Source organism: Ranitomeya imitator, chromosome 4 (genome assembly GCF_032444005.1).
Source record: "Ranitomeya imitator isolate aRanImi1 chromosome 4, aRanImi1.pri, whole genome shotgun sequence".
In the NCBI taxonomy this organism is placed as follows: domain Eukaryota; kingdom Metazoa; phylum Chordata; class Amphibia; order Anura; family Dendrobatidae; genus Ranitomeya; species Ranitomeya imitator.
In genome coordinates, this window is record NC_091285.1 from 433,149,605 (window position 1) to 433,271,500 (window position 121,896).

At 45.2% G+C, this 121,896-nt stretch overlaps 1 long non-coding RNA gene across 1 annotated transcript; it reads right to left on the reverse strand.

The window, feature by feature from the left end:
- Window positions 1–31,973: 31,973 nt before the first annotated feature.
- LOC138674172 (uncharacterized) lies at window positions 31,974–120,876 on the reverse strand. The gene is made up of 3 exons (XR_011320516.1): window positions 120,774–120,876; window positions 120,633–120,678; window positions 31,974–32,090 (listed from the first exon to the last, which is right to left on the reverse strand). It is a non-coding gene; the product is annotated as an uncharacterized lncRNA (long non-coding RNA).
- Between the last annotated feature and the right edge of the window lie 1,020 nt (window positions 120,877–121,896).

The following is a 121,896-nucleotide window of genomic DNA, read 5'->3' on the forward strand; positions in this document are numbered from 1 at the left end:
TTTGTTCCAGGGAAAATTTATAAACCCAATAAAAAAAATAAAAATAAATAGGCTTTCTATGGCCCACTATCTGAGAGAGAGAGATGGCACGCTTAGGACTGGCACACAAGCCCAAAGGCCAATATTAATCTCCCTTTTTTTTTAAGGGTGAATTTATAAAACCAAAAAAAAAATAAATAAATAGGCTTTCTATGGCCCACTATTTGTGAGAGAGATGGCACGCTCAGGACTGGCACACAAGCCCAGAGGCCAATATTAATCTCCCACTTTTTTTTTTTTTTCCAGGGAAAATTTATAAACCCATTAAAAAAAAATAAAAATAAATAGGCTTTCTATGGCCCACTATCTGAGAGAGAGAGATGGCACGCTTAGGACTGGCACACAAGCCCAAAGGCCAATATTAATCTCCCACTGATTGATTTATTGATTTTTTCAGGTAGAATTTAGAACCCAAATAAAGCATAAAAAAAAAAAAAAATGGGCTTTCTATGGCCCACTGAGTGAGTGATGATGCACACAGGAGTCAGGAGTGGCACACAAGCCCTGAGGCCAATATTTTTCTCCCACTGATTGATGTAGTGATTTTTTCAGGTAGATTTTAGAACCAAAATCAAGCAAAAAAATAAATAATCTTTCTATGGCCCACTGAGTGAGTGATGATGCACACAGGAGTCAAGAGTGGCACACAAGCCCTGAGGCCAATATTTTTCTCCCACTGATTGATGTAGTGATTTTTTCAGGTAGATTTTATAGCCCAAATCAAGCAAAAAAATAAATAGGCTTTCTATGGCCCACTGAGTGAGAGATGACACAGACAGGGATGGCACTCTAGCAGAAATGTCAATCTTAATCTCCCACAAAAAAAAAAAAAAAACAGGGAGTGTCCTTCAATTACTATCTCCCTGCAGTAATCTCAGCCAGGTATGGCAGGCAGCAATAAGGAGTGGACTGATGTCCAAATTAAATAAAAAGTGTGTACAAACCAAAAAGATAGCTGTGCAGAAAGGAAGGAACAAGAGGATTTGTGCTTTGAAAAAAGCAGTTGGTTTGCACAGCGGCGTACACACAGCAATGCAGCTATCAGGGAGCCTTCTAGGGCAGCCCAATGAGCTACAGCACTGAGGGAAAAAAAAAAAAAATGTAGCTTCCACTGTCCCTGCACACCGAAGGTGGTGTTGGGCAGTGGAAATCGCTACAGCACAAGCGGTTTGGTGGTTAATGGACCCTGCCTAACGCTATCCCTGCTTCTGACGAAGCGGCAGCAACCTCTCCCTAAGCTCAGATCAGCAGCAGTAACATGGCGGTCGGCGGGAACGCCCCTTTATAGCCCCTGTGACGCCGCAGACAGCAAGCCAATCACTGCAATGCCCTTCTCTAAGATGGTGGGGACCAGGACCTATGTCATCACGCTGCCCACACTCTGCGTTTACCTTCATTGGCTGAGAAATGGCGCTTTTCGCGTCATTGAAACGCGACTTTGGCGCGAAAGTCGCGTACCGCATGGCCGACCCCGCACAGGGGTCGGATCGGGTTTCATGAAACCCGACTTTGCCAAAAGTCGGCGACTTTTGAAAATGAACGACCCGTTTCGCTCAACCCTAGTCATGGCAAAAGCTGGTTTTATTGGAAACTGTCGACGCCGAAGCCTAAATGGAAGACCCGTGTCTGAAGGACATAAATCATAGTTACATAGTTACATAGTTATTAAGGTTGAAGGAAGACTATATGTCCATCTAGTTCAACCCATAGCCTAACCTAACATGTTGATCCAGAGGAAGGCAAAAAAAACCCATGTGCAAAGAGTAAGCTCCACATTGGGGAAAAAAATTCCTTCCCGACTCCACATACGGCAATCAGACTAGTTCCCTGGATCAACGCCCTATCAAGGAATCTAGTGTATATACCCTGTAACATTATACTTTTCCAGAAAGGTATCCAGTCCCCTCTTAAATTTAAGTAATGAATCACTCATTACAACATCATACGGCAGAGAGTTCCATAGTCTCACTGCTCTTACAGTAAAGAATCCGCGTCTGTTATTATGCTTAAACCTTTTTTCCTCCAACCGCAGAGGATGCCCCCTTGTCCCTGTTTCAGGTCTATGATTAAAAAGATCATCAGAAAGGTCTTTGTACTGTCCCCTCATATATTTATACATTAAAATAAGATCACCCCTTAGTCTTCGTTTTTCCAAACTAAATAGCCCCAAGTGTAATAACCTATCTTGGTATTGCAGACCCCCTAGTCCTCTAATAACCTTGGTCGCTCTTCTCTGCACCCGCTCCAGTTCAGCTATGTCTTTCTTAAACACCGGAGACCAGAACTGTGCACAGTATTCTAAGTGTGGTCGAACTAGTGACTTGTATAGAGGTAAAATTATGTTCTCCTCATGAGCATCTATGCCTCTTTTAATGCATCCCATTATTTTATTTGCCTTTGTAGCAGCTGCCTGACACTGGCCACTGAATTTAAGTTTGTCATCCACCCATACACCCAGGTCTTTTTCATTGACGGTTTTGCCCAGAGTTTTAGAATTAAGCACATAATTATACATCTTATTACTTCTACCCAAGTGCATGACCTTACATTTATCCCCATTAAAGCTCATTTGCCATTTATCAGCCCAAGCTTCTAGTTTACATAAATCATCCTGTAATATAAAATTGTCCTCCTCTGTATTGATTACCCTGCAGAGTTTAGTGTCATCTGCAAATATTGAAATTCTACTCTGAATGCCCCCTACAAGGTCATTAATAAATATGTTAAAAAGAAGAGGGCCCAATACTGACCCCTGTGGTACCCCACTGCTAACCGCTACCCAGTCCGAGTGTGCTCCATTAATAACCACCCTTTGTTTCCTATCCCTGAGCCAGCTCTCAACCCACTTGCACATATTTTCCCCTATCCCCATTATTCTCATTTTATGTATCAACCTTTTGTGTGGCACCGTATCAAAAGCTTTTGAAAAGTCCATATACACTACATCCACTGGGTTCCCTTGGTCCAATCTGGAACTTACCTCTTCATAGAAACTGATCAAATTAGTCTGACATGAACGGTCCCTAGTAAACCCGTGCTGATACTGGGTCATGAGGTTACTCCTCTTCAGATACTCCAGTATAGCATCCCTTAGAATGCCCTCCAGTATTTTACCCACAGTAGAGGTTAAGCTTACTGGCCTATAATTTCCGAGTTCAGTTTTTGTCCCCTTTTTGAATATTGGCACCACATTTGCTATACGCCAGTCCTGTGGCACAGACCCTGTTATTATGGAGTCTTTAAAGATTAAAAATAATGGTCTATCAATGACTGTACTTAATTCCTGCAGTACTCGAGGGTGTATCCCATCCGGGCCCGGAGATTTGTCAATTTTAGTGATTTTTAGACGCCTGTTGTGAGTTCTGTTTTTGGGCTCCCTCTGGTGGTTGCTGATGGTACTGGGTGACTTGTCTTTCTTGGGTTTCTGGGTTCCACCTGTTCCATCAGCATATGGGAGTTTCCTATTTAACCTGGCTTTGCTGGCATTTCCTCGCCGGTTATCAATGTATCCAGTGTGTCTTGTTACCTCTGCTCCCTGCTCCTAGAACCTTCTGGTCAAGCTAAGTTTGGATTTTCCTGTTTTGGTGTTTTGCTTTATTTGGTTTTTAGTCCAGCCTGGCACATGAGTTCAAGTAATTTCAGGATGGTTTTTTGAAGGGTTTTTCGCTGACCGCGCAGTTCACTTTTGTATCCTCTGCTATCTAGCTTTAGCGGGCCTCATTTTGCTGAAACTGTTTTCATACTGCGTATGTGCTTTCCTCTCATTTCACCGTCATTATATGTGGGGGGCTGCTATTTCTGTGGAGGATTTCTCTGGAGGCAAGAGAGGTCTGTGTTTCTTCTAATAGGGGAAGTTAGATCTTCGGCTGGAGCGAGACGTCTAGGATCATCGTAGGCACGTTCCCCGGCTACTTTTATTTGTGTGTTAGGTTCAGGGTCGCGGTCAGCTCAGGTTCCATCGCCCTAGAGCTTGTTTGTATCTGTGCTTGTCCTTTAGTGATCCCCTGCCATTGGGATCATGACAGTATAACCGGCCCACAAAGTGTTAATTGTATTGGCTGAAGTAGGAGGATAAGTAGTCTGAGGAAGTTTTTTTTTTTTTTTTCTTTCTCTTTCCCTCAGAGTTTGCTGCCTAGCCTTATTGCAGCCTGGCTACTTCCTCCTCCTCTTAATCTTTGAATGGCTTTAATCCCAGCTGTTTATCATGGACGTCCAGAGTTTGGCTTCCAGCCTGAATAATCTTGCCACTAAGGTTCAAAATATACAGGATTTTGTTGTACATGCTCCTATGTCTGAACCTAGAATTCCTGTCCCAGAGTTTTTTTCTGGAGATAGATCTCGTTTTCTGAATTTTAGGAACAATTGCAAGTTGTTTCTTTCTTTGAAATCTCGCTCCTCTGGAGACCCTGCTCAGCAAGTCAAGATAATTATATCTTTCCTGCGGGGTGACCCTCAGGATTGGGCATTTGCATTGGCACCAGGGGACCCTGCGTTGCTTAATGCGGATGCGTTTTTTCTGGCATTGGGTTTGCTCTATGAGGAACCTAACCAAGAGATTCAGGCTGAAAAAGCTTTGTTGGCCCTCTCTCAGGGGCAAGATGAAGCAGAAATTTATTGTCAAAAATTTCGGAAGTGGTCGGTACTTACTCAGTGGAATGAGTGCGCTCTGGCTGCAAAGTTTAGAGATGGCCTTTCTGAGGCCATTAAAGATGTTATGGTGGGGTTCCCTGCGCCTGCTGGTCTGAATGAGTCTATGACTATGGCTGTTCAGATTGATCGGCGTTTACGGGAGCGGAAACCTGTGCATCATTTGGCGGTGTCGTCTGAACCGTCACCTGAGATAATGCAATGTGATAGAATTCAGTCCAGAAGTGAACGGCAAAAGTATAGGCGGAAAAAAGGGTTGTGCTTTTATTGTGGTGATTCAGCTCATGTTATATCAGCATGCTCTAAACGCACAAAAAAGGTTGATAAGTCTGTTGCCATTAGTACTCTACAGTCTAAGTTCATTCTGTCTGTGACTCTGATTTGTTCATTATCATCCATTTCCGTCGATGCCTATGTGGATTCAGGCGCTGCCCTGAGTCTTATGGATTGGTCATTTGCCAATCGCTGTGGGTTTAGTCTGGAGCCTCTGGAAGTCCCTATTCCTTTGAAGGGAATTGACTCTACACCTTTGGCTATGAATAAACCTCAGTACTGGACACAAGTGACCATGCGTATGACTCCCGTTCATCAGGAGGTGATTCGCTTCCTGGTACTGTATAATTTGCATGATGTCCTAGTACTTGGTCTGCCATGGTTAAAAAACTCATAATCCAGTCCTTGACTGGAAATCAATGTCTGTGTTAAGCTGGGGTTGTCAGGGGGTTCATGATGATGCACCTCCAATTTCTATCGCTTCATCTACTCCTTCTGAGATTCCTGTGTTTTTGTCTGACTATCGCGATGTTTTTGAGGAGCCTAAGCTCAGTTCGCTTCCTCCTCACAGGGATTGCGATTGTGCTATAAATTTAATTCCAGGCAGTAAATTTCCTAAAGGTCGTTTGTTCAATCTGTCAGTGCCAGAGCATACTGCTATGCGGGATTATGTTAAGGAGTCCTTGGAAAAGGGACATATCCGTCCATCTTTGTCCCCTTTGGGAGCAGGTTTTTTTTTCGTGGCCAAAAAAGATGGTTCCTTGAGGCCTTGTATAGATTATCGTCTTTTGAATAAGATTACCGTAAAATATCAGTATCCTTTGCCATTGTTGACTGATTTGTTTGCTCGCATTAAGGGGGCTAAATGGTTCACTAAGATTGATCTTCGGGGTGCGTATAATCTTATACGAATAAAGCAAGGTGATGAGTGGAAAACCGCATTTAATACGCCTGAGGGCCATTTTGAGTATTTGGTAATGCCTTTTGGACTTTCTAATGCTCCTTCAGTCTTCCAGTCCTTTATGCACGATATTTTCCGTGAATATCTGGATAAATTTATGATTGTGTATTTGGATGATATTTTGGTTTTTTCTGATGACTGGGAGTCTCATGTTCAGCAGGTCAGGAAGGTGTTTCAGGTCCTGCGGGCCAATTCCTTGTTTGTAAAAGGCTCAAAGTGTCTCTTTGGAGTCCAGAAGATTTCTTTCTTGGGGTATATTTTTGCCCCTTCTACTATTGAGATGGATCCCGTCAAGGTTCAGGCTATTTGTGACTGGACGCAGCCTACATCTCTTAAGAGTCTACAGAAGTTCTTGGGCTTTGCTAATTTCTATCGTCGTTTTATAACTAATTTTTCTAGTGTTGTTAAGCCTTTGACGGATTTGACTAAGAAGGGTGCTGATGTTGCTAATTGGTCTCCTGCGGCTGTGGAGGCCTTTCAGGAACTTAAGCGCCGGTTTTCTTCTGCTCCTGTGTTGCGTCAGCCTGATGTTTCGCTCCCTTTTCAGGTTGAGGTTGATGCTTCCGAGATTGGAGCGGGGGCGGTTTTGTCACAGAGAAGCTCCGATGGCTCAGTGATGAAGCCATGCGCGGTTTTTTCTAGAAAGTTTTCGCCGGCTGAGCGGAATTATGATGTTGGTAATCGGGAACTTTTGGCCATGAAGTGGGCATTTGAGGAGTGGCGTCATTGGCTAGAGGGTGCTAGACATCGTGTGGTGGTCTTGACTGATCACAAAAATTTGATTTACCTTGAGTCTGCCAGGCGTCTGAATCCTAGACAGGCTCGTTGGTCACTGTTTTTCTCTCGTTTCAATTTTGTGGTTTCATACCTGCCAGGTTCAAAGAATGTGAAGGCGGATGCTCTTTCTAGGAGTTTTGTGCCTGACTCCCTTGGAAATTCTGAGCCCTCTGGTATCCTTAGGGATGGGGTGATTTTGTCTGCTGTCTCCCCAGACTTGCGACGTGCTTTGCAGGAGTTTCAGGCGGGTAAACCTGATCGTTGTCCGCCTGAGAGACTGTTTGTTCCGGATAATTGGACCAGTAGAGTCATCTCCGAGGTCCATTCTTCTGCGTTGGCAGGTCATCCTGGAATATTTGGTACTAGAGACTTGGTGGCCAGGTCTTTTTGGTGGCCTTCCTTGTCGAGGGATGTGCGTTCTTTTGTGCAGTCTTGTGAGGTTTGCGCTCGGGCTAAGCCTTGCTGTTCTCGGGCCAGTGGATTGTTGTCACCTTTGCCTATCCCGAAGAGGCCTTGGACGCACATTTCCATGGACTTTATTTCGGATCTCCCTGTCTCTCAAAAAATGTCCGTCATCTGGGTTGTGTGTGATCGCTTTTCTAAAATGGTTCATCTGGTACCCTTGCCTAAGTTGCCTTCCTCCTCTGAGTTGGTCCCTCTATTTTTTCAGAATGTGGTTCGTTTGCATGGGATTCCTGAGAACATCGTTTCTGACAGGGGATCCCAGTTTGTGTCTAGATTTTGGCGGACGTTCTGTGCTAAGATGGGCATTGATTTGTCCTTTTCGTCTGCATTCCATCCTCAGACGAATGGCCAGACTGAACGAACTAATCAGACCTTGGAAACTTATTTAAGGTGTTTTGTTTCTGCTGATCAGGATGACTGGGTTACCTTTTTGCCGCTGGCCGAGTTTGCCCTTAATAATCGGGCTAGTTCTGCTACCTTGGTTTCTCCTTTCTTTTGTAATTCGGGGTTTCATCCTCGTTTTTCCTCTGGTCAGGTGGAACCTTCTGATTGTCCTGGAGTGGACATGGTGGTGGATAGGTTGCATCGGATTTGGAGTCATGTGGTGGACAATTTGAAGTTGTCCCAGGAGAAGGCTCAGCAGTTTGCTAATCGCCGTCGCCGCGTGGGTCCTCGACTTCTTGTTGGTGACTTGGTGTGGTTGTCTTCTCGTTTTGTTCCTATGAAGGTCTCTTCTCCTAAGTTCAAGCCTCGGTTCATCGGTCCCTATAGGATCTTGGAAATTCTTAACCCTGTGTCGTTTCGTTTGGATCTCCCGGCATCGTTTGCTATTCATAATGTGTTTCATCGGTCGTTGTTGCGGAAGTATGAGGTACCTGTTGTTCCTTCGCTTGAGCCTCCTGCTCCAGTGCTGGTGGAGGGAGAATTGGAGTATGTTGTGGAGAAGATCTTGGATTCTCGTGTTTCCAGACGGAAACTCCAGTATTTGGTCAAGTGGAAGGGTTATGGTCAGGAGGATAATTCTTGGGTGGTTGCCTCGGATGTTCATGCTGATGATTTGGTTCGCGCTTTTCATAGGGCTCATCCTGGTCGCCCTGGTGGTTCTCGTGAGGGTTCGGTGACCCCTCCTCAAGGGGGGGGGTACTGTTGTGAGTTCTGTTTTTGGGCTCCCTCTGGTGGTTGCTGATGGTACTGGGTGACTTGTCTTTCTTGGGTTTCTGGGTTCCACCTGTTCCATCAGCATATGGGAGTTTCCTATTTAACCTGGCTTTGCTGGCATTTCCTCGCCGGTTATCAATGTATCCAGTGTGTCTTGTTACCTCTGCTCCCTGCTCCTAGAACCTTCTGGTCAAGCTAAGTTTGGATTTTCCTGTTTTGGTGTTTTGCTTTATTTGGTTTTTAGTCCAGCCTGCAGATATGTGATTCTTGCTGCTGGTTGCTCTAGTGGGCTGAAATTGCTCCTCATGTACCATGAGTTGGCACATGAGTTCAAGTAATTTCAGGATGGTTTTTTGAAGGGTTTTTCGCTGACCGCGCAGTTCACTTTTGTATCCTCTGCTATCTAGCTTTAGCGGGCCTCATTTTGCTGAAACTGTTTTCATACTGCGTATGTGCTTTCCTCTCATTTCACCGTCATTATATGTGGGGGGCTGCTATTTCTGTGGGGGATTTCTCTGGAGGCAAGAGAGGTCTGTGTTTCTTCTAATAGGGGAAGTTAGATCTTCGGCTGGAGCGAGACGTCTAGGATCATCGTAGGCACGTTCCCCGGCTACTTTTATTTGTGTGTTAGGTTCAGGGTCACGGTCAGCTCAGGTTCCATCGCCCTAGAGCTTGTTTGTATCTGTGCTTGTCCTTTAGTGATCCCCTGCCATTGGGATCATGACAGACGCCGCCGCACTTCCTGCTGGGTTAAGCAGGTGACATTTAATTGGGAATTTTTATCACTAGACATTTTGTCTGCCATGGGATTTTCTTGTGTAAATACTGATGAAAAAAAGTCATTTAGCATATTGGCTTTTTCCTCATCCTCATCCACCATCTCACCCAGACTATTTTTAAGGGGGCCAACACTATCATTTTTTAGTTTCTTACTATTTATGTAGTTAAAGAATATTTTAGGATTATTTTTACTCTCTCTGGCAATGAGTCTCTCTCTTTCTCAATCTTTGCTGCCTTGATTTGCTTTTTACAGAATTTATTTAATTTTCTGTATTTATTTAATGCCTCCTCACTACCTACTTCCTTTAATTCTCTAAATGCTTTCTTTTTGTCACTTATTGCGCCCCTTACAGCTCTATTTAGCCATATTGGTTTCCTCCTATTTCTAGTATGTTTATTCCCATACGGTATATACTGTGCACAGGTCCTATCCAGGATGCTAATAAACGTCTCCCATTTTCTTTGTGTATTTTTGTGTCTCAGGATATCGTCCCAGTTAATTGCACAAAGATCCTCTCTCATCCGTTGGAAATTTGCCCTCCTGAAGTTTAGTGTCCTTGTAACCCCTCTACTACACATCTTTTTAAAGGATACTTGAAAACTTATTATTTTGTGATCGCTATTTCCCAAGTGACCCCCAACCCTTATATTTGATATGCGGTCTGGCCTGTTGGTTAATATTAGGTCTAGCAGTGCCCCCCTTCTTGTTGGGTCCTGAACCAGTTGTGAAAGGTAATTGTCTCTCATAATTGTCAAAAACTGATTACCTTTGCTGGAACTGCAGGTTTCTATTCCCCAATCTATTTCAGGGTAGTTGAAGTCCCCCATAATAATGACTTCTCCTTGAGTCGCAGCTTCATCTATTTGCTTTACGAGGATATTCTCCATTGCTTCAATCAATGCGTGGAATGAACACTTCATCTCCTTTTGCTGATCCAGTGATCACTCTTGCTTGAATGACGTGAGAATGGAGTCCAGTAACAATAAGGCGAGTTCCATTACATAGACCATTTTTTGTATTTAGATTCCGCAGCAACATTATGATTGTTCCAACTTTCAGTTGAAGTCTGTGGGATGGCATTCCTGATGGCATAAGACTATTTAAAAATTCAACTGGATAATGCTCTCTTTCATCTTCATTGTCTACATCCACTGAATCATCACTTTTATACAACTTATACTCACCAGGCATTCTATCCATCACACGGGAATTTAGCAGAGCCACGGCATCATTCTTGGGACAGAGAATTGCATGAGAAGAGGCCCTCTCAACACTGCTTTGGTCGTTCACATCAATTTCAATGCATTGTCCAAAAACATCAGTTACGATGCAGTCAGTGCACAACATGTCTTCTGGTATTTCAATAATATCTTCTCCAAGGTTGTATTGGTTGCTAAGTTCACCGTTGCCAAGTTTAAGAAGCCAGTTGCTATACTCTGGGTCCGAAGATCGCATATTGTTAATTAGTTGGAGTTTATTGAACTGTTTCCAAAGGTCAGCCATTTTTAAGCTGGACTCGATAACATCTGTTCTTGTTCCATTTGGTATGACTGGAAGGCATTGCCTAAAATCTCCACCAATGACAAAAACTTTACCTCCAAACGGAATTTTATTTTTTTCAGCAACATTTGTAGTCATTACTTCACGCAGAAGTCTGTCAATTAAGCTCAAAGCGTATTTGGGTGCCATGGTGCACTCGTCAAGTATGAAAACATGTGCATTTTTTAACAGTCTTCCTGCAAATGTGTCTTGTTTTATTCTGGAAATAGAGATTTCGTTGACTGGAACTGGTATCCCAAAGAGTAAATGGATAGTGCGACCTCCTCGTAAAAGGTTTGCTGCAATCCCTGTTGTAGCCGATGGCAATATGACTTTTCCCAACCCTCTAACGTGATGCATTAAAGCTTCATAGAGGTATGTTTTACCGCTCCCTCCTGGACCGTCAATAAAGAAACATTTTGGCCTTGCATCTGCTTGATTTTCTATAGCGCTCACAATAGTGTCATATGCAATCCGTTGTTGTTCATTTAAGGAGTTTGTCTTCTCTGTTGCCAGCAATAATTCATAAGCTTCGTCATACTCTGGAACTTGTGGAACTTGAATGGCAGGCTGGGGCAAATTAAAGTCTGAAAACGTTTTTCCATGTAGTAGTAAGATATTTTGGACATTTTGCATGGCATACGATTCGCAATTTTGACAACTTCCACTTCTGCTGTGAAGACGTAGGCAGTAGTCCTCGATTAGATGTTCTTTAAAATATGTCCAAAGTTGAGCTGGATTTGTAGGCGGTCCAAATACACAGATGTAGGCAAACAATTCACGAAGTTGCTTAGGCATATGTAGAGTAACTGCGTCTTCTAAAGTAAGTTTCCACACAGTATCATCCAATAGAAGTCCTAAGGCCAAAGCTGCAGCTTTAAATGTATTGTGCAATACTCCGTTAACTGTTTTCAAATCGTCATACGTTTTAGCTCCTTTGATATGTAGTAGTAACAGCCGAAGGCAATATCTTTCTTGATCCTTGACACTAACAGTATACATGCGTCCAATTATTCTGCTAACTCCTCGTTGTCTTGGATTCCAAGTTTTATTCCAAACGTAATGCTCTGGAATCTCTCGGTACAAATACTGCCTTGCGTTTTCGTCACGTTTGTTCAGCAAAAACCATTCCATTAATGTTGATGTCGTGCTTAAAGTTTTTGAGACATCTTTGACTTCAGCATCTTCAAAGAAATAAAGCTGCTGTTGATTTGGTAAATGAATAGCTAAACGTATAATGGCATGGGACTGTGAATGCATTGGAAACGCAAATATCCTCCAAGCTGCTTCTGGAGCACTGACATATCTTGAGTCAACAAAAGTTGATGATTCATCGTGATTGACTGTTTTCTGTTGTATTTCGATGTTAGTTTGTCATGCCCCTTGTAGATGTACTTGAAGAGATATTTTACACTTTTTATTGAAGCACAGACTTCTATGTTGATGTGACAGTTGTAGCATTTTGATAAGTACGGGTTGTATGGGACTATCCATGAGTTATTTATAATTTTATTGTTGCAAGCAATGTTATCAATGTGTTGTCGCCAGTAGGATGGGTAGCCATCCAAGTCTTTAAGAGTGTGCTGTTTCAACTCCTTTGGAAACCCTTTTGTACACGTTCCGTTTTCCATGCATGGACTTTTTGGATTTGCTACACCGCATGGGCCATGAACCATATGAGAGACTACAATATTATACAGTTCTGGATACTTTTCTTGGTTAGGAATTTCAGCCCACACTATATTGTCGATTTCTTCCTCCGTACGAATCTTGGAATCCGTGTCTAAGATAATTAGTATATGCATATGTGGGAGACCTCGTTTCTGAAACTCTATGACGTGTACCATTGCTACGACTGTTCCAAAAAGTCCATTTTTGATGTCTTTCAAAAGGCTGATGAGTTTCAGTCGAAATACGCGTGCGACTAAGTCCGGCCTGTATTCAACTTTTTGCCAGGGTTCTAGATTTTCGGTAATTTCTGGCCATTTAGGATTACAGGTCATTGTCACAAAAATGTCAGGTCTTCCAAACTTTGTTACTATTGCCATTGCATCTTGATAACGCTGTTGCATGTTGCGGGGGCTACCTTCAAACGACGGGAGGATTACTGTTTTTCCAATTGGAATTCCCTTTTCAATTGATTGTTTTTGCAAATGTTCTTGAAGAACGCAGTAGTCTTCAACTTTAAGTTGTTTTTGGTTCATTCTTATGAAATTTAGACAAATAGCTTCAATTTTAACATATGCGTCAACTAAGTACTGTTGTGTCAGTTTCCCACCGTTTAAAATAAGATTGAAGTAATTTCGGACAGACAGGCGAAAACTGTAGTATTGCAGCTGTGTAATTCTTCTTGAAGTTCCTTGTTGGTTTAGGTTTTCATGCCACCCTTGTTCACCTCTTGGAAAGAATAGCGGATACAGAAGAGCATCAAGGTTGCTGTGCAAAATGCTAATTCGTTGTGTCTTGGGAACCAAAGGGTTGTTTTGGTCTGGCTTAAGATGGACTAATATATCCCTTTGAAAAGGAGGTTCTCCATCATCGTTTTGAAAAACAACTGCGACCTCACTTACACGTGGTTTGTTGTAAAGTCGGGGATCCTGTTTACGTTCTTGTTTAATGGCCATGACAATAGAAGGCATTTCAGTACCATTTTGTATAGCCCTCTGTTCCTCCTCAGCTTGAACGTCTTTTAGCATGCGATATGCGGCAGCAAATGGGCTTATTTTTTGTAAATGTACAGTAATTTGGTTCATCAGTTCAGCATCACACTTTTCGTTTTCTTTTAGGTTCATCCTTTGTTCTGTAGCCTCATTTGTATCAATGATGTATAATTGTGCAAATTTTGGTGGTTGTCCTATTTCTGGGTGAAGTGTTCCAGTGCGATGGTAGATCTGGCCGTGAATTTTAAAACAATAAGGTCCGAATCCAGGGGGCGGTGCAATGTTGGCACCGAATGAAGCAAACGCATGAGAACTGTTGATGCTTTTGATATTTTCCATAAAATTTCTACTATGTTGATGCATTCCTTTCATTAACTGCTCAAACAGATCTGAGTAGTGAGGTCTCGGTAGCATAACTTTTCCTTTTTGGCAGCATTGAGTAAACTGATTGTCAGATGGTTTTTCATCAATGAAATTCAGAGAGTCGCATTTAGAGCAAACTGCATTCATATTCCCACAGTAGTGTTCATGAATTGTACTTTCATTGTCTGTTACATAATGTGCAAGTTGTTGAATATTGTCCTGGTCGTGCCTTAGTTGGTAGAGCATTCGTTTTTTATGAATTTGGCGATCATGTTGTTCCTGTTGCACAACAGTTTGTTTTGGTGTCTCCGTTTGACTACGGTGTCTGTGAGATTCCGTATCCTGGGCTTGTCTGGTGGCAGTTTGTTGTGGTGTCTCCTGTTGGCGACGTTGTCTGTGAGATTCCACATCCGGGGCTTGTCTGGCGGCAGTTTCTTGTGGTGTCTCCTGTTGGCGACGTTGTCTGTGAGATTCCGTATCCTGGGCTTGTCTGGCGGCAGTTTGTTGTGGTGTCTCCTGTTGGCAACGTTGTCTGTGAGATTCCACATCCTGGGCTTGTCTGGCGGCAGTTTCTTGTGGTGTCTCCTGTTGGCGACGTTGTCTGTGAGATTCCACATCCTGGGCTTGTCTGGCGGCAGTTTCTTGTGGTGTCTCCTGTTGGCAACGTTGTCTGTGAGATTCCACATCCTGGGCTTGTCTGGCGTCAGTTTCTTGAGGTGTCTCCTGTTGGTGACGTTGTCTGTGAGATTCCACATCCTGGGCTTGTCTGGCGTCAGTTTCTTGTGGTGTCTCCTGTTGGCGATGTTGTCTGTGAGATTCCGCATCCTGGGCTTGTCTGGCATCAGTTTCTTGTGGTGTCTCCTGTTGGCGACGTTGTCTGTGAGATTCCACATCCTGGGCTTGTCTGGCATCAGTTTCTTGTGGTGTCTCCTGTTGGCGACGTTGTCTGTGAGATTCCGCATCCTGGGCTTGTCTGGCGTCAGTTTCTTGTGGTGTCTCCTGTTGGCGAAGTTGTCTGTGAGATTCCACATCCTGGGCTTGTCTGGCGTCAGTTTCTTGTGGTGTCTCCTGTTGGCGACGTTGTCTGTGAGATTCCGCATCCTGGGCTTGTCTGGCGTCAGTTTCTTGTGGTGTCTCCTGTTGGCGACGTTGTCTGTGAGATTCCACATCCTGGGCTTGTCTGGCGTCAGTTTCTTGTGGTGTCTCCTGTTGGCGACGTTGTCTGTGAGATTCCAAATCCTGGGCTTGTCTGGCGTTAGTTTCTTGTGGTGTCTCCTGTTGGCGACGTTGTCTGTGAGATTCCACATCCTGGGCTTGTCTGGCGTCAGTTTCTTGTGGTGTCTCCTGTTGGCGACGTTGTCTGTGAGATTCCACATCCTGGGCTTGTCTGGCGTCAGTTTCTTGTGGTGTCTCCTGTTGGCGACGTTGTCTGTGAGATTCCACATCCTGGGCTTGTCTGGCGTCAGTTTCTTGTGGTGTCTCCTGTTGGCGACGTTGTCTGTGAGATTCCACATCCTGGGCTTGTCTGGCGTCAGTTTGTTGTGATGTCTCCTGTTCCCGATGTTGTCGTTTTCTTGCTGCTGCTGCTGCTTTTCTGTCATCCTCATTGGCGTATTTTCGATTACGACCCATTCTACATACAGGGAGACGAGCACGCACCCTACACAATGGCGGCACTTGATAGCAGTGGAGGACAATAATGATTCCAGAATTCGCAGCAGACTGTGCCCGTCGCTGAATCAGAAACGTGGGATTTCTACGTCCTTTATGACATCATCGTCGCTGTGCCCGTTGCTGATTGGTCGAGGCCAATCCTGGCCTCGACCAATCAGAGAGGCGGGATTTCCAGGACAGACAGACAGACAGAAAGACAGACAGACAGACAGACGGACGGAAAAACCCTTAGACAATTATATATATAAATACTGTTCAAAAAAATAAAGGGAACACTGAGATGCCACATCCTAGATATCACTGAATGAAATATTCCAGTTGTAAATCTTTATTCATTACACAGTGGAATGTGTTGAGAACAATAAAACCTAAACATTTTCAATGTAAATCACAACTAATATCCCACAGATGAAAATCAGATGAAAATTGTCCAAGTTCTTTGGATGAAGTTCTGACAACTTTTCATACTCTCATCTGCAGACGGCCTAAAGCTACATTCCGATTATGCATATTTAGTGAGTTTTTGTTATTTCTGAGTTTCTGCATCTATTAGATAAATAAGGCTAAAAATTAGGCGTTTTTCTACCTGCAAATTTTCCGCATCTAATGCAATTCTATGGGGACAATCTGCACATAAAAGTCGGTGTACTCGCAAGAGAAATTGACATGTTGCGGATTTGAAATGCACCACAGGTCATTTGAGTTAAAAAAAAAAAAAGTACAGAGGGCATGAGATTTCTATAAATCTAATCCACTTTGCTGGAACTGTAAGATGCTGCATTTTTGGTGCAGCAAAAATACACGGCATCAAAAACTTATTGAAAATTCATTGCTGGTACACACTCAGCCTTGGACCCACTTCACACATCCAGTACCGTTGCTATCCCTGTGTTACATACGTGTGTCATCTGTGTGCTGCATCAACTTGGCATGTACCGGCGCATGGAAAAAGCAGTACAATTAGCGTTGTTCCCAGGCACCGGGTGCTGAATGCAGCTCTCATCATTGTCTCCCTGCGATCAGCAAGAACAGGTCGAGGCTGATAAGGTCTGTGTGTCGCAAGTATAAAGTAAATAATTAAGAAAAATGGCGTGGGGTATCACTTAGCTTTCCTAAGCAACTGAGGGAAAGCCAACAGTTGAGGGCTACTGTTAATATTCTGGGAAGGGGCCAATGGCCATTAAGCTTCACAAGCTAGTAATATCAGCGCACATATGGTCCCCCCTATATTTACTAACCAGCAAAGACTAAACAGACAGCTGCAGGCTGATATTAAGAGGCTGGCACTTGGCCATGAATATTGGTCGCCTCCCAAACTAAGAACATCAGCCCTCAGCTGCCCCAGAAATGGTGCATCCATTAGATGCGCTAACTGTGGCACTTAGACTCCACTCTTCCCACTTGCCCTGGTGCGATTGCAAGTGGGGTAACTGCTGTGGGGTAGATGTCAGCTGTTTTATGTTCGCTGACTTGAAGCCCAGGGATTTGTAATTGAGTGGTGTCTATAAGACACCCCCATTATTAACCCCATAGTCAAATTCAATAAAAGCCCAAAGTAAAATTCTTTCATTGAAATAAACACTCCCCAAAAACCTTTAATAACAAAAATTTTTTAAAAAAAGCAAAGTTTTACTCTCCTTTATGCTGATAATCCATAATGCTCATGTCCCACGATGATCCCCAACACAGCTATTGTACATCCAGATGGTGTGATGAGATCGGTGATGCAACTGCTCACCGCGCCAGCCAAAATACACAGGGCTAAGTGTGAGAACAGGTGCATGTGACCAGCGGGGTTATAGGATGTTTCGCCCCCAGCAGTTCACCCCCAGGTACAGCCTGTTCGCCAAGTTGAGTCGCCCGCCAGGGCAGTGAGGTACTCGGTATCGGGTCTGGTACTTGAAGGGGACATCACGGTGGCTGCGACCCGGTCTGTGGCCCTGGGCATCCAAGTAAAGGGAAAGCTCTTTAAAGAGAGTTTAAGAATAAAGTTTGTTCGTGACGCCACCTGTGGTATTTGGTCAGTAGGGACCAACGCTGCTTAAAGGGATCTTCTGGGGTGATGGTATGGCAGCTGGATGGTATAACTTCCCACAGGTGAAGTAAATGTCCCCGGGGGCGGACTGCTGGGTCGAAACATCCAAATTACGACCAGCAGTAACCTTGATGGCATCACCACTGGTCATACGCAGCCGTTTTCTCACGCTGAGCGTGTTCCAGCTGGCGTGGTTATTTGTTATGAACTGGTGGTTAGGACAATAATGGACCTGGTGGTTAAGAGCACACGGAATGACCTGATAATTACTAATAACACAGAACAAGCTCTGAGACGTGGGAACTCTGCTGACCGCAATCCCTAATCCCATCACACAAACTAGAAATAGCCGTGGATAGCTCCTAACGCTCCCTATGCAACTCGTCACAGCCTAAGGAACTAGCTAGCCCTAAAGATAGAAAAATAAAGCCTACCTTGCCTCAGAGAAATTCCCCAAAGGAAAAGGCAGCCCCCCACATATAATGACTGTGAGTTAAGATGAAAATTACAAACACAGAGATGAAATAGATTTAGCAAAGTGAGGCCCGACTTACTGAACAGACAGAGGATAGGAAAGGTAACTTTGCGGTCAGCACAAAAACTACAAAAAGACCACGCAGAGGGCGCAAAAAGACCCTCCGCACCGACTCACGGTGCGGAGGCGCTCCCTCTGCGTCCTAGAGCTTCCAGCAAGCAAGACAAAAATCAAAATAGCAAGCTGGACAGAAAAATAGCAAACAAAAGAAAAACAAGCAGGAACTTAGCTTCTGCTGGGAAGACAGGTCACAAGAACGATCCAGGAGCGAACTAGACCAATACTGGAACATTGACAGGTGGCATGGAGCAAAGATCTAAGTGGAGTTAAATAGAGCAGCCAGCTAACGAATTAACCTTGTCACCTGTGGAAGGAAACTCAGAAGCCGCAGCCCCACTCACAACCACCAGAGGAAGCCCATGGACAGAACCAGCCGAAGTACCATTCATGACCTCAGGAGGGAGCTTGACAACAGAATTCACAACAGTTATTGGTCTCATCACTGATGTCACCGCCCACCACACCATCATTTTATTTAATTTATTTTATACTCTCAATACAGATGGTGGTACTGACTACAAGTCTCATCAGCGTTGCCTGGTCTCACTGATTGCAGGAAGACCAGACGACAATGATGAGCGCTGCATTCAACACCTGGCACCGGGGAACAGAGCTAACTGTACTGCTTTTCCCAGGCTCCAGTACATGTCACAGTGATGACACACAGATGTCATCCATGTGTCATCAGTGTGCGGGACATTTTGCTGCCGGCAAAAACAGACATGTCAACGTGTTTTGCACACGGACACACAGTCCGAGGAACACACTGACATGTTCGCAGACCCATAGATTTGAATGGGTCTACATGTGTCTCCAGTACATGTGAAAACTGTCACCACTCATACCGGAGACATTGACGTTAAAAGGCTGCCTTATGCAGACGCAGAAAAAGCAACTGCCTACTATGGGAACCTGGCATTTTAGAATGTACCTTACCCGTCTTATAGAGTTAAACTCTTAAAAAGATATTAAACACTAAAATATGTATTGCAGTTTTATACAGTGTTTTATTTTTAAATCTGTGGTGATCTCCAATAAATGCACAAACCATTAAATTTTTTTATATTACAACATTCTAAATTAATAATTTGTATAAAATTTTAGCATCAGCTATTAATTTCATGGCCCTCACATTCCACGCCTATGTTCACAGTGTAGAAATGTGCTCACATCAGAAATAACACTTGACTGGATACAGTAGTCCCATGATGCTCGCGTGAGTAATGCTTTGCCTTAGCATGAATTTTATTGTTAGGCTGCAGGTACACCACTTCACAGTAATGGGATTTCATCTGCCTCCCAGCTGATTGCAGTAAAATCAATGACAAGATTTATGGGATAATTACTTGACGCATAGGATTTCTAACTAAACAAAGGAAAAAGAGAGGAAGCTGTTGTAGATGAAGACAAATGATGAACTGTTGGGATGGGTGTGAATGGCAGATGGCTGAACCAAATAGAGAGCAATAGAATTAAGCAGAATTTTATGTTGAGTGACTACAATGTTACTCTGCTGTAATGAACCTGCTGAAATGTAAAATGATGCTAATTATCTCTGTATCTGCTATAAATCTTCACATGGAGATTATCTGGAGATCTTCAAAGAGGCCTTTAGTCACTTAGCAGCAGATAACATAAATTGTTTCTTGCACTGGGATGAGTGCAGCATGTAATGCTTACTTGAAAAAATCCAAATGTATGAACTGTGATATAAATTGGTGTGCATGCAGCATGTAATCGCTCATTCACACTAGCCACTAAATAGAAAAAAAACAAAGATAGATATGGAATGCCCTACCAGGGCAGCGGGGTACTCGGTACTTAAAGGGGATGTCAGGGTGACTGCGACCCGGTCTGTTGCCATGGGCGCCCAATTAAAGGTCTTTAATAGGATTTGTAATGTCTATGTTCGTGACGCCACCTGTGGTTCTCGGTCAGAAGGGACCGACGATGCTTAAAGGGGTCCCCTGGGGTGGTGGTAGGGTGGCTAGATGGTGACGCTTCCCACAGGTGAAGCAGGATCCCCAGGGCTTCCCAAGTGTATGGCACCGATGATGTGGTGGATGATATGGTAAAGAACAAGGACACAGGTTTGCAGTCTTTACCTGGTTTACTGATGAAATCAGTCCTCAGTCCAGGGTACCAAGTGCAAGGAAGCTGTGGTCCGGCCAGCTTGAAGGCAATAGGAAATCCCTCTCCCAGGTGAGGTCCGTAAGCCTTTCCTACTTGCGCTAAGATGGCGAGGTCCCTGCTGCTTGAAGCTTAGTTGCAAAGTCCCCTCTCTCCTGTCCTAAGACAGCTGTCTGTACGATAGGCAATTCGAGCCTGTTTATAGGATCTCTTATGACCCGGGCTCTAAGGTTACTGCTTCACCTCAGACTTGCTGCAGGCAATTGACATACAGTCCTGTGCCCTCCGGTTCTGTCGCGCGTCCTGGATAACAACACGACCTCGGCCTCTCGGTACCCGGCTTCTGCGCTCTAGTTCCCAGGGTGTCCTTCCACTGTTCCCCAGCTAAGCCTCTTCCTCCTCTGTGCTTCTTCCCTCTAAGCTCCTCCACAATTCAACTCCTCACGTTATCTCTCTTTCCAGGGGTCGCAGGTCCCATGTGGCTGCTCGGCCCCTACATCTGCTCCAGACGTCCTTCTCCTCTCCTCACTCCTCTACAATTGGCTAAGACTGACTGGATCCTCCTCCAGACAGGATGTGCAGCGCCCCAGAGTCCTGGTCGTTGCAGTAATGTTATTCTTCCACCAGGGAGAGTGATGTTACGTCTGAAGGCAATGAAGGAGATCTTCTGTCCAGGTACCACAACCACAAAACACACTTCACACTCCAGTCCGCCAGGGGGAGCCATGCTTCTATCTACTAGGGCACTCCTCACACTTAGGTAAAACTGGTGGGTTGGTTAGGAAGTTAGACAGCAGCTGACTGGAGGGAGTAGGAGATAGTCAGTGAGTCCCGACCGAGTTTGGCAGTGGCTGGTTGGAGTGGGTTCCAGTCAGCTCCAGACTGCGGCCTGCGGAAGGCGAGGGTACACGGAGCTGCGCCTGCATCCCATGCGGCAGCATCCCACAAAAGAGACATTGAACAGAATTGTGTTGCAGTGAGTGAGAAACAAAGTCATAACAAAAGGAGAGGAATATCAGTGGGAGACCAGCTAGAATCAGGCTGCCTCCTTCTGAAGCGCAGTACCGGTAGCCAGAACACCGAGGGAGTAAGGATCTCTATGCTGTTACTTCAGAGACTGGCAGGACAGTTGATTCCACGTTGGCTACCCGATCATATACCCAGGAGGCAGGGTGGCAACTTGTTGGGGTCGGGGTGTCTCTAGGGTCCCTATAAAAAGCCTCAGGCCACCAGTCACACGGGTTTGTCCTATCCGTCAGGGGGACAGAGAGAAAGAGACTTAACATCTACAATAGTTGTGAGGACCTTACCGAGTTGCTCAGCAGGGAGGGTGTTATGATCTGGTGGCCTAGGAGCAGCATGAGACGGACTCTGGAGAAGGTGGTCCCTGTACTGACCGCAAACCCTGAACCTAGCAGCGCAACTAGAAGTAGCCGTGGGGGGTACCTAACACTCCCTAGACCCCTCGACACAGCCTAAGATCTAACTACCCCTAAAGACAGAAACAGGAAACCTATCTTGCCTCAGAGAAAATCCCCAAAGGATAGATAGCCCCCCACAAATATTGACTGTGAGAGGAGAGGGAAATAACATAAGCAGATATGAAATCAGATTTTAGAATAGGAGGCCATACTAGCTAAAAAGAAAGAATAGAACAGAGTACTATGCGGTCAGTATAAAAACACTAGAAAATATCCACCGCAGAAAATACGAATCACCACATCTGACTAAAGACATGGGGGGTATATTTGCATCTCCAGAGAAATAGCTAGGCTGCAAAAAATCCTTCACAGACTAAGCTGGACAAGACAAAAACATGAAAATGCACAGAGCTATAAGGTCCACAGCAGGTGGACAGCAAAAACAAAGCCAGGACTTATCTTTGTAGAAAAACACAGCAAACTGGAGAGACCAGCAGGGAAGTGAATCCTTCAAGAACAATGGACAACTGGCACTGACTAAAGGATCCTGCAAAGCTATATACCCCAGTCAGTTTTGCAATTAGTAGATACACCTGTCCACTCCTGCAGTCCAGGCACAACTGCATTACCCTCTACAACCACCGGAGGGAGCCCAAAAGCTGAATTCACAACAGTACCCCCCCTTGAGGAGGGGTTACCGAACCCTCACCAGAGCCCCCAGGCCGATCAGGATGAGCCCAATGAAAGGCACGAACCAAATCAACGGCATGGACATCAGAGGCAGAAACCCAAGAATTATCCTCCTGGCCATAACCCTTCCACTTGACAAGGTACTGGAGCTTCCGCCTCGAAAAACGAGAATCCAAAATCTTCTCAACAACATATTCCAACTCCCCATCGACCAACACAGGGGCCGGAGGATCAACAGAGGGAACAACGGGCTCCACATATTTCTGCAACAAAGATCTATGGAAGACATTATTAATAGCAAAAGAGGCCGGAAGCGCCAGGCAAAAGGACACCGGATTAATAATCTCAGAAATCCTATAAGGACCAATAAATCAAGGCTTAAACTTAGGGGAAGAAACCTTCATAGGAACATGACGGGAAGATAACCAAACCAGATCACCAACCCGAAGCCGGGAACCAACATACCGACGACGGTTAGCAAAACGCTGAGCCTCCTCCTGAGACAGCACCAAATTGTCCACCACATAAGCCCAAATCTGCTGCAACCTGTCGACCACAGAATCCACACCAGGAAGGTCAGAAGGCTCAACCTGCCCAGAAGAAAAACGAGGATGAAAACCAAAATTACAAAAAAAAGGCGAAACCAAAGTAGCCGAACTAGCCCGATTATTAAGGGCAAACTCGGCCAATGGCAAAAAAGCCACCCAATCATCCTGATCAGCAGACACAAAGCAAATAGGTCTCCAAGGTCTGATTAGTTCGCTCAGTCTGGCCATTTGTCTGAGTATGAAATGCAGAGGAAAAAGACAAATCAATGCCCAGCTTGGCACAAAAGGCCCGCCAAAACCTAGAAACAAACTGGGAACCTCTGTCGGACACAATATTCTCCGGAACACCATGCAAACGTACCACATGCTGAAAAAACAACAGAACCAAATCAGAAGAAGAAGGCAATTTAGGCAAAGGCACCAAATGAACCATCTTAGAAAATCGGTCACAGACAACCCAGATAACTGACATTCTTTGGGAAACAGGAAGATCGGAAATAAAATCCATAGAAATATGCGTCCAAGGTCTCTCAGGGACCGGCAATGGCAAAAGCAACCCACTAGCGCGGGAACAGCAAGGCTTAGCCCGCGCACAAATCCCACAGGACTGCACAAAAGAACGCACATCCCGTGACAAAGAAGGCCACCAAAAGGACCTACTAACCAAATCTCTGGTACCAAAAATCCCAGGATGGCTAGCCAACACAGAACAATGAACCTCAGAAATCACTTTACTAGTCCATCTATCAGGAACAAACAGTTTCCCCACAGGACAGCGGTCAGGCTTATCAGCCTGAAATTCCTGAAGAATCCGTCGCAAATCAGGGGAGATGGCAGAAAGAATCACCCCTTCCTTCAAAATGCCGACCGGCTCAAGAACCCCAGGGGAATCAGGAAAAAAACTCCTAGAGAGGGCATCCGCCTTAACATTCTTAGTACCAGGAATGTACGAGACCACAAAATCAAAACGGGAGAAAAACAGGGACCATCGAGCCTGTCTAGGATTCAGCCGTTTGGCAGACTCAAGGTAAATCAGATTCTTATGATCGGTCAGGACCACAATACGGTGCTTGGCCCCCTCAAGCCAATGTCGCCACTCCTCAAATGCCCACTTCATAGCCAACAACTCCCAATTGCCGACATCATAATTGCGTTCCGCAGGCGAAAACTTCCGAGAAAAGAAAGCACACGGTTTCATCAAGGAACCATCAGAATTCCTCTGAGACAAAACGGCCCCTGCCCCAATCTCAGACGCGTCAACCTCAACCTGAAATGGAAGAGAAACATCTGGCTGACGCAACACAGGGGCAGAAGTAAATCGGCGTTTAAGCTCCTGAAAGGCAGAAACAGCCGCGGAGGACCAATTCGTCACATCAGCGCCTTTCTTTGTCAAATTGGTTAGAGGTTTAGCCACACTGGAGAAGTTGGCAATGAAACGACGATAAAAATTAGCAAAGCCCAAGAATTTCTGAAGGCTCTTCACAGATGTGGGCTGAATCCAATCATGAATGGCCTGAACCTTAACCGGATCCATTTCTATAGATGAGGGGGGAAAAATGAAACCCAAAAAAGAAACCTTCTGCACTCCAAAGAGGCACTTTGACACCTTCACAAATAAAGCATTATTACGGAGGATCTGAAATACCATCCTGACCTGTTTCACATGAGACTCCCAATCATTGGAAAAAAATCAAAATATCATCCAAATATACAACCATGAATTTATCAAAATAACTCCGAAAGATATCATGCATGAAGGATTGGAACACAGATGGGGCATTAGAGAGTCCGAATGGTATCACAAGGTATTCAAAATGGCCTTCGGGCGTATTAAATGCAGTTTTCCATTTGTCACCCTGCTTGATACGAATAAGATTATATGCCCCTCGAAGGTCAATCTTAGTAAACCAGCTAGACCCCCTAATCCTAGCAAACAAATCAGTAAGCAAAGGCAAGGGGTATTGAAATTTAACCGTGATCTTATTCAAGAGGCGATAATCAATACAGGGTCTCAAGGAGCCATCCTTCTTGGCAACAAAAAATAACTCCGCTCCCAACGGTGAAGAAGATGGCCGAATATGCCCTTTCTCCAAAGACTCCTTAATATAGCTACGCATGGCGGTATGTTCAGGCACAGACAGGTTGAAAAGGCGGCCCTTAGGGAACTTACAACCTGGAATCAAGTCAATAGCACAATCACAGTCCCTATGCGGTGGAAGGGAACTGGATTTGGGCTCATCGAATACATCCTGGAAGTCAGACAAGAACTCAGGAACTTCAGAAGAGGGGGAAGAGGAAATTGACATCAAAGGAACCTGATCATGAACTCCCTGACAACCCCAACTAGTCACAGACATGGATTTCCACTCTAACACCGGATTATGTAGCTGCAACCATGGAAAACCCAGCACAATATCATCATGCAAATTATGCAACACCAGAAAACGACAATCTTCCTGATGGGCTGGCGCCATGCGCATGGTCAGCTGTGTCCAAAACTGAGGTTTATTTTTAGCCAACGGTGTAGCATCAATGCCCCTCAAAGGAATAGGGTTCTGCAAAGGCTGCAAGGGAAAACCACAACGTCTGGCAAATTCTAAGTCCATTAAGTTCAGAGCGGCGCCTGAATCCACAAATGCCATGACAGAAAATGATGATAATGAGCAGATCAAGGTCACAGATAACAGAAATTTAGGTTGTATAGTACTGATGGTAACAGAACTAGCGATTCTCTTAGTACGCTTAGGGCAATCAGCAACATGAGCAGAATCGCCGCAGTAAAAACACAACCTATTCTGACGCCTGAATGTTTGACGTTCAGCTCTAGACAAAATCCTATCACACTGCATAGGCTCAGGGCTCCGCTCAGAGGATAACGCCCCAGTGTGCACAACTCTGCGCTCGCGCAAGCGCCGATCAATCTGAATGGCCAGAGACATAGAGTCACTCAGACCAGCAGGCGTGGGGAACCCCACCATAACATCTTTAACGGATTCAGAAAGACCCTTTCTGAAAATTGCCGCCAAGGCATCCTCATTCCATTTAGTCAGTACAGACCATTTTCTAAATTTCTGGCAATACAATTCTGCCGCTTCTTGACCTTGACACAGGGCTAATAAGATTTTCTCAGCCTGATTCACAGAATTAGGCTCATCATACAACAACCCCAATGCCTGAAAGAACGAATCAACATTAAGCAAAGCAGGATTGCCAGATTCCAGGGAAAATGCCAAATCCTGTGGGTCACCACGCAGCAGAGATATGATGATTTTAACCTGCTGAATAGGATCACCAGAAGACCGGGGTCTTAATGCAAAAAACAGTTTACAGTTATTTTTGAAACTCAAAAATTTGGATCTGTCACCAAAGAACAAACCAGGAGTGGGAATCTTAGGTTCTAAGGCAGGAGTCTGAACAATGAAATCTGAAATACACTGTACCCTAGCAGCAAGCTGATCCACCCGAGAAACTAACTCCTGAACATTCATGTTAATACCAGACTCCGTAGCCACCCAGAGGTAAAGAGGAAAGGAAAGACACAACAGACTACAGAAAAAAAATGGCTCAGCACTTTCCTTCCCTTCTTCTGAGATGCGTTTAACTCATTGTTGGCCAGTTGTACTGTTATGATCTGGTGGCCTAGGAGCAGCATGAGACGGACTCTGGAGAAGGTGGTCCCTGTACTGACCGCAAACCCTGAACCTAGCAGCGCAACTAGAAGTAGCCGTGGGGGGTACCTAACACTCCCTAGACCCCTCGACACAGCCTAAGATCTAACTACCCCTAAAGACAGAAACAGGAAACCTATCTTGCCTCAGAGAAAATCCCCAAAGGATAGATAGCCCCCCACAAATATTGACTGTGAGAGGAGAGGAAAATAACATACGCAGATATGGAATCAGATTTTAGCATAGGAGGCCATACTAGCTAAAAAGAAAGAATAGAACAGAGTACTATGCGGTCAGTATAAAAACACTAGAAAATATCCACCGCAGAAAATACGAATCACCACATCTGACTAAAGACATGGGGGGTATATCTGCATCTCCAGAGAAATAGCTAGTCTGCAAAAAATCCTTCACAGACTAAGCTGGACAAGACAAAAACATGAAAATGCACAGAGCTATAAGGTCCACAGCAGGTGGACAGCAAAAACAAAGCCAGGACTTATCTTTGTAGAAAAACACAGCAAACTGGAGAGACCAGCAGGGAAGTGAATCATTCAAGAACAATGGACAACTGGCACTGACTAAAGGATCCTGCAAAGCTATGTACCCCAGTCAGTTTTGCAATTAGTAGATACACCTGTTCACTCCTGCAGTCCAGGCACAACTGCATTACCCTCTACAACCACCGGAGGGAGCCCAAAAGCTGAATTCACAACAGCAGGGACTACAACGCCCAGGCGCTAGAGGAAGGCTATTGAATTCCACCTGGATAAGGGGACTCTGGATTTGCCTTCAGACCGGCCGGACTCTGCCTACCCTGTGGTCCCTACCCTGGATTGTGGATGCTGAAGTCTTCAGTAAAGGTAAAGAGACTGCAACCGTGTGTCCTCGTTATTCACTGAGCATCATCCATCACTTCACTTACATCATCCATCATCCACCATCTACACTCTGGGAAGCTCTGGGGACATACGTCACCTGTGGGAAGTTATACCATCTAGCTGCCATAACATCACCCCAGCGGACCCCTAAGCAGCGTCGGTCACCCTGACCGAATACCACAGGTGGCGTCATGAATATTATCCCTTTAAAGACCTTCCCCACATTTACAAAGGATGTCCCCTAGGGCCACGGACCGGGTCAGCCACCGTGACATCCCTGAAAAGAACCGAAGGGCCCGGCTCCGGGTTCCCCATTGCCCTTCACGGGGGGGAGGGGGGGGAGTGCGATCCAGATACATAAAGTGTAAGGAAGCCCCCCTGAATCCCTGAATCCGGGTCCTGAGATCCCTCTCCGGGCCTAGATTCAGATGTGTTGAATGTGAGTGCCTTACCTGATAGAAAGAATCACCCTTGCCTCCAAGTGTGACCTCACCCTCCTCGAAAGGAAGGCAACATCACTGCAACAACTGGTTACCTGGGGTGTTGCAGAAACATAATGATTAAATACCCTGCAGTAGATAAACAAATAGCATAGTGCATGAAAATAATATACGGTACTTAGTTAACATGTTTTTTGTCAGAAAAAATGTGAAAGCCATCCTACCTCATCACAGCGATCATAATTGGGACTGTTTTTTTTTTTAATGCAATACTTACTTGGATAAGTTCTTCATTGTTGCAGCAAATTGTATTAAATAAATGCTACTAAAAGTGCATCACTATTATTATTGCTACGGTACTTATATAAGTCTTTTCCACTTATGCTGAAAGCTCACTGCATTACACATGGCAAAATACACTGCTCAAAAAAATAAAGGGAACACTTAAACAACAGAATATAACTCCAAGTAAATCAAACTTCTGTTTGACAATCAATTTCACATGCTGTTGTGCAAATGGAATAGGCAACAGATGGAGATTATTGCCAATTATCAAGACACACTCAATAAAGGAGTGGTTCTGCAGGTGGGGACCACATCTCAGTACCAATGCTTTCTGGCTGATGTTTTGGTCACTTTTAAATGTTGGTTGTGCTTTCACACTTGTGGTAGCATGAGACAAACTCTACAACCCACACAAGTGGCTCAGGTAGTGCAGCTCATCCAGGATGGCACATCAATGTGAGCTGTGGCAAGAAGGTTTGCTGTATATGTCAGCGTAGTGTCCAGAGGCTGGAGGCGCTATCAGGAGACAGGCCAGTACACCAGGAGACATAGAGGGGACCGTAGGAGGGCAACAACCCAGCAGCAGAACCCTGCAAAATGACCTTGCGCAGATCACAAATGTGCATGTGTCTGCACAAATGGTTAGAAACCAACTCCATGATGATGGTCTGAGTGCCCGACATCCACAGATGGGGGTGGTGCCTACAGCCCAATTCCATGCAGGACGCTTGGCATTTGCCACAGAACACCAGGATTGGCAAATTCGCCACTGGTACCCTGTGCTCTTCACAGATGAAAGCAGGTTTACACTGAGCACATATGACAGAGTCTGGAAACACCGTGGAGAGCGATCTGCTGCCTGCAACATTCTTCAGCATGACCGGTTTGGCAGTGGGTCAGTAATGGTGTGGGGTGGCATTTCTTTGCAGGGCCGCACAGCGCTCCATATGCTCGCCAGAGGTAGCCTGACTGTCATTAGGCACCGAGATGAGATCCTCAGACCCCTTGTGAGACCATATGCTGGTGCGGTTGGCCCTGGGTTCCTTTTAATGTAGGACAATGTCAGACCTCATGTGGCTGGAGTGTGTCAGGAGCTTTAGTCCAGGTCTGGGAGGAGATCCCTCAGGAGACCATCCGCCGCCTCATCAGGAGCATGCCCAGGCGTTGTAGGGAGATCATACAGGCACGTGGAGGCCACACACTACTGAGAATCATTTCCTTGTCTTGAGGCATTTCCACTGAAGTTGGATCAGCCTGTAACTTAATTTTCCACTTTGATTTTGCGCATTATTCCAACTCCAGACCTCCGTGGGATATTAGTTGTGATTTACGTTGATCATTTTTAGGTTTTATTGTTCTCAACACATTCCACTATGTAATGAATAAAGATTTACAACTGGAATATTTCATTCAGTGATATATAGGATGTGGGATTTTAGTGTTCCCTTTATTTTTTTTGAGCAGTGTACTTTAAAGTTCTGTATACATAGGAGCAGAATAGTTAAATTGATGGTAATGCTGAAACTGTCACTTGGCCAAAACCAAGGCTTCATTCTCACGATGAGCTTTTGGTACATTTTTTGATGCTGCATATTTTTGTTGCATCAAAAACGAAGCATCTTACAGGTCCAGCAAATGGATGGGATTTATAGACATCTCTCCTGCCCACTGTGCTTCTTTTTAATGCAGCATAAACTCACTTGTGCTGCGTGTTTCAAATTTGCAGCTTGTCAATTTCTTTTGTGGGTACGATGAGTTTTCTGTGCAAAATTTCCCTATAGACTTCCATTAGATCCACAGGTAAAAAAACGCACTTGTGTTTTAAGTACGTTTCCAAGATGGAACCACATCAAAAATGTATTTAATCAGCAGCTAAGCATGTCAGTAACGTTTTGTCAAAGCCAAATGCTAGGAAGTATAAGAAAAGCAGCTTATTTTAAGGGCAGAACATACAGTACCGTGACAGTCCTGGCGTGACACGACCCAACGGGTAGTCGCTCACAAAATGGCAAAACACACACAAGGATACAACGGGACACTTTAACAACAGTGGGCCCTGCAATAGGGAATGGGGAAATGGACACCTCCTGAACTCTCCTAAGGATGTGCCCTAATCTTCCTGACTTCCCTATACAGGTTCTTTCAACCTGTCGCCGAGCTGGATAACTCAGCCCTCACTTGCCCTGCACCTATCCCTAAGTAGGGAATTGGCAGGTGAGAGCACTAGTCCCACCACTACACTAATACAACACAGGGGAAGTTACACAACAAAGGGACAAAGGAACAATAGCACCATACTTAGCTTTTTCTGCTGCAATGCACCGAACAGTAGAGTAAGGCATCAGATAAGAATTCAGCTGAAGAACAACAGCATTCAGCAATCTCCTTTTCCAGCAAGGTTGGTATCCAAAGGACCTGTATAACCAACAGTCAGCTGATGCACCAGGTGACCTTATGAAGGATGGTGGGAGTGGTCACCACCAACATGAGCTGACCCAGCAGCAATGCAATGCAATGCAATAACACCAGCGGCCACCGGGGGGGAAGAGGGGCAAACTGCATTAACCCCTGATGACCAGAAAGGAAAAAAGGTTTTAACCAAAGGAAAACCAGATCTGCCACAGATCCAAACATGGATCGTGACAATACCAAGGAGACAAAAACCACAGCGTTAAAAATGCATGTTAAAAAACTGCACACAAAGATGCAAACATCAAGAGCTCATTGTTTGCACAATGTCTTTTTCAGATGGATTCTGCCCGTAATCCACTTGGAAAGTGCTGCTAAAGAAAAAGCAAAAATAAAATGCGGTTTATTGTGTCTATGACTTTCAAGGTTTTCAAGTCTCTTCATCAGGACAAAACCACAATAATCAATGTGGTTTGAAAACTTCGAAAGGCGCAGACACAGTAAACCACATTCATGCTTCACCTTTGTGTGTGATCATACTTTTAACCCCTTAGTGACAGAGCCAATTTGGTACTTAACGACCGAGCCAATTTTTACAATTCTGACTACTGTCACTTTATGAGGTTGTAACTCTGAAATGCTTTAACGGATTCCGCTGCTTCTGAGAATGTTTTTTCGTGACATATTGTACTTCATGTTAGTGGTAACATTTCTTCGATATTACTTGCGATTATTTATGGAAAAAATGGAAATATGGCGAAAATTTTTAAAATTTTGCAGTTTTCAAACTTTGTATTTTTATGCCCTTAAATCAGAGAGATATGTCACGAAAAATAGTTAATAAATAACATTTCCCACATGTCTACTTTACATCAGCACAATTTTGGAAACAAAATTTTTTTTGTTAGGGAGTTAAAAGGGTTAAAAGTTGACCAGCAATTTCTCATTTTTACAACACCATTTTTTTGGGACCACATCACATTTGAAGTCATTTTGAGGGGTCTATATGATAGAAAATAACCAAGTGTGACACTATTCTAAAACTGCACCCCTCAAGGTTCTTAAAACCACATTCAAGAAGTTAATAAACCCTTTACGTGCTTCACAGCAACTGAAACAATGTAGAAGGAAAAAATAAACATTTAACTTTTTTTTGCAAACATTTTATTTCAGAACCATTTTTTTTTATTTTCACAAGTGTAAAAATAGAAATTAAACCATAAATTTTGTTGTGCAATTTCTCCTGAATACACCAATACCACATATGTGGGGGTAAACCACTGTTTCGGCGCACCGCAAAGCTTGGAAGTGAAGGAGCGCTGTTTGACTTTTTCAATGCAGAATTGGCTGGAATTGAGATTGGATGCAAAGACTTTGAAGAGTTGGGGAAGAAAGTAAAGGAACTGGATGCACAGGTAGTTTTTTCTTCTATCCTTCCAGTAGACGGGCATGGCACCAGGAGATGGAACAGGATCCTTGATGCAAACAACTGGCTAAGACGATGGTGCAGACAACAAGGATTCGGATTCCTGGACCACGGTGTGAATTACTTGTACGATGGACTCCTCGCCAGAGACGGACTACACCTCAACAAACCTGGGAAACACACATTCGCCAGAAGACTCGCTACACTCATCAGGAGGGCGTTAAACTAGAAGAAGAGGGGACGGGAAGAAAAACATTAGACTTGAACAAAGAAGATCCAGGAAAACATACTCAGAAGGGCGGTAAGAACATTTCTAAAACAATCCACAGCGAGGAGATTGGAACAAAACAAAATCCTCTAAACTGCATGCTTGCAAACGCCAGAAGCCTGACAAACAAGATGGAAGAACTAGAAGCAGAAATATCTACAGGTAACTTTGACATAGTGGGAATAACCGAGACATGGTTAGATGAAAGCTATGACTGGGCAGTTAACTTACAGGGTTACAGTCTGTTTAGAAAGGATCGTAAAAATCGGAGAGGAGGAGGGGTTTGTCTCTATGTAAAGTCTTGTCTAAAGTCCACTTTAAGGGAGGATATTAGCGAAGGAAATGAGGATGTCGAGTCCATATGGGTCGAAATTCATGGAGGGAAAAATGGTAACAAAATTCTCATTGGGGTCTGTTACAAACCCCCAAATATAACAGAAACCATGGAAAGTCTACTTCTAAAGCAGATAGATGAAGCTGCAACCCATAATGAGGTCCTGGTTATGGGGGACTTTAACTACCCGGATATTAACTGGGAAACAGAAACCTGTGAAACCCATAAAGGCAACAGGTTTCTGCTAATAACCAAGAAAAATTATCTTTCACAATTGGTGCAGAATCCAACCAGAGGAGCAGCACTTTTAGACCTAATACTATCTAATAGACCTGACAGAATAACAAATCTGCAGGTGGTCGGGCATTTAGGAAATAGCGACCACAATATTGTACAGTTTCACCTGTCTTTCACTAGGGGGACTTGTCAGGGAGTCACAAAAACACTGAACTTTAGGAAGGCAAAGTTTGACCAGCTTAGAGATGCCCTTAATCTGGTAGACTGGGACAATATCCTCAGAAATAAGAATACAGATAATAAATGGGAAATGTTTAAGAACATCCTAAATAGGCAGTGTAAGCGGTTTATACCTTGTGGGAATAAAAGGACTAGAAATAGGAAAAACCCAATGTGGCTAAACAAAGAAGTAAGACAGGCAATTAACAGTAAAAAGAAAGCATTTGCACTACTAAAGCAGGATGGCACCATTGAAGCTCTAAAAAACTATAGGGAGAAAAATACTTTATCTAAAAAACTAATTAAAGCTGCCAAAAAGGAAACAGAGAAGCACATTGCTAAGGAGAGTAAAACTAATCCCAAACTGTTCTTCAACTATATCAATAGTAAAAGAATAAAAACTGAAAATGTAGGCCCCTTAAAAAATAGTGAGGAAAGAATGGTTGTAGATGACGAGGAAAAAGCTAACATATTAAACACCTTCTTCTCCACGGTATTCACGGTGGAAAATGAAATGCTAGGTGAAATCCCAAGAAACAATGAAAACCCTATATTAAGGGTCACCAATCTAACCGAAGAAGAGGTGCGAAACCGGCTAAATAAGATTAAAATAGATAAATCTCCGGGTCCGGATGGCATACACCCACGAGTACTAAGAGAACTAAGTAATTTAATAGATAAATCATTATTTCTTATTTTTAGGGACTCTATAGCGACAGGGTCTGTTCCGCAGGATTGGCGCATAGCAAATGTGGTGCCAATATTCAAAAAGAGCTCTAAAAGTGAACCTGGAAATTATAGGCCAGTAAGTCTAACCTCTATTGTTGGTAAAATATTTGAAGGGTTTCTGAGGGATGTTATTCTGGATTATCTCAATGAGAATAACTGTTTAACTCCATATCAGCATGGGTTTATGAGAAATCGCTCCTGTCAAACCAATCTAATCAGTTTTTATGAAGAGGTAAGCTATAGGCTGGACCACGGTGAGTCATTGGACGTGGTATATCTCGATTTTTCCAAAGCGTTTGATACCGTGCCGCACAAGAGGTTGGTACACAAAATGAGAATGCTTGGTCTGGGGGAAATTGTGTGTAAATGGGTTAGTAACTGACTTAGTGATAGAAAGCAGAGGGTGGTTATAAATGGTATAGTCTCTAACTGGGTCGCTGTGACCAGTGGGGTACTGCAGGGGTCAGTATTGGGACCTGTTCTCTTCAACATATTCATTAATGATCTGGTAGAAGGTTTACACAGTAAAATATCGATATTTGCAGATGATACAAAACTATGTAAAGCAGTTAATACAAGAGAAGATAGTATTCTGCTACAGATGGATCTGGATAAGTTGGAAACTTGGGCTGAAAGGTGGCAGATGAGGTTTAACAATGATAAATGTAAGGTTATACACATGGGAAGAAGGAATCAATGTCACCATTACATACTGAATGGGAAACCACTGGGTAAATCTGACAGGGAGAAGGACTTGGGGATCCTAGTTAATGATAAACTTACCTGGAGCAGCCAGTGCCAGGCAGCAGCTGCCAAGGCAAACAGGATCATGGGGTGCATTAAAAGAGGTCTGGATACACATGATGAGAGCATTATACTGCCTCTGTACAAATCCCTAGTTAGACCGCACATGGAGTACTGTGTCCAGTTTTGGGCACCGGTGCTCAGGAAGGATATAATGGAACTAGAGAGAGTACAAAGGAGGGCAACAAAATTAATAAAGGGGATGGGAGAACTACAATACCCAGATAGATTAGCGAAATTAGGATTATTTAGTCTAGAAAAAAGACGACTGAGGGGCGATCTAATAACCATGTATAAGTATATAAGGGGACAATACAAATATCTCGCTGAGGATCTGTTTATACCAAGGAAGGTGACGGGCACAAGGGGGCATTCTTTGCGTCTGGAGGAGAGAAGGTTTTTCCACCAACATAGAAGAGGATTCTTTACTGTTAGGGCAGTGAGAATCTGGAATTGCTTGCCTGAGGAGGTGGTGATGGCGAACTCAGTCGAGGGGTTCAAGAGAGGCCTGGATGTCTTCCTGGAGCAGAACAATATTGTATCATACAATTAGGTTCTGTAGAAGGACGTAGATCTGGGAATTTATTATGATGGAATATAGGCTGAACTGGATGGACAAATGTCTTTTTTCGGCTTTACTAACTATGTTACTATGTTACTATGATGCCATGTCACGTTTAGAGAGCCCCTGATGTGCCTAAACAGTGGAAAACCCCCACAAGTGACACCATTTTGGAAACTAGACCCCTTATGGAACTTATCTAGATGTGTGGTGAGTAGTGTTGAGCATTCCGATACCGCAAGTATCGGGTATCGGCGATATTTGCGGTATCGGAATTCCGATACCGAGTTCCGATATTTTTGTGATATCGGGAATCGGTATCGGGATTAAGATTCATGTGTAAAATAAAGAATAAAAAAAAAAAATATTGATATACTTACCCTCGGACGCGCCCTGGTTGTCACCGCTGCAACCGCCATGCTTCCGTTCCTAAGAATGAGCGCATTAAGGACTTTCGATGACGTCGCGGCTTGTCATATGACCGCTCAGCGACCAATCACAAGCCGCGACGTCATCGAAGGTCCTTAACGCGCTCATTCTTAGAAAGGGAAGCATGGCGGTTGCAGCGGTGACAACCAGGGCGCGTCCGAGGGTAAGTATATCAATATTTTTTATTTTTATTCTTTATTTTACACATGAATATGGATCCCAGGGCCTGAAGGAGAGTTTCCTCTCCTTCAGACCCTGGGAACCATAGAGGATACCTTCCGATATTTGTGTCCCATTGACTTGTATTGGTATCGGATATCGGTATCGGCGATATCCGATATTTTTCGGATATCGGCCGATACCATCCGATACTGATACTTTCAAATATCGGACGGTATCGCTCAACACTAGTGGTGAGCACTTTAAACCCCCCAGTGCTTCACAGAAGTTTATAACGTAGAGCCGCGAAAATAAAAAAATCGCATTTTTTCCACAAAAATGATATTTTTGCCCCCAAATGTTTATTTTCACAAGGGTAACAGGAGAAATTAGACCACAAAAGTTGTTGTGCAATTTCTCCTGAGTACGTCAATACCCCATGTGGGGGTAAACCACTGTTTGGGCGCACCGCAGAGCTTGGAAGAGAAGGAGACCCGTTTTACTTTTTCAATGTAGAATTGGCTGGAATTGAGATCGGACGCCATGTCGCATTTGTAGAGCCTCTGATGTGCATAAACAGTAGAAACCCCCCACAAGTGACCCCATTTTGGAAACTAGACCCCCCATGGAACTTATCTAGATGTGAGGTGAGAATTTTGAATGCCCAAGTGCTTCACAGAAGTTTAGAATGCAGAGTCGTGAAAATAAAAAATATTTTTTTTTACACAAAAAAGATATTGTAGCCCGCAAGTTTTTATTTTCACAAGGGTAACAGGACAAATTGGACCACAAAAGTTGTTGTCTAATTTATCCCGAGTACGGTGATGCCCCATATGTGGGGGTAAACCACTGTTTGGGTGCACGGTAGAGCTCGGAAGGGAAGGAGCGCCGTTTTGGAATGCAGACTTAGATAGAATGGTCTGTGGGCGTTATGTTGCATTTGCAGAGCCCCTGATGTGCCTAAACAGTAGAAATCCCCACAAGTGACCACATTTTGGAAACTAGACCCCCCAAGGAACTTTTTTAGATGTGTGGTGAGAACTTTGAATGCCCAAGTGCTTCAAAGAAGTTTATAATGCAGAGTCGTGAAAATAAAAAATATTTTTTTTTCCACAAAAAAGATTTTTTAGCCCCCGAGTTTTTATTTTCACAAGGGTAACAGGAGAAATTGGACCAAAAAAGTTGTTGTCCAATTTATCCCGAGTACGCTGATACCCCATATGTGGGGGTAAACCACTGTTTGGGCGCACGGCAGAGCTCGGAAGGGAAGGAGCGCCGTTTTGGAATGCAGACTTTGATAGAATGGTCTGTGGGCGTTATGTTGCGTTTGCAAAGCTCCTGATGTACCTAAACAGTAGTAACCCCACACAAGTGACCCCATTTGGGAAACTGGACCCCCCAAGGAACTTATATAGATGTGTGGTGAGAACTTTGAATGCCCAAGTGCTTCACAGAAGTTTATAATGCAGAGTCGTGAAAATAAAAAATATTTTTTTTTCCACAAAAAAGATTTTGTAGCCCCCAAGTTTTATTTTCACAAGGGTAACAGGAGAAATTGGACCCCAAAAGTTGTTGTCCAATTTATTCCGAGTACGCTGATGCCCCATATGTGGGGGTAACCCACTGTTTGGGCGCACGGCAGAGCTCAGAAGGGAGGGAGCACCATTTGACTTTTTGAGCGCAAAATTTGCTGTCGTGTTTGGAGACTGTTGTGAGTTCTGTTTTTGGGCTCCCTCTGGTGGTTACTGATGGTACTGGGTGACTTGTCTTTCCTGGGTCTCTGGGTTCCACCTGTTCCATCAGGATATGGGAGTTTCCTATTTAACCTGGCTTTGCTGGCATTTCCTCGCCGGTTATCAATGTATCCAGTGTGTCTTGTTACCTCTGCTCCCTGCTCCTAGAACCTTCTGGTCAAGCTAAGTTTGGATTTTCCTGTTTTGGTGTTTTGCTTTATTTGGTTTTTTAGTCCAGCCTGCAGATATTTGATTATTGCTGCTGGTTGCTCTAGTGGGCTGAAATTGCTCCTCATGTACCATGAGTTGGCACATGAGTTCAAGTAATTTCAGGATGGTTTTTTGAAGGGTTTTTCGCTGACCGCGCAGTTCACTTTTGTATCCTCTGCTATCTAGCTTTAGCGGGCCTCATTTTGCTGAAACTGTTTTCATACTGCGTATGTGCTTTCTTCTCATTTCACCGTTATTATATGTGGGGGGCTGCTATTTCTGTGGGGTATTTCTCTGGAGGCAAGAGAGGTCTGTGTTTCTTCTAATAGGGGAAGTTAGATCTTCGGCTGGAGCGATACGTCTAGGATCATCGTAGGCACGTTCCCCGGCTACTTTTATTTGTGTGTTAGGTTCAGGGTCGCGGTCAGCTCAGGTTCCATCGCCCTAGAGCTTGTTTGTATCTGTGCTTGTCCTTTAGTGATCCCCTGCCATTGGGATCATGACAGTATAACCGGCCCACAAAGTGTTAATTGTATTGGCTGAAGTAGGAGGATAAGTAGTCTGAGGAAGTTTTTTTTTTTTTTTTCCCTCAGAGTTTGCTGCCTAGCCTTATTGCAGCCTGGCTACTTCCTCCTCCTCTTAATCTTTGAATGGCTCTGATCCCAGCTGTTTACCATGGACGTCCAGAGTTTGGCTTCCAGCCTGAATAATCTTGCCCCTAAGGTTCAAAATATACAGGATTTTGTTGTACATGCTCCTATGTCTGAACCTAGAATTCCTGTCCCAGAGTTTTTTTCTGGAGATAGATCTCGTTTTCTGAATTTTAGGAACAATTGCAAGTTGTTTCTTTCTTTGAAATCTCGCTCCTCTGGAGACCCTGCTCAGCAAGTCAAGATTATTATATCTTTCCTGCGGGGTGACCCTCAGGATTGGGCATTTGCATTGGCACCAGGGGACCCTGCATTGCTTAATGCGGATGCGTTTTTTCTGGCATTGGGTTTGCTCTATGAGGAACCTAACCAAGAGATTCAGGCTGAAAAAGCTTTGTTGGCCCTCTCTCAGGGGCAAGATGAAGCAGAAATTTATTGTCAAAAATTTCGGAAGTGGTCGGTGCTTACTCAGTGGAATGAGTGCGCCCTGGCTGCAAGGTTCAGAGATCGCCTTTCTGAGGCCATTAAAGATGTTATGGTGGGGGTCCCTGCGCCTACTGGTCTGAATGAGTCTATGACTATGGCTATTCAGATTGATCGGCGTTTACGGGAGCGCAAACCTGTGCACCATTTGGCGGTGTCGTCTGAACCGTCACCTGAGATAATGCAATGTGATAAAATTCAGTCCAGAAGTGAAAGGCAAAATTATAGGCGGAAAAAAAGGTTGTGCTTTTATTGTGGTGATTCAGCTCATGTTATATCAGCATGCTCTAAACGCACAAAAAAGGTTGATAAGTCTGTTGCCATTAGTACTTTACAGTCTAAGTTCATTCTGTCTGTGACTCTGATTTGTTCATTATCATCCATTTCCGTCGATGCCTATGTGGATTCAGGCGCTGCCCTGAGTCTTATGGATTGGTCATTTGCCAATCGCTGTGGGTTTAGTCTGGAGCCTCTGGAAGTCCCTATTCCTTTGAAGGGAATTGACTCTACACCTTTGGCTATGAATAAACCTCAGTACTGGACACAAGTGACCATGCGTATGACTCCTGTTCATCAGGAGGTGATTCGCTTCCTGGTACTGTATAATTTGCATGATGTCCTAGTGCTTGGTCTGCCATGGTTACAAACTCATAATCCAGTCCTTGACTGGAAATCGATGTCTGTGTTAAGCTGGGGTTGTCAAGGGGTTCATGATGATGCACCTCCGATTTCTATCGCTTCATCTACTCCTTCTGAGATTCCTGTGTTTTTGTCTGACTATCGGGATGTTTTTGAGGAGCCTAAGCTCAGTTCGCTTCCTCCTCACAGGGATTGCGATTGTGCTATAAATTTAATTCCAGGCAGTAAATTTCCTAAAGGTCGTTTGTTCAATCTGTCAGTGCCAGAGCATACTGCTATGCGGGATTATGTTAAGGAGTCCTTGGAAAAGGGACATATCCGTCCATCTTTGTCCCCTTTGGGAGCAGGTTTTTTTTTCGTGGCCAAAAAAGATGGTTCCTTGAGGCCTTGTATAGATTATCGTCTTTTGAATAAGATTACCGTAAAATATCAGTATCCTTTGCCATTGTTGACTGATTTGTTTGCTCGCATTAAGGGGGCTAAATGGTTCACTAAGATTGATCTTCGGGGTGCGTATAATCTTATACGAATAAAGCAAGGTGATGAGTGGAAAACCGCATTTAATACGCCTGAGGGCCATTTTGAGTATTTGATAATGCCTTTTGGACTTTCTAATGCTCCTTCAGTCTTCCAGTCCTTTATGCACGATATTTTCAGTGAATATCTGGATAAATTTATGATTGTGTATTTGGATGATATTTTGGTTTTTTCTGATGACTGGGAGTCTCATGTTCAGCAGGTCAGGAAGGTGTTTCAGGTCCTGCGGGCCAATTCCTTGTTTGTAAAAGGCTCAAAGTGTCTCTTTGGAGTCCAGAAGATTTCTTTCTTGGGGTATATTTTTTCCCCTTCTACTATTGAGATGGATCCCGTCAAGGTTCAGGCTATTTGTGACTGGACGCAGCCTACATCTCTTAAGAGTCTACAGAAGTTCTTGGGCTTTGCTAATTTCTATCGTCGTTTTATAACTAATTTTTCCAGTGTTGTTAAGCCTTTGACGGATTTGACTAAGAAGGGTGCTGATGTTGCTAATTGGTCTCCTGCGGCTGTGGAGGCCTTTCAGGAACTTAAGCGCCGGTTTTCTTCTGCTCCTGTGTTGCATCAGCCAGATGTTTCGCTCCGTTTTCAGGTTGAGGTTGATGCTTCCGAGATTGGAGCGGGGGCGGTTTTGTCGCAGAGAAGCTCCGATGGCTCAGTGATGAAGCCATGCGCGTTTTTTTCTAGAAAGTTTTCGCCGGCTGAGCGGAATTATGATGTTGGTGATCGGGAACTTTTGGCCATGAAGTGGGCATTTGAGGAGTGGCGTCATTGGCTAGAGGGTGCTAGACATCGTGTGGTGGTCTTGACTGATCACAAAAATTTGATTTACCTTGAGTCTGCCAGGCGTCTGAATCCTAGACAGGCGCGTTGGTCACTGTTTTTCTCTCGTTTCAATTTTGTGGTTTCATACCTGCCAGGTTCAAAGAATGTGAAGGCGGATGCTCTTTCTAGGAGTTTTGTGCCTGACTCCCTTGGAAATTCTGAGCCCTCTGGTATCCTTAGGGATGGGGTGATTTTGTCTGCTGTCTCCCCAGACTTGCGACGTGCTTTGCAGGAGTTTCAGGCGGGTAAACCTGATCGTTGTCCGCCTGAGAGACTGTTTGTTCCGGATAATTGGACCAGTAGAGTCATCTCCGAGGTCCATTCTTCTGCGTTGGCAGGTCATCCTGGAATATTTGGTACTAGAGACTTGGTGGCCAGGTCTTTTTGGTGGCCTTCCTTGTCGAGGGATGTGCGTTCTTTTGTGCAGTCTTGTGAGGTTTGTGCTCGGGCTAAGCCTTGCTGTTCTCGGGCCAGTGGATTGTTGTCACCTTTGCCTATCCCGAAGAGGCCTTGGACGCACATTTCCATGGACTTTATTTCGGATCTCCCTGTCTCTCAAAAAATGTCCGTCATCTGGGTTGTGTGTGATCGCTTTTCTAAAATGGTTCATCTGGTACCCTTGCCTAAGTTACCTTCCTCCTCTGAGTTGGTCCCTCTGTTTTTTCAGAATGTGGTTCGTTTGCATGGGATTCCTGAGAACATCGTTTCTGACAGGGGATCCCAGTTTGTGTCTAGATTTTGGCGGACGTTCTGTGCTAAGATGGGCATTGATTTGTCCTTTTCGTCTGCATTCCATCCTCAGACGAATGGCCAGACTGAACGAACTAATCAGACCTTGGAAACTTATTTAAGGTGTTTTGTTTCTGCTGATCAGGATGACTGGGTTACCTTTTTGCCGCTGGCCGAATTTGCCCTTAATAGTCGGGCTAGTTCTGCTACCTTGGTTTCTCCTTTCTTTTGTAATTCGGGGTTTCATCCTCGTTTTTCCTCTGGTCAGGTGGAACCTTCTGATTGTCCTGGAGTGGACATGGTGGTGGATAGGTTGCATCGGATTTGGAGTCATGTGGTAGACAATTTGAAGTTGTCCCAGGAGAAGGCTCAGCAGTTTGCTAATCGCCGTCGCCGCGTGGGTCCTCGACTTCTTGTTGGGGACTTGGTGTGGTTGTCTTCTCGTTTTGTTCCTATGAAGGTCTCTTCTCCTAAGTTCAAGCCTCGGTTCATCGGTCCCTATAGGATCTTGGAAATTCTTAACCCTGTGTCGTTTCGTTTGGATCTCCCGGCATCGTTTGCTATTCATAATGTGTTCCATCGGTCGTTGTTGCGGAAGTATGAGGTACCTGTTATTCCTTCGCTTGAGCCTCCTGCTCCAGTGCTGGTGGAGGGAGAATTGGAGTATGTTGTGGAGAAGATCTTGGATTCTCGTGTTTCCAGACGGAAACTCCAGTATTTGGTCAAGTGGAAGGGTTATGGTCAGGAGGATAATTCTTGGGTGGTTGCCTCGGATGTTCATGCTGATGATTTGGTTCGCGCTTTTCATAGGGCTCATCCTGGTCGCCCTGGTGGTTCTCGTGAGGGTTCGGTGACCCCTCCTCAAGGGGGGGGTACTGTTGTGAGTTCTGTTTTTGGGCTCCCTCTGGTGGTTACTGATGGTACTGGGTGACTTGTCTTTCCTGGGTCTCTGGGTTCCACCTGTTCCATCAGGATATGGGAGTTTCCTATTTAACCTGGCTTTGCTGGCATTTCCTCGCCGGTTATCAATGTATCCAGTGTGTCTTGTTACCTCTGCTCCCTGCTCCTAGAACCTTCTGGTCAAGCTAAGTTTGGATTTTCCTGTTTTGGTGTTTTGCTTTATTTGGTTTTTTAGTCCAGCCTGCAGATATTTGATTATTGCTGCTGGTTGCTCTAGTGGGCTGAAATTGCTCCTCATGTACCATGAGTTGGCACATGAGTTCAAGTAATTTCAGGATGGTTTTTTGAAGGGTTTTTCGCTGACCGCGCAGTTCACTTTTGTATCCTCTGCTATCTAGCTTTAGCGGGCCTCATTTTGCTGAAACTGTTTTCATACTGCGTATGTGCTTTCCTCTCATTTCACCGTCATTATATGTGGGGGGCTGCTATTTCTGTGGGGTATTTCTCTGGAGGCAAGAGAGGTCTGTGTTTCTTCTAATAGGGGAAGTTAGATCTTCGGCTGGAGCGAGACGTCTAGGATCATCGTAGGCACGTTCCCCGGCTACTTTTATTTGTGTGTTAGGTTCAGGGTCGCGGTCAGCTCAGGTTCCATCGCCCTAGAGCTTGTTTGTATCTGTGCTTGTCCTTTAGTGATCCCCTGCCATTGGGATCATGACAGGAGACCCCCTGATGTACCTAACCAGTGGAAACCCCCCAATTCTATCTCCAACCCTAACCCCAACACACCCCTAACCCTAATCCCAACCCGATCCATAATCCTAATCACAACCCTAACGATAATCACAACCCTAACCCCAAAACAACCCTAATGTCAACCCTAACCATAACCCTAATCAAAACCCTAAATCCAACACACCCCTAATCCTAATCTCAACCCTAACCTCAAACCTAACCCTAATCCCAATACACCCCTAATCCAACCCTAACCTTAACCCTAATCCCAAGCGTAACCCTAATGCCAACCCTAACCCTAATACCAACCCTAATCCAAACCCTAACCCTAATCCCAACTCTAACCCTAACTTTAGCGCAACCCTAGCCCTAACTTTAGCCCCAACCCTAGCCCTAACTCTAAATTTAGCCCTAACCCAAACCCTAGCCCTAACTTTAGCTCCAACCCTAACCCTAGCCCTAACTTTAGCCCCAACCCTAACCCTAGCCCTAAGGATACTTTCACACTTGTGTCGTTTGGCATCCGTCGCAATCCGTCGTTTTGGACAAAAAACGGATCCTACAAATGTGCCCGCAGGATGCATTTTTTGCCCATAGACTTGTATTGCAGACGGATCGCGATGGATGGCCACACTACGCGTTCGTCATGCACTGGATCAGTTGTGTTTTGGCGGACCGTCGGCACAAAAAAGTTCAATCTAATGTTTTTTTGTACGTCTCGTCCGCCATTTCCGACCACGCATGCGTGGCCGTAACTCCGCCCCCTCCTCCCCAGGACATAGACTGGGCAGCGGATGCATTGAAATACTGCATCCGCTGCCCACGTTGTGCACAATTTTCACAACGTGCGTCGGTATGTCGGGCTGACGCATTGCGACGACGGCCCTGTACCGACGCAAGTGTGAAAAAAGCCTAACCCTAAATTTAGCCCCAACCCTAACCCTATATTTAGCCGCAACCCTAACCCTAAATTTAGCCCCAACCCTAACCCTAAATTTAGCCCCAACCCTAACCCTAAATTTAGCCCCAACCCTAACCCTAACCCTAAATTTAGCCCCAACTCTAACCCTAACCCTAAATTTAGCCCCAACCCTAACCGTAACCCTAAATTTAGCCCCAACCCTAACCCTAACCCTAATTTTAGCCCCAACTGCTTTCTCCTGCCGGCCAGCAGATGGCGACAGATGGCGGACGCATTGCGCATGCGCCCGCCATTTTGTTTCCCCATGAAGAAGCCGGCGGGCAGGAGAACACGCAGGAAGACCCAGGGACACCGGTAAGTATAATAGGGTCCCCAAATCCCCCTATTTCTCTATCCTCTGATGTGCGATCACATCAGAGGACAGAGAATTACACATTGCTTTTTTTTTTTTTTTGCTGCCGATAAACAGTTAATTACCAGCGATCGCAAAGCAGGGTCGGTAAAACCGACCCCCGATCATTTTCTTTGGGGTCTCGGCTACCTCAGCAGCTGAGACCCCAAAGATCCTCTCGGTGCCGGCCGGCGGGCGCACTGCACATGCGCCCGCCTTTTTTTTGCCGGAAAAAGATGGCGGCGCCCATCGGAAGCCACGAGGAGCACCGGGGGAGACAGGTGAGTATCGGGGGGCTATCTGGGACCCCATTTCTCTGTCCTCTGATGTGCGATAACATCGGAGGACAGAGAAATTAAAAGGGAAATCTGTTGTGAAAGGTAATTCAGTACCACAATAGACATAGAGGTCAGAACACATACAGTGACCTGACAATAACCCAAAAACATAGAACGAGCTCTGAGACGTGGGAACTCTGCTGACCGCAATCCCTAATCCTCTCCAACCACACTAGAGGCAGCCGTGGATTGCGCCTAACGCTCCCTATGCAACTCGGCACAGCCTGAGAAACTAGCTAACCTGAAGATAGAAAATAAGCCTACCTTGCCTCAGAGAAATACCCCAAAGGAAAAGGCAGCCCCCACATATAATGACTGTGAGTAAAGATGAAAAGACAAACATAGAGATGAAATTGATTTAGCAAAGTGAGGCCCGACTTTCTGAACAGAACGAGGATAGGAAAGGTAACTTTGCGGTCAACACAAAACCCTACAAAAACCACGCAAAGGGGGCAAAAAGACCCTCCGTACCGAACTAACGGCACGGAGGTACACCCTCTGCGTCCCAGAGCTTCCAGCAAGCAGGAAAAAACAAATAGACAAGCTGGACAGAAAAAACAGCAAACAAAATAGCAAAGCGGAACTTAGCTATGCAGAGCAGCAGGCCACAGGAACGATCCAGGAGGAAACAGGTCCAATACTAGAACATTGACTGGAGGCCAGGATCAAAGCACTAGGTGGAGTTAAATAGAGCAGCACCTAACGACTTCACCACATCACCTGAGGAAAGAAACTCAGAAGCCGCAGTACCACTTTCCTCCACCAACGGAAGCTCACAGAGAGAATCAGCCGAAGTACCACTTGTGACCACAGGAGGGAGCTCTGCCACAGAATTCACAACAGTACCCCCCCCCCTTGAGGAGGGGTCACCGAACCCTCACCAGAGCCCCCAGGACGACCAGGATGAGCCATATGAAAGGCACGAACAAGATCGGGAGCATGGACATCAGAGGCAAAGACCCAGGAATTATCTTCCTGAGCATAACCCTTCCACTTAACCAAATACTGGAGTTTCCGTCTTGAAACACGAGAATCCAAAATCTTCTCCACAATATACTCCAACTCCCCCTCCACCAAAACCGGGGCAGGAGGATCAACAGATGGAACCATAGGTGCCACGTATCTCCGCAACAATGACCTATGGAATACGTTATGTATGGAAAAAGAATCTGGAAGGGTCAGACGAAAAGACACAGGATTACGAACCTCAGAAATCCTATACGGACCAATGAAACGAGGTTTAAACTTAGGAGAGGAAACCTTCATAGGAATATGACGAGAAGATAACCAAACCAAATCCCCAACACGAAGTCGGGGACCCACACAGCGTCTGCGATTAGCGAAACGTTGAGCCTTCTCCTGGGACAAGGTCAAATTGTCCACTACATGAGTCCAAATCTGCTGCAACCTGTCCACCACAGTATCCACACCAGGACAGTCCAAAGACTCAACCTGCCCTGAAGAGAAACGAGGATGGAACCCAGAGTTGCAGAAAAACAGCGAAACCAAGGTAGCCGAGCTGGCCCGATTATTAAGGGCGAACTCAGCCAAAGGCAAAAAGGACACCCAGTCATCCTGATCAGCAGAAACAAAGCATCTCAGATATGTTTCCAAGGTCTGATTGGTTCATTCGGTCTGGCCATTAGTCTGAGGATGGAAAGCCGAGGAAAAAGACAAGTCAATGCCCATCCTACCACAAAAGGCTCGCCAAAACCTCGAAACAAACTGGGAACCTCTGTCAGAAACGATATTCTCTGGAATGCCATGTAAACAAACCACATGCTGGAAGAACAATGGCACCAAATCAGAGGAGGAAGGTAATTTAGACAAGGGTACCAAATGGACCATCTTAGAGAAGCGATCACAGACCACCCAAATGACTGACATCTTTTGAGAGACGGGAAGATCTGAAATAAAATCCATAGAAATATGTGTCCAAGGCCTCTTCGGGACCGGCAATGGCAAAAGCAACCCACTGGCACGAGAACAGCAGGGCTTAGCCCGAGCACAAATCCCACAGGACTGCACAAAAGTACGCACATCCCGCGACAGAGAGAGCCACCAAAAGGATCTAGCCACTAACTCTCTGGTACCAAAGATTCCAGGATGACCAGCCAACACCGAACAATGAACCTCAGAGATAACTTTATTCGTCCACCTATCAGGGACAAACAGTTTCTCCGCCGGGCAACGATCAGGTTTATTAGCCTGAAATTTTTGCAGCACCCGCCGCAAATCAGGGGAGATGGCAGACACAATTACTCCCTCTTTGAGGATACCCGCGGGCTCAGATAAACCCGGAGAGTCGGGCACAAAACTCCTAGACAGAGCATCCGCCTTCACATTTCTAGAGCCCGGAAGGTACGAAATCACAAAGTCAAAACGAGCAAAAAAACAGCGACCAACGAGCCTGTCTAGGATTCAACCGTTTGGCAGACTCGAGATAAGTCAAGTTCTTATGATCAGTCAAGACCACCACGCGATGCTTAGCTCCTTCAAGCCAATGACGCCACTCCTCGAATGCCCACTTCATGGCCAGCAACTCTCGATTGCCCACATCATAATTTCGCTCAGCAGGCGAAAACTTCCTGGAAAAGAAGGCGCATGGTTTCATCACCGAGCAATCAGAACTTCTCTGCGACAAAACAGCCCCTGCTCCAATCTCAGAAGCATCAACCTCGACCTGGAACGGAAGCGAAACATCTGGTTGACACAACACAGGGGCAGAAGAAAAACGACGCTTCAACTCTTGAAAAGCTTCCACAGCAGCAGAAGACCAATTGACCACATCAGCACCGTTCTTGGTCAAATCGGTCAATGGTTTAGCAATGCTAGAAAAATTGCAGATGAAGCGACGATAAAAATTAGCAAAGCCCAGGAACTTTTGCAGACTTTTCAGAGATGTCGGCTGAGTCCAATCATGGATGGCTTGGACCTTAACAGGGTCCATCTCGATAGTAGAAGGGGAAAAGATGAACCCCAAAAATGAAACCTTCTGAACACCAAATAGACACTTTGATCCCTTCACAAACAAAGAATTAGCACGCAGGACCTGAAACACCGTTCTGACCTGCTTCACATGAGACTCCCAATCATCCGAGAAGATCAAAATGTCATCCAAGTACACAATCAGGAATTTATCCAGGTACTCTCGGAAGATGTCATGCATAAAGGACTGAAACACTGATGGAGCATTGGCAAGTCCGAATGGCATTACTAGATACTCAAAATGGCCCTCGGGCATATTAAATGCAGTTTTCCATTCATCGCCTCGCTTAATACGCACCAGATTATACGCACCACGAAGATCTATCTTGGTGAACCAACTAGCCCCCTTAATCCGAGCAAACAAATCAGATAACAACGGCAAGGGGTACTGAAATTTAACCGTGATCTTATTTAGAAGGCGGTAATCTATACAAGGTCTCAGTGAACCATCCTTCTTGGCTACAAAAAAGAACCCTGCTCCTAATGGCGACGATGACGGGCGAATATGCCCCTTCTCCAAGGACTCCTTCACATAACTCCGCATAGCGGCGTGCTCAGGCACAGATAAATTAAACAGTCGACCTTTTGGGAATTTACTACCAGGAATCAAATCGATAGCACAATCACAATCCCTATGCGGAGGTAGGGTATCGGACTTGGGCTCATCAAATACATCCCGGTAATCAGACAAGAACTCTGGAACCTCAGAAGGGGTGGATGACGAAATAGTCAGAAATGGGACATCACCATGTACCCCCTGACAACCCCAGCTGGACACAGACATGGATTTCCAATCTAATACTGGATTATGGACTTGTAGCCATGGTAACCCCAACACGACCACATCATGCAGATTATGCAACACCAGAAAGCGAATAACCTCCTGATGTGCAGGAGCCATGCACATGGTCAGCTGGGTCCAGTACTGAGGCTTATTCTTGGCCAAAGGTGTAGCATCAATTCCTCTCAATGGAATAGGACACTGCAAGGGCTCCAAGAAAAACCCACAACGCCTAGCATACTCCAAGTCCATCAAATTCAGGGCAGCGCCTGAATCCACAAATGCCATGACAGAATCCGATGACAAAGAGCAGATCAAGGTAACGGACAGAAGAAATTTTGACTGTACCGTACCAATGGTGGCAGACCTAGCGAACCGCTTAGTGCGCTTAGGACAATCAGAGATAGCATGAGTGAAATCACCACAGTAGAAACACAGCCCATTCAGACGTCTGTGTTCTTGCCGTTCAACTCTGGTTAAAGTCCTATCGCACTGCATAGGCTCAGGTTTAAGCTCAGGTAATACCGCCAAATGGTGCACAGATTTACGCTCACGCAAGCGTCGACCGATCTGAATGGCTAAAGACATAGACTCATTCAGACCAGCAGGCATAGGAAATCCCACCATGACATCCTCAAGGGCTTCAGAGAGACCTTTTCTGAAAATAGCTGCGAGCGCACCTTCATTCCATTGAGTGAGTACGGACCACTTCCTAAATTTCTGACAATATACCTCTATCTCATCCTGACCCTGACACAGAGCCAGCAAATTTTTCTCTGCCTGATCCACTGAATCAGGTTCATCGTACAGCAATCCGAGCGCCAGGAAAAACGCATCGATATTACTTAAAGCAGGATCTCCTGACGCAAGAGAAAATGCCCAGTCCTGAGGGTCGCCACGTAAAAAAGAAATAATGATCCTAACTTGTTGAACTGGGTCACCAGAGGAGCGAGGTTTCAAAGCCAGAAATAGTTTACAATTATTTTTGAAACTCAGAAATTTAGTTCTATCTCCAAAAAACAAATCAGGAATAGGAATTCTCGGTTCTAACATAGAATTCTGAACCACAAAGTCTTGAATATTTTGTACTCTTGCCGTGAGCTGATCCACACATGAAGACAGACCTTTAATGTCCATCGCTACACCTGTGTCCTGAACTACCCAAATGTCTAGGGGAAAAAAAAGGCAAAACACAGTGCAGAGAAAAAAAAATGGTCTCAGAAGTTCTTTTTTCCCTCTATTGAGAATCATTAGAACTTTGGGCCTCCAGTAATGTTGTGAAAGGTAATTCAGTACCACAATGGACATAGAGGTCAGAACACATACAGTGACCTGACAATAACCCAAAAACATAGAACGAGCTCTGAGACGTGGGAACTCTGCTGACCGCAATCCCTAATCCTCTCCAACCACACTAGAGGCAGCCGTGGATTGCGCCTAACGCTCCCTATGCAACTCGGCACAGCCTGAGAAACTAGCTAACCTGAAGATAGAAAATAAGCCTACCTTGCCTCAGAGAAATACCCCAAAGGAAAAGGCAGCCCCCACATATAATGACTGTGAGTTAAGATGAAAAGACAAACGTAGGGATGAAATAGATTTAGCAAAGTGAGGCCCAACTTTCTGAACAGAGCGAGGATAGGAAAGGTAACTTTGCGGTCAACACAAAACCCTACAAAAACCACGCAAAGGGGGCAAAAAGACCCTCCGTACCGACCTAACGGCACGGAGGTACACCCTCTGCGTCCCAGAGCTTCCAGCAAGCAGGAAAAAACAAATAGACAAGCTGGACAGAAAAAACAGCAAACAAAATACCAAAGCGGAACTTAGCTATGCAGAGCAGCAGGCCACAGGAACGATCCAGGAGGAAACAGGTCCAATACTAGAACATTGACTGGAGGCCAGGATCAAAGCACTAGGTGGAGTTAAATAGAGCAGCACCTAACGACTTCACCACATCACCTGAGGAAGGAAACTCAGAAGCCGCAGTACCACTTTCCTCCACCAACGGAAGCTCACAGAGAGAATCAGCCGAAGTACCACTTGTGACCACAGGAGGGAGCTCTGCCACAGAATTCACAACAGAAATCGCGTTTTGGTTTTTTTCGATCGCCGGTAAACGGTTAATTACCGGCGATCGCAACTCGGGGGTCGGTAAAAAAAACCTCGAATCATGTTCTCTGGGGTCTTGGCTACCCCCGGCAACCGAGACCCCCAGAAAATCGGACTCTGGGGGGCGCTATTCACTTTTTCCACAGCGCCGTTAATTAACGGCGCTGTGGTTTAAGTACCCTTAACTGCCGCCGTTAAAAGGCGTATTGGCGGTCGTTAAGGGGTTAAACCTCGAGCAGCGCGAACTCTAGTCAACCATATTCCTCATTCCTTGAATTGTATTGCATTGGTGGTCCTCCTGCAGCGTTTACATGCTTCTATAGGAGTTGTGACTGTCACAACTCCATCAGGTGAGCGTACCTATAATACTTTCCACTACTTTGTTCCAGTTAGGGCTCTACTTGTGCTATTTCTCTCTACAGTTTTACCTTTTGCTTCATGTTAATTATTTGGGTATCTTCCACCCTTCTCTATTCTTTAGAGTATACAACAAAAGACGCTGGCGGAGAAGCCGTTGCAAGAACAATGTCACTACTGATGGAGAAGCCGTTTTAGGAAAACGACCGCAGGAAAGCAAGCAACGATTTGTTATTTGAGTTGTACAAATTGTGCAAGAGTAATGCAGTTCTGGAGACCTAAACATCCCTTTCTTTAGACAAAAAAAAATCAACACAACATGAAAGGCACAATAAATAGAAAGATTGCTTTGTTTAAAAATGAGAAGCCTGTTAAGTGTACCCAGCGGTTAGTAAGAGGCTCAATTGAGCATGCACTGTATATGTAGTGTAAAGCAACACCTGTATCTACACAGTGAACCCCTCTAAAAAATCACAGGAATTACAACTCCCAGCAGCCTGTGCAAGTGCAGTTTTATTCCCCTAGTGGAAGCTGCCCACTATCTATACTTCACAGTATACAACAGAAAAACTGCTGGCAAAACCGTTTCAGGAAAATGACCACTAGCATTTTCCTGAAGTATCTTCACCCGGAGAAATTTTGCAGCAGCGCCAGAGTCTAGAAGACACCGTGTGCACAAGCCTAAGGGTATGTGGGCATAGAGTTAGATTTCTGAGCAGAATATATAACGGGGCAACACCCGGCAGTATTTGGTCAGCTGTTAGTATTTCCTTTGGCCACCGAAAGGAAATTGTGCATAGAATTCAATAATAGTGTACTAAAGTCAAAAGAAAAAAGAGTTTTCTATTTTTTTTAGTATTCCATCATTGAATCTATTTAACCCTTATCCGGCTGAATAGGTACAATTGTAACTATTCCGTTTTAAAATTGCAATAACTTTTTTTTGAAAAGACGTAGAGGGCTGAAATTTCGTGACATCTCTACATTTTTGGTCCAGAATATATTGGCCAAATTTCAATAAAATATCTCCACCCGCTTCCGAGATAAGGGGTCGAGATCTTTTTGCATCCATAACAAGCTGCATAGGTACAAATGTACCTCATATATTTTGAATGAAGATAATGCAAGGGAAAAAGCATAAATTTTTTTTTAATGATAATGCTATTTAACTATTATAAACAAGTAAAAAACTGTTCATTTACATTATAAAAGAAAATGTAAGAAACTTTTTTTTATTGATTTTCTTTGCAAGTAATGCATGTTGGCTTTGCTACAGAGTGTTCATCGCAAATGGGTTTCACACAAACCACACAAGACTTTCTAGTCTTGCGTTGTTTTCGCCTCAGGTCTCTGCAGACATAGCAACTACCAACAACAGGGGAGGGTCCACGACTACCATGAGGTATTTTGGGGCCAGCTGCTGGCTGCGATGCTACCACAATGCATCGTCCAAGCACCATTTCTACTGCACCTCGAAGAAAATGGTTTCTCATTATCATTTTGTTTGTACTACGATCTTCAATTGCAATCATACACAGCTGATTTGCGAGATCTTTCAGGAACTTTCTTCGTTGATCCTTTGCCCTGAAGCTTGGATTGTGTTCTCTGTAGATGATGTAGGATGCTAACCCACTGACATCAATCATATTGTAGAAAAATGCCAAAGTCCAACGTGATGTTCGTCGTTTCACAGTGTACTCTCCCAACATTTTATCCATAACATCAACGCCACCTTTTGTTATGTTGTAGTATTTTATTATCTCTGGCTTGGCTGCTAGTGTCTCTTCAACTTCTCCCGTCATGTGCATAGATGATAGAAGCACGACTGATTTGTTCTTCTTTGGTACATATGAACAGACTGTTGCATCATGATTGTAGGCAAAATTTGTCGAGTATACAGGCCTTTCTTTGGCAGGCTGCATGTTGTTAGGTAGGAACCTTTTGTTTTTTCTCACTGTACCAACTAGTGTCATGTTCCAGGAGTTCAATACCTTAGCTAGTTCAATGGTTGTAAAGAAGTTATCGGTGGTGACATTTCTTCCAGAGCCTTTATACGAGCTCACTAGGTCCAATACTGTTCGTTCTCCAATGTTTACTTGTCGAGGACCATCAGTTGGTTTCCCAGTGTAGAGCTGACCTTGTAAAGGTTAGGCATTTGATGAGTCACAAGCCCAGAAAATCTTTATGCCATATTTAGCTGGTTTTGAAGGTATATACTGGGTAAATTTAGTATGACCTCTAAATGGAAATAATTGCTCGTCGACGGTGATACAATGATATGGCTTGTAGGCTCTCTCCAGATTACTGTTCAGCATTGTCCAGATGTCCCGTATTGGTGCAGCTTTATCTGTTTGCACACGTTCTGCACGTGTATTTTCGTTGTCAAACCTGATAAATCTGAGTATCATCTTGAAGCGGTCACGAGACATGGCTGCACGTATAAGAGGCAGAGCAGCAACATTCCACATTTCCTCCAGATTCTCTTTGTTGGCTCTGTGCACACCAGCAGCAATCAGTATGCCCAAAAATGCATGAAGTTCAGTTTCAGTAAATTGCTTGAATGTTTTTTGTGGTGGCCGTTTGGAAGAATCAGGAAAACGTTGTACCAGTTCGTTGTTGTAAGCATCACAAACTCTCTTGGCCTTTCGATTCGTTTCCCGTAATATGATGTCACACATCTCGGGAGTCATGATGGACTTGAATAGCTCTTTTGCTGTATATAGGTTGCTGATTGCTGCAGGGCCACCTCTTTGTCGTAGGACATTACGAGATTTTGTTTGTGCATTTGGCAGTGGATTACTGCACCATTGAGTTTCATCCTTAGCAGTCCAAATGTCGCCTGCACTTTGAGGCACAGAATCATCCTCAACACTTTCGTCTGATTCGTATTCATTTTCATGCTCTATGACCATTTCTTGTTCAATGTCTGAATCTTCTTCAGTAACATCCACTTGTGGTACATAGTTTTCATCATCAGATGGAACATATGGTTCATCCTCATGCTCAGAATCAGATTCTTCTAGCATTCGCATTATTTCGTCAGACGTAAATCTGTAAATATGAAAAAATGTAAAATAAATAATTTTCCGAAATACTACATTATTGGCTTTTCACAAAATTATACTAACCTGCAAACACGTTTTCTTGGATTATGGCGGAAACTAGATCCAGCATTACTATCACTCATGATGACTTGCTAGATGAATTTTGGCTTCGTATTTTGTGCTGAATATAAATAAAACATCGTAAAACAATATGTAGATACTAATTATTATCCATTTTTCGTATAAAAATTATACCTATAGTGATAAGTTTCATACAAAATATATGTAAGCCAAGTCCAGGCTGAAAGACAATTTGACTGTTCTGTCCCCACATAATGAGAATAAAGGTATAACTGGCTGTTAGATGCTGTGAGACTTTCCTACCTTCGTTTCCAAGAAATTGAAGACTTCACAAGCCTAGAAATGTGTGCTCACAGCAATGAGATGAACAGCAAAATGGCTAATGAGAGGAGGGAGGCAGGAAGACAAGTAGAAGCCACTCCCAGTTTGAATTAACTTAATTGACAGCAACATAAGTGACCAGTAACAACACTGAACAATAGATATCAGCATAACATTTGTAGCTGAATGAACTTTAGTTTCTGAAACCAAGTAAAGTCTTCCCACAGTGGAGGTATATGTGAAGGTACAATTGTACCTATGCAGCCTGTTAAGGTTGTAAAATTATGCAGCCTGACAAGGGTTAAGAGGGCAGTGCATAATCCAAGGATTCTCTCCGTGGCGTACCTTAAATTCATATTACATGCAATGCGCCACAGACCCTGTATTTACATAGTCTAGTGGGGCAAATTTACACTTTCAGGTTGTGTGCAGAGTTTTTGGAGCAGATACTGAGCAGAAACTCTCCCAAGTTCTCCTGAGTATCTCAAAACTCCTCAAAAATCTGCAGATTTTGATCATTTCCTCTTGATTTTGTTACAGTAGTTATCTGCTCACAACTTGTCCCTCCCTTGCCACTAGGAATTTCAGGGCCCCATACTGGCAAAAATTTTGGGGCCCCCTTGAGACTCTGCCCAGGCTCCACCAAAGCCCCACATCCACCCCTCGAACTGTCCACAGCCCCACCCCTCTCTCGCGGAAAATCTCCACTTCTCCTCAATCACACATTCACAGTTCCCATCACCAGATCACACATATAACCAACAGCCTTCGTTTTGGCCAAAAGATTTTTTAAGCCGCCACCACGACACTGCAGACTCTTTTGGCCGGGCTCTACTCTAACCTATTAAACATTTGTTAAAATATGCAATACAAGTTAGGTATATTTTTAAATTTTTAAAATGACCAATAATGTCACACACAAGGGACAAATCCCACCGTACCATGACCAAACATCATATTACCACCACATAGTAAACTATAATACCACATATAAAGAACAAATACTGCCACATCACGTCCAGACCACATATTAAAATCACAGTGACCGAATAATATCACATACAAGGGACAAATACCGCCACGCCATGACCAGACCACATATTACCACCACATGGTGACCAATAATATCACATACAAGGAACAAATACCACCACACCATGGCGGCTTTAACTATTGCCATGCGGGCCCGCATGGCAATAGAGTAAACTGAAACCATGCGTCTCGGACGCAGGGTTCAGTTACGGCATCGGCAAAATACTGCCGTTGGGGCCCCATCAGCAGAAGAGACGGGGCCCGACGCGGGCACCCTCTGCTGACCGGGCCCCATACGCCAGTCAGAGCAGTAATGCCCTGATGGCGGCCCTTACTGACAGTGCACTCATTAGTGCATAATCACAATCCTCTCTGCCTCTACGCAACCAGCATCGGCAATTTCCAGAGCAGTTCTCCAAATCAAGGCTCTCATTTTCCTGAGCTATGTTCTGGTTTGAAGGCCCTTGTATCTCAATATGCAAATACAGTGATACCAGTGTAGACTTAAGGTACCGTCACACTCAGCAACTTTGCAACGAGAACGGCAACGATCCGTGACGTTGCAGCGTCCTGGATAGCGATCTCGTTGTGTTTGACATGCAGCAGCGATCTGGATCCCGCTGTGACATCGCTGGTCGGATCTAAAAGTCCAGAACTTTACTTCGTCATCAGGTCGGCGTGTATCGTCATGTTTGATATCAAAAGCAACGATGCCAGCAATGTTTTACATGGAGCTAACAACCAGCGAGAACGATAAGTGAGTCGCCGTTACGTCACTGGATCGCTCCTGCATCGTTCCGATGTTGCTGTGTTTGACGTCTCTACAGCGACCTAAACAGCGACGCTCCAGCGATTGGCTCGTTGTCTATATCGCTGCAGCGTCGCTGAGTGTGACAGTACCTTTAGGATATACACTAATAGATTGTTATCATAATTTTAACTGAGTTTAACTTAGTTTTGTACATTTTTGCTTTACCGCAATAGAACAATGTATGAGTTTGGAATGTTTGGTCCATGTCTTTTTTTTTTCTATCGTCATAGTATATTGCATGCTGTCCCCTCTGATTTTTTTATTTTATTTGGTATCAGCATTCCTTCCATTTGTCCAAGTTTTAAATTAGCAGGAGACTGCAAGAGGTGTGCTGCCTATTTTTCTCTCAGTTTTTCATCTGAAACTATGCGGAAGGTAAGGTTTTAGCTCCTTTCACTTGGTGTTGGTGCTGTGTAGTGGCCATTGTCGCTGTTGTGCTGTGCCTGTGGGATAGTGTGACATGGGGCCATCAGGGGGTCACTCACCCTGTCCAACTTTTAAGGTTGGGGACCCACCAGCAAAAGGTTCACCGTGACATGGTAGTGAGCTTCATAAGACAACTTATAAAAAAAACAAGCACCTATCTGACAAATACTGGATGTCAAGTATGACTCAGGACTATTACTGTACACAATAGTGATAATAAAAATAATGTATTGAAAAAGTTGGCTTCATAAAGTCTAATTGGAAGGTTAACTAAGAACCTTGTGTTCACTTTTTGTAAATTTTTGGTTAGCCGCAATAGATCATTATATATAGAGTTTTATGCACTCCATTTCTTTTCTTCAGTTATAGCATAGTGAAAACAGTGTAGGCTCAGAACATTATTATTATTATTATTTACATTTTTTATAGCGCCATTTATCCCATGGCGCTTTACATGTGAAAAGGGGGCAAATATAGACAAATACAATAAACATGAGCAAAAACAAGGCACTAACAGGTTCAGAAGGAGGGAGGACCCTGTCCGCTAGGGCTCACAGTCTGCAGCTGATGGGTGAGGATACACTAGGAGAGGGTAGAGCTGGTTGTGCGGTGGTTCAGTAGGATGAGGATCACTGCAGGCTGTAGGCTTGTCAGAAGAGGTTAGTCTTCAGGTTCTTTTTGAAGGTTTCTATAGTAGGTGAGAGTCTGATGTGTTGGGGTAGAGAGTTCTAGAGTATGGGGGAAGCACGGGAGAAGTCTTGGATGTGGTTGTGGGAAGAAGAGATGAGAGGGGAGTAGAGGAGGAGATCTTGAGAGGGTCGAAGGTTGCGTGTAGGTATGTACCGGGAGACCATGTCACAGATGTATGGAGGAGACAGGTTGTGGATGACTTTACATGCCAAAGTAAGGGTTTTGAACTGGAGTCTCTGGACGATAGGAAGCCAGTGAAGGGATTAGGGGAGGGGCTGGGGAATAGCGGGGAGACAGGTAGATTAGTCGGGCAGCAGAGTGTCGAATGGATCGGAGTGGTGCCAGACTGCTAGAGGGGAGTCCAGAGAGAAGGAGATTGCAGTAGTCAAGGCGGGAGATGATAAGGGCGTGCACTAGTGTTTTTATGGTTTTGTGGTCAAGGAATGCACGGATTCGGGAAATATTTTTGAGTTTGAGATGGCAGGAGGAGGCAAGGGCTTGGATATGTAGACATGATACTGTATACCATGGGATTCTATGAGCTGTCCTAGGCCGAAGGTGTAGATGGAGAAGAGTAGGGGTCCTAGAACAGAGCCTTGAGGAACACTGATAGACAAGGGGCGAAGTGAGGAGGTGGTGTGGGAGAGGGAGACACTGAATGTTCGGTCTGTTAGATATGACGAGATCCAGGATAGGGGCAAGTCTGTGATGCCAAGAGATGAGAGGATCTGTAGCATAATGGAGTGGTCCACAGTGTCAAAGGCAGAAGACAGGTCCAGGAGAAGGAGGACAGAGTAGTGGCGCTTGCTCTTGGCAGTTAGTAGGTCATTGGTGACTTTAGTTAGGGCAGTTTCAGTTGAGTGATGCGGTCGGAAGCCAGATTGTAACCGGACAAAGAGGGAGCAGGAGGAGAGGTGGGAGGGCAGTTCAAGATGGACATGTTGTTCCAGTAGTTTTGAGGCATAAGGGAGAAGAGATATCGGGTGATAGCTAGACACAGAGGATGCATCGAGGGAGGGCTTTTTGAGAATGGGTGTGATCTTGGCATGTTTGAAGGATGATGGGAAGACACCTCATACACTTATAGCACTTATAGGCTGTTAATGTGTTAAAAAAGGATGGAGCTTTAGTTCCAATGCATTAATGGTCTATAACTGTATGTTCTTAGCCTACACTTATAGATGGAGGAAGGAATGTCTGCCTCCCCAAGGAACAAGAAAGTACGAGACCCCATAACTCTGAGCTGCTCAAGATACAACTTAAGAATGCCCCTTTAGGATATGCTGACACTGCCATAGATCATGTGTAAGGGGGGGACTTGGTACGTCACATACCTCCCCGCTTTGGGACTCTTAAGGTACCTTCACACATAACGATATTGTTAACGATATCGTTGCTATTTGTGACGTAGCAACGATATCGTTAATGAAATCGTTATGTGTGACAGCGACCAACGATCAGGCCCCTGCTGGGAGATCGTTGGTCGCTGAAGAAAGTCCAGAACTTTATTTCGTCGCTGGACTCCTGCTGACATCGCTGGATCGGCGTGTGTGACACCGATCCAGCGATGTCTTCACTGGTAACCAGGGTAAACATCGGGTAACTAAGCGCAGGGCCGCGCTTAGTAACCCGATGTTTACCCTGGTTACCATGCTACCATGCTAAAAGTAAAAAAAAACAAACACTAGATACTTACCTACAGCCGTCTGTCCTCCAGCGCTGTGCTCTGCTCTCCTCCTGCACTGGCTGTGAGCCGGAAAGCAGAGCGGTGACGTCACCGCTCTGCTTTCCGGCTCCCAGCCAGTACAGGAGGAGAGCAGAGAAGCAGAGCGCAGCGCTGGAGGACAGACGGCTGTAGGTAAGTATCTAGTGTTTTTTTTTTTTACTTTTAGCATGGTAACCAGGGTAAACATCGGGTTACTAAGCGCGGCCCTGGTTACCCTGGTTACCAGCATCGTTGGTCGCTGGAGAGCGGTCTGTTTGACAGCTCTCCAGCGACTAAACAGCGACGCTGCAGCGATCCGGATCGTTGTCGGTATCGCTGCAGCGTCGCTTAATGTGAAGGGGCCTTTATACATGTGTCTAATGTGGCACTCTGATGTTTTAGCAATACTAATGTAATGTGTGGTTTCCTGCTGTTTATTAATGCGCACTGTAATGTATTTGTAATGTGTTGTATTGTGCTTTAGTTTAGGGATAGATTAGTATAAGTGAATTAGAGTAGAGGGGCACAGTAGAAGTAGAGTATAGGATAGATAAGAGTGTTAGTTAGTTAAAGGAAGCACAGGGGTTAAGTAGATGGAAGGGGCACAGAGCTGAGCGGCACAAAGCAAGGGGATATACAGTACCTTGCGAAATTTCGGCTCCCTGGAACTTTTCAACCTTTTCCCACATATCATGCTTCAAACATAAAGATACCAAATGTAAATTTTTGGTGAAGAATCAACAAGCGGAACACAATTGTGAAGTTGGACGAAATGTATTGGTTACTTAACATTTTTTTGGAAATTCAAAAACTGAAAAGTGGGGCGTGCAATATTATTCGGCCCCTTTACTTTCAGTGCAGCAAAATCACTCCAGAAGTTCATTGTGGATCTCTGAATAATCCAGTGTTGTCCGAAATGCCAAATGATGATAAATATAATCCACCTGTGCGTAATCAACTCTCCGTATAAATGCACCTGCTCTGTGATAGTCTCAGGGTTCTGTTTGAAGCACAGAGAGCATCATGAAGACCAAGGAACACAACAGGCAGGTCCGTGATACTGTTGTGGAGAAGTTTAAAGCCGGATTTGGAGGCAAAATTATTTCCAAAAATTTAAACATCTCAAGGAGCACTGTGCAAGCGATCATATTGAAATGGAAGGAGTATCATACCACTGCAAATCTACCAAGACCCGGCCATCCCTCTAAACTTTCATCTCAAACAAGGAGAAGACTGATCAGAGATGCAGCCGAGAGGCCCATGATCACTCTGGATGAACGGCAGAGATCTACAGCTGAGGTGGGATAGTCTGTCCATAGGACAACAATCAGTCATACACTGCACAAATCTGGCCTTTATGGAAGAGTAGCAAGAAGAAAGCCATTTCTCAAAGATATCCATAAAAAGTGTTGTTTAAAGTTTGCAACAAGCCACCTGGGAAACACACCAAACATGTGTAAGAAGGTGCTCTGGTCAGATGAAACTAAAATCGAACTTTTTGGCAACAATGCCAAACGATATGTTTGGCGTAAAGGCAACACAGCTCATCACCCTGACACACCATCCACACTGTCAAACATGGTGGTGGCAGCATCATGGTTTGGGCCTGCTTTTCTTCAGCAGGACCAGGGAAGATGGTTAAAATTGATGGGAAGATGTATGGAGCCAAATACAGGACCATTCTTGAAGAAAACCTGTTGGAGTCTGCAAAAGACCTGAGACTGGGACGGAGATTTGTCTTCCAACAAGACAATGATCCCAAACCTAAAGCAAAATCTACAATGGAATGGTTCACAAATTAACGTATCCAGGTGTTAGAATGGCCAAGACAAAGTCCAGACCTCAATCCAATCGAGAATCTGTGGAAAGAGCTGAAAACTGCTGTTCACAAACGATCTCCATCAAACCTCACTGAGCTTGAGCTGTTTGCCAAGGAAGAATGGGCAAGAATTTCAGACTCTCAATGTACAAAACTGATAGAGACATACCACAAGCGAGTTGCAGCTGTAATCGCAGCAAAAGGTGGCGCAACAAAGTATTAAGTTAAAGGGGCCGAATAATATTGCACGCCCCACTGTTCAGTTTTTGAATTTCCACAAAATTTTAAAATAACCAATAAATTTCGTTCAACTTCACAATTATGTTCCACTTGTTGTTGATTCTTCACCACAAATTTACATTTGGTATCTTTATGTTTGAAATATGATATGTGGGAAAAGGTTGAAAAGTTCCAGGGAGCCGAATACTTTCGCAAGGCACCGTAGGAGAAAGACTTCCTGGTTAGTGAGGAGTTCCCTAGCAACTTGCCCGAAGGCAAGATACCTGTAGAATACAGGATCTATATAGCTGGCTGAATGGAGCAGCTATGGCTGGAGGGAGTCCCAGGATAGGGACCAGTGGATGGCCACCAGTGATCAGGGATCAACTCAGGGAGGATTCAGGGTTTATGACCGGTGCAGGTGGAGCTGAGAGAACTATCCTAGCACCTCTTCCTAAGGAAGCCAGACCTAGCACATGAGTAGAACTGGTGGTCCAGAGCACGTATAGAACAAAGTGCAGGAGATGGAAGAATTTGTCAGAAAGAATCAGGTCTGTCCGAAGGACAGGGAGCGTGAGGAGATGCCGTGCTGCTGATTTGATGGATGCTTTGCTGCTTATTAGGTTCAACTGTTGGAAAAGAACCTCTTCTCTAAAGTTATTTGCAGAGCCTACGTGATAGCAGCCGAAAGGAATTTAACAGAGCTTGAGAGTGTGCTGTGACTTTTCATGAGCAAGGTGCCAGGGTGCTCACTGACCGTTACTTAGTGGACTCGCCCATGGCTAATGACACTCGGCTCAAACTGTCAGAGTTTGTGCCAACTGTCATGTTAGTGTGATCCAATTCTCTCGCATGGGAGAATCAGCACAGATGAGAAGACTGTGAGAACTTCATTTTTCCATCTCCATTGTTTCTGTCCAAGTAGATTGAACTGCACTTGGATGACAACCGAGTGCAGTCCGATGTTTTACATGCACTGGTAGATCGACTTACTCAGCTGCATGCAGAGATAGGCACAAGAAACACTGTCTCTTTAAATCTCTCACTGGTTTATTAAGGGTGCTGCATAAGCCAGTGCAAAGTTAGTGAAAATAAACAAGGCCTTTCTGGACTCAGGAAAAAAAATCAAAACATAACATACAGCACAGTTTGTGTTGTTGTGGGTATCCGCCCGCTCAGTGAAAAAATCCACATAAAATGGTTCAGCTTTCCTTATTAGGGCACATAGCACTGGAGTTCTACTTTCCAGGCCTACTGAACACTGAATGTCTCAGAAGGCCAACTATTCATATCTTAGACCCCACCCCGATGTGGAGATATGGTGGACAGCCTTAAACTCACATGATAGCTCTCCACAAAAAAACAGCTCTTAAACATGGCTGATAAACCCACTCAGCACTTTGTGTGCGGAAGCAAAACTTCTAGGTTTCAAATCACAGAACCTAATAGCCTCAGTGAAACACATCTCTCCTCCAGTACTTTGCCTGTGACTTTGTCACAGCACTCATAGACTTGTATGGGTGTGCATGGTCCGAGTTGCACGCATGTCACCCATTTTCTGAAGTTTTCACCTAGCCATTAAACTGCAGTCAGGAAAGTAGAAGGGTGTAACGTTAGTCCGCCTCCACGTGGTGCACCCTGGGTAACGCTAAAGGACTAACAATCTTGACTACTAAACAATCAAACTACATCTAGATCTCCTGGTCAATATATTTTACATCATATTTGATAATCAACAAAGGACAACAAAGGATCAAATTTGATAATATCTACAAATAATGGTACCGTCACAAATGACACTCCTCAAACGAAAGGCCTTGGACCCACTGTGAAAATCTGCCAAATTAATATTGAAGGTATCAGCGGCTCAAAATGTGGTTTCCTTCACAAGTTTCTCACTGCTAACAAAATAGACGTTCTTGTTCTTCAGGAAACTCATGTTGAAAATGAAGACCAACTTCTAGCTCGTGGATCCATTGCTGGTTTTGATTTAATTGGTGCTACATATGACCCGCACTACGGTGTAGCTACCTATGTGAAAGGCAACATTGAAAATGTAAAGCTTTTATCTACATCTGTTAAAAATTACATCCATGAAGCTGTGATTAAAGTTGGTGATATCACAATTGTTAATATTTACAAGCCTCCTGCAGTACAATGGCCTACTGAAGTTATCCATGTCCATCCACATCCTACCGTGTACATAGGAGATTTCAACAGTCACCATGAGCTCTGGCAATATGCTAGCAATGACGACAATGGTGAGCACCTGGTAAACTGGTCTGACATGCACAACACATTGTTGGTTTTTGATGCAAAGGATTTTCCAACCTTCCAATCAGCAGCCTGGCAGAGAGGATACAACCCTGATTTATGTTTCGTATCACGCAATAGAAACAATCAACCTTTATCTACATCTTGGAGTGATACCAAAAATTTCCCTCGTAGTCAGCATCGCCCTGTCATCATCACTGTTGGAGGATCCATTCCTCTTGTAACTTCGTGCCCACGTCCTCGATGGAATTTTGTTAAAGCCAACTGGAAAAGGTTTGCAGATCATCTTGAACAGTGTATTGGTTGGATACCTCCAATCATTAAAAACTATGAGCGGTTCTGTAAAGCGGTTATTAAAGCTGCAAATAAATCAATACCACGTGGCTTCCGCAAAGAATACATTCCAGGCTGGACTGATGAATGTGAACAACTATACAGATAATTTCTTGAGAGTGAAGATGGTGAAATCGGTGATGAGTTGCTGAACAAACTGAATGCAGCACGTTGTGTCAAATGGATGGAAACAGTTGAGAACTTGGACTTTAAAAGGTCCAGTAGAAAAGCGTGGTCTCTTTTAAGAAAACTAGAAGGAAACCGTAAAGCAAAACAGAAAATGAATGCTGTAACTCCAAATCAAATTGCAGCACACATTGTGAACACCTCAAGAACCCCTAAAGACCGAGCTCATACTATAGAAGTTAAAAATAAGTTTAAGCTACTAAAATCATCTGTGGCATCAACTGAAGAATATTCCCATCTTTTTACAACTTTGTGACATTGAAATTGCCTTTGGTGATACTAAAAGTAACAAAGCTCCTGGAGTTGATGGGATTCATCCCGAATTTCTCAAAAATTCTGGACCTTTTGCGAAAAAATGGCTGGCAAAGTTCTTCTCAGATATCATGGAGAATGCTCAAGTCCCCAGTAAATTAAAAGACGCCAAGATCATTGCATTGTTAAAACCTGGGAAGCCTGAAGATAGTCCATCAAGCTATAGACCCATTGCTTTATTGAGCTGCATTTACAAGCTGTTAGAACGCTTCTATAACAAGATCAATTTAAAGATTTTTGACTCAATACCTATAGAGCAAGCCGGCTTTAGACCTGCTCGAAACTGCAGTGACCAAGTTCTAGCCTTGACAACTTTAATTGAAGCTCACTTTCAAAAGAACAAGAAGGTTTCAGTGGTGTTCATCGATCTTTCTGCCGCATATGACACTGTGTGGAGGGAAGGTCTTCTATATAAGTTTCTGAAGGTGATTCCATGTAAGAAAATTATGTACCTCTTGAATAATATGATTGCAAATCAAACCTTTCAACTTATCATGGGTGATTCAACCAGTTGTAAGAAAACCTTAAACAATGGTTTGGCCCAGGGATCAGTGCTGGCACCTCTCCTGTTTGCTTTGTACCTAGCTGACATTCCTGACACAAAATCATGGAAATTTAGATACGCCGATGACTGGGCACTTGCTACAGTGAGCAAAACAATTGAGGAAGCAGATGAGGTTCTAACAGATGATCTTAGTGTAATGGGAAAGTATTTTCGACAATGGAGGCTAAAGCCCAATCCATCAAAAACGGAAGTATGTTGCTTTCATTTACACAATGCAAGTGCTAAGACTGAACTCAAAGTACGTTTTGAAGGTCAACTTGTCAAACACAACTTCAATCCCAAGTATTTAGGCATAATCCTTGATAGAAGCCTAACCTCCAAATCTCACTTGGAAAAGACAGCACTGAAACTGAAAGCACGCAATAATATTATTCAGAATCTCTGCGGATCCTCCAGGGGTTCCTCCACTCCTGTCTTGTGAACGTCTACCCTTGCCTTGGTGTACTCTGCCGCAGAATATTGTGTTCCAGTATGTCACAACTCTGTTGTCGGAATACCCGAAGCCAGAGGCTCCTTTCCAGTCCCTAAAACTAGGATTGCCCTAACTGTTCCTGCTCCCCATATTACTTCTGATGGGGAAGGCGCCAAGGCAACATACCTTACTGACCTCCTCAATCAGCCCTATATCTGCCTCCCTCCCCCACCCAGGGAAGTAGGGAGAAAGTCTGGTTTGTGTATGTACATACACTAACAAGGGAGGATGTACAGGGATAAATGAAAATACCAAACATATAAATATGCACTCACAGACAACAGAGGGGAACATCGATGAGAAAAGTGAGGTAAGCAAAACAGGAGAGGATAAGGAATTGCACAAAGCCAAAACACCAAGCAACAATTGTAGATCAACATTGCAAACGCGTCTATCAACAACCAAAATCTCCACGCCATGCCAAGCAGTACCAGACTAAAGGTACCGTCACACTTAGCGACGCTGCAGCGATACCGACAACGATCCGGATCGCTGCAGCGTCGCTGTTTGGTCGCTGGAGAGCTGTCACACAGACCGCTCTCCAGCGACCAACGATGCCGGTAACCAGGGTAAACATCGGGTAACTAAGCGCAGGGCCGCGCTTAGTAACCCGATGTTTACCCTGGTTACCATCCTAAAAGTAAAAAAAACAAACACTACATACTTATGTACAGCCGTCTGTCCTCCAGCGCTGTGCTCTGCACTCCTCCTGTACTGTCTGTGTAAGCCCAGCGGCCGGATAGCAGAGCGGTGACGTCACCGCTCTGCTTTCCGGCTGACCGACGCTCACAGACAGTACAGGAGGAGAGCAGAGCACAGCGCTGGAGGACAGACAGCGGTAGGTAAGTATGTAGTGTTTGTTTTTTTTACTTTTAGGATGGTAACCAGGGTAAACATCGGGTTACTAAGCGCGGCCCTGCGCTTAGTTACCCGATGTTTACCCTGGTTACCAGTGAAGACATCGCTGAATCGGTGTCACACACGCCGATTCAGCGATGTCTGCGGGGAGTCCAGCGACGAAATAAAGTTCTGGACTTTCTTCCCGACCAGCGACAGCACAGCAGGGGCCTGATCGCTGCTGCCTGTCACACTGGACGATATCGCTAGCTAGGACGCTGCAACGTCACGGATCGCTAGCGATATCGTCTAGTGTGACGGTACCTTAACACTGGCAATCTAGATTCCAGAGGCAAGTATATATAGGAGAGAGGAGTGACCAATACAGAACACCTGAAATCATCCAAACAGGAAGGTTTTATAGACTCTAAGTTGAACAGTTTAACCGTTGCACTGTTAACAGAAGCCTGCACCATTTAATATGAAGGAGAAGTTCTTGTAATAAGTGCAGGAGTACGTGAAATCAGACGACGCTGTTTTCTGACCCCTCTCTTTCATGGTAAACCCATGACACTATGATTAAAGGTTGGAGACCAGGATGAGGACTATTGTTAAATAAAGGGCCCAGAATGGTGGCATTATTACAGGAGGGGTCCAGAATGTGGAACATTATTACAGGATGGGGAACATGATTACAGGATGGGTGACATGATTATAGGATAATGGACATTATTACATGAAAGGTCCTGGATGGGGAACATTATTACAGTATGGGTGACATTATTATAGGACAGAGGCCTGGATGGTGGGCATGATGAGAGGACAATGGAAATTATTATTATTACAGGATAGGGGCAAGGATGGAGGACTAAAAGGGGCTCAAAGATGTGACCAACATGCTGGTGGGGACCCCGGGTAAAATTTTGCACCAGGACCCCCAGTACTCTAGCTATGCTACTATATACAATTATTGTATTGGAGTAAAGAAGTACTATGTTATCCTTTCACCTTTGATAACATTGTACACCATATTTATTGTTGTAAGGCTAGCTTTAAATCTGCTTTTACATTTCTGATATACTGTTACATCAGAGCCAAAAAACTGTAAATGAATGCCAAATCCATCACACAAGAACCACCAAAAACACCATACAAGCCCGATTGTCTGATAACAGGGAACTATAGTGAGGTTCAATATTTTAATTGATCAAAAAGGAGGAAAATGTTGTGCTATCTTTTACCTCAAAGATGTAAAAAATTGAGATGCAGCTTAAGCTGTGTCATAGAAAAAATACATTTGGTACATCTGGTCAGAGTGGAAGCTGCCAGGGTCATTTGTTTCCATGGTGGCTGATGAATAAGCAGAAGGAGGGGGAGCAGGCACTATATAGCAAGTGCCTCAAAATACATTAACTTAATGTCTTTTTGTAGATGGAAGAGTTTGGGGAATGGACAAGCTTCATTAGTTTAGTGTCGTTAGAAAACCCACACCTCCTCTTGGGTTTGTCATATGTCTTAACCATTTCTTGATAGAACCCTGCTCTCACATCTTATGCACCATAAATATAGTTCATATTCATAAAAGGTTAAAAATAACTCTGGACCAAATACTTTTCCATCAGTAATGCAAGCTTATCTACTGAAGAATTTATATAAAACAGTGTAAGAAATGTTTTATAGAGTTCTGAAGAAAAAATGCTATGATATGATCAAAACATAGAATGACCCAACAAAACAAAATGTACTCTCCTTTTAACGAACAACTACTTAACATGGAAAGAGCGAATGAAAAGGAAGTGGGGAACTGTAGAAGGGAAAAGCTACAGATGCAATTTTAGGGGCCTTTCTATGAGTGGAACGTGGAAGTAATCTGTTTAGTAGCATTTCCATCAAAATGCGCGTCCACTAGTGATGAGCGAGCACTAAAATGCTTGAGTGCTCAGTACTCAAATCGAGCAAGTCGGACACTTGGATGGTCTCGACTAGAATAACGTGTATAATTGAAGTCAATGGGAACTCAAGCATTTTTCTGGAAGTCTGTAAGGTTCTAGCAGGTACGCGGGATGCAGTGATGAGTAGGAGACAGAGAAAGAGTTAACAGGGTTTTTTTAAATGAAGTTATCACAGCAGAAAATACTCCATGCAGGGAGTATGGGGGTGAGAGTATATAAAAACACAAAGTGTTAACAGTAATAGAGTAATAACAGGGGGTCAAATAACGAGTTAACTTATCAGTCTCTGGTTCCTGGATGGTGGAGACTGGAAAATCCCACGATGGCGCCGTGAGAATTCAGAATACCAACGGGAATGTTGTTGCTGGTATTCAACTATTGCCATCTACTGCCCACAAAGCCTTACCAACATGTGTAATGTGGTCATGTTGCATACCAGTCGATGAGCTGGCACTTGAAAGCACTGCTGCAGCATTGTCAGACCAGCGGCAGTTGTGGCCGACTTGCAGAAATGGGCACACACGCACTTTCCAAGTAGCTCAGGCAAATCTGGGTATGTTTTCAGAAGCCGCTGAACCATTAAGTTAAGCATGCGGTCCAGGCATGGTACGTGTGCGAGCTTGCTAAGCCTCAGAGCCGCCACCAGGTTGAGACCATTATCACACACAACTGTGCCTGGTTGTAGGTTAAGCAGCTAGAGCCACAGATTTGTTTGATCTGTTATACCTTTCCACAACTCTGGTAATAACAACCCCAAATACATGTTGTGAGATACAGGGTGTGGTAGGATCTACCTGACACCCAAGCTCTCACTAAATCAGCTCCAAAGTATCATATTTTTAAACAGGAGAATAATACGGAGCATTGATGAAAAAATATCACAAATGTTTATTTAATAAATAGTATCCAATAAAACGTGAAGTTTAACATCATTCATTCATATCATGCAGTAAGGCTACTTTCACACTAGCGTCGGAATCTCCCCGTCGCAATGCGTCGGGCAGAGATTCCGACGCTAGCGTTCAACGGACTGCACAACGGAGGCAGCGGATGCATTTCTCCGGCGCATCCGCTGCCCCATTGTGAGGTGCGGGGAGGTGGGGGCGGAGTTCCGGCCGCGCATGCGCGGTCGGAAAAAGCGGTCTGTCAGGAGCAAAAAACGTTACATGTAGCGTTTTTTGCTCCCGACGGTCCGCCAAAGCACGACGCATCCGTCGCACGACGGATGCGACGTGTGGCAATCCGTCGCAATGCGTCGTCAATACAAGTCTATGGGGAAAAAATGCATCCTGCAAGCACTTTTGCAGGATGCGTTTTTTCTGCAAATCGACGCATTGTGACGGATTGCAGAAAACGCTAGTGTGAAAGTAGCCTAACATACAAGGATGAAATGCCTAGAAATGCTGAGACCCTCCTCCCCAAAGTACCCACAGATGGTACCCCCACAGTGGAAAGTGGCACAACCTCCCCCCCCCTCCTGTACGCTGTCTCTGGGATTTGGACATTGGTTACTGAGCTTGGCTCACTGTGGCATGTCTATTACAGGGTGCTTGCTCTTACGTTATTTTTTTCCCTTAAACTCCACTATGGGATGTTGATTTTGGGATATGTGTGATTGTTACTGAGTCGCGCCGCTTGTGGTGTGCCCATTATAGTGCACCTGCTCTTATGCTACCCTTCCCTTCTCTTTTTTCCATATAGGAGGGGGGGGGGGGGTTGTGCCACTTTCCACTGTGGGGGTACCATCTGTGGGTACTTTGGGGAGGAGGGTCTCAGCATTTCTAGGCATTTCATCCCTGTATGTTACTGCATGATATGAATGATGTTAAACTTCACGTTTTATTGGATACTATTTATTAAATAAACATTTGTGATATTTTTTCATCAATGCTCAGTATTGTTCTCCTGTTTAAAAAAAAAAAAAAAAAACTTTCCACAACTCTGTAGCAGTGTGCTGTTTGTCAGATAAACAAATTAGTTTCAGCAGAGCCTGTTGCCGCTTCACTGAGGCAGTGCTTCCAGCTTGCGACTGATATGGACAACATAGTAACGTGCTCTGAGATGACAATTTAAAGATGGAGGATGAGGAGGGGGTGCTGGAACTGGTGTAGGAGGTGGAGGAAACCCTGATGGGAACTAGGGCCCGCCATCCTTGGCATTGTGCCATCCCACAGTCCAACTCAGTCGCACCCTTCACAAGGTTCACCCAGTGTGCAGTCAGGGAAATGTACAGTCCTGGCCACAAGCACTTGTTCATATGTCAGTTTTTAAGTGGACCTTCCCAGTAATTGCATTGGTCAGGGCATGGGTAGGTGGTTTAGTGTTCGGGAATGTGGGTGGGTGGTTTATTATTTTCGTTTATGTTCCAAGGCCTGGGTTAGGGACAGCTAAATGCTACACTGGGACAAACAATTGGACATGGTTGCTGATGATGATTAAGAATGTGCTCTGGGAAGAGTTACCCGCCTTCTCCCTCTGTCTACCCCACTGTCTCTTCCTGCCTGTTGTGGTGCTGTGGATCCCTCCCCCTTTGCGATTCTGTCCTCGCTTTGCATGGCACCTTCTTATGTTGGGTCAGTTACTTCATCATTAACCACCTTGCCTTCCACTTCCGCACTCTGGTCCTCTTGAATTGACGACTTAACTGTTTGTCAGTAGGCACTTGAGGGTAAGTGCCTGGGGCGGCAGGAAGCGGGGGGCGGCACCTGAGCAAGGTTTTCTTTTTAATTATAAGGACTGGGGTCACCGCCAGCCGCCCGCCTACCTCCCCGCCTCCTTGAACTCATCATACTCACCCTCCTCGGCTCCAGTGGTGACTGCAACTCCAATGGTCTCAGCGCCGGCAGCTTCTTCCTGTGCTGAGTGGTCACATGGTACCGCTCATTAAGGTCATGAATATGGATGCATATTCATGACCTTAATGAGCGGTACCACGTGACCGCTCACTCAGGGAGAAGCTGCAGCGCCGGGACCAAGATGCAGGGACTTTCGGCGCGGTGCGCCGGTGTGAGAAAGGTGAGTTTGACAGGGGAGGAGGATGAGGGAGGATGGGGGCTGCAGAGGCACGCATACAAGATGGGAGAGGGGGGGCTGCAGAGCCACGCATACAAAATGGGAGAGGGGGTCTGCAGAGCCACACATACAATATGGGAGAGGGGGCTGCAGAGCCATGCATACAAGATGGGAGAGGGGGGCTGCAGAGCCACGCATACAAGATGGGATAGGGGGGCTGCAGAGGCACGCATACAAGATGGGAGAGGGGGCTGCAGAGCCATGCATACAAGATGGGAGGGGGGCTGCAGAGCCACGTATACAAGATGGGAGGGGAGGGCTGCAGACCCACACATACAATATGGGAAGGGGGGGCTGCAGAGGCCACGCATACAAGATGGGAGAGGGGGGCTGCAGAGCCACGCATACAAGATGGTAGAGGGGGCTGCAGAGCCACACATACAAGATGGTAGAGGGGGCTGCAGAGCCACACATACAAGATGGGAGAGGGGTGGGGCTGCAGAGCCACACATACAAGATGGGAGAGGGGGGCTGCAGAGCCACACATACAAGATGGGAGAGGGGGCTGCAGAGCCACGCATACAAGATGGGAGGGGGGGCTGCAGAGCCACGCATGCAAGATGGGAGGGGGGCTGCAGAGGCATGCATACAAGATGGGAGGGGGCTGCAGAGCCACACATACAAGATGGAAGGGGGGAAGGCTGCAGAGCCACGCATACAAGATGGGAGAGGGGGGCTGCAGAGACACACATACAAGATGGGAGAGGGGGGCTGCAGAGCCACACATTCAAGATGGGAGAGGGGGGCTGCAGAGCCATGCATACAAGATGGGAGAGGGGGGCTGCAGAGCCACACATGCAAGATGGGAGAGGGGGGCTGCAGAGCCACGCTTACAAGATGGAAGGGGTGAAGGCTGCAGAGCCATGCATACAAGATGGGAGAGGGGGGCAGCAGAGCCATGCATACAAGATGGGAGAGGGGGGCTGCAGAGCCACACATACAAGATGGGAGAGGGGGTGCTGCAGAGCCACGCATACAAGATGGGAGAGGGGTGGCTGCAGAGCCACGCTTACAAGATGGAAGGGGTGAAGACTGCAGAGCCATGCATACAAGATGGGAGAGGGGGGCAGCAGAGCCATGCATACAAGATGCGAGAGGGGGGCTGCAGAGCCACACATACAAGATGGGAGAGGGGGTACTGCAGAGCCACGCATACAAGATGGGAGAGGGGGGCTGCAGAGCCACACGTACAAGATGGGAGGGGGGCAAGCAGAGCCAGTGTCCGTCCAAAATATTTCCCATAAGGGATGGGAGCAGTGTTCTGGATCACTGTGTTGAGAAACACATGATGGTGTCTCCATGGTGTTGGATGTTTTGATCTCCCTGAGGTCATTCATCCTTATGTTTATAGTACCGGGTCAGAGCGACGTGAGCAGCATGATCAGATCATGTGATCACGCTGCCGACGTCTCTCACTCGCACTGCAGAGGCGAACACTGGTGGTAAGTGGTCCAGTGGAGCTGAAGACACCGAAGATTAAGTGCATGGGGGGGGGGACAATTGGAGTGGGGATGGAGGGATTTATTGTGTGTGGGGACAATTTGAGTGAGGATAGGGGGTTTATTATGCATAGGGAGAATTGGAGTGGGGATGGGGGGATTTAATGTGTGTGGGGAGATTTGTAGTGGGGATGGGGGATTTAGTGTGTGCGGGAGATTCGAGGACACAAAATGAAGAACAAAGGGGGAGATGGGGAAACAATACAGGGGAATGAGGGCCATGTATGAGGAAACAGTACTGGGGAATGGGGGGCATGTATGAAAAAACAGTACTGGGGAATGGGGGCATGAATGAGGAAACAATACAGGGGAATGGGGGCATGTGTGAGGAAACAGTAATGGGGAATGGGGGGCCTGTATGAGGAAACAGTAATGGGGAATGGGGGCATGTATGAGGAAACAGTACTGGAGAATGAGGGGCATGTATGAGGAAACAGTACTGGGGAATGAGGGCATGTATGAGGAAACAGTACTGGGGAATGGGGGGCATGTATGAGGAAACAGTACTGGGGAATGATGGCCATGTACAGTTGTGGCCAAAAGTATTGACACCCCTGCAATTCTGTTAGATAATACTCAGTTTCTTCCTGAAAATGATTGCAAACACAAATTCTTTGTTATTATTATCTTCATTTAATTTGTCTTAAATAAAAAAACACAAAACGAATTGTCCTAAAGTCAAATTGGATATAATTCCACACCAAACATAAAAAAGGGGGTAGACAAAAGTATTGGCACTGTTCAAAAAATCATGTGATACTTCTCTAATTTGTGTAATTAACAGCACCTGTAACTTACCTGTGGCAACTAACAGGTGTTGGCAATAACTAAATCACACCTGCAACCAGTTGACATGGATTAAAGTTGGCTCAACCTCTGTCCTGTGTCCTTGTGTGTACCACATTGAGCATGGAGAAAAGAAAGAAGACCAAAGAACAGTCCGAGGACTTGAGAAACCAAATTGTGAGGAAGCATGAGCAATCTCAAGGCTACAAGTCCATCTCCAAAGACCTGAATGTTCCTGTGTCCACCGTGCGCAGTGTCATCAAGAAGTTTGAAGCCCTTGGCACTGTGGCTAACCTCCCTAGATGTGGACAGAAAAGAAAAATTGACAAGAGATTTCAACGCAAGATGTGCGGATGTTGGATAAAGAACCTTGACTAACATCCAAACAAGTTCAAGCTGCCCTGCAGTCTGAGGGTACAACAGTGTCAACCCGTACTATCCGTCGGCGTCTGAATGAAAAGGGACTGTATGGTAGGAGACCCAGGAATACCCCACTTTTTACCCCGAGACAATGCCAGGCTGGAGTTTGCCAAAACTTACCTGAAAAAGCCTAAAACTTTTTGGAAGAATGTTCTCTGGTCAGATGAGACAAAAGTAGAGCTTTTTGGGCAAAGGCATTAACATAGAGTTTACAGGAGAGAAAAAGAGGCATTCAAAGAAAAGAACACGGTCCCTACAGTCCAACATGGCGGAGGTTCCCTGATGTTTTGGGGTTGCTTTGTTGCCTCTGGCATTGGACTGCTTGACCGTGTGCATGGCATTATGAAGTCTGAAGACTACCAACAAATTTTGCAGCATAATGTAGGGCCCAGTGTGAGAAAGCTGGGTCTCCCTCAGAGGTCATGGGTCTTCCAGCAGGACAATGACCCAAAACACACTTCAAAAAGCACTAGAAAATGGTTTGAGAGAAAGCACTGGAGACTTCTAAGGTGGCCAGCAATGAGTCCTGACCTGAAACCTGTGGAAAGATCTAAAAATGGCAGTTTGGAGAAGGCATCCTTCAAATATCAGGGACCTGGAGCAGTTTGCCAAAGAAGAATGGTCTAAAATTCCAGTAGAGCATGATAAGAAACTCATTGATGGTTACCGGAAGCGGATGGTCGCAGTTATTTTGGCTAAAGGTTGTGCAACCAAGTATTAGGCTGAGGGTGCCAATACTTTTGTCTGGCCTATTTTTGGAGTTTTGTGTGAAATGATCAATGTTTTGCTGTTTGCTTCATTCTCTGTTGTGTTTTTTCATTTAAGACAAATTAAATGAAGATAATAATACCAAAGAATTTGTGATTGCAATCATTTTCAGGAAGAAACTGAGTATTAACTGACAGAATTGCAGGGGTGTCAATACTTTTGGCCACAACTGTATGAGGAAAAAGTACTGGGGAATGGGGGCATATATGAGGAAACAGTACTGGGGAATGGGGGGCATGTATGAAGAAACAGTACTGTTGAATGAGGGCATGTATGAGGAAACAGTACTGGGGAATGAGGGCCATGAATGAGGAAACAGTACTGGGGAATGGGGGGCATGTATGAGGAAACAGTACTGGGGAATGGGGGGCATGTATGAGGAAACAGTAAAGAGCACTATTGGCATGTATGAGGAAACAGTACTGGGCAATGAGGGGCATGTATGAGGAAACAGTATGGGGGACTGGGGGCATGTATGAGGAAACAGTACTGGGGAATGGGGGGCATGTATGAGGAAATAGTGTGGGGGATGGGTGCAGACAGTATTGGGAGCGACAGGGGAATATATGTGGACACAGTATGAGTAGCGATGTGAACAATGTATGTGGACAGAGTACGGGGAGTGAGGGTGATGGGATGTGTGCAGACATAGAATGGGGAGTCAGGTGAGCAGACAGTATAGAAAGTGAGGGGGTAAATATATGAGGAGACAGTATGGTGAACAGAAGGGATGTGAGAGGAGACAGTATGAGGAGGGAGGGAAATAGTGTGAGGAGACAGTATTGGGGGAGAAAAGTGAGTGGACACAGAATAGAAACTGAGCAGTGGGAGCGTAGCATGGGGGGACAGTGTAAGGGCACAGCCAGGATCGGACAGTATACCAAGGATTGGGAGTGTGATGAGAGAGTACAGTATAAATACTGGGCCCTATGGGGGATGCAGTGTGAGAGGACAGTGTGAAGAGGGGGCCGGTATGGAAAGGAGAGGTCGGTGTAAAGAGCATTAACCATAAGGCCGGCCTCACACTAGCGAGTTTTACGGACGTATGAGCGCATTAAATACTTCCGTAAAACACGCATTCCACACGGCCCAATTATTCTCTATGCCCCAGCTCCTATCTGCCGTATTTTACTGATTTGTATTATACGGCTTTCTACGGCCGTAGAAAATCGCAGCATGCTGCGTTTGTCACCGTATTGCGCAAAAAAATCGCCAATGCAAGTCTATGGGGGCCCGAAAAATACGGATTACACAAGGACCAGCAGTGTAACTTGCGAGAAATACGCAGCGGTGTTAGCGAGAAAAGCCGGCAATTCAGTGCGGTGTACAGTAAAATCACACTGACAGCTTACAATAGAATAGGTGGAATAAATGTGTACACATAGAATAGGTATATATATAATATATATGTCAGTGAGACACATATATGTATATATATTAATATTTCATCCAGCGCTAGATAGCTTAAAAGCCGGTAATTCAATTGCCGGCTTTTGCTATCTCCTTCCTAAACCCGACATGATTTGAGACATGGTTTACATACAGTAAACCATGTCATATCCCCCTTTTTTTGCATATTCCACACTACTAATGTTAGTAGTGTGTATGTGCAAAATTTGGCCGTTCTAGCTATTAAATTAAAGGGTTAAATGGCGGAAAAAATTGGTGTGGGCTCCCGCGCAATTTTCTCCGCCAGAGTAGTAAAGCCAGTGACTGAGGGCAGATATTAATAGCCTGGAGAGGGTCCATGGTTATTGCCCCCCCCCCCCAGCTAAAAACATCTGCCCCCAGCCACCCCAGAAAAGGCACATCTGGAAGATGCGCCTATTCTGGCACTTGGCCACTCTCTTCCCATTCCCGTGTAGCGGTGGGATATGGGGTAATGAAGGGTTAATGCCACCTTGCTATTGTAAGGTGACATTAAGCCAGATTAATAATGGAGAGGCGTCAATTCTGACACCTGTCCATTATTAATCCAATTGTATGAAAGAGTTAAAAAAAACACACATTATTAAAAAGTATTTTAATGAAATAAACACACCATTTGTTGTAATATTTTATTGTACGCTCAATCCACTGGCTGAAGACCCTCGCTCTGTGACAAAGAAAAAATAATAAACCAACAATATACATACCTTCCGTAGATCTGTAACGTCCCACGTTGTAAATCCATCTGAAGGGGTTAATTTTTTTTTACAGCCAGGAGCTCTGCTATAATGCAGCTGTGTTCCTGACTGTAAAAGCCCCAGCGAATGAATGGAAACTAGGTCAATGACCTGTAATTACCTTCATTCGCAGTGAGGCACCCTCTGCTGGTTGTCCTCATTTGAACTCGAGCCTGGGAACTTTTCTGATTTTTTCCCACGCTCGAAGGACATCCTTGTGCACAGAGAGAGAATGGAGACCCGGAGACTGCCCGTCCCAGTCTACGCCGTAGCCTCATTATCATAGGAATATGTCAGGTAATAAATTGTTTTTCTAAAGCTGTAGTTTTAGGTCATAGGGATGGTTAGAGATGAGCTAGCAAGGTGCAGGGACAGGTAGTGATGACTTCTTGCAGACATGTGCGGTTTTGCACTTGCGGTGAGACAAAAAAACACTGCTAGCAGCGATTTTTTTCCCATTGCTGTTAGTACCGCATTTGCCAGATTGCTGCAATACCGCAAGTGCTGCACATGTCCGCCAGTCCCATAAGGAATGAATGAGGCCGAACGCAGTGTTGCTGTAAGTGATCCGTTACGTGGCAGATGCAGAAAAACTGCCGGATCTGCTGCAAAAGGATACTTTCACCTCAGCGATTATTGCCAAAGTCACTGCTGATAGTGTCATACTCACCAAAGGGGAAGCCAGCACTAGAAGTGCCTAGGGCAGCAGAAACTCTAAATACGGCCCTGGTGACACGTGGCTCTAATCTTGTAGTAATGTCCCCTATCCTGGCCCCATCTTGTATTAAAGGATTCCATTCTGGGACCCTTTCTGTAATAATGTGATCAAAGGGAGCTCATAGTACTAGACAAACTGTCAGTGAGGGTGCAGGAGCTGAGGAGTAAATTGAGGGGGAAGAGCTGATGGACGCGCAACAGTCAGGAAATGAAGAGGATAATCATCTCTCTGTCCGCGGTTGGCGGGAGAAGACGGAGGAAGCAACATTGAGTGTCACCAACACACCATGGACTTGGACCTCATGGAAGCGCCCGATACATGAGAAGCTATCTTGCTGCACTATATTAAACATGATGCTCGTATTCTTAGGGTTAGAAATAGTGATAACTACTCGGATGCCACTCTGTTAAATCCACGGTACAAGAGCAAATTTTGCCAGAAGCTTCTTCCCCCTTGAAAGTTGGAGTATTGAAACACCATTGTAGACAATCTTAAGGCCAATGTCACGCTTGCGAGTGCAATGCGAGAAACTCACATCAATACCCGTCACTGCCACCGGCACTTGGGACTGGAGTGTTCAGCTGCATAGAAATACATGCAGTCGCACACTCCAGTCCCGAGTGCCGACAGCAGTGCCGAGTATTGATGCGAGACTCGCGTGAGCTTCTCGCATTGCACTCACAAGTGTGACACCGGCCTTAGAGTGGTTCTCCACAAGACAGCAGTGAGGCACAGTGTGCATCCTAGTTCTAAACTTCCAACCCCCAGAACGTCAAGGCGTCACTGCAAAAAAAAATTAGCTGCAGCAGCAGAAAAAGTCGCAGAAGCAGTCTCTGTGAGTCTTTCACACATTTTTTAGGCTAGTCCATGCACCAGCAGAACAGTGTCTGACACATTGTGAACACCTGGAGAGGATGGTGCAGGAGTATCTCGAGCTCAATATCAGTGCCATCAGAGGGAATTTGGATCCTGTCGCATTTTGGTCTTCAAAAATGGAAGAGTGGGGCGTGGCCTGTCTGCCGATGGAGTAGGTCGCACAGAGCGGGAGCTCCTCAGCCAGGAACCTTAAAGCGGCACATTTCTACCTCTCCGGTGTCCTCGTTTGCCTCCACGACATTGGTACTGGCTCCCGGTGCGTCGGTGAGTGTATGGGGAAATCCAGAGCTGGCACCCGTGACCCCTCCAGGAGAATTCCTGACTTCTTTGCGGCCACCCCACAGCCACCGCCGGTATCCAAGATGGCGCCGTCCTCCCCCAGGCCTTCCCGCTCTTCACAACGCAACGCTCAGGCGTCGCAGTCGGGCGCTGCGGCGTCGCATACAGGCGGAGCAGCGTCACATCCAGGCGGAGCAGCGTCACATTCAGGCGGAACAGCGTTGAATTCAAGCGGTACGGCGTCTGATTCAGCCGACGGTCCGGTGACCGCTTCTCTCCTCAAAGGTCTACTTGGAGACCTCAGAACCTCCATCCAAGAGGATATGCGCACTATGCTGGCTGAGCTAAGAGAGGAGGTGGCGGAGCTGGGTAATCGCACGGACCGTTTGGAACGCAAGATGGCGGAGCTAGTCTCTTCTCATAACGAACTCTGGGACGCCCATGAGACCCTGCAAACCTTGGCCGCTAAAACTCACTCTAAAGCCCTGGACCTGGAAGATAGGTCCAGGAGAAATAACGTCAAACTTAGAGGCATTGAGGAATCTGTCCTGGCAGGGGATTTGAAGCTATTTCTGCAAGACTTTATGGCGGCAGCCGTACCGCAGTTCGCGCCAAAGGACTTCATAATTGACCGCGTGCATAGGATCCCTAAACCCTCTGGCCTGGGGCCCTCCATCCCCAGAGATGTGCTTGCACGCATACACTTTTTCGAAATGAAGGAGGACTTTCTACAGGCCCTGAGGAGGAACCCAGCTCTTCCTGAAAGATTTGCAAGCATCTCAGTCTTTCCGGATCTCTCCCCGGGTACTTTGGCCCTGCGGAGGGCCTTTGCCCCCTATACTACCATCCTCAGAGAGAAGGGCATCCTGTACCGTTGGGGGTTCCCTACCAAGCTGCTCATCCGCAAAGACGGATCAATCACCACCTGCCGAACTCCGTCCCACGCAGCTTCTGCTCTCTCTAAATGGGGACTCCCGACCTCAGATCCCTCGATCTCCGTGAACCTTTCTAAGCCTGGAGCTGGCGGAGGTCTCAGGGCTCGCATCACACCGGACTGGGAGGTGGCCTGAGCCCACTGCAACTATGGTTCCTGGCTATTTTCCCGCACGGATACACTTGGTTTTTCCTTTTTCTTTTTTCTAAGCTGCGTTGGTTTCTCTCTTGAGAGTTCCTGCAGCATTTGTTTGCCCCACAGGTGAACTGTTTTTCTGATTCTCACCTTCTGGACTCAGGGTATCCCTGAATGGACCTCGGTCCACTGGTTTATTTGTTGTATGTCTTGTTTGTTTCCCTATTTCTCTCCTCCCTGTTCCCGGTCTGCCCTTACTTATGTCCTAGTCTATTGGCCACATGTTTTCTATGCCTTTGCACAAGCTATCGGTGTCCGAGGATTGTAAAACTGTTTTTATGCCTTTTCAATGAGTATCTCACTGTATTCAATTAACGTTAATGGCCTCAATTCACCGGGCAAGAGGTCTGTGGTCTGGCGTCAGTTGGGCAAATCCCATCATGATATTTTATGTCTTCAAGAAACTCACTTGCTGGAATGTGATAATCCCAGAATGCAATCAGGTTTATACCTGCATCAGTTTTTCGCTAATGGCCCGTCTAAAAAGGCGGGAGTAGCCATTTTTTTCAGCAGGTCCAACTCCTTTCAGCTGGTTCGCTATATAGCGGATCCGCTGGGGAGATTCATTGTGGTTCTTTGTCTTATTAATAATGCCCCCTATACTATTGCCTCGATCTACGCTCCTAACGTAGGGCAACTTAAGTTTCTGGAGGGCGTTTTCAAAACTCTACACGATATCCAACACGGTCACAAACTGATTGCTGGTGACTTCAATGCCCCAATGTCTAGAGTTCTTGATTGCTCTGCCTCTTCCCTGACTAGATGCGAGATCGGGCCTCTAACTGACTCTTTCCACTTGCATGATGTCTGGCGATATCTGCATTGCGGTGAGAGAGATTACACATTTTTGTCTCCCAGACACGGTTCCTATAGCAGGATTGATTTTGTGCTGGTGAATGACGTGGCTCTTCCTCACTGCATCTCATCGGATATAGGCAGTATCACCTGGTCGGACCATGCCCCGGTGTCCCTTACCCTGAAAGACCCCTTGGCCATCAGACCCCCTGCGTACTGGCGTCTCAATGCCCATCTCCTTGCTGACCAATCCAACTCCCAATGCATAGAGGAGGCCTTGGGGGAATTTTTTGCCTCCTATGATACTCCCGACATACAGTGGGGCAAAAAAGTATTTAGTCAGTCAGCAATAGTGCAAGTTCCACCACTTAAAAAGATGAGAGGCGTCTGTAATTTACATCATAGGTAGACCTCAACTATGGGAGACAAACTGAGAAAAAAAAATCCAGAAAATCACATTGTCTGTTTTTTTATCATTTTATTTGCATATTATGGTGGAAAATAAGTATTTGGTCAGAAACAAACAATCAAGATTTCTGGCTCTCACAGACCTGTAACTTCTTCTTTAAGAGTTTCCTCTTTCCTCCACTCATTACCTGTAGTAATGGCACCTGTTTAAACTTGTTATCAGTATAAAAAGACACCTGTGCACACCCTCAAACAGTCTGACTCCAAACTCCACTAAGGTGAAGACCAAAGAGCTGTCAAAGGACACCAGAAACAAAATTGTAGCCCTGCACCAGGCTGGGAAGACTGAATCTGCAATAGCCAACCAGCTTGGAGTGAAGAAATCAACAGTGGGAGCAATAATTAGAAAATGGAAGACATACAAGACCACTGATAATCTCCCTCGATCTGGGGCTCCACGCAAAATCCCACCCCGTGGGGTCAGAATGATCACAAGAACGGTGAGCAAAAATCCCAGAACCACGCGGGGGGACCTAGTGAATGAACTGCAGAGAGCTGGGACCAATGTAACAAGGCCTACCATAAGTAACACACTACGCCACCATGGACTCAGATCCTGCAGTACCAGACGTGTCCCACTGCTTAAGCCAGTACATGTCCGGGCCCATCTGAAGTTTGCTAGAGAGCATTTGGATGATCCAGAGGAGTTTTGGGAGAATGTCCCATGGTCTGATGAAACCAAACTGGAACTGTTTGGTAGAAACACAACTTGTCGTGTTTGGAGGAAAAAGAATACTGAGTTGCATCCATCAAACACCATACCTACTGTAAAGCATGGTGGTGGAAACATCATGCTTTGGGGCTGTTTCTCTGCAAAGGGGCCAGGACGACTGATCCGGGTACATGAAAGAATGAATGGGGCCATGTATCGTGAGATTTTGAGTGCAAACCTCCTTCCATCAGCAAGGGCATTGAAGATGAAACGTGGCTGGGTCTTTCAACATGACAATGATCCAAAGCACACCGCCAGGGCAACGAAGGAGTGGCTTCGTAAGAAGCATTTCAAGGTCCTGGAGTGGCCTAGCCAGTCTCCAGATCTCAACCCTATAGAAAACCTTTGGAGGGAGTTGAAAGTCCGTGTTGCCAAGCGAAAAGCCAAAAACATCACTGCTCTAGAGGAGATCTGCATGGAGGAATGGGCCAACATACCAACAACAGTGTGTGGCAACCTTGTGAAGACTTACAGAAAACGTTTGACCTCTGTCATTGCCAACAAAGGATATATTACAAAGTATTGAGATGAAATTTTGTTTCTGACCAAATACTTATTTTCCACCATAATATGCAAATAAAATGTTAAAAAAACAGACAATGTGATTTTCTGGATTTTTTTTTCTCAGTTTGTCTCCCATAGTTGAGGTCTACCTATGATGTAAATTACAGACGCCTCTCATCTTTTTAAGTGGTGGAACTTGCACTATTGCTGACTGACTAAATACTTTTTTGCCCCACTGTAGGTGATGACACCCTCTGGTTCGCCCACAAGGCGGTAATCAGGGGTCATTTCATTAAGCTGGCGGCAAAGGCTAAGAGGAAGTATAATGCGGCCCTCCATTCAGCCCTGGACGAATTATCTCGTCTGGAGTCTGCTCATAAACTATCTCCTACCCCAGCGCTTCTCTCTGACCTTTCTAAAGCCCGAATGCATGTTCGTAATCTACTCCTCCACAAAGCTGAGAAGGCCCTGAGGAAAACTAGAGCCAAATTTTACACAATGGGGGATCGAGCGGGTGCTGTTCTGGCCAGACGTGTTAGGAAGAGAGAGGCTCAATCCAAGATCCCATTTTTGCTCAGGCCTGATGGCTCCCAGGTTCGCAACCCGATTCAGATTGCTGAGGAGTTTGCATCTTATTATTCCTCTCTCTATGACCTCGGGTCTGACCCAGGGATTCCCCAGCCTTCAATTTTGGCGTTCTTGGAGAGGGCTAATCTCCCCTCGGTCACCCAGGAGCAGCTCTCTTTCCTAAACGCTCCCATCGTCGAGTCTGAACTCTCGCAGATTGTTAGAGAGGCCAATAAGAGTTCCTCCCCGGGGCCTGATGGCTTTTCTTTCCTTTACTATGCTCAGTTCTTCTCTGTCCTCTCGCCCTATCTTTTGCGCCTTTTTAATAATTGGTTGTCGGTTGGCAGTATTAGGGCGGAGGGGTTGGAAGCTTCCATTGCGACTCTCCCCAAACAAGGGAAACCCACAACATCTCCGGGGAACTTCCGCCCGATAGCACTTTTAAACTGCGACGTTAAGATTTATGCTAAAGTCTGGGCCAACAGATTATTCTCGGTCCTTCCTAGTCTCATCCACCCCGACCAAGTTGGGTTTGTTCCTGGCAGACAGACCAGGGATGGCACCAGGCGTCTGATAGATCTCTTGGATGTGGTGGAGAGGGGGAGCCTCCCCAGTGTATTTCTGTCACTTGATGCCGAAAAGGCGTTCGACAGGGTGCACTGGGGTTATATTGAACTCACACTGGAGAGATTTGGGCTCACCGGGCAGATTGGCAAAGCGGTTATGGCATTATATTCCAATCCATGCGCGTCGGTTCGTTCGGCGGGATTCGGGTCTCGGACATTTCCTATTCGGAATGGTACTCGTCAGGGCTGCCCCCTCTCCCCTATCATCTTTGCTCTGGTCATGGAGCCTTTGGCTGCCATGGTCAGGCAGAGCGCGGACATAAAGGGAATTGCGGTGGGGGGATCTGAACATAAAATCGGCCTCTATGCCGACGACGTGGTCCTGACCTGCACCTCACCCTTAACCTCACTGAATGCGATCACTTCCATCCTTTCTGAGTTTTCGGCGGTTTCATATTATAAGCTTAATCTGACCAAATCCACAATTTTTCCCCTTTTCCTCCCCGCCCCCCTTCAGATTCAAATTCAATCTCAATATGCGTTTATTTGGGCTCCCTTGGGCTTTACGTACCTAGGCATCAGGATAACTAAGCTAGATATCATAGTCCATATGAATTGTGAAGAAACTCTTTCGGAGGTTAGGAGGGGCATGGAGCAATTATCAAGTGCGTCCCTCTCATGGATGGCCCGCATACAAACGGCGAAAATGCTATTCCTTCCCAAAATAATGTACCTTTTTCGGTGCCTCCCCCTTTTCATCCCCTCGAAGTTTATTTCAGCTTTTCAATCCCTTATAGACCGGTTTATTTGGAATAAGAAGCCCCATAGGGTCAAGCATCGGATCATGTCCCTACCGTACTCTGTGGGGGAGTTGGGAGCTCCCGCGGTGCAGTCTTACTATAGGGCGGCGATCCTTGAGCCCCTTAAAATATGGTGGGAGGGGAACTCATGTTTGCCCTGGTTTCTGATTGAATCTCATTTTGCCCCCAAAAACTCGCTTAGATTGCTCTTGGAGCTTCAACTGCTTCAAGTTCCTCTTGTGGGCCCCTGTCTCCGTTCTATTAGGAATGCTTCTAAACTATGGGCGCTGCTTAGCACTTCCCATCTAATTTTCATGTTTGATTATGTTTCTTTGCAGGCTCTGGAGTGTGCCATCGGCCACATTTCTCTTTCCTCCTGGACGAGGCGTGGGGTGCTTCGGGTGGCGGACCTTTTCGGCTCGGACGGCATTTTGTCGTTTGAGGACCTCTCAGGGAGATTCACCCATACTAAGTCTGACTTCTTTCAATACCTGCAGATCCGCAGCTTTCTCAGGTCATGTCGACCATTCGGGGCGCCCCCGCCTTTGACAGAGGATCCGGCCCATAGATTCTTCAGACCGGCTACTATTGTGCCACATGGCATCTCCATAATCTATAAAGCCCTCATTTCATTTGGTTCTACTGACAAGCTTCCTTTTATGTCTTCCTGGGAGTCCGCACTGGGTTTTGAGGCCCCCCTGGAGGATTGGCAGTTTGCTATGGTTCACCCTTCCAGGTTCTCGTCTTGTCTTGGCCACTTGGAGCAGGTGAAAAAAATTCAGCTCCACTGGTACCTCACCCCCGTCCACCTGGCGAAGATTTTCCCAGCTTCCTCCCCTCTCTGCTGGAGGAAATGTGGTGCCTTGGGGTCCTCCTCTCATATCTGGTGGTCGTGCCCGCAGATTCAGGTCTTCTGGCGCGAAGTGGAAGCTCTGATTGTTGATCTGACCCGTCTCCCCCTTGTGCTGAGTGGTCAGCTCGCTGTTTTAGGCATCTCCCTCATTGATCTCCCTTCCCCCCTTCGGCCCATAATTTCTAATATCCTAGCTGCCGCTAGACAATGTATGGCGAAGCATTGGAAGTCCTCGGATGTCCCTTCCAGAGCAGAGCTGATCTCCAGGATCGACTTACACTTCTGCTATGAGGTTATTATGGCTCAGGGTCTATCGAGGAGAGCTAGGGTCCTCTCGTGGTGGGATCCCTGGACGTCCTCGGCATATATATCCCAGTCTGCTCTCTCCCTTATTTAAATTGTATGCTTCTCTAATTCTGTTTTTTTTTTTTTTTGCTTTATCTGACACTGTATTTGTGTATCTTGTACTGATTACATTGTGGTCTTCAATATGTTATGCATTGGACCTTTCCCCTTATCCCCTTTCCTCCCCCCCCCCCCCCCCCCGTCTTCCTCTTTCATTCTCCCTCTCCCCCCTCGCCCTGAAGTTTTCTAATGTGTTGTTTAACATGTAAAATTTTCAATAAACATTGATTGGTTAAAAAAAAAAAAAATGGAAGAGTAACCTGAGCTTGCTTGTCACACCTTGGAGGTTTTGTCATGCCCAGCAGCACAAATTCTCTTAGGGTACCGTCACACTATACCATTTCGATCGCTATGACGGTACGATTCGTGACGTTCCAGCGATATCGTTACGATATCGCTGTGTCTGACACGCAGCAGCGATCAGGGATCCTCCTGAGAATCGTACGTCGTAGCAGATCGTTTAGAACTTTCTTTCATCGCTGGATCTCCCGCTGTCATCGCTAAATCGGTGTGTGTGACACCGATCTAGCGATGCGATCCAGCGATGCGTTTGCTTGTAACCAGGGTAAACATCGGGTAACTAAGCGCAGGGCCACGCTTAGTAACCCGATGTTTACCCTGGTTACAAGCGTAAAACTAAAAAAAAACAAACAGCACATACTTACATTCTGGTGTCCGTCAGGTCCCTTGCCGTCTGCTTCCCGCACTGTGACTGCCGGCCGTAAAGTGAAAGCAGAGCACAGCGGCTGTGCTTTCACTTTCACTTTACGGCCGGCAGTCAGTGAGTGCGGGAAGCAGACGGCAAGGGACCTGACGGACACCAGAATGTAAGTATGTGCTGTTTGTTTTTTTTTTAGTTTTACGCTTGTAACCAGGGTAAACATCGGGTTACTAAGCGTGGCCCTGCGCTTAGTTACCCGATGTTTACCCTGGTTACCCAGGGACCTTGGCATCGTTGGTCGCTGGAGAGCTGTGTGTGTGACATATCCCCAGCGACCACACTACGATTTACCTACGATCACGGCCAGGTCATATCGCTGGTCGTGATCGTAGGTAAATCGTATAGTGTGACGGTACCCTTAGAATGTGTGTTCAGAGCTGCTGCTGGTGTCCTGACAGATAAGCGCATCTGGCTGTCCCCTGAAAATGTAGACCACCTAACTTTCATAAAAATGAACAAGCCATGGATCTCCAATGACACTTGCACCCCAATTACAGACTGGGCAGAATGAGCGATGGTGTTGTTTTTAGTGTGCTGTATTGATCTTGCATTATTGCAGTCTGTGACACCTTTGTGGTGTCTTCTGTGCCTGCTGTTGCTACTGCAGCTGATGTTACAAACAATTTTTGGAAATGTGGACACTCCAAGTTGGGTCTCCATCTGGTGGGTGGGTTTCCTGTAGTAGAAGGTGTGTCAGAGGACTATTATACTGTTTCCACTCTGTGGAAATTGATGCCACTTTTGTGATGTGTGACAATAATTTTTTGAAATGTGAGGAAAACAAATTGGATCTCCTTCATGTGTGTTGCCTGTAGCAGTAGGGCTCCCAGACCGGCAGGTCTGCAATTACTTTCACTCAACTACCTGTGTTACTATCCTTAATTTTTTCTAAAAAATAGTATTTTATGAAACTGATGTTTGTGCCACCTGACTATGACTGGGAAAAAAAGAGCTGTTACATGAGATATCAGGGCTCCCAGCAATGAAGGCTTACACTGCTCCCTTAACCATCAGATCTTCATTGAAACTTCAATTCAAAGCTCTAAATGCTGACCTAGACCCCGATACCTCATGCATCGCCCATGGCTTACTGCTTCTGTGCTTTTAGCAAATTTCTACTGTTGGTCAGTTGATGCCACTTTCATGATGTCTGTGCAGCGCCCCAGAGTCCTGGTCATTGCAGTAATGTCGTTCTTCCACCAGGGGGAGCGATGTTACGTCTGGTGGCACCAAAGGAGTTCACACTGCCAGGTATCACAGCCACACACACACTTCACACGCCGGCCACCAGGGGGAGCAAAAGGTTCTATCTATTAGGCCACTCCTCACACTTGGGTAAAACTGGGGGTTTGGTTAGGAAGTGAGGGAGAGAAGCTGACTGGAGGGGGAAGGAGATAGTCAGAAGGAGAGGAGCAGACTGGGCTCGGCCCAAGAAGGGAAAGAAGGACACGGAGCTGCGCCTGCAACCCATGCAGCAGCCTGCTAAGAAAGGACAAGAAAGGAAGTGTGCCGTAGTGAGTGAGCACAGAAGTCGAAGCAACAGGAGTAAAACACCAGTGGGAGACCAGCTAGGAACAGGCGGCCTCCCACTGAGCGCAGATCCGGTAGCCGGAACACCGAGGGAGTAATAGACTCTACGCTTTACTTCAGAGACCGGCAGGACAGTCGATTCCAAGTTGGCTGGCCGACCTAAGAACCTAAGCAGACAAGGTGGCAATGCGGAGGAGGGGCGACGCTAGGGTCCCTATAAAATAGCTTCAGGCCACCACCGTCATACGGGTTTGTCCTATCCATCTGGGGGACAGAGAGAAGAGTAACAAGAGTGAGGACCCTATGGGAGCTAATGCACATAGGGACCTATTACGTTACTGTGTGCAAGGTGAAGGCTACTGATTTCCACCTGGATAGGGGGACTCTGGAATTGCCATCAGACCGGCCGGACTCTGCCTACCCTGTCATCCAGCATCTGGACTGTGGATGCTGAAGCCTTCAGTAAAGGTAAAGAGACTGCACCCATTGTGTCCTCGCTATTCACTGCGCCTTGCACCATCCACCATCACCATCTACACTTCAGGGAAGCCCTGGGGATATACTTCACCTGTGGGAAGGTATACCATCTAGCTGCCATTCCATCGCCCCAGCGGACCCCTAAGCAGCATCGGTCACCCTGACCGAATACCACAGGTGGCGTCACGAGCACTACCGTTATCTACAAACTCTACCCTTTTATTGGGCGCCCCTCATAGGGCCACGGTCCGGGTCGGGCCACCGTGACATTCCAGCTGAGGGAACTGAAGGACCCGGTACCAAGTACCCCATTGCCCTTACGTGGGGGGGCGATCCATCTGCCCCTAATTTTAGCTGTTTGGGAAGCTTTTTGTCACCCCTTAAGGTGTTATACATACATTTGCTTTTTCCTTCCATTGAATTTAATGGGGTTTGGGTACATTCGTCGAACTGTTCGTCGAACTTCGGGACGTCCAGCAAACCGCACTTTGAAAGGTTTGCTTATCTCTATCTATTACTTCTTCCCAACTATAGGCCGGCCATAAAATTAACCCTGTTACACCTGACTATCAGGAACTGCTGTCTACAGGAGAATAACACATACAACACTGTAGATTTTCATACGCTTAAAACAGAGTTCTTCAGAGCGGTGTTACGCCATCTTCTACACCTTTGCACCACGTTCACACTTTCAGTATTTGGTCAGTATTTTATCTATTTATTTGTAAGGCAAAACCAGGAGTGAAACAATCAGAGGAAAAGTATAATATAAACAAGTGTACCACGTCTGCATTTTCACCCACTCCTGGTTTTGGCTTACAAATACTGATGCATAAGGTGAGTATAACTTTGTTTTTTTATTTTTAAATTAATGTGTAAAACACAGTGCTTTGTTTTATTTCATATAAAGGATTTTATTTTTGCTGGGTGTATTTCCAAACTTACTATGAGGTTAGTAATGAGGTTGTTTTTTAGATGCCTCTCCATTACTAACCCCTGGTCTTGATGTCACATCACAATACAAAGGTAACATTATCCCCAAACCTACTACTCCACTTGCCACTGCCACAGGGAAAATGGTAAGAGAGAGGCTAAGCGCCATTATATGCATGTGCCATTTCTTGGGGTGGCTGACGGCTGATGTTGTAAGCCTGGGGGGGGCAATATCCATAACCCCTTCCCAGGCTATTAATATTAACCCACAGCTGTCTGTTTAACCTTTGCCAGTTTGAATTTATAAGGGCACTCTACATAATTTCTTCTGATGTCCTCCATAAATTCCACCGTGTGTGTGTGTGTGTGTGTGTGTGTGTGTGTGTGTATGCCCGGCATGCGGCTTGTGATGAGGACAATCTGGCCATGGGACCCCTGAACCCTCATTATCATCACCCTGACAGCAGGGGTGTACATTGAGTTTACAGGGCACCATTGCAAAAGTTCTATATGGTCTCCACACCTCTCAAATTATAAATATTTGTATTTTTTTACTGAGATAGAGCTATATATCTCTGTTAGGATTTGGTTCTGCAAAGCCCAAACATGTATATATTATATTAAATTATATGTCTGGTATCTATACCAACTGGTATCTGATAAAGGGCTAATCCAATCCCCAAATAAATCAAGCTATCCCCAATCCCGATGATAAGGGATAACTTACTGACTTTTGGGGGGCTGACCACTAGGAGCCCCAGAAATCCTGAGAACTGGACTCTGCAGTTCAAGCCATGAATGGATTGGAGGAGTGCATGTCTGATTTCTGCTCTATTCATTGTCTATGGAAGTGATGGAAATAGCCCAGTACCAGAGGCGTATCTGGGGGGGCAGCCGGGGCATGTGCCCCGGGCACAGCCGGCAGGGGGGGCGCAGTCGGGCCACCTAATGCGGCAGTCCACAGTGTCTCCCCTGGCGGCTGCATTCTGCCTCCCCCCAGACTGGGAGTCGGCCGTTCTCTGTGCCGACTGTCAAGCTGACAGCCGGCAGAGAGAAGCTGCAGTGCGCCGCCTCCCAGGGATCAATTGTACTTGTTTCTGTCAGACACGAGAATAATTGAAGCTCTGACTGCCAGGTCAACGCGACACCATCAGCATGATCATGTCATGTGATCATGCTGCTGATGTCACTCGCCGGCGCTGCAGAGCCAGAGACGCAGGTGGTAAGTGCTCCAGTGGAGCTGAAGACACCGAAGGTGCAGGGGGATTTAATGTGAGTGGGGATGGGGGAATTTATTGTAGGGGGTGAGATTTAATGTGAGTGGGGATGGGGGAATGTATTGTGGGGGGGAGATTCAATGTGAGTGGGGATGGGGAGATTTATTGTGGGGGGATTTAATGTGAGTGGAGGATGGGGAGATTTATTGTGTGGGGAGATTTAATGTGTGTGGGGGAGATATGTCATGGGGATGGTGGATTTAATGTGTGGGGGGGATTTATTGTGTGTGGGGGAAATTTGTCATGGGATGGTGGATTTAATGTATGGGGTGAGATTTGGAATGAGGATGGGGGATTTAATGTGTGGGGGATATTTGGAGTGGAGATGGGGTTATTTATTGTGTGGGGAGATTTGTAATGGGGATGTGAGGATTTAATGTGTTGGGGAGATTTGAGGACACAAAATGAAGATATCAGAACCTTGTCAGCATCGGCGCGCTGCTACGGCTGAGCAGGGTGACTCACCCACACTGTGGGAGATCCCGGGGTCAGATGGCACAGGGAAAGCTCAGGCAGATAGGACCTGCTCAGCATGCTAAAGGTAGCAGAAAACAGAAGGACCTATGATCATGTGACCACAGGGGGCGGGGCTTAGCATCCTGCTACTGGAGATAAGTGCAGGATTCTACAGGCACCCTGAAATAGAGGAAAAGAAAACTCAAGTCGTACAAACGGGGGTCAGACACAGAGAGGGAGGCGCGGTACAGAAGGGACGAGCAGAGAATAGTCAGAACGTAAGCAAGTAGTCATACACAGAGATAGCAGCGCAGTACAAAAGGGACAGACAGAGCTCTAAACGGGGACAGAACCAGATCAGAGCCAGACAAGCATAAATTAGCACAGGCACAAAGCACAGTCACAAAATACAGGCACAACAGGGTCACACACACTCGGCCAAGAGTCAGAGTATAAGCGACAGAGGATGGCTCCACAATGAGGCTATAAAAAGCCTGCCAAAATCCCAGAGTAAGGCCATCCAAGTTAACCCTAAAACCACCTAATCCCAGAAACTCAGCAGACCGTGACAGAAGAGCAAAGGGGGAGATGGGGGCATGTATGACGGAATAGTACAGGGGAATGGGGGGCATGTATGAGGAAACAGTACGGGGGAATGGGGGGCATGTATGAGGAAGTAATACAGGGGAAAGGGGGCATGTACGAGGAAACAATATGGGGGAATGTGGGGCATGTATGAGGAAACAGTATGGGGGAATGGGGGGCGAGTATGAGGAAACAGTACAGAAGAATGGGGCATGTATGAGGAAACAGTACTGGTGAATGGGGGGCATATATGAGGAAACAGTATGGGGGAATGGGGGTGAGTATGAGGAAGAGTACAGGGGAATGGGGGCCATGTATGAGGAAACAGTACAGGGGAATGGGGGTATGTATGAGGAAACAGTATGGGGAATGGGGGCATGTATGAGGAAACAGTATGAGGAAATGGGGGGCATATATGAGGAAACAGTATGGGGGGATGGGTGCAGACAGTATGGGCAGCGAATGGGGTAGTGTATGCAGACACAGTATGAGAAGCAATGTGAAAAATGTATGTGGACAGAGTACGGGGAGTGTGGGTGATGGGATGCGTGCATGCGTAGCATGAGGGTACAGTACGAGGGTACAGCCAGGAGGGGACAGTATACCAAGGAGGGGGAGTATGATGACAGAGTACAGTATAGAGACTAGGCCCTATAGGGGGGACACAGTGTGAGAGGACAGTGTTAAGAGGGGGCCGGTATGGAAAGTTGAGGTCAGTGTGAAAAACATGTACTATAAGAGGGACAATGTGGTGGTCATATTTTGTGCAGACACTTCTATCTTTAAGGGCATCATGTGGAGATTTTCTGCAAAAAAGCGGAGAAGATGGAGGTCTGCAGAGACGCCTGTGGATGAGAAAACTCATCATGAGGTCTGGACAAGATGAAGAAAAGGAGAACGGCTCTAAAGACCACGTCATCTATAAGGTACCTGGATGTAATTTGGGATACTAACTAATTGTCATGTTTTTATTTATGTTAGGAGCATTAAAGGGAATGTCCAGGTTTGTAATGAGTCTGCAGTCATTCTTTGTGACTGCAGACTTCTGAATTCTCACAGTGTGCACTGCACGCTGTCAGGATTCTCTCGTGCTGGCAATTTACATACATGCGGTCACGTGCTGACTAGATATGTGTGGCCCCAGTCAATGAAAATGAACTGAGTGAGGCCGGGCACGTCTAGTCGGAATGTGGTCAGAAGTATACAAATTGCATGCTTGTGCTGACATGACTGTCCATCGGCAAGGGAGAATGCTAAAAGTGTGCAGTGCATTAGTTGTGAGAATTCAGAAGCTGCGATGTCAGGATTCAGCTCTGCAGGCTCCAGTAGTCGTCACATGGATACTTCACTCATATGCGATTTTCATATTTATTGTCCTGTGACAACAAGATTCTCTTCCTGCTTCTCTCAGCTTTTCACTGATCATTGAGATCATTGGGGAGAGCAGCTCGTCGGTACATGACTAAGTGTGCAAATCGCATATGTCCTTGGGGGGGGGCGCCAAACTGAATTCTTGCCCCGGGTGCCAGAAACCCTAGATACACCTCTGCCCAGTACAGTGTCCAGAAGCTCTATAGATAATGAAGAGAGTGCTCAAAACAGTATAATGAGCCCCATATATTGTTCCATACAGTTAATAGGCCCCATATAGTGTTCCATACAGTATAATGAGCCCCATATAGTGCTCCATACAATATAATGAGTCCCATATATTGCTTCATACAAAATAATGGACCACATATAATGCTACATATACAATGGACCTCATAATGCTCCATACAGAATAATGGACTCCATATAATACTCCATACAGAATAATGGACTCCATATAATGTTACATACAGAATGGGCCTCATATAATCCTACATACAGAATAATTGGTGACATATAATGCTCCATACAAAATAATGAGCCAAATATAATGCTACATACAGAATAATGGACCCCATATAATGCTTCATACAGAATAATGGACCCCCATATAATGCTCCATACAGAATAATGGGCCCCCATATAATGCTCCATACAGAATGGACCCCATACAGGAACTACGAGCGTCAAGCAAGGTTTTTCCACCAACATAGAAGAGGATTCTTTACTGTTAGGGCAGTGAGAATCTGGAATTGCTTGCCTGAGGAGGTGGTGATGGCGAACTCAGTCGAGGGGTTCAAGAGAGGCCTGGATGTCTTCCTGGAGCAGAACAATATTGTATCATACAATTATTAGGTTCTGTAGAAGGACGTAGATCTGGGGATATATTATGATGGAATATAGGCTGAACTGGATGGACAAATGTCTTTTTTCGGCCTTACTATGTGGTAATCTGAAAGCTGTCTCTCTACTCCCTGGGCAACAAGGACGATACACAAAGTCACCCATGTTTTTTGTGTAAATGGGGCAGCCAGGATAGGACTCCTCACCGAAACCAAAAAAGTTGGCCAACGAGAACATCTTTGCAACCTAGAATCATGAACTTGGTTTTGGAAATTTTAGTTGATCCCACTAGAGTTCTCTTGCCACCACTCCATATTAAACTTGGACTGATGAAGTAGTTTGTGCAAGGTCTACCGAAAGAAGGAGAGACTTTTAAGTATCTATGCATCATGTTTCAGGAAGGAAGGCCTTCTTGTGGGTCCGGATATTTGGAAACTCATTAGGAATAATGTGTTCTAAACAAAAATGAAAGCTGTTGAGAAAAGACCATGAGATTCTTTTAAAGAAGACATGAAGAAATTTCTAGGTAACAACAAAGATCCAACATTTAAGTCCATCGTGGAGAACATGCTGAAACGTTTCAAAGCCTTGAATTGTCTGATGAATTTGAAGTTACATTTTTTATATTCCCATTTGGACTACTTTCATGAAAACGTTGGTGCTGTTAGCGAAGAGCAAGGAGAAAGATTTTATCAGGATAACGTTAGTCCTTTAGTTTCCAATAAGGATGCAGAATAAATGTTCTATATATATATATATATATATATATATATATATACAGTGGGGCAAAAAAGTATTTAGTCAGTCAGCAATAGTGCAAGTTCCACCACTTAAAAAGATGAGAGCCGTCTGTAATTTACATCATAGGTAGACCTCAACTATGGGAGACAAACTGAGAAAAAAAAATCCAGAAAATCACATTGTCTGTTTTTTTAACATTTTATTTGCATATTATGGTGGAAAATAAGTATTTGGTCAGAAACAAAATTTCATCTCAATACTTTGTAATATATCCTTTGTTGGCAATGACAGAGGTCAAACGTTTTCTGTAAGTCTTCACAAGGTTGCCACACACTGTTGTTGGTATGTTGGCCCATTCCTCCATGCAGATCTCCTCTAGAGCAGTGATGTTTTTGGCTTTTCGCTTGGCAACACGGACTTTCAACTCCCTCCAAAGGTTTTCTATAGGGTTGAGATCTGGAGACTGGCTAGGCCACTCCAGGACCTTGAAATGCTTCTTACGAAGCCACTCCTTCGTTGCCCTGGCGGTGTGCTTTGGATCATTGTCATGTTGAAAGACCCAGCCACATTTCATCTTCAATGCCCTTGCTGATGGAAGGAGGTTTGCACTCAAAATCTCATGATACATGGCCCCATTCATTCTTTCATGTACCCGGATCAGTCGTCCTGGCCCCTTTGCAGAGAAACAGCCCCAAAGCATGCTGTTTCCACCACCATGCTTTACAGTAGGTATGGTGTTTGATGGATGCAACTCAGTATTCTTTTTCCTCCAAACACGACAAGTTGTGTTTCTACCAAACAGTTCCAGTTTGGTTTCATCAGACCATAGGACATTCTCCCAAAACTCCTCTGGATCATCCAAATGCTCTCTAGCAAACTTCAGATGGGCCCAGACATGTACTGGCTTAAGCAGTGGGACACGTCTGGCACTGCAGGATCTGAGTCCATGGTGGCGTAGTGTGTTACTTATGGTAGGCCTTGTTACATTGGTCCCAGCTCTCTGCAGTTCATTCACTAGGTCCCCCCGCGTGGTTCTGGGATTTTTGCTCACCGTTCTTGTGATCATTCTGACCAAACGGGGTGGGATTTTGCGTGGAGCCCCAGATCGAGGGAGATTATCAGTGGTCTTGTATGTCTTCCATTTTCTAATTATTGCTCCCACTGTTGATTTCTTCACTCCAAGCTGGTTGGCTATTGCAGATTCAGTCTTCCCAGCCTGGTGCAGGGCTACAATTTTGTTTCTGGTGTCCTTTGACAGCTCTTTGGTCTTCACCATAGTGGAGTTTGGAGTCAGACTGTTTGAGGGTGTGCACAGGTGTCTTTTTATACTGATAACAAGTTTAAACAGGTGCCATTACTACAGGTAATGAGTGGAGGAAAGAGGAAACTCTTAAAGAAGAAGTTACAGGTCTGTGAGAGCCAGAAATCTTGATTGTTTGTTTCTGACCAAATACTTATTTTCCACCATAATATGCAAATAAAATGATAAAAAAACAGACAATGTGATTTTCTGGATTTTTTTTTCTCAGTTTGTCTCCCATAGTTGAGGTCTACCTATGATGTAAATTACAGACGCCTCTCATCTTTTTAAGTGGTGGAACTTGCACTATTGCTGACTGACTAAATACTTTTTTGCCCCACTGTATATATATATAGATAGATATATATATATATATATATAGATAGATAGATAGATAGATATATATATGTATATATATATATATATATATACAGTACAGAGAAAAAGTTTAGCAACACCTTCTCATTTAAAGATTTTTCTGTATTTTCATGACTATGAAAATTGTACATTCCCGCTGAAGGCATCAAAACTGTGAAATAACACATGTGGAATTATATACTTAACAAAAAAGTGTGAAACAACTGAACATATGTTTTATATTCTAGGTTCTTCAAAGTAGTCACCTTTTGCTTTGATGACTGCTTTGCACACTCTTGGCATTCTCTTGATGAGCTTCAAGAGGTAGTCACCGGAAATGGTCTTCAAACAATCTTGAAGGAGTTCCCAAAGATGCTTAGCACTTGTTGGCCCTTTTGCCTTCACTCTGCGGTCCAGCTCACCCCAAACCATCTTGATTGGGTTCAAGTCTGATGACTGTGGAGGCCAGGTCATCTGGCGTAGCACCCCATCACTCTCCTTCTTGGTCAAATAGCCCTTACACAACCTGGAGGTGTGTTTGGGGTCATTGTCCTGTTGAAAAATAAATGATGGTCCAACTAAGCGCAAATCAGATGGAATAGCATGCTGCTGCAAGATGCTGTGGTAGCCATGCTGGTTCAGTATGCCTTCAATTTTGAATAAATCCCCAACAGTGTCACCAGCAAAGCACCCCCACACCTCCTCCATGCTTCACGGCGGGAACTGTTATGAAAGGTAATTCAGTACCACAATGGACATAGAGGTCAGCGCACATACAGTGACCTGGCAATAACCCAAAAAACAAGATCGAGCTCTGAGACGTGGGAACTCTGTTGACCGCAATCCCTAATCCTCTCCAACCACACTAAAGGCAACCGTGGATTGCGCCTAATGCTCCCTATGCAACTCGGCACGGCCTGAGAAACTAGCTAGCCTGAAGATAGAAAATAAGCCTACCTTGCCTCAGAGAAATACCCCAAAGGAAAAGGCAGCCCCCACATATAATGACTGTGAGTAAGATGAAAAGACAAACGTAGAGATGAAATAGATTTAGCAAAGTGAGGCCCAACTTTCTGAACAGAGCGAGGATAGGAAAGGTAACTTTGTGGTCAACACAAAACCCTACAAAAACCATGCAAAGGGGGCAAAAAGACCCTCCGTACCGAACTAACGGCACGGAGGTACACCCTCTGCGTCCTAGAGCTTCCAGCAAGCAGTAAAAAACAAATTGACAAGCTGGACAGAAAAAAACAGCAAACAAATAGCAAAGAGGAACTTAGCTATGCAGAGCAGCAGGCCACAGGAACGATCCAGGAGGAAACAGGTCCAATACTAGAACATTGACTGGAGGCCAGGATCAAAGCACTAGGTGGAGTTAAATAGAGCAGCACCTAACGACTTCACCACATCACCTGAGGAAGGAAACTCAGAAGCCGCAGTACCACTTTCCTCCACCAACGGAAGCTCACAGAGAGAACCAGCCGAAGTACCACTTGTGACCACAGGAGGGAGCTCTGCCACAGAATTCACAACAGTACCGCGCCCTTGAGGAGGGGTCACCGAACCCTCACCAGAGCTCCCAGGACGACCAGGATGAGCCATATGAAAGGCACGAACAAGATCGGGAGCATGGACATCAGAGGCAAAGACCCAGGAATTATCTTCCTGAGCATAACCCTTCCACTTAACCAGATACTGGAGTTTCCGCCTTGAAACACGAGAATCCAAAATCTTCTCCACAATATACTCCAACTCCCCCTCCACCAAAACCGGGGCAGGAGGACCAACAGATGGAACCATAGGTGCCACGTATCTCCGCAACAATGACCTATGGAATACGTTATGTATGGAAAAAGAATCTGGAAGGGTCAGATGAAAAGACACAGGATTAAGAACCTCAGAAATCCTATACGGACCAATAAAATGAGGTTTAAACTTAGGAGAGGAAACCTTCATAGGAATATGACGAGAAGATAACCAAACCAAGTCCCCAACCCGAAGTCGGGGACCCACACAGCATCTGCGATTAGCGAAACGTTGAGCCTTCTCCTGGGACAAAGTCAAATTGTCCACTACATGAGTCCAAATCTGCTGCAACCTGTCCACCACAGTATCCACACCAGGACAGTCCGAAGACTCAACCTGCCCTGAAGAGAAACGAGGATGGAACCCAGAGTTGCAGAAAAACGGTGAAACCAAGGTAGCCGAGCTGGCCCGATTATTAAGGGCGAACTCAGCCAAAGGCAAAAAGGACACCCAGTCATCCTGATCAGCAGAAACAAAGCATCTCAGATATGTTTCCAAGGTCTGATTGGTTCGTTCGGTCTGGCCATTAGTCTGAGGATGGAAAGCCGAGGAAAAAGACAAGTCAATGCCCATCCTACCACAAAAGGCTCGCCAAAACCTCGAAACAAACTGAGAACCTCTGTCAGAAACGATATTCTCTGGAATGCCATGTAAACTAACCACATGCTGGAAAAACAATGGCACCAAATCAGAGGAGGAAGGCAATTTAGACAAGGGTACCAAATGGACCATCTTAGAGAAGCGATCACAGACCACCCAAATGACTGACATCTTTTGAGAGATGGGAAGATCTGAAATAAAATCCATAGAGATATGTGTCCAAGGTCTCTTCGGGACCGGCAAGGGCAAAAGCAACCCACTGGCACGAGAACAGCAGGGCTTAGCCCGAGCACAAATCCCACAGGACTGCACAAAAGTACGCACATCCCGCGACAGAGATGGCCACCAAAAGGATCTAGCCAATAACTCTCTGGTACCAAAGATTCCAGGATGACCAGCCAACACCGAACAATGAACCTCAGAGATAACTTTATTCGTCCACCTATCAGGGACAAACAGTTTCTCCGCTGGGCAACGATCAGGTTTAATAGCCTGAAATTTTTGCAGCACCCGCCGCAAATCAGGGGAGATGGCAGACACAATTACTCCCTCTTTGAGGATACCCGCCGGCTCAGATACACCCGGAGAGTCGGGCACAAAACTCCTAGACAGAGCATCCGCCTTCACATTTTTAGAGCCCGGAAGGTATGAAATCACAAAGTCAAAACGGGCAAAAAACAACGACCAATGAGCTTGTCTAGGATTCAACCGCTTGGCGGACTCGAGATAAGTCAAGTTCTTATGATCAGTCAAGACCACCACGCGATGCTTAGCTCCTTCAAGCCAATGACGCCACTCCTCGAATGCCCACTTCATGGCCAGCAACTCTCGATTGCCCACATCATAATTTCGCTCAGCAGGCGAAAACTTCCTGGAAAAGAAGGCGCATGGTTTCATCACCGAGCAATCAGAACTTCTCTGCGACAAAACATCCCCCGCTCCAATCTCAGAAGCATCAACCTCGACCTGGAACGGAAGCGAAACATCTGGTTGACACAACACAGGGGCAGAAGAAAAACGACGCTTCAACTCTTGAAAAGCTTCCACCGCAGCAGAAGACCAATTGACCAAATCAGCACCTTTCTTGGTCAAATCGGTCAATGGTTTAGCAATACTAGAAAAATTGCAGATGAAGCGACGATAAAAATTAGCAAAGCCCAGGAACTTTTGCAGACTTTTCAGAGATGTCGGCTGAGTCCAATTATGGATGGCTTGGACCTTAACAGGGTCCATCTCTATAGTAGAAGGGGAAAAGATGAACCCCAAAAATGAAACCTTCTGAACACCAAAGAGACACTTTGATCCCTTCACAAACAAAGAATTAGCACGCAGGACCTGAAACACCGTTCTGACCTGTTTCACATGAGACTCCCAATCATCCGAGAAGATCAAAATGTCATCTAAGTACACAATCAGGAATTTATCCAGGTACTCTCGGAAGATGTCATGCATAAAGGACTGAAACACTGATGGAGCATTGGCAAGTCCGAATGGCATTACTAGATACTCAAAATGGCCCTCGGGCGTATTAAATGCAGTTTTCCACTCATCGCCTCACTTAATACGCACAAGATTATACGCACCACGAAGATCTATCTTGGTGAACCAACTAGCCCCCTTAATCCGAGCAAACAAATCAAATAACAATGGCAAGGGGTACTGAAATTTAACCGTGATCTTATTTAGAAGGCGGTAATCTATACAAGATCTCAGTGAACCATCCTTCTTGGCTACAAAAAAGAACCCTGCTCCTAATGGCGACGATGACGGGCGAATATGCCCCTTCTCCAAAGACTCCTTCACATAACTCCGCATAGCGGCGTGCTCAGGCACAGATAAATTAAACAGTCGACCTTTTGGGAATTTACTACCAGGAATCAAATCGATAGCACAATCACAATCCCTATGCGGAGGTAGGGTATCGGACTTGGGCTCATCAAATAAATCCCGGTAATCAGACAAGAACTCAGGAACCTCAGAAGGGGTGGATGACGAAATAGTCAGAAATGGGACATCACCATGTACCCCCTGACAACCCCAGCTGGACACAGACATGGATTTCCAATCTAATACTGGATTATGGACTCGTAGCCATGGCAACCCCAACACGACCACATCATGCAGATTATGCAACACCAGAAAGCGAATAACCTCCTGATGTGCAGGAGCCATGCACATGGTCAGCTGGGTCCAGTACTGAGGCTTATTCTTGGCCAAAGGCGTAGCATGAATTCCTCTCAATGGAATAGGACACTGCAAGGGCTCCAAGAAAAACCCACAACGCCTAGCATACTCCAAGTCCATCAAATTCAGGGCAGCGCCTGAATCCACAAATGCCATGACAGAATACGATGACAAAGAGCAGATCAAGATAACAGACAGAAGAAATTTTGACTGTACCGTACCAATGGTGGCAGACCTAGCGAACCGCTTAGTGCGCTTAGGACAATCAGAGATAGCATGAGTGGAATCACCACAGTAGAAACACAGCCCATTCAGACGTCTGTGTTCTTGCCGTTCAACTCTGGTCAAAGTCCTATCGCACTGCATAGGCTCAGGTTTAAGCTCAGGTAATACCGCCAAATGGTGCACAGATTTACGCTCGCGCAAGCGTCGACCGATCTGAATGGCCAAAGACATAGACTCATTCAGACCAGCAGGCATAGGAAATCCCACCATGACATCCTTAAGGGCTTCAGAGAGACCTTTTCTGAAAATAGCTGCGAGCGCACCTTCATTCCACTGAGTGAGTACGGACCACTTTCTAAATTTCTGACAATATACCTCTATTTCATCCTGACCCTGATCCACAGAATTAGGCTCATCGTACAGCAATCCGAGCGCCAGGAAAAATGCATCGATATTACTTAATGCAGGATCTCCTGACGCAAGAGAAAATGCCCAGTCCTGAGGGTCGCCACGCAAAACAGAAATAACGATCCTAACTTGTTGAACTGGGTCACCAGAGGAGCGAGGTTTCAAAGCCAGAAATAGTTTACAATTATTTTTGAAACTCAGAAATTTAGTTCTATCTCCAAAAAACAAATCAGGAATAGGAATTCTCGGTTCTAACATAGAATTCTGAACCACAAAGTCTTGAATAGTTTGTACTCTTGCCGTGAGCTGATCCACACATGAAGACAGACCTTTAATGTCCATTGCTACACCTGTGTCCTGAACCACCCAAATGTCTAGGGGAAAAAAAAGGCAAAACACAGTGCAAAGAAAAAAAAATGGTCTCAGAACTTCTTTTTTCCCTCTATTGAGAATCATTAGTACTTTGGGCCTCCAGTACTGTTATTAAAGGTAATTCAGTACCACAATGGACATAGAGGTCAGCGCACATACTGTGACCTGGCAATAACCCAAAAAACAAGAACGAGCTCTGAGACGTGGGAACTCTGTTGACCGCAATCCCTAATCCTCTCCAACCACACTAAAGGCAGCCGTGGATTGCGCCTAACGCTCTCTATGCAACTCGGCACGGACTGAGAAACTAGCTAGCCTGAAGATAGAAAATAAGCCTACCTTGCCTCAGAGAAATACCCCAAAGGAAAAGGCAGCCCCCACATATAATGACTGTGAGTAAGATGAAAAGACAAACGTAGAGATGAAATAGATTTAGCAAAGTGAGGCCCAACTTTCTGAACAGAGCGAGGATAGGAAAGGTAACTTTGTGGTCAACACAAAACCCTACAAAAACCATGCAAAGGGGGCAAAAAGACCCTCCGTACCGAACTAACGGCACGGAGGTACACCCTCTGCGTCCTAGAGCTTCCAGCAAGCAGTAAAAAACAAATTGACAAGCTGGACAGAAAAAAACAGCAAACAAATAGCAAAGAGGAACTTAGCTATGCAGAGCAGCAGGCCACAGGAACGATCCAGGAGGAAACAGGTCCAATACTAGAACATTGACTGGAGGCCAGGATCAAAGCACTAGGTGGAGTTAAATAGAGCAGCACCTAACGACTTCACCACATCACCTGAGGAAGGAAACTCAGAAGCCGCAGTACCACTTTCCTCCACCAACGGAAGCTCACAGAGAGAACCAGCCGAAGTACCACTTGTGACCACAGGAGGGAGCTCTGCCACAGAATTCACAACAGGGAACCAGGCATGTAGAGTCCATCCATTCACCTTTTCTGTGTCGCACAAAGACACGGTGGTTGGAACCAAAGATCTCAAATTTGGACTCATCAGACCAAAGCACAGATTTCCACTGGTCTAATGTCCATTCATTGTGTTCTTTAGGCCAAACAAGTCTCCTTTTCTTGTTGCATGTCCTTAGCAGTGGTTTCCTAGCAGCTATTTTACCATGAAGGCCTGCTGCACAAAGTCTCCTCTTATCAGTTGTTGTTGCTGCTAGAACTCTGTGTGGCATTGACCTGGTCTCTAATCTGAGCTGCTGTTAACCTGCGATTTCTGAGGCTGGTGACTCGGATAAACTTATCCTCAGAAGCAGAGGTGACTCTTGGTCTTCCTTTCCTGGGACGGTCCTCATGTGAGCCACTTTCTTTGGTAGCGCTTGATGGTTTTTGCCACTGCACTTGGGGACACTTTCAAAGTTTTCCCAATTTTTCAGACTGACTGACCTTCTTTTCTTAAAGTAATGATGGCCACTCGTTTTTCTTTACTTAGCTGCTTTTTTCTGGTGTATCCACCAGACTTCTGTTCAACACAACTGATGGTCCCAACCCCATTTAAAAGGCAAGAAATCCCACTTATTAAACTTGACAGGGCACACCTGTGAAGTGAAAACCATTCCCGGTGACTACCTCTTGAAGCTCATCAAGAGAATGCCAAGAGTGTGCAAAGCAGTCATCAAAGAAAAAGGTGGCCACTTTGAAGAACCTAGAATATAAGACATAAAAAGCGTGTGAAACAACTGAAGTTAAGTATATAATTCCACATGTGTTAATTCATAGTTTTGATGCCTTCAGTGTGAATGTACAATTTTCATAGTAATGAAAATACAGAAAAATCTTTAAATGAGAATGTGTGTCCAAACTTTTGGTCTGTACACTATATATATATATATATATATATATATATATATATATATATATATAAAGCTCGAGCAAAAGTTAAGTGACCACTGCAAAATGTTAAGTTTGTCTTATTTTTCTCTGTATATATCTCGAATAATGCAAAGTAAACAAGTTCATAATCATTTGGAATCAACAATACTAATGTTTTAACTTAGGAAGAGTTCAAAAATCAATATACCATGATTTTTAATCACAGCTTTCATGCGTCTTGGCATGCTTTCCACCAGTCTTTCATAGAGTTGAGCGACCTTGACCTTTTTAGAGTCGAGCCGGGTTTCGCGAAACCCGACTATCTCAAAAGTCGGGTCGAGTGAAATCGGCCGATTATGACGTAAAGTCGGGATCGACCGAAACACGAAACCCAATGCAAGTCAATGGGGCAGCATAGTCGGCAGTGAGTGGGGGCCAGGAAAACACCTAGAGTGCCCATTTTAATGTCAAAACCATCCATTCTTCTTAATGAAGCTTGTCAAGCGTAATTTACCTTATAATAATTGGAAGGCATTTGAAATTGGGGGTCATTTGGCTAAAGTTGTGGTGGGTAGGGCTGGTTCAAGTAATTAGTGGGCCCAGGAAATCTGGACCACGTCACGGCAGTGGAGCAGGGAGAGGTAAGTATTTCAACTTTGCAAGTGCTGTGAACCTGAGCAAGCAGGGGGGGCCCACTCGTTGGCATTGGCACTGGCACAGGGCCCCTCAAAGTACAGCGGTGTGTTTGCACGGCGGGGGCGCCTCCCACCGGCAGCAACACTTTTGCGTACTATGAGAGGCCCTGTGCCAGTGACGTCGCCAACTAGTATTCCTCCCCCCCACCTGATGAAGGAACCTGCACTTTCATCTGCACCTTCCTCTTTGTCCCCGTGTAAGGTGGTATGGTATGCGGGAAGAGCAACCTGACTTTCAGCAGGGTCACAATGTTGTTGTGTAGCGTGCACGGGGAATGTTGCGTTATGGGTCAATGTACCAGCAGACTCATCTATCACTGGCTGGGCAATGGGCAGGATGAGGAGGAAACACAGATATAGGCCTAAAGAATAAAGTTGGCTAAATGCAGTTCAAAATTGGTAACACAGGAATAACCAGGGGGCATTGCAGTGGAGGACAACTGGAATGAGAGGCTGACACAGAGAATAGGCCCAAATCAGTAAGTAGTCGAAATGCAGTTCAAAATTGGCAACCGTAGTAAACAGGCGGCACAGCTTTGTTCAGTGGAGGAGAACAGCAAGGAGTGGCAGACACCGATAGTAGGCCCCAACCCAACTAGTAGGCAAAATGCAGTCTAACATTAACAACTACTTAACGAGCGCCTGAAAACGGAATTTCAGGACAGGAAACCAGGAGAACAGCAAGGAGTGGCAGACACCGATAGTAGGCCCCAAACCAACTAGTACGCCAAATGCAGTTGTTCCGTTTAACCACAATTTAATGAGAGCCTGAAGATAGAAGTTCAGGAAAGGCAACCTGGAGAACACCTTGGAGTGGAACACACCATCTCTCTACACCCCATACCCAATTTGTAGGCCTAATGCAGTGTAGTTTCCAAGAACTACTAAACGAGAGCCGGAAGATCGAAGCTCAGGAAAGGCAACCTGGAGAACACCTTGGAGTGGAACACACCATCTCTCTACACCCCATACCCAATTTGTAGGCCTAATGCAGTGTAGTTTCCAACAACTACTAAACGAGAGCATGAAGATCGAAGCATTGGCGAGGAAACCTGGGGAACACCTTGGAGTGGAACACACCATCTCTCTACACCCCATACCCAATTTGTAGGCCTAATGCAGTGTAGTTTCCAAGAACTACTAAACGAGAGCCGGAAGATCAAAGCTCAGGAAAGGCAACCTGGAAAACACCTTGGAGTGGAACACACCATCTCTCTACACCCCATACCCAATTTGTAGGCCTAATGCAGCGTAGTTTCCAACAACTACTAAACGAGAGCATGATGATCGAAGCATTGGCGAGGAAACCTGGGGAACACCTTGGAGTGGAACACACCATCTCTCTACAGTGGAACACACCATCTCTCTACACCCCATACCCAATTTGTAGGCCTAATGCAGCGTAGTTTCCAACAACTACTAAACGAGAGCCGGAAGATCGAAGCTCAGGAAAGGCAACCTGGGGAACACCTTGGAGTGGAACACACCATCTCTCTACACCCCATACCCAATTTGTAGGCCCAATGCAGCGTAGTTTCCAACAACTACTAAACGAGAGCCGGAAGATCGAAGCTCATGAAAGGCAACCTGGGGAACACCTTGGAGTGTAACAAACCCTCTCTCTACACCACGGAAGGGCTGATTCTTAGGAAGGAAGGCTGTCGGAAAGAAGCAGGGCGCGTCCGAGGGTGATTATATTCTTATTAGGTATATACTCACCCTCGGACGCGCCCTGCTTCTTTATTTGTAATGAATGTTTATTTGCAATGTGGTTTTGACTTACTCTATTTTTTTGGTAAATAATGATTTTATTATTTTCATTGTTTTGCATCTTCTTGGCAATAATATAAAGAAGACGCGACAGGACAACACTCGTGGATGCCATATCTGTGTTTAAAATTGAAAAAACATTTCAGTTAACTACTTGCAGGAGAAAGTTATTGTAGCTGGTGGCCATTTTTAGTACTGTACCAGATTTTTGTTGTATGTGTTTGTTTTTAATGTTAAAATGTCTGCATTTGATATCTCTCCAGTATTTTCTTTTTTATAAGCAAAATACTTATTTTTATATTTTCTGATGTTGGTTCCAGGGGTACACGGGCAGCAGTGGTGTGGTCAGTGGAGGCCTAGTGGAAGGAGTGACCGCAGACAGGCATCGAAGGCCTAAAATAATAACACATGGCTGTAGGCAATTTTAAATTGGTTCCAGGGGTACACGGGCAGCAGTGGTGTGGTCAGTGTAGTAGTAGTTGAAAGAATGGACCGCAGACAGGCATCGAAGGCCTAAAATAAAAAAATTGGGCTGGCTGTAGGCAATTTTAAATTGGTTCCAGGGGTACACGGGCAGCAGTGGTGTGGTCAGTGGAGGCCTAGTGGAAGGAGTGACCGCAGACAGGCATCGAAGGCCTAAAATAATAACACATGGCTGTAGGCAATTTTAAATTGGTTCCAGGGGTACACGGGCAGCAGTGCCCTGGTCAGTGTAGTAGTAGTTGAAAGAATGGACCGCAGACAGGCATCGAAGGCCTAAAATAAAAAAATTGGGCTGGCTGTAGGCAATTTTAAATTGGTTCCAGGGGTACACAGGCAGCAGTGGTGTGGTCAGTGGAGGCCTAGTGGAAGGAGTGACCGCAGACAGGCATCGAAGGCCTAAAATAATAACACATGGCTGTAGGCAATTTTAAATTGGTTCCAGGGGTACACGGGCAGCAGTGGTGTGGTCAGTGGAGGCCTAGTGGAAGGAGTGACCACAGACAGGCATCGAAGGCCTAAAATAATAACACATGGCTGTAGGCAATTTTAAATTGGTTCCAGGGGTACACGGGCAGCAGTGCCCTGGTCAGTGTAGTAGTAGTTGAAAGAATGGACCGCAGACAGGCATCGAAGGCCTAAAATAAAAAAATTGGGCTGGCTGTAGGCAATTTTAAATTGGTTCCAGGGGTACACGGGCAGCAGTGGTGTGGTCAGTGGAGGCCTAGTGGAAGGAGTGACCACAGACAGGCATCGAAGGCCTAAAATAATAACACATGGCTGTAGGCAATTTTAAATTGGTTCCAGGGGTACACGGGCAGCAGTGCCCTGGTCAGTGTAGTAGTAGTTGAAAGAATGGACCGCAGACAGGCATCGAAGGCCTAAAATAAAAAAATTGGGCTGGCTGTAGGCAATTTTAAATTGGTTCCAGGGGTACACGGGCAGCAGTGGTGTGGTCAGTGGAGGCCTAGTGGAAGGAGTGACCGCAGACAGGCATCGAAGGCGTAAAATAATAACACATGGCTGTAGGCAATTTTAAATTGGTTCCAGGGGTACACGGGCAGCAGTGGTGTGGTCAGTGGAGGCCTAGTGGAAGGAGTGACCGCAGACAGGCATCGAAGGCCTAAAATAATAACACATGGCTGTAGGCAATTTTAAATTGGTTCCAGGGGTACACGGGCAGCAGTGGTGTGGTCAGTGGAGGCCTAGTGGAAGGAGTGACCACAGACAGGCATCGAAGGCCTAAAATAATAACACATGGCTGTAGGCAATTTTAAATTGGTTCCAGGGGTACACGGGCAGCAGTGGTGTGGTCAGTGGAGGCCTAGTGGAAGGAGTGACCGCAGACAGGCATCGAAGGCCTAAAATAATAACACATGGCTGTAGGCAATTCTAAATTGGTTACAGGGGTACACGGGCAGCAGTGGTGTGGTCAGTGGAGGCCTAGTGGAAGGAGTGACCGCAGACAGGCATCGAAGGCCTAAAATAATAACACATGGCTGTAGGCAATTTTAAATTGGTTCCAGGGGTACACGGGCAGCAGTGGTGTGGTCAGTGGAGGTCTAGTGGAAGGAGTGACCACAGACAGGCATCGAAGGCCTAAAATAATAACACATGGCTGTAGGCAATTTTAAATTGGTTCCAGGGGTACACGGGCAGCAGTGCCCTGGTCAGTGTAGTAGTAGTTGAAAGAATGGACCGCAGACAGGCATCGAAGGCCTAAAATAAAAAAATTGGGCTGGCTGTAGGCAATTTTAAATTGGTTCCAGGGGTACACGGGCAGCAGTGGTGTGGTCAGTGGAGGCCTAGTGGAAGGAGTGACCGCAGACAGGCATCGAAGGCCTAAAATAATAACACATGGCTGTAGGCAATTTTAAATTGGTTCCAGGGGTACACGGGCAGCAGTGGTGTGGTCAGTGGAGGCCTAGTGGAAGGAGTGACCGCAGACAGGCATCGAAGGCCTAAAATAATAACACATGGCTGTAGGCAATTTTAAATTGGTTCCAGGGGTACACGGGCAGCAGTGGTGTGGTCAGTGGAGGCCTAGTGGAAGGAGTGACCGCAGACAGGCATCGAAGGCCTAAAATAATAACACATGGCTGTAGGCAATTTTAAATTGGTTCCAGGGGTACACGGGCAGCAGTGCCCTGGTCAGTGTAGTAGTAGTTGAAAGAATGGACCGCAGACAGGCATCGAAGGCCTAAAATAAAAAAATTGGGCTGGCTGTAGGCAATTTTAAATTGGTTCCAGGGGTACACGGGCAGCAGTGGTGTGGTCAGTGGAGGCCTAGTGGAAGGAGTGACCGCAGACAGGCATCGAAGGCCTAAAATAATAACACATGGCTGTAGGCAATTTTAAATTGGTTCCAGGGGTACACGGGCAGCAGTGGTGTGGTCAGTGGAGGCCTAGTGGAAGGAGTGACCGCAGACAGGCATCGAAGGCCTAAAATAGTAACACATGGCTGTAGGCAATTTTAAATTGGTTCCAGGGGTACACGGGCAGCAGTGGTGTGGTCAGTGGAGGCCTAGTGGAAGGAGTGACCGCAGACAGGCATCGAAGGCCTAAAATAATAACACATGGCTGTAGGCAATTCTAAATTGGTTCCAGGGGTACACGGGCAGCAGTGGTGTGGTCAGTGGAGGCCTAGTGGAAGGAGTGACCGCAGACAGGCATCGAAGGCCTAAAATAATAACACATGGCTGTAGGCAATTTTAAATTGGTTCCAGGGGTACACGGGCAGCAGTGGTGTGGTCAGTGGAGGCCTAGTGGAAGGAGTGACCACAGACAGGCATCGAAGGCCTAACATAACAAAAATGTCAATACAATGGTATTGTCAGTGGCAGGCATTGAAGGATGTCAGCGCATAGACTAAACATTGGTGGAGCTGTGAGATAATTTTGCAAGTGGTAGCGCACTGTTTGAGCTGGGGTGGGGGGAAACTGTCTTGTGGCCGGCGGTACAGGCCCAGGGCCCCTCATTTTACTACGGTGTGTCTGACGTTGGGTGCGCACCACCACCGCCAGAGACACTTTATTGTACTAGGAGGGACCCAGTGGCAGTGCTGTCGACCAAAAGCGGGCTCACCCACCTCTTCAGACAAACTGCACTCTCACGGGTGCTGTCGCCAAGTGTCGATACCACGGCCCCGTGTGGGGAGTTTGGCCATTTAGTGAGGTGTAAACATGTCGTATGCTGGACAATCAGGTGCAGAAAATTACGAGATTGGAAAAGGCATTCAGAATAGTCCACAGGCAATACCTTTTCATAGGAAAGCTAGGTGTCAGCCGGGCAAGGTGGGGCAAAAGATTTCGAAATCCAGTTGTGGTTCATTTTAATGAAGGTTAGATCATCTACATTTTGGGTAGCCAGACGAGTCCTTTTTTCTGTTAGTATTGAACCTGCAGCACTGAATACTCTTTCTGATAGGACACTAGCTGCCGGGCAAGCAAGCTCCTGCAATGCATATTCTGCCAATTCTGGCCAGGTGTCTAATTTTGATGCCCAGTAATCAAATGGGAATGACGGTTGAGGGAGAACATCGATAAGGGATGAAAAATAGTTTGTAACCATACTGGACAAATGTTGTCTCCTGTCACTTTGAATTGATGCTGCAGTACCTGTCCTGTCTGCGGTCATAGCAAAATCACTCCACAACCTGGTCAGAAAACCCCTCTGGCCAACGCCACTTCTGATTTCTGCCCCTCTAACTCCTCTGGTCTGCTGGCCCCTGCAGCTCGTGTGAGAACGATCACGGGCGCTGTGTGCAGGGAATGCCAGAAGCAAACGGTCAACAAGAGTTGATTGTTTGGTTGCTAATATTAGTTCCAAGTTCTCATGTGGCATTATATTTTGCAATTTGCCTTTATAGCGAGGATCAAGGAGGCAGGCCAACCAGTAATCGTCATCATTCATCATTTTAGTTATGCGTGTGTCCCTTTTGAGGATACGTAAGGCATAATCCGCCATGTGGGCCAAAGTTCCAGTTCTCAAATCTGCGGTTGTGCTTGGTTGAGGGGCAGTTTCAGGCAAATCAACGTCACTTGTGTCCCTCAAAAAACCAGAACCCGGCCTTGCCGCGCCACCAATTTCCAGTGGCCCCGGAAAAGCTTCCTCATTAAAAATATAATCATCCCCATCATCCTCCTCGTCCTCCTCCTCCTCTTCGCCCGCTACCTCGTCCTGTACACTGCCCTGGCCAGACAATGGCTGACTGTCATCAAGGCTTTCCTCTTCCTCAGCTGCAGACGCCTGATCCTTTATGTGCGTCAAACTTTGCATCAGCAGACGCATTAGGGGGATGCTCATGCTTATTATGGTGTTGTCTGCACTAACCAGCCGTGTGCATTCCTCAAAACACTGAAGGACTTGACACATGTCTTGAATCTTCGACCACTGCACACCTGACAACTCCATGTCTGCCATCCTACTGCCTGCCCGTGTATGTGTATCCTCCCACAAAAACATAACAGCCCGCCTCTGTTCACACAGTCTCTGAAGCATGTGCAGTGTTGAGTTCCACCTTGTTGCAACGTCTATGATTAGGCGATGCTGGGGAAGGTTCAAAGAACGCTGATAGGTCTGCATACGGCTGGAGTGTACGGGCGAACGGCGGATATGTGAGCAAAGTCCACGCACTTTGAGGAGCAGGTCGGATAACCCCGGATAACTTTTCAGGAAGCACTGCACCACCAGGTTTAAGGTGTGAGCCAGGCAAGGAATGTGTTTCAGTTGGGAAAGGGAGATGGCAGCCATGAAATTCCTTCCGTTATCACTCACTACCTTGCCTGCCTCAAGATCTACAGTGCCCAGCCACGACTGCGTTTCTTTCTGCAAGAACTCGGACAGAACTTCCGCGGTGTGTCTGTTGTCGCCCAAACACTTCATAGCCAATACAGCCTGCTGACGTTTGCCAGTAGCTGCCCCATAATGGGAGACCTGGTGTGCAACAGTGGCAGCTGCGGATGGAGTGGTTGTGCGACTGCGGTCTGTGGACGAGCTCTCGCTTCTGCAGGAGGACGAAGAGGAGGAGGAGGGGGTGCGAACGGCTACAGCCAATTGTTTCCTAGACCGTGGGCTAGGCAGAACTGTCCCAAACTTGCTGTCCCCTGTGGACCCTGCATCCACCACATTTACCCAGTGTGCCGTGATGGACACGTAACGTCCCTGGCCATGCCTACTGGTCCATGCATCTGTTGTCAGGTGCACCTTTGTGCTCACAGATTGCCTGAGTGCATGGACGATGCGCTCTTTAACATGCTGGTGGAGGGCTGGGATGGCTTTTCTGGAAAAAAAGTGTCGACTGGGTAGCTCGTAGCGTGGTACAGCGTAGTCCATCAGGGCTTTGAAAGCTTCGCTTTCAACTAACCGGTAGGGCATCATCTCTAACGAGATTAGTCTAGCTATGTGGGCGTTCAAACCCTGTGTACGCGGATGCGAGGCTAAGTACTTCCTTTTTCTAACCATAGTCTCATGTAGGGTGAGCTGGACTGGAGAGCTGGAGATCGTGGAACTAGCGGGGGTGCCGGTGGACATGGCAGACTGAGAGACGGTGGGAGATGGTATTGTTGCCGCCGGTGCCCTAGATGCAGTGTTTCCTACTATGAAACTGGTGATTCCCTGACCCTGACTGCTTTGGCCTGGCAAAGAAACCTGCACAGATACTGCAGGTGGTGCGGAAAATGGTGGCCCTACACTGCCGGAAGGGATGTTGCGTTGCTGACTAGCTTCATTGGCCGAGGGTGCTACAACCTTAAGGGACGTTTGGTAGTTAGTCCAGGCTTGCAAATGCATGGTGGTTAAATGTCTATGCATGCAACTTGTATTGAGACTTTTCAGATTCTGTCCTCTGCTTAAGGTAGTTGAACATTTTTGACAGATGACTTTGCGTTGATCAATTGGATGTTGTTTAAAAAAATGCCAGACTGCACTCTTTCTAGCATCGGATACCTTTTCAGGCATTGCAGACTGAGCTTTAACCGGATGGCCACGCTGTCCTCCAACAGGTTTTAGCTTTGCCACGCGTTTTGGGCAAGATACGGGCCCGGCAGATGGAACCTGTTGCGATGTTGATGCCTGCTGCGGCCCCTCCTCCTCCGCTTCAGAACTGCTGCCGCCTGCACCCTGTTCCCCCAATGGCTGCCAATCGGGGTCAAGAACTGGGTCATCTATTACCTCTTCTTGTAGCTCGTGTGCAACTTCGTCTGTGTCACCGTGTCGGTCGGTGGTATAGCGTTCGTGATGGGGCAACATAGTCTCATCAGGGTCTGATTCTTGATCAGCACCCTGCGAGGGCAATGTTGTGGTCTGAGTCAAAGGACCAGCATAGTAGTCTGGCTGTGGCTGTGCATCAGTGCACTCCATGTCAGATTCAACTTGTAATGGGCATGGACTGTTAACTGCTTCACTTTCTAAGCCAGGGACGGTATGTGTAAAGAGCTCCATGGAGTAACCCGTTGTGTCGCCTGCTGCATTCTTCTCTGTTGTTGTTTTTGCTGAAGAGGACAAGGAAGCGACTTGTCCCTGACCGTGAACATCCACTAACGACGCGCTGCTTTGACATTTACCAGTTTCACGAGAGGAGGCAAAAGAGCTAGAGGCTGAGTCAGCAAGATAAGCCAAAACTTGCTCTTGCTGCTCCGGCTTTAAAAGCGGTTTTCCTACTCCCAGAAAAGGGAGCGTTCGAGGCCTTGTGTAGCCAGACGACGAACCTGGCTCCACAGCTCCAGACTTAGGTGCAATATTTTTTTTCACACGACCAGCTGATGCTCCACCACTACCACTACCCTCATTACCAGCTGACAATGAACGCCCCCGGCCACGACCTCTTCCACCATACTTCCTCATTGTTTTAAAAACGTAAACAAACTAACGGTATTTGTTGCTGTCACACAAATTACACGGTGAGCTATAACTTCAGTATGATTTAGCTACCCCTTTACAGGTGAGTGAGACCACAACGAAAATCAGGCACAATGTTACACACTCTGTTGTTGGTGGCAACAAATGAGAGAGATGCCACACACGCAGGACTGTCACTGAAGCACAAATGTAAATATTAATCTCCCACTGATTTGATTTTTTTTTTTTTCAGGGAGACTTTAGAAAAAAAAAAAATAGAATAAAATGATTTTTTCAGGAAGAATTTAGAAACCAAAGAAAATAAAATGATTTTTTCAGGGAGAATTTAGAAAACAAATAAAACAAAAAAAGGCTTTCTATGGCCCACTGAGTGAGAGATGACGCACACAGGAGTCAGGAGTGGCACACAAGCCCAGAGGCCAATATTTATCTCCCACTGATTGATGTAGTGATTTTTTCAGGTAGATTTTGGAACCCAAATCAAGCTAAAAAAAATAATAGGCTTTCTATGGCCCACAATTGGAGAGAGAGAGAGAGAGAGATGGCACACCCAGGAGTCAAGACTGGCACACAAGCAGAAAGGGCAATATTAATCTCCCACTGATTTGTTTTTGTTTTTTTGTTTTTTTTCAGGGAGACTTTAGGAAAAAAAAAATAGAATAAAATGATTTTTTCAGGAAGAATTTAGAAACCAAAAAAAATAAAATGATTTTTTCAGGGAGAATTTAGAAAACAAATAAAACAAAAAAAGGCTTTCTATGGCCCACTGAGTGAGAGATGACGCACACAGGAGTCAGGAGTGGCACACAAGCCCAGAGGCCAATATTTATCTCCCACTGATTGATGTAGTGATTTTTTCAGGTAGATTTTGGAACCCAAATCAAGCTAAAAAAATAATAGGCTTTCTATGGCCCACAATTGGAGAGAGAGAGAGAGATGGCACACCCAGGAGTCAAGACTGGCACACAAGCAGAAAGGGCAATATTAATCTCCCACTGATTTGTTTTTTTTTTGTTTTTTTTCAGGGAGACTTTAGGAAAAAAAAAATGGAATAAAATGATTTTTTCAGGAAGAATTTAGAAAACAAATAAAATAAAATGATTTTTTCAGGGAGAATTTAGAAAACAAATAAAACAAAAAAAGGCTTTCTATGGCCCACTGAGTGAGAGATGACGCACACAGGAGTCAGGAGTGGCTCACAAGCCCAGAGGCCAATATTTATCTCCCACTGATTGATGTAGTGATTTTTTCAGGTAGATTTTGGAACCCAAATCAAGCTAAAAAAATAATAGGCTTTCTATGGCCCACAATTGGAGAGAGAGAGAGAGATGGCACACCCAGGAGTCAAGACTGGCACACAAGCAAAAAGGGCAATATTAATCTCCCACTGATTTGTTTTTTTTTGGTTTTTTTTTCAGGGAGACTTTAGGAAAAAAAAAATAGAATAAAATGATTTTTTCAGGAAGAATTTAGAAACCAAAGAAAATAAAATGATTTTTTCAGGGAGAATTTAGAAAACAAATAAAACAAAAAAAGGCTTTCTATGGCCCACTGAGTGAGAGATGACGCACACAGGAGTCAGGAGTGGCACACAAGCCCAGAGGCCAATATTTATCTCCCACTGATTGATGTAGTGATTTTTTCAGGTAGATTTTGGAACCCAAATCAAGCTAAAAAAATAATAGGCTTTCTATGGCCCACAATTGGAGAGAGAGAGAGAGAGATGGCACACCCAGGAGTCAAGACTGGCACACAAGCAGAAAGGGCAATATTAATCTCCCACTGATTTGTTTTTTTTGTTTCGTTTTTTCAGGGAGACTTTAGGAAAAAAAAATAGAATAAAATGATTTTTTCAGGAAGAATTTAGAAACCAAAGAAAATTAAATGATTTTTTCAGGGAGAATTTAGAAAACAAATAAAACAAAAAAAGGCTTTCTATGGCCCACTGAGTGAGAGATGACGCACACAGGAGTCAGGAGTGGCACACAAGCCCAGAGGCCAATATTTATCTCCCACTGATTGATGTAGTGATTTTTTCAGGTAGATTTTGGAACCCAAATCAAGCTAAAAAAATAATAGGCTTTCTATGGCCCACAATTGGAGAGAGAGAGAGAGATGGCACACCCAGGAGTCAAGACTGGCACACAAGCAGAAAGGGCAATATTAATCTCCCACTGATTTGTTTTTTTTGTTTTTTTTTTCAGGGAGACTTTAGGAAAAAAAAAATAGAATAAAATGATTTTTTCAGGAAGAATTTAGAAACCAAAGAAAATAAAATGATTTTTTCAGGGAGAATTTAGAAAACAAATAAAACAAAAAAAGGCTTTCTATGGCCCACTGAGTGAGAGATGACGCACACAGGAGTCAGGAGTGGCACACAAGCCCAGAGGCCAATATTTATCTCCCACTGATTGATGTAGTGATTTTTTCAGGTAGATTTTGGAACCCAAATCAAGCTAAAAAAAATAATAGGCTTTCTATGGCCCACAATTGGAGAGAGAGAGATGGCACACCCAGGAGTCAAGACTGGCACACAAGCAGAAAGGGCTATATTAATCTCCCACTGATTTGTTTTTTTTTGTTTTTTTTTTCAGGGAGACTTTAGGAAAAAAAAATAGAATAAAATGATTTTTTCAGGAAGAATTTAGAAACCAAAGAAAATAAAATGATTTTTTCAGGGAGAATTTAGAAAACAAATAAAACAAAAAAAGGCTTTCTATGGCCCACTGAGTGAGAGATGACGCACACAGGAGTCAGGAGTGGCACACAAGCCCAGAGGCCAATATTTATCTCCCACTGATTGATGTAGTGATTTTTTCAGGTAGATTTTGGAACCCAAATCAAGCTAAAAAAATAATAGGCTTTCTATGGCCCACAATTGGAGAGAGAGAGAGAGATGGCACACCCAGGAGTCAAGACTGGCACACAAGCAGAAAGGGCAATATTAATCTCCCACTGATTTGTTTTTTTTTTTGTTTTTTTTCAGGGAGACTTTAGGAAAAAAAAAAAATAGAATAAAATGATTTTTTCAGGAAGAATTTAGAAACCAAAGAAAATAAAATGATTTTTTCAGGGAGAATTTAGAAAACAAATAAAACAAAAAAAGGCTTTCTATGGCCCACTGAGTGAGAGATGACGCACACAGGAGTCAGGAGTGGCACACAAGCCCAGAGGCCAATATTTATCTCCCACTTTTTTTTTTTTGTTCCAGGGAAAATTTATAAACCCAATAAAAAAAATAATAAATAGGCTTTCTATGGCCCACTATCTGAGAGACAGAGAGAGATGGAACGCTTAGGACTGGCACACAAGCCCAAAGGCCAATATTAATCTCCCTTTTTTTTTGTAAGGGAGAATTTATAAAACAAAAAAAAAATAAATAAATAGGCTTTCTATGGCCCACTATTTGTGAGAGAGATGGCACGCTCAGGACTGGCACACAAGCCCAGAGGCCAATATTAATCTCCCACTTTTTTTTTTTTTCCAGGGAAAATTTATAAACCCAATAAAAAAATAAATAAATAAATAGGCTTTCTATGGCCCACTATCTGAGAGAGAGAGATGGCACGCTTAGGACTGGCACACAAGCCCAAAGGCCAATATTAATCTCCCACTGATTGATTTATTGATTTTTTCAGGTAGAATTTAGAACCCAAATAAAGCAAAAAAAAAAAAAAAAATGGGCTTTCTATGGCCCACTGAGTGAGTGATGATGCACACAGGAGTCAGGAGTGGCACACAAGCCCTGAGGCCAATATTTTTCTCCCACTGATTGATGTAGTGATTTTTTCAGGTAGATTTTATAACCCAAATCAAGCAAAAAAATAAATAGGCTTTCTATGGCCCACTGAGTGAGAGATGACACAGACAGGGATGGCACTCTAGCAGAAATGTCAATCTTAATCTCCCACAAAAAAAAAAAAAAAAACAGGGAGTGTCCTTCAATTACTATCTCCCTGCAGTAATCTCAGCCAGGTATGGCAGGCAGCAATAAGGAGTGGACTGATGCCCAAATTAAATAAAAAGTGTGTACAAACCAAAAAGATAGCTGTGCAGAAAGGAAGGAACAAGAGGATTTGTGCTTTGAAAAAAGCAGTTGGTTTGCACAGCGGCGTACACACAGCAATGCAGCTATCAGGGAGCCTTCTAGGGCAGCCCAATGAGCTACAGCGCTGAGGGGAAAAAAAAAAAATGTAGCTTCCACTGTCCCTGCACACCGAAGGTGGTGTTGGGCAGTGGAAATCGCTACAGCACAAGCGGTTTGGTGGTTAATGGACCCTGCCTAACGCTATCCCTGCTTCTGACGAAGCGGCAGCAACCTCTCCCTAAGCTCAGATCAGCAGCAGTAACATGACGGTCGGCGGGAACTCCCCTTTATAGCCCCTGTGACGCCGCAGACAGCAAGCTAATCACTGCAATGCCCTTCTCTAAGATGGTGGGGACCAGGACCTATGTCATCACGCTGCCCACACTCTGCGTTTACCTTCATTGGCTGAGAAATGGCGCTTTTCGCGTCATTGAAATGCGACTTTGGCGCGAAAGTCGCGTACCGCATGGCCGACCCCGCACAGGGGTCGGATCGGGTTTCATGAAACCCGACTTTGCCAAAAGTCGGCGACTTTTGAAAATGAACGACCCGTTTCGCTCAACCCTAGTCTTTCACACTGCTTATGGCGCAAACATTTAAGCAGGTTTTCTTTGATGGCTTGTGACTATCCATCATCCACCTGATTACATTCCAGAGGGTTTCAATGGGGTTCAGGTGTGGAGATTGGACTGCATATTGCACATTGGGCTGTGTGTGTATATATATATATATATATATAACATACACAAATTTTTGGCTAACGATACGATACGATACGATACACTTTATTGATCCCGTGGGAAATTATGGACCTAATTATGGCTAACATAAAGATTTTTCTTGTTCATATGTAATTTCACGCGCATTTTGTGCAAAATCCAGACGTGATGGTTTAAAATCAGAGATAAGTGAGCACTAAAGTGCTCGGATGCTCGTTACTTGAACCTAGCTATTTCTAATGCTCAGGTGCTCGATTTGAGTAACAAGTATAATGCTAGTCAATTGGAAATCTGAGCATTTTTCCAGCCGACTCTGCAAGAAGGCAGTGAAAATGTTAAGTGAAAATGTTAAAATGGATGGAAAAAGTACTGAATGGAAGGAGAACAGCATGGAGAAGACCCCTGGAAGCATCTCTCTGACTCCCTGATCGCTGATTAGAACAATGGTGTCACACTTTTAATCAACTTACAGGACTGACAATAAAACATTCAAAATTGATGAGAAATTGGAGTTTACAGGAAAAAATGTTAAGAAGCGTTTTTTCCTGTATAATGACTTGTACATAAGGCACATTTTCAAACTTTTTTTTATTATAATTTATGTAAACTAATACTGAATTTTTTATTAGAAAATTTTGAAATTGCAGTGCAATTTTTGAAGGAGGCATGAAGTGCCAAAAATTAGGGTCTGTATTAGGCATAAAGGAAGGTTTCATACACATTCTGTTCAAATTGTCATATAGTCATATAGTGGTACTCCTATACTCATAAAGGCTATGTTCTAGGTGCAAATCCTGCCAAAAATTTCAAGCTTGGTCATCCATACACCATTGAAGGCACCAACTGTAGTGCCCCATTCAAATATTGTGAATAAAGTGTAGTTGTCATACTCCTACACTCATAAAAGCTCTGCAAACAGTGCAAAGCCAAACTGGATTGCCTCATAAAAAATTAAGAAAGTGTAGTTGAATATTAAAAATACTTGATGTGCTGCTATCATCTGGTAGTGTGGAAAAGTCAGGTCTAATCCAGTCTTTGTTAATTTTTATCAAAGTAAGCCTGTCAGCATTTTTTGCAAAAGCGCCTGTCTGTTATGAGCCCCCCGGCAGCACTAACACCCCCCCTCATATAAGACGCTAGCGGCAGGGCAGCACAACACCTCCAAGGCATATTGGGACAGCTCAAGAATTTCACAGTGTACCTGTGCCTCTGCTGTGTTTCTCCCTTGCCTCTACTCCTTGGTTGGGTAAGGGAGCTTGCCCCCTGCTGCTAGTGTTGTTTTATGGGAGTTTTTTCCACATATTTTCATCAATGGCCTTATAGAGTAGCACCATTTTAGAAGACCTCTCAGATTCAGGGACATAGAGACGCAAAGTTCTTCTTGTAGCGTGGGTCTAGCAGGTTGAACATCCAGTATTTTTTTGGCCAAGATTAATGTAATGCCAGGGTCACAGGAGAGGCAGTGGTACATAAAGTCTGCCGCATGTGTCAAGGTCCCTACAGCCAACACGTCCCTGTCTCCACCATGATGACAACACTCCATTTCCTCATCCTCCTTCTACTTCCTCTCTTTCTCCTCATTACCATCCACGTAGGAGAGATGGGGCAAAGGTTGTGTGGGCACTAGCCTTTGTTGTGCTGCTAAATAGCTCCTGTTGCTCCTCCTCCACCTTCACCTTCTCATTGTTACCCAATCCGCGCTGGGCAGATGAGATGAGATGACGCTGGGCTGGGTAGTATCTCCCTGTCTCATATCTTCCACCATCTCCACCTGGTCTGTATGCAGAGTTTCATTAATTATGAGCTGCGACTGTTTAAGTAGGAACAGAAACTGGATTGTTGCGCTGAATATGGCATCATCACTGCTTACCATATTTGAGGAGTCCTCAGAGTCTTGGAGAACCACACAAAAATCATACATTCATGCCCACTCTTCATTTGTTATGTGTGGAGGCTGACCAAAATACCGAAGGGCTTGTTTGAGCTGGTACTCAACAACTGGCCTCTGCTGCTCACAAAGCCTTGCCAGCATGTGCAGTGTGGAGTTCCAGCATGTGGACACATTGCACACCAGTCGGTAATCTGGCATTTGCATACGCTGCTGGGTATGTTTTCAGAAACCGCTGAACTACCAAGTTGAATAAACGAAAAAACAGCCGCACTCTCTCAGGAGGATATATCTTGCAAAAGGTGATGTATTCATTCACATGTGTTGACACAGATATATATATATACACACAGCAGGATAAGATAAATGGAGTAACGTTTCGACCCTGCTCTGGGTCTGTCTCAAACTGCAAGCAAACACAAACTACAATTAGTGCTATATACATATAAGGTGCATGGCATAAATCAAAATCTACAAATATATATACAACTCTATCTACAATCAATAATTAATGGATCCCGTTACTAGGAAATCGTTCATGAGATATACCGTAATCAATGCACTGAGATCCTCTCCGTGGTTTCTAATGGGTTAGGTAATTTTATGAGAAACAATACTACAGGAACTAGGACCGGAGACAAAATAGTTAAGTAAATCCAATGGTAAGTTCAATCGTACCTAGTGGTGGACATGGTGTGTATTAGAATTGATATCCGCATAAGTACTAACCTGCGTTTCAGATAGTAGACAAAGTGAAGTGTGGTCCTTTTAAGGGCTGCGGATAAAGAGAGAGGAAGAGGGAATCCCTTGTCAGGAAATGTGTAATCTGTATGGTAAAGTAGTGGTACGGGGTATAGAGTACTTTCCAACCTCCTCTTGGTGCAGTGCTGGAGTATCCTGCTTCTTTAGATGTGGGTATCCGCATTGGTGGCAGTGTTTCTATTTATAGCGCCTGCTGGCTGCACAGCGAGGCTGTGTCTGTCAAAAGGAGGTGTGGAGCGCAGTGTGTGCGCGCTACGCTGGCGGCACCTGCGCAGTGTGGAGATTGAGATGGAGGCTTGGAGTCTCCATGACTGCGATGTGTAACTGCGCATGCGCGATCAGCGTTGGATACCCTGAGCTCGCGTGTGATTGCTGAAGGTGCCTGCGTAGTATGAGCTGACAGTGCCAAGCTGCGCACTCGTAGATGGGTGCCTGCCATAGATAAAGGTCTGGGTTGCCTGAAGGGAGGTGCTGTTAGACCCAAAGAGGTCAAAAGGGACAAAGGAGGAGTATACTACTGGAAAGGGGCAGATAGTATATAGTGAAGGCTGGTAGGAATCATCACTAGTAAAGTAATTAAAGTGGAGCCCCAGATGAAAAGTAGAAAAGAATAAAGATGAGTATGAATAACCGCAGAGAACTTATTTAGATCAAAAATAAAAAATAATCAAATATATAAATGAAACAAATCCAAAAAGAAAAAATGAATAAAAAGAAAAATAAAATTAATAAATAAAATTAAATAAAATAAAATGAAATGAAATTGAAAATGATAAAAATGATGAAAATTATAAATGTGGTGAAAAAAATGAGGTAAAGTTTATAACAAAAAATTGTGATTGTAGTAAAAATAAAAATAAAAACAGAAATAAAATAAAATAAAAATAATGAAAATAAAGAATAAAATAAAAAACAAAAAACAAAAATAAAATAAAAGCTAAAATTAAAAAATAAAATATAATAAAAAATAAAAAATAAAATTCAAAATTAAAATACGGAAAATTCTGTAACTTACCCATGGCAGGCGTTAGGAATAATTAGTCAAGTCAGTGCGTCTATAAGAATAAGTAGAAAGTTAGAACTAAAGTAATAATACTAATTAATTATGTCTACATCTATCCACCACTAAGTTTTCAAATGTATCTTACACATGTATATTGTAAATTGATAGATCCAATTCCCTGTTGAGGCCCTTTGGCGAGGGTTTGTAATAAGTGTATCCAGTAGGCTT